This window comes from Nannobrachium achirus, assembly GCF_963921795.1.
Source record: "Nannobrachium achirus genome assembly, chromosome: 23".
Lineage (NCBI taxonomy): Eukaryota > Metazoa > Chordata > Actinopteri > Myctophiformes > Myctophidae > Nannobrachium > Nannobrachium achirus.
Genome location: NC_137830.1, coordinates 7,024,365 through 7,168,543, shown reverse-complemented (window position 1 = coordinate 7,168,543; position 144,179 = coordinate 7,024,365). Strand labels below are relative to the sequence as shown.

Below are 144,179 nucleotides of genomic sequence, written 5' to 3'. Positions count from 1 at the left end.
TTATATAGGGCTTGTTTGTGTATTGTATGACATCACGCCACATCATCAGCTGTGGACTCTGTGATGTCATCGTATCTCCATATATGGCCATCTCCGTATATGGAGATATAAGTCGTCCATGCCCAGGTATGGGCTGGTGAGGTCAGACTTTGTGTGATGGGTAGGTTATCTCCATATATGGAGATTCAACATTCCAGGTGTAACTATGGCTGCCCGTATGACGTGAGAGGTGGAGGCTGTGATATTTGTGGAGATAAGCGACCAACGGTCGCTTATCTCCCGATTAGGGAGTCTTACTGGTATACCTTTTATTTTTCATTGTTTTTGTTTACTGTTATTAACTGTTGTAGGTTATCTCCATATATGGAGATTCAACATTCCAGGTGTAACTATGGCTACCCGTATGACGTGAGAGGTGGAGGTTGTGATATTTGTGGAGATAAGCGACCAACGGTCGCTTATCTCCCGATTAGGGAGTCTTACTGGTGATATCTACTGCATAGTACTGTGTTCTATCTGTCTGTCATTCAATGTTAAATGAGTTAAAGAGAAGGATCTCAATGGAAACAAGCCTTGGCTTACCTGAGTTCCCTTTTAGTTGACCTTGTACCAGTGAACCTTACTGTCATGAAACTGTAACTTCAATCAAACGCTAAGAGAGCTAGCTCCCTTAGCGGAGAAAGTTACCACAAGTCTTTCGCGTTAGATCCAACACTGACCCATCATTATGCGAACCGAGCAGGAGTCGAAACCTGGCCCCCCAACTCAGCAGACCAGGCAAGCAACAGGCCATGCTAAGAGAGCTAGCTCCCTTAGATGAGCAAGTTATAGCCAGGTCTTTTGCGGGGTCGTCACAATATTGATGTGATTCTGTGATTCCATTGCCCAGATCCAGATCAGCTAAAAAATTCGAATGAATTCTGTCTTTATTAAGCACCCGATACACACGCTGATCATTGTGTTGAGAATGAGAGAGTCTATACAACACAGCATGTCAGCGTCTATTTGGCCATTCCTACTATTCCAGTCAATGGAGCATCGCAGCGGAAGTGGATTCCTGGGGTCACTTAATATTCCCCATTCATTTTCGCCATACAAAAATATTTATAACAATTATGTTAAGCCTCGAACCAAGCCATCCAGGATGGAGGTGAATCATGATCATATAACCTTTGATCCTATGTGAAAACATATTTTAATATTACATTATTTGATATACTACGTTTAATAATTACCCTTTGTTTAGCGATTTTCAAAATGTTCTTTTCATAGAAAAAAAGGTTATATGATCATGATTCACCTCCATCCTGGATGGCTTGGTTCGAGGCTTAACATAATTGTTATAAATATTTTTGTAAAAGTCTATGGCGAAAATGAATGGGGAATATTAAGTGACCCCAGGAATCCACTTCCGCTGTGATGCTCTATGGCATTACAGTGTAGAGGTAAGGCTAATTAACATTAAGCTTTGCTTCTTACCAAGTGAAAATGGGTGGAGAGGTTCGATTCCCGGGAGTGGAAAGAGATCCGTAATTTAATGATTTGACAGAGTGTCCACCTTGGCTTTTTTTGCTTAAAAGATACATTTGATAAAGGCTATGAATAATTTAAATATAAATAGATATGAATCTAAGCAAGCTGTGACACTTATATGGAATGTTATTTGTCTGTCATGTCGTTATGAGTTTTTAAAAAAGGACCCCAAATGAAACTGAAAAAACACTGACAGGCGGCTGCCACTCGAAACTGGTAACAATAAACCTCGCCTAACCTTATCCTCTCCCTGACTCTTCTATTGTAAATACCTTTTATTTTTCATTGTTTTTGTTTCTGTTATTAACTGTTGTTCTGATATCTACTGCATAGTACTGTGTTCTATCTGTCTGTCATTCAATGTTATATGAGTTAAAGAGAAGGATCTCAATGGAAACAAGCCTTGGCCTACCTGAGTTTCCTTTTAGTTGACCTTGTAAAAGTGAACTGTACTGTCATGAAACTACACACCTCTAATAAATACTTCAATCAATCAAATGCTAAGAGAGCTAGCTCCCTTAGCGGAGCAAGTTACCACCGGTCTTTCGCATTTAAGCAAGTCAAACACATTACGCGAAGCGAGCGGGAGCCGAACTCCGGCCCCCAACTCGGCAGACCAGGCAGGCAACAGGCCACGCTAAGAGAGCTAGCTCCCTTGGAGGAGCAAGTTATAGCCACATCTTTTGCGAGGTCGTCACAATATGGATGTGATTCTGTGATTCCATTGCCCAGATACTGTATAGGTCAGTGCTCTCGCAGCGAGCTTGTACTGGTACATTCTGATGTTTTTGAAAATCTGAAAATAAAAATAAAATAAAGATCAAACAAAAGAAATTATAACCACAAATTTGACGTTGGGTTCTACGATCCAAGCATTACAATGCGGCCTCTGGGTGACTGTAATTCCCCCACGGGATCAACAATAACTATCAATCGGGGAAAAAAGTCTAAACAACACAGTTATTTTATATATATATCTTTTTTTGGATGTCTCAGGTTTTAGATTTACATTTCTACAATTTTTTCTAGTGACATAGTAGTGTAGTGGTAAAGCTTTTGCACAATATATTTTGCTTCTTGCCAAGTGTAAATGGTTGGAGCGGTTCGATTCCCAGGAGGGGAAAGTAAATGGTAATTTAATGATATATATGAATCAATATGGATGTGATTCTGTTATTCCATTGCCCAGATCCTGTAGGTCAGTGCTCTCACAGCGAGCTTGTACTGGTACATTCTGATATTTTTGAAAATCTTTGAAATAAAAATAAAAAATCCATCAAATATTGAAACCAAAGCAGCTTACTGAGAATATGTGCTAAAATCTTAAAACGTGCATTATTTAGCACATCCCTCCCCAACGTTAGATCTAGTCCCCCAAATAATCAAAAATCCTAATGAATGCTGTCTTTAAACACCCGATACATGAGAGCTTTCCAACCCTGTGACGTCATGTCCGACTATTTCCACATTTTTGTGCTGTCGTCTTTATTAGAGTCAATAAAGATCTAACAAAAATGGTTTATAACCCCAAATCTGACATTGGGTTCTAAGATCCAATCATTAAAATGCGGCCTCTGGGTGACTGTAATTCCCCCACGGGATCAATAAAGGAAACTATCTATCTATCAATCAATCAAACAAACAAGTCTATACAACACAGCTTTTTAATCTATTTGTATTCATTTTTCTCAAACAGGATCTATGTTGATATTCCTACAGTACTATCTATTGGCATGATAGTGTAGTGGTAAAACTGTCCCACCACAAGCTTTGCTTCTTGCCATGTGTAAATTGTTGGAGCAGTTCGACTCCCGGGAGGGGAAAGAAACGGTAATTTAATGATTTGTCCACAGTGGCTTTTTTATTTATTTTTTGGCTTAAAAGATACATTTTATTTAACATAGGCTATAAATAATGAAAATATAAATAGATATAAATCTAAGCAAGCTCTGACACTTATTGCGACCGTCAGGGAGCAGTTTACTATGAAAACCTCCACCGTCCGTCCGTCCGTCCGTCCGTCCGTCCGTCCGTCCGTCGGTCACACGTCACACGTCACACCTTTGCCCTGCTCATATCTCCGCATCAGTATGACATCACACCACATGTGTACACAAACCTTTGTGTACGTTGCTGTGGCAACAGTCTGTTGTTGCTGGTCTGTTAGTGTACGTTAGCAACCACCTTAGCAACCATGGTTTTACCCTAGCAACCAACTGTTTACCCTAGCAACCAACTGTTTACCATAGCAACCATGTTTTTTTACCCTAGCAACCAACTGTTTACCATAGCAACCAGATACGCAGAGCAGGGATCTTCATATATGGGCATAAACAGGTGACATCACACTGATGTCAGATACTCAGAGCAGGGATTTCTCCATAATATATGGGCATAAAAGGGATTCTGTTAGGGATCTCCATATATGGGCATAAAAGGGATTCTGTTAGGGATCTCCATATATGGGCATACAAGGGATTCTGTTAGGGATCTCCATATATGGGCATAAAAGGGATTCTGTTAGGGATCTCCATATATGGGCATAAAAGGGATTCTGTTAGGGATCTCCATATATGGGCATAAAAGGGATTCTGTTAGGGATCTCAATATATGGGCATAAAAGGGATTCTGTTAGGGATCTCCATATATGGGCATAAAAGGGATTCTGTTAGCTGTTAGTGATCTCCATATATGGGCATAAAAGGGATGCTGTTAGGGATCTCCATATATGGGCATAAAAGGGATTCTGTTAGGGATCTCCATATATGGGCATGAAAGGGATTCTGTTAGGGATCTCCATATATGGGCATAAAAGGGATTGTATCCCAGATGATGCCCTGTTAGGAGATCCACACTAACAGAATCCATATATGGTCCTACCGACAGCTGCTATAAGCCAACCCTGGCGATAAGGTCTGAGTCGAAGAAATGCTTCTTTCCTGGCAAGAATTGCCCCTTTATACTGTAGGGCTCGTTTGTGTATTGTATGACATCACGCCACATCATCGGCTGAGGACTGTGTGATGTCATCATATGAGTATAAGTTGCTCATGCCCAAATATGGGCTGGTGAGGTCAGACTTAGTGTGATGCGTAGGTTATCTCCATATATGGAGATTCAACTTCAATGAGTAACCATGGCAAACTGTCAACTGCCCGTATGTCTTGATAATTGGTAAAACAAACTTTTGGCCTATTTGTGGAGATAAGCGACCAACGGTCTCTTATCTCCCGATTAGGGAGTCTTACTGGTATGGAATGTTATTTGTGTCTCATGTCGTGATTAGTTTTTAAAAATGACCCCAAATGAAACTGAAAAAGCTTTAAAATTGAAAGCCCAAAGCTTTTTTTAGGTGTTGACCAGAGTTGGGATCCGTTACTCAAAAAAGTAGTGCACTACATATTACATATTACCTTTGAAAAAAGTAGTGCCTTACACTACTTCATTACTCCCTGGAGAAAGTAACTAGTTACACTACTCGTTACACTACTTTTGCGTTACTCCATAAAAAAAGTCTGAGATGCATTGCCAACATATATTAGACGTATTCATATTTATTAGATATAATAATATCTAATACAATACATTATATTGTTCAATGAAGTGAGTCCCAGGGCTCACTGGTGGTCATTTGAATGAGTTTAATTATAATAATAATTATTATAAAAACAATAAATAAAAATGATAATGTAATTATTTCGGAGCCCCTAGTGCCTTGTTGTAATTTAGGACTCCCACTGTGCAGCAAAAAAAACAGCTGCCATACATTCATGAGTTTATTCATTTATCCACCTGACATTAGCCTATATATGGTTCTGTATCCGTTTGTCAGTAAGTTTAAGCAGATTTCATTCCATTTGGCTCCTATGGATTTTACAGGCCAGGGGTGGACAACCTAACCCTGGTGGAGATTTTCCCCCCACAGAGCGCAGCACAGCATAGCAGCTGGGGAGAATGATCAACGAGGCGATTGATTTACTGTGTAGGCCTGGCTACAGCTCAAATAGTTCAAACAGTATCAAACTGATTAGGCTATAGCTATAGTATAGCCTATATAGCTGCTGAAACTTCATGCTTAAAACAGCAAGATATCACAGATGTTTTTTGCATAAGGATTAAGGATTATATTTATTCCGTCATCATAAGGACATCATGTCAGAGTGAGTTCACTTGTCAGAGTTGGCTTCTCTCTTTCCCTTTCTCTCTCAGCCTACATGGATTAGTAGGCTAATTCATTCCTTTGGCTTGCTTATTTCGGGGTTTTGGGTTATTGTATCACATGTAGGATATTAATCTAGGTTGTTAAAGCAACTGTCGGGTTTGCGCACCGTATATGCGCTGCCTGCCACAGAGTGCGACTTTTTTTTCCTCTTCTCTCTCTCTCTCTCTCTTCCTAAAAGTAATTCATTTCTTTGCTTGATATTATAAATCTCCTTGGTTGGGGGTTTTGTTGTATTTAGTCTTTTTATTAATCTATAAGTGTGACTGTTATCAAATGTCGGGTGCCTGCTACTGTTGATTGCAGGCAAGTCACCGTGACCTGCTGCTGCACTGACTCGCTTGTGTTTGATTACCTTTTCTCTGGTTAGTTATTTTAGTGAAATGACAGTTCCAATGTTCTAAAAGACAAGTGGTGATGTTTACAATCGGTTCCTGCTGAAGGCAGAGGCAGGAACTGCAGGCACGAAAGTAGCGAGTAGCGAGTAACGTGACCAGGCAGTATTTGTAGTGTTATTACTATTTCGGAGGAGTAGTACCGTTACACTACTCGTTACCGAAAAAAGTAGTATTATTACAGTAACGCGTTACATTGTAACGCGTTACACCCAACTCTGGTGTTGACCCTTTTAGTTGACCTTGTACCGGTGAACTGTACTGTCATGAAACTGTATTTTTCCCTATGCAAACCAAAAATAAATACTTAAATCAAATGCTAAGAGAGCTAGCTCCCTTAGCGGAGCAAGTTACCACCGATCTTTCACGTTGGCATGAGTGACATCCATTATTACGTGAACTGAGCGGGAGTCGAACCCCGGCCCCCAACTCAGCAGACCAGGCAAGCAACGGGCAATGCTAAGCAAGCTAGCTCCTTTGGAGGAGCAAGTTACATCAGTTTCTTTCATGTGGTCGTCACAATATGTGATTCTGTGGAAAAGCATATTCATTTCCGATAAAGATTCCATCCCCCAGATCCTGTATAGATCAGTGCTCTCACAGCGAGCTTGTAGAGGTACTGGTAGGCAACTTACTTAAGATGCACGCACACCAAGCCCGGACTGCAAGCTGAGATTACAAACAAAAAGTGCACTGAATGTGCTCTGCTCTACTGGGCAGCAGCAGCAGGTGAGGCTGATCAGGTACATTGGTGATTATTAGGTGGGGCCAGAGCCTTCTGCATGATAGTGAAAGGCAACAGCTTTCTCCCAAACCCCACGCTGCCAGCGTGTGATTGGCTGAAATGCAGCATTCGGACGCAGAAGCAGTCCCCTGGTGAATATTTACGACTCTGTCCATAACGGCACACTCGGAGGGGCCTCACGGGGGTCTCAAGGTCGCCTGAGACGGCGTGCCTCCGTTATGGATAATAATTATACTTTTTTCAGTAAAAAAAAGTTGTCCTCGATGGCGAAAAAAAATTGTCAGAAGTTAGATTTGAGCCCCACATGCATGGATTGGGAGCACCATAAATAGTCCACTAAGCCACTAAGGCAGGTGCTGGAAAGGGGCGTTCGATCTGGATCAGTAGGGGAGGAAAAGCCTTGTGTAGGGGAGGAGCCTCATGCGGTTGTCATTCAAAGCGACGCCAGCCAATCACAGCACATCTTTTCCGGGACTAGGGAGAAAGCCGTTGCCTTTTGCTATCATGCGAGCCTTCTACCTATGGAGTGTTACGGCACCTACGTTCACTTCATGAGGTGAGGCCAATGGCGGCTCGGGAGGAGCTTCTAAAGTGACAAATCTCTTAACCGGAGGTTTACAGAACACACTGGAATCAATGAAAGCAGCTGCTCAAGTTATCGTTTTTTTAATTACTGTGACCGATTAAGACAAATGAAAGAAGGCATATCACAGGTTATTTTCGGAAGCCTTGTTTTCTGATTTGCAAACGATATAATTAAATTGACGTCTCGAAAGAGCAAAATAATAGTTTCTGAGCCGGCAGTATCACGAGAACTTTCCCTATGCAAACTTCTAATAAATACTTAAAATCAATCGCTAAGAGAGCTAGCTCCCTTAGCGGAGCAAGTTACCACCGATCTTTCGCGTTCTACATGGCATGACAATTTAACGCGAACCGAGCGGGAGTCGAACTCCGGCCCCCAACTCGGCAGACCAGGCAGGCAACAGGCCATGCTAAGAGAGCTAGCTCCTTTGGAGGTGCAAGTTATAGCCAGCTCTTTTGCGAGGTCGTCACAATACGGATGTGATTGTGTGATTCCATTGCCCAGATCCTGTAAAGGTCAGAGCGAGCTTGTACTGGACATGATGTTTAAAAAAGAAAGAAAGAAAGAAAATCCATCAAATATTGAAAGTAAAGCAGCTTACTGAGAATATGTGCTAAAATCTCTCCCTCCCCAACGTTAGATCTAGTCCCCAAATAATCAAAACTCCTAATGAATTCTGTCTTTAAGTCTAATCATCACAGTTTTTTTGTGTGTGACTTTTTCAGATGTGTCCGTTTCTAGTTTGACACACCTACCTTCTCTGGTAGAGGCATGATAGTGTAGTGGTAATGCTGTTGCACAATGGGATTTTCTTCTTGCCAAGTGTAAATGGTTGGAGTGGTTCGATTCCTGGGAGGGGGAAGATAATTGTAATTTAATGATTTAACCACAGAGTGTCCACATTCGATTTTTTTTTGCTTAAAAGATACATTTGATATAGGCCTAGGCTATAAACAATGTAAATATACATAGATATAAATCTAAGCAAGCTGTGACACTTACAGTATGGAATGTTATCATGTCGTTATATGAGTTTTTAAAAAGGACCCCAACCATTTTTACTATGGTGAAAGAAATGCAAATGCCCCCTTTTCATGTCATACTTGAATTCCATGCCGTTTTTCTGATGATATCTACAGCATAGTAGGCTACTGTGTTCTGTCTGTCATTCAATGTTATATGAGTTAAAGAGAAGGATCTCAATGGAAACAAGCCTTGGCTTACCTGCATTTCCTTTTAATTGGCCTTGTACCAGTGAACTGTACTGTCATGAAACTGTACCTTTCCCTACGCAAACTTCTAATAAATACTTCGATCAATCAAAAGATATGAAGAGAGCTAGCTCCCTTAGCGGAGCAAGTTACCGCCGGTCTTTCGCGCCAATTCGGTATCAGCACTTAGTTACGTGAACCGATCGGGCAGCAGTCAAACCCTAACCTCGCCTACCAGGATTTCTCCCGGGAGAGAGCCTGGTGTTCGTTCACAACAGACCGTTTGGTTTCCGCCTAAAGCGCGGAAACCACTAGAAGAAGCGGCGTCGCTTTGATTTGGTTCCCACCGTTTGTTTCCCCAATCCCTATTAAAATGCTCGAGTAGCCTAGTGTGGTTTTGCCGGTCGCTAAAAGTTGGACTAAAACATGCATATACCAAACTAATTTTTCAAAAGCAAAACTACTCCGCATCGAGGAGTTTATTAGGTAGGCCATAAAAGTATGTCCTTGAGCGCAGGGGAATTATTTTGGGTTAAAACTGTTTCCGGTGGATAGTTCCGGCCAAATTGTAGTCCTTGAGTACTACAACATGACGTTTTGTGGTTTCCGCTCCAGACCGGTTACAAACCCGAAAAGTGAAGTGATCCCAGACTAGTCAAACCCCAGCCCCCGACTCGGCAGACCAGGCAGGCAAGGCAGCATGGCATGGTCATGTGTCATTAATTTGTATGGCATGCATGTGCAAAAAAACAAAACACAATCACATTTGAAATATTGATTTGATGCTCATATTAACCATAAGAAGTATTACTTTTGTTTTGATTTGCACATGCATTCGGTGAATTCCATAGGGATAGATCACACATTACATTTATGACATCATCAACTTGCGACAGGCATTTCCCCTACTGAGTGAAAGATTAGCTATTTCTAGAAGAAATAAAATAATTAAGGTGTTTTTAATTTTACATTGTTGTTATAGAGGACAATTATAATGTATTAAGGCATATTTGTCGTATTAGCCAGGGATCCCTTTAAAAGCGCTCCGAAAAAACACTGACAGGCGGCTGCCACTCGAAACTGGTAACAATAAACCTCGCCTAACCTTATCCTCTCCCTGACTATTCTATGTAAATACCTTTTTATTTTTCATATTTTTTTTTTGTTTACTGTTATTAACTGTTTTTTGGAGCTGTGTGGAACACAAGCTCCCTATACGTGGCCATGTGTGTAGGTATGTGGGTGGGTATGTGGGTAGGTGGGTCTGTGGGTCTGTATGTAGCCTGTATGTAGTAACCCTGGGTGACCAGAGAGGTGCTGTTGAGTCTAGCCTGCCCTGAGCATCAACTGCAATATATACACACACACACACACACACACACACACACACACACACACACACACACACACACACACAGCTCCACTTCGAACAGAGGTTCGATTTTTCTGATATCTACTGCATAGTACTGTATTCTATCTGTCTGTCATTCAATGTTATATGAGATAAAGAGAAGGATCTCAATGGAAACAAGCCTTGGCTTACCCGAGTTTCCTTTTAGTTGACCTTGTAAAAGTGAACTTTACTGTCATGAAACTACAAACATCAAATAAATACTTCAATCAATCAAACACTAAGAGAGCTAGCTCACTTAGCGGAGCAAGTTACCACCGGTCTTTTGCGTTTTAGTTGGTCAAACATGTTACGCGAACCGAGCGGGAGTCGAACTCCGGCCCCCAACTCGGTAGACCAGGCAGGCAACAGGCCATGCTAAGAAAGCTAGCTCCCTTGGAGGAGCAAGTTATAGCCAGGTCTTTTGCAAGGTCGTCACAATATGGATGTGATTGTGTGATTCCATTGCACAGATCCTGTATAGGTCAGTGCTCTCACAGCGAGCTTGTACTGGAACATTCAGATTTTTTTTTTTTTAAATCTTTGAAAAAAAAAGAAGAAAAAAGAAGTCCCCAAATAATCAAAACTCCTAAATGAATTCTGTCTTTAAGTCTAATCATCACAGTTTTTTTGTGTGTGACTTTTTCAGATGTGTCCGTTTCTACTTTGACATTCCTACCTTATCTGGTAGAGGCATGATAGCGTAGTGGTAATGCTGTTACACAATGGGATTGTCTTCTTGCCAAGTGTAAATGGTTGGAGTGGTTCGATTCCTGGGAGGGGGAAGATAATTGTAATTTAATGATTTAACCACAGAGTGTCCACCTTCGATTTTTTTTTTTTTTTTGCTTAAAAGATAAATTTGATATAGGCCTAGGCTATAAACAATGTAAATATACATAGATATAAATCTAAGCAAGCTGTGACACTTACAGTATGGAATGTTATCATGTCGTTATATGAGTTTTTAAAAAGGACCCCAACCATTTTTACTATGGTGAAAGAAATGCAAATGCCCCCTTTTCATGTCATACTTGAATTCCATGCCGTTTTTCTGATGATATCTACAGCATAGTAGGCTACTGTGTTCTGTCTGTCATTCAATGTTATATGAGTTAAAGAGAAGGATCTCAGTGGAAACAAGCCTTGGCTTACCTGCATTTCCTTTTAATTGGCCTTGTACCAGTGAACTGTACTGTCATGAAACTGTACCTTTCCCTACGCAAACTTCTAATAAATACTTCGATCAATCAAAAGATATGAAGAGAGCTAGCTCCCTTAGCGGAGCAAGTTACCGCCGGTCTTTCGCGCCAATTCGGTATCAGCACTTAGTTACGTGAACCGATCGGGCAGCAGTCAAACCCTAACCTCGCCTACCAGGCTTTCTCCCGGGAGAGAGCCTGGTGTTCGTTCACAACAGACCGTTTGGTTTCCGCCTAAAGCGCGGAAACCACTAGAAGAAGCGGCGTTGCTTTGATTTGGTTCCCACCGTTTGTTTCCCCAATCCCTATTAAAATGCTCGAGTAGCCTAGTGTGGTTTTGCCGGTCGCTAAAAGTTGGACTAAAACATGCATATACCAAACTAATTTTTCAAAAGCAAAACTACTCCGCATCGAGGAGTTTATTAGGTAGGCCATAAAAGTATGTCCTTGAGCGCAGGGGAATTATTTTGGGTTAAAACTGTTTCCGGTGGATAGTTCCGGCCAAATTGTAGTCCTTGAGTACTACAACATGACGTTTTGTGGTTTCCGCTCCAGACCGGTTACAAACCCGAAAAGTGAAGTGATCCCAGACTAGTCAAACCCCAGCCCCCGACTCGGCAGACCAGGCAGGCAAGGCAGCATGGCATGGTCATGTGTCATTAATTTGTATGGCATGCATGTGCAAAAAAACAAAACACAATCACATTTGAAATATTGATTTGATGCTCATATTAACCATAAGAAGTATTACTTTTGTTTTTATTTGCAGGTGAATTCCATAGGGATAGATCACACATTACATTTATGACATCATCAACTTGCGACAGGCATTTCCCCTACTGAGTGAAAGATTAGCTATTTCTAGAAGAAATAAAATAATTAAGGTGTTTTTAATTTTACATTGTTGTTATAGAGCACAATTATAATGTATTAAGGCATATTTGTCGTATTAGCCAGGGATCCCTTTAAAAGCGCTCCGAAAAAACACTGACAGGCGGCTGCCACTCGAAACTGGTAACAATAAACCTCGCCTAACCTTATCCTCTCCCTGACTATTCTATGTAAATGGGTGGGTGACGTGACGTAACGTTTTCGCTGTCCTCGGTGTCAAACATGTATAAATAAAAAATATATTTGTCAAAAACCTTCTGAATATTGTGCAGGACATTAAGCTTTATGTGAACTTACTCAAGATTAAAACATTTCATTCCTCATTTCTTCAGAATTTTCAACCAAACATGGCAAAACTCATATGGTGTGACTGTCCTGACCTTGTTTCTCAAAGTGGGAACTTGAATAAAACTAAGAAAAATAATTGCTAAAAATCATTTGAAAATGAATTTAGGCTAAAGAAAATGTCTATTTGTGAGCCTATATCTTTTCAAAGTCAAAGCATAATGTTTTCAGTCATTTCTGATCAAAAACATTTTGTCCCCCAAACCAAAATCATTTGGTGTGACACTAGTTTGGACAAATTAAACAGGCAATTATTTGGACACCTATTGGCTAGAGAGGTCCTTCTTCTGTAAGGCTATTCAGCACTCCCAGCACAACTGCAAGACAGGTGTCTGAGGTGAGTTATGATTTTAACATTTTCATGAAATGCCATCTTGTTGAAACTTTGACAAACTCACCACTTTGGATGTCTGTTGGTGTGACACCTTTTCATTAAAAAAAGCTTAAGTTATTTGAAGTTTTGGTCATATTTCCATGTAGATCTAGGTTGCTTTGTTATAGCTAGCATGCTGTTAGCATGCTAATGTGTACATAGTAGCCTCAAGGTAAACCTAAATGCAGAAAACGTAATATGGTGTGACACTTAATCATAATGGTGTGACATGTCTGCTTGTCACGCCATATGACTTGATTGTCACACCATATGATTTATACTGTATTTAACTACAGATATAACAATAAATAACAAAGTTCCATGTTTCTTTTGTACATTTAAACATTTGTTTTAAACATTTTTACATAAAATGTAATTTAGCTTCATTCAGTGATACTTCAAATTCATCAGACAGAGCAGAAACCCCTTCACAGAAACCTTAACATATTGTTTCAATCTAAACAATATTTTCTCTTTGTCTTAAACTATACATTCCATTTTCTTTTGTCAGCTGGAAAATGACAAGTGCTGAGAGAACGAGAAAGTACAGGGAGAAACTAAACAATGACCCAGCAAGGAGAGAGGAGCCAAAGGGGCGAGACTGCATTTTCTACGAAGAGCAGGAGGTTGTCTGTGGCATAGCAGAACCGCAACAAGGCAGCCGGTTTGCTACCCTCACCAAATACGACTGGCTGTTGTACAATACAGTCTAAATGTATAATCTAATCTGATCTAATACTTTTGTACTTTCACTCACTGGACTGGACAGTGGACAGTGTTAAGGTAGGACCCGAGACAAAACTAGCGAAAATAGCTGATCTACAAGCTCTCAACACGTTGTGCTGCGAGAGCTTGTAGATCAGCTATTTTCGGAGTTGCGCAACCCAGCACTCTTTAGCTAGTGGAGATGTGGTGTAATGTCATGATTCCTAATTACATTTGTTCAACACAAAATGCTGTGTTCAAGTTCAGGAGACTTCGGAAAAAAGCAATTTACCTGAATGCTGAGTTCTGTTTCCACTAATTGGTGTTAATAAAATGTTGCCTTGGCTCCAAGTGTGGCTATGCGCCTTATTGTCTCTTTAGGATCCTTCTGCCGTGGGCCGGCAGAAGACTTAGGTGTGCGTAGCATTCCTGTGCACATCCTCATCATCCATCTACTACTACAATTCTTTCTTATCCCATGTTAAAGCCCTACAATAATATCCTGTTCAGAAATATTAAGGCCATGTTATCCTGGGTAATTGTTTAATCAATCAGTAAAGTTCAGTACTCACTAATAGGTAGGTTAAAACACAGTTTGCTTTGACACATGAAGATATGATCATACGGTGTGACACTAAATCATTTGGTGTGACATTCCAAATAGTGAAAAATCATACCTTTATTAATGATTAAACCAAAAAAATGTTTATGGATTACATAGAGAATATTATCAGGAAGAGTCACAAATATTTGTGTAATTTTAGAGAAAGTTTTGACAGAATACATTTAAAATATGTTGTAAGATCATGAACATGGGCCTCACACAGAGTGTCGATTATGAAAAAAATATACAGATATAATTAATTTTCAAAAAACTATAGTGGATCACTGGTTAGTTATGATAAAGGACTTTGATAAAGTGAGTAACTTAAGAAAGATGTACTCCATTTTCATTTTATGAACAATTATTTTCATGTCACACCATATGACGATTTTAGGCACAAGTACAACAAACTGCTGAATAAAGTCTGATTCCAATAAAATATCTAAAAACAAAATGTATTTCCATAAGGTTGAGAGTGAGTAGAACAAAAGTAAAAAACTTTTATGCCTGCAATTTAAAGTTTTTTTAAAAACACATTTTTTGGGGCGTCACGTCACTGACCCAAATACCTTTTTATTTTTCATATTTTTTTTTTGTTTACTGTTATTAACTGTTTTTTCTGATATCTACTGCATAGTACTGTGTTCTATCTGTCTGTCATTCAATGTTATATGAGATAAAGAGAAGGATCTCAATGGAAACAAGCCTTGGCTTACCCGAGTTTCCTTTTAGTTGACCTTGTAAAAGTGAACTTTACTGTCATGAAACTACAAACATCAAATAAATACTTCAATCAATCAAACACTAAGAGAGCTAGCTCACTTAGCGGAGCAAGTTACCACCGGTCTTTCGCGTTTTAGTTGGTCAAACATGTTACGCGAACCGAGCGGGAGTCGAACTCCGGCCCCCAACTCGGTAGACCAGGCAGGCAACAGGCCATGCTAAGAAAGCTAGCTCCCTTGGAGGAGCAAGTTATAGCCAGGTCTTTTGCAAGGTCGTCACAATATGGATGTGATTGTGTGATTCCATTGCACAGATCCTGTATAGGTCAGTGCTCTCACAGCGAGCTTTTTTTAATCTTTGAAAAAAAAAGAAGAAAAAAAAAGTCCCCAAATAATCAAAACTCCTAAATGAATTCTGTCTTTAAGTCTAATCATCACAGTTTTTTTGTGTGTGACTTTTTCAGATGTGTCCGTTTCTAATTTGACATTCCTACCTTAACTGGTAGAGGCATGATAGTGTAGTGGTAATGCTGTTACACAATGGTATTGTCTTCTTGCCAAGTGTAAATGGTTGGAGTGGTTCGATTCCTGGGAGGGGGAAGATAATTGTAATTTAATGATTTAACCACAGAGTGTCCACCTTCGATTTTTTTTTTTTTTTGCTTAAAAGATAAATTTGATATAGGCCTAGGCTATAAACAATGTAAATATAAATAGATATAAATCTAAGCAAGCTGTGACACTTACAGTATGGAATGTTATTTGTCTATCATGTCGTTATAGGAGTTTTTAAAAAGGACCCCAACAGTTTTTACTATGGTGAAAGAAATGCAAATGCCATACTTGAATTCCATGCCGTTTTTCTGATGATATCTACAGCATAGTAGGCTACTGTGTTCTGTCTGTCATTCAATGTTATATGAGTTAAAGAGAAGGATCTCAGTGGAAACAAGCCTTGGCTTACCTGCATTTCCTTTTAATTGGCCTTGTACCAGTGAACTGTACTGTCATGAAACTGTACCTTTCCCTACGCAAACTTCTAATAAATACTTCGATCAATCAAAAGATATGAAGAGAGCTAGCTCCCTTAGCGGAGCAAGTTACCGCCGGTCTTTCGCGCCAATTCGGTATCAGCACTTAGTTACGTGAACCGAGCAGCAGTCAAACCCTAACCTCGCCTACCAGGATTTCTCCCGGGAGAGAGCCTGGTGTTCGTTCACAACAGACCGTTTGGTTTCCGCCTAAAGCGCGGAAACCACTAGAAGAAGCGGCGTCGCTTTGATTTGGTTCCCACCGTTTGTTTCCCCAATCCCTATTAAAATGCTCGAGTAGCCTAGTGTGGTTTTGCCGGTCGCTAAAAGTTGGACTAAAACATGCATATACCAAACTAATTTTTCAAAAGCAAAACTACTCCATATCGAGGAGTTTATTAAGTAGGCCATAAAAGTATGTCCTTGAGCGCAGGGGAATTATTTTGGGTTAAAACTTTTTCCGGTGGATAGTTCCGGCCAAATTGTAGTCCTTGAGTACTACAACATGACGTTTTGTGGTTTCCGCTCCAGACCGGTTACAAACCCAAAAAGTGAAGTGATCCCAGACTAGTCAAACCCCAGCCCCCGACTCGGCAGACCAGGCAGGCAAGGCAGCATGGCATGGTCATGTGTCATTAATTTGTATGGCATGCATGTGCAAAAAAACAAAACACAATCACATTTGAAATATTGATTTGATGCTCATATTAACCATAAGAAGTATTACTTTTGTTTTGATTTGCACATGCATTCGGTGAATTCCATAGGGATAGATCACACATTACATTTATGACATCATCAACTTGCGACAGGCATTTCCCCTACTGAGTGAAAGATTAGCTATTTCTAGAAGAAATAAAATAATTAAGGTGTTTTTAATTTTACATTGTTGTTATAGAGGACAATTATAATGTGTTAAGGCATATTTGTCGTATTAGCCAGGGATCCCTTTAAAAGCGCTCCGAAAAAACACTGACAGGCGGCTGCCACTCGAAACTGGTAACAATAAACCTCGCCTAACCTTATCCTCTCCCTGACTATTCTATGTAATACCTTTTTATTTTTTATTTTTTTTGTTTACTGTTATTAACTGTTTTTTTCTGATATCTACTGCATAGTACTGTGTTCTATCTGTCTGTCATTCAATGTTATATGAGATAAAGAGAAGGATCTCAATGGAAACAAGCCTTGGCTTACCCGAGTTTCCTTTTAGTTGACCTTGTAAAAGTGAACTTTACTGTCATGAAACTACAAACATCAAATAAATACTTCAATCAATCAAACACTAAGAGAGCTAACTCACTTAGCGGAGCAAGTTACCGCCGGTTTTTCGCGTTTTAGGAAGTCAAACATGTTACGCGAACCGAGCGGGAGTCGAACTCCGGCCCCCAACTCGGTAGACCAGGCAGGCAACAGGCCATGCTAAGAAAGCTAGCTCCCTTGGAGGAGCAAGTTATAGCCAGGTCTTTTGCAAGGTCGTCACAATATGGATGTGATTGTGTGATTCCATTGCACAGATCCTGTATAGGTCAGTGCTCTCACAGCGAGCTTGTACTGGAACATTCAGATTTTTTTTTTTTTAAATCTTTGAAAAAAAAGAAGAAAAAAAAATCCATCAATTATTGAAACTAAAGCAGCTTATAGTCCAGTAGCCAGCCCATAGAGCCCCATTGTGAACCCGGACATTTTGAGTACCCTAAAGTTTTATGTTAGAAATGTTGAGTATGGGTCCCCAGCAGTTAGAAACTGCCGGATGCTAACTTGCATATGTTGGGCAATTTTCATAATTAGCATAATCTATCTATAAATGCGAGAAGTCTCTGCGTGTCTGTCTGTCTGTCTGTCTGTCTGCGTGTATGTAATCCGCCTATCTCGAGAACCGTTCGTCCCAGCGGCTTCAGATTCGGCACGCACGTTCTCCGCCGCGGCGCGGAGTGCAGTGCCCGGCCTCGACCCGACCCGACGCGCGTTTTTTCCGAAACGGCGCAAAACGTTCGGAATCTCCTTATGCGGAGCTGATTGTTGATTGTTGACATCAGGCTGTTCCGGAGGAAATCGGCGCAAGCGCTGACTCATTGTGACATCATTTCATAAAAGGCTCTGACATCGCGTACACAACATGAGTCAACACAAAATGCCATGGTTATGTATCTCCATATATGGGCATATGGGCAGATCTCCATATGGGCTACACAGATATATGGGCATAAATGGATGTATCGGCACAAGGGCTGACTCATACAGAGATCTCCATATATGGGCATATGATATATGGGCATAAAATGAATGCCCCCATATATGGGCATAAAATGGATTGCAGACAGACAGATACAGATATCTCCATATATGGACATAAATGGACAGAGGCAAACAGATGGTCAAAGATCTCCATATATGGGCATAAAATGGACGCAGACAGACAGATACAGATATCTCCATATATGGGCATAAATGGACACAGGCAAACAGATGTTCAAAACGGGTCCTATGACCACAGGTATAATGAGGTTTGCATTAAAGGGGGAACCGGCACTGTGTCTGCAACACAGTTGGAGGCACAGACAGATACTCCATATATGGGCATAAAATGGACGCAGATAGACAGATATCTCCATATATGGGCATAAAATGGACCCAGAACTATAACTGCAGTGATCTCCATATATGGACATAAAATGGACACCGACAGACAGACAGACAGATACAGATATCTCCATATATGGGCATAAATGGACACAGGCAGACAGATGGTCAAAACGGGTCCTATGAAAACAGGTATAATGGGGTTTGCATTAAAGGGCGGGGCATTCATTCCCTATTTACATTGTTCCGAGTTGGCCAGGTCGCCGACTAGACGCTGGGCCGCCCGAAGGGCGGCCCAGCTTCTAGTTAGATTAAATTAGCATAATCACCTATAATAATGGAAAATATGTCAAAAACTGATTGGACGATTTGAACAATATTGGAGTGGTTTTGGGGGTTATTGAGGATGCTGAATCCATTTCTGACATTTTCTAAATTCAAAACGACCGTTTTAAACCCGAAATGGCCATATACCAACTTAAATTGGGATGATTTTGATACTTTTTTGTTGATTTTGATTATGAATTAAATTATAAATGTGGTTATTTATATGCTTATAGATTATCTGCATTTCAAAAGCAAAATATAGACAATCCACCCAAATTATTAGAACAATGACTGCCACAATAGCCTATCAAAAATAGTCACTTCATCATTTGGAAAATCAACAAAAAAGTATCAAAATCATCCCAATTTAAGTTGGTATATGGCCATTTCCGGTTTAAAACGGCCATTTTGAAATTAGAAAATGTCAGAAATGGATTCAGCATCCTCAATAACCCCCAAAACCACTCCAATATTGTTCAAATCGGCCAATCAGTTTTTGACATATTTTCCATTATTATAGGTGATTATGCTAATTTAATCTAATTATGCTAATTATGAAAATTGCCCAACATATGCAAGTGAGCATCCGGCAGTTTTTAACTGCTGGGGACCCATACTCAACATTTCTAACATAAAACTTTAGGGTACTCAAAATGTCCGGGTTCACTTTCTGGCTACTAGACTATTACTGAGAATATGTGCTAAAATCTTATTATTATTTAGCACATCCCTCCCCAACGTTAGATCTAGTCCCCAAATAATCAAAAATCCCAATGAATTCTGTCTTTAAGCACCCGATACACACGCTTATCATTGTGTTGAGAATGAGAGTGACGTCATGTTCGATTATTTTTAATTAGTGGCCAAGGCCACGAAGTGGCAAATGGCCACTCATTGATATTGGACTTGGTCATTATTATTCTTCCGCCACTTTTTCTCTAGCGGCTAGACCGTGCAGTCGCTTTTTACGAAACTCGGCAGTATGGCAGAGGACTATGCCAAACGGCTAAAACGCGAAGCTCGCAACAATCGGCCAAAGGGTGGCGCTGTAGGAAGCCTTCGAAAGTGCAAACTTTGAACTGGTGTAGCTCATGCCCTGTTTCAGGTACAGCAATGAAACCTGTATACACTTATGCGTCTCCTCATGCCGAACAACTTTTACGCTCTGACTTTTGACCTCTGACCTTTACCTCTCCCACAATTTTGAATTATATGAAAAACAGTCAAAATCTATCTCCTCCTGGGATTTTCGCGTAACGTGCGCAAAACTTTTTTTACATGAACTTTGGACCAACACGGTCATCGCACAGCGGCCGGATTTTCTTTAAAGCGAAACATTATTTTTTAATAATTCACTGTATAATGCAGTTTCATGCAAATTATTCTTCTGCCTCTAAATCATACATGCAAAGTGACACGTTCATGGCATTTGGCAAATATGTAGAGGGTTAGTCCAAATATCACTGAAAGCAATCTTACTCCAATTGGCCAAAGGGGGGCGCTATACGAAGCGTTTGAAAACTCAAACTTTGAAGGGGCATAAGTCATGCCTCGTTTCGTTTGAAGACATGCAACTTGCTTACACGCGTGCCTTGACTCAAGCGGAAGACATCTGTGTCTTTGTTAAGTAAGCTCCGCCCTTAGATTTTCCGACATTTTGAGCAGTTTGTAAAACACTTAAACCCGCTTTTATTCCGGAACTTTCGCGTCACGTGTACGGAACTTTTTTTACATGAACTTTGGACCAATATCTAAAGATCTGTCAGATCGTTTTTTTTTTTTTTAAATTGAAACATGCTTTTTTAATAATTCAATCAACATTGCAAGTCTTATGCAAATTATTCTTCTGCCTCTAAAACATACATGCAAAGTAAAATTTCATGATGAACTACTATAGAGGGTTAGTCCAAATATCACTGAAACCAATCTTACCCCAATTGGCCAAAGGGGGGCGCTATATCATTTTGAAAGAAGGCGTCAAGTACATTACATGAAACTTTTTCTTTTTTATTTCCTTTTTTTTTTAAATGACAGGTCCATTATGTGTGACTGCCGTAGTGTAGTGGTCAGTGCCTGTACCTGATATTCGGATGGTTGTGAGTTCGAACCCCACGTTGGGTAGAGTTGATGTTAACATCCTGGATGCCCATGGCATGTGCGTATGTCAAACTCTTTAATGTTGACACGTCTGATCTAACTCCAGATCACGTTCATGTTTAAAATGAGCCCTTCTCTACCGGCCGTTTTGAGTAAAAGAAAATATGATCACTCGAAAATGTCAGAAATACTCAGATTACATTTACTCAGATTGATTTCATCCCAAGCCTCCAAAATATAAAAAAGAAATCAATAAAATCAAGGCACTCAGCCTACATAGAACTTTTTTTTTTTTAAACAAACATGGTTAACACATCCTGTGGCTGCCTAGTGTAGTGGTCAGGGCACATGCCTTACATGCAGAAGCTCGTTGGATCGAATCCCACCTGGGGCTTGTATAAGCATAAAACCATGACATAAATCCTGAAACCTGAAACAAGCATTATAATACAAACTGTCATGTCTACACCTATGTTGTGATTTCCAAGGATTGCAATGATACCATGTACCAGCTCAGTGGTCTAGTGGTTTGAGTGTCTGCCCTGAGACTGGGAGATCTGGGTTCAAACCCGGGTTGCGTCATACCAAAGATTCTAAAAAATGGGACCCAGTTCCTCCCTGCTTGAAACTCAACATCTAGGGTTGGATTGGGGGTAACTCCCTGCGACATACTAGTGTCATGTCCAGGGGGTGTACTTGTACAACAAGTTACCTTGCGCTACAGAAACGGCGATTCATAGCCTGGCCGATTCATATGGTCTTCATAGCTCAGCAAGGCTTACTATGTACATCATCAAACTGTCCAGGTGCATAGTATCACAGTTTTTTTTTTTTTTTTATGTCTGTTGCATATAGGCCTACAGTCTTTTGCATACATGTTGTGTAGAGGCCAATTTGTGCTTTTACCTATAACCACCGATTAGTGTAAAACTTTGTATGCATGAAACTTTTTCTTTTTTTTTTCTTTTTTTTTAAATGACAGGTCCTTTATGCGTGACTACCGTAGTGTAGTGGTCAGTACCTGTGCCTGATATACGGATGGTTGTGAGCTCAAACCCCACGTCGGGTTGAGTTGATGTTAACATCCTGGATGCCCATGGCATGTGCGTATGTCAAACTCTTTAATGTTGACACGTCTGATCTAACTCCAGATCACGTTCATGTTTAAAATGAGCCCTTCTCTACCAGCCGTTTTTTTTCTGTTCTGAGTAAAAGAAAATATGATCACTCGAAAATGTCAGAAATACATACAATAGATTACATTTACTCAGATTGATTTCACCCCAAGCCTCCAAAATATAAAAAAGAAATCAATAAAATCAAGGCACTCAGCCTACATAGAACTTTTTTTTTAAACAAACATGGCAAACAGATTCTGTGGCTGCATAGTGTATTGGTCAGGGCATATGCCTTTCATGCAGAAGGTCGTTGGATCGAATCCCGCCTGGGGTTTATATAAGCGTAAAACCATGATATTTGGTACACTTCACAGTTTGGTTCCTTGAACAATGTCTGATATGGAGCCTTCCTAAAAATGTCCCCCAACCCCCCTTGATGTGTATTTTAATATCCGCCATTACTAAATAATGTATTTTGCATCATAAATCCTGAAACAAGCATTATAATACAAACTGTCATGTCTACACCTATGTTGTGATTTCCAAGGATTGCAATGATATCATGTACCAGCTCAGTGGCCTAGTGGTTTGAGTGTCTGCCCTGAGACTGGGAGATCCAGGTTCAAGCCCCGGTCGCGTCATACCAAAGATTCTAAAAAATGTTACCCAGTGCCTCCCTGCTTGAAACTCAGAATCAGGGGTTGGAATGGGGGAAACTACCTGTGACATGCTAGCGTCATGTCCAGGGGGTGTACTTGTACATCAAGTTGCCTTACGCTACAGAAACAGGAGATAGGCTCCTGCCCTAAGAGATTCATAGCCGTGCCGATTCATATGATCTTCATAGCTCAGCAAGGCTTACTAGGTTCAGGTTCAGGTTTATTAGTCAAATGCATATCCATACAGGTATAGACATACAATGAAATGCTTGTGCCAGGAGCACTCTCAGCCTTATTACACACAAAAAGACAACAACAGGTCACCCAGGACAACCCCAAAACAACCATACAGTGTAACAGTGTACAGTATAAAAACTGCGTATATTGCACATGACTACCTACGTCTCGCTTCCATCTCTTCGTTAAGCAACCTGATTGCTTGAGCATAAAAACTATTACTGAAACGGGTGGTGTGAGATTTGATGCTCTGGTAACGTTTTTTGGATGGGAGGAGATAGAACAGGGAATGGGCGGGATGACAGCTGTCCTTTAAGATGTTCTCTGTCTTTTTCTTACAGCGTGTGTTATAGATTGTGTGTAGCTGTGGTAATTCTGTGCCAATGATTTTGGCAGCTCTCTTCACAATTCTCTGTAACTGTGTACTGTCTTGAACAGTCACGTTACCAAACCACACTGTGATGCATCCTGTCAAAACACTTTCTATGGTACAGCGATAGAAATTAACAAGAGCCTTGGTGCTCAGGCCAAATCTCCTGAGGCGCCTCAGAAAGTACAATCGCTGCTGTGCTTTCATAAGGATACCTTCGCTGTTTTGAGACCATGTGAGTGAGTTTGTTATGTGAACACCCAGGAATTTGAAACTGAAAATATGTACAGTACATAATCAAACTGTCCAGGTGTAACAGTTTTTTATGTCTGTTGCATATAGGCCTACAGTCTTTTGCATACATGTTGTGTAGAGGCCAATTTGTGCTTTGACCTATAACCACCGATTAGTTTAAAACTTTGTATGCACACTTCCCAGAGGCCAAGGAAAAACCTGTGCCCTGCATTTTTCACATCTGCCATTTATAGCGCCACCAGAAGGCCAACTTACAGTATGTAAAACACATTCTTCGATATTACTCCTTCAGATTTTATCCGAAAATCACACAAATCAGTACACAGTATCTCTACAGTGATGTAATCATGACGGATTTGTCAGATATAATATTCTATCTAATTGGCTAACATTGAATTCCAAGGTTTGCAGGATTGCTCCTTTTTGAACAAAATGTCTCAAACGCAGCCTGCTATGTGTGTGAGATTTTGCACACACATTCCCACTAGGCCAAGGAACAGATGCCACCCTTCTCACATTGGCCTGTTATAGCGCCACCAGCGGGTCAATTTTTGCCAAACACATTTTTGGAACAAAATGCTTCAAATCCCGCATGCAGCGTCCGATTGCCGTGAAAGGCCCAAGAACACGTGGCACCCTTTTCACTTTGGCCTATTATAGAGTCACCGCTAGGCCAAAAAAAACCTACCTGACCTGCCGGAGTCCTGTTCGGAAGAACACTGCTTCCAGTTTTTCTTTGATTTGTTCTTTGCTTTCCCTTGATGCTTTTTTGCTTTCCTGCTTTTTCTGCCTTGGCCACTTTATCGCTGCTTGCAGCTATATTTGTTTATTAATATTTAATTGTTTTATTGGCTATATAGGCTATTCTATAACATTCTAGCCCATTGGTTCTCAAAGTGGAGTCCGGGGACCGACAGGGGTCCCCAGCTAAATGATAGTTAAGAACCAAATGGACCCTTAATATATATATATATATATATATATATATATATATATACTGTATATATATGTGACGGAGAGAGTCGCAGCCCCAGCCTTGAAGCCTCAAAAAGTCTAGTATCTCCCCCAGGCCAAGACTTTCACGCGGGAGACCCGGGTACGAACCCGGGTGGGGAGGTTCGGATCACCTCCGTTACATTGGTGCCGTGACCCGGATTCGGGCTTCCCCGTAGGAGGAGGTCAAAGGGGGGTGAGTGTGATGGAGAGAGTCGCAGCCCCAGCCTTGAAGCCTCAAAAAGTCTAGTATCTCCCCCGGACTAAGGAGATGTCTCTTTGGTCTAGTGGTTAAGATATTGGACTTAACGCGGGAGACCCGGGTACGAACCCGGGTGGGGAGGTTCGGATCACCTCTGTTACATATATATGTCACGGTTTGATAGAGAAACAGTACGATCGAGAAACGGAGCACTCGTCGTGCGGCACGGGGCGGAACAAGCGGTCGCTTTGAGCCACAACAACGTTTCGTCGGCAGGAATGATAGCGCCTCACCCCACGGAGGTTAGGGTTAGGGTTAGAGTAAGGCATAGTAAGCTAATGGCTAAACACTGCCGAGCTAGGCTAGTAAATAAAGAAAGAGAGTCGCAAACGAGTGACGTCAGCGCCTGCACTAGTGAATGGCTGTCGTCGCCATCTGGTGGTGATTCGTTTGTGGTGAACGACAAAACAAGCGCTCTTACCATGAACGTACTGAGTTACCCAAACATACTGTAACATATATAACTAAAGCAGCTTACTGAGAACATGTGCTTGTAGATCAGTTATCTTTTCCTGACACAGACCCAGATCAGGAAGAGAGGTTATAGTGTACAGAGCCCTGAGGGACGCCGGTAAATATAGGTGCTGTAACCGCGCACCCCCACCCCCACCCCGAGGCGGTCTTCATTCCCCATGAGGTCAGCCCACCCTGGAGGGGGCAGTGTGGGGCCTGTTGAGACAGGAACTCACACACACTGCACACACGCGCACACACACACACACACACACACACACACACACACACACACACACACACACACACACACACACACACACACACACACACACACCGATATATTACAAATAATCTACTCTAGAGCTGGATGGAGAGAGAGAGAGAGACACAGACAGACAGACAGACAGACAGACAGACAGACAGACAGACAGGGTGGGGCGGGGCAGCAGTGGATCAGGGGTAGAGTTGCCATCTTAAAACACACAGGGTTCTCAGTTCGATCCCGGGCTCCCCCAGAGTTAGCGTTGAAGAGTCCTTGAGCAAGACTCTAAACCCCTAACTGCTCCCGGTGAGCAGGTTGGTGCCTTGCATGGTTTCCTCTGCCATCGCTGTATGAATGGGTGAATATAATGCAGAATCTCTGTAAAGAGCCTTGGATAAAGGCGCTATATACATGCACCATTTACCATTTAGAGCAGTGGTCTTCAACGTTTTCAGGCCAAGGACCCCTTAGTTGAGAGAGAGATGAATTAGGGACCCCCAAAACCTTCTCATAGATTCCATTTAGTATAAAAATTGTTTGACAGCACAATCATCAAATGTATTTTTGGATTCATGTCAATTTGTGTTTTCAGATATTTAACCACTTGAACCGTCAATACTTAATAAACTTGACCTTTCACTCTGTACTTAGTCTGCTCTTTTTCCCCTCTACACCAAACCTCTTTGCCGAAAATAGCTGATCTACAAGCTCACAACGCCTCGCAGCGCGAGGCGTTGTGAGCTTGTAGATCTGCTATTTTTGGCTAAAATTCTCAGAATATGGACGGTAGGGTTCAAGTGTTTTTTATAAATAATGAGAAAAAAAGTTTCTATCACTAAGAGATTTGGAGGACCCCCTGTAGTAACTGTGAGGACTCCTTGGGTGTCCCTTACCCCCTGTTGAAGACCCCTGGTCTAGAGACTAACAGTGTGCGAGAGGATGAATGGATGGATGGATAGATGGATAGATGGATAGATGGATGGATGGATGGATGGATGGATGACAGTTGACAGGAATGGGCGGAGTCTGTGTCAGGTCGTTAACAGTCAGGTCGTTAACAGACTAGAACTTGGGAGTCTTTAAAAATGTTTTATTTTCCGCCCAGCGACCGACGGACAGCTGTTGCCGAGCACCAGTCACAGAACACAGTGAGGCACACTGCCATTAAACGCCACAATAACTAGTCCCCCCAGGAATCCGCGGAGAAAAAGTTCTGATTCCGCGGTGAACAATCCTGATTCTGCGGAGAGCAATTCTTGATTCCGCGGCTTGAAAGTTAATATTCCGCGGGCATTAAAAAACTACGTAAAATTACCAGTTATGAAGCAAACATAATTTTTTATGTAATAATGAAGTAGAAATGAACTTATGAAATGAATTGCAATACCAAAACACTGTGAAACATTGTGGTTATCAAATAATCAACATCAATATTCTCTTTGTCCCTCTTGGGAAGATTTATTTATATGTGCCAGGCATGTCCCGTGGATGGAATTGGGAAACAGGGATTTGAGGGCAGACAGAAATCACATCCTCTTGTTTCACTCCAAAGTCATTTAGAGCATTGACTGCCGCATTTGCTACTGTTGAATGATTGCATTTGTCTAAGAAAACAGTGTCAACCAGATAGCTGCAGATTTCACCAGATTCATCCTTGATGAGCGGAGACACCATTATGTTGAGCACGCAGCATCCTTCTGAATCAGAGAGAGAGAGAGAGAGAGAGAGAGAGAGAGAGAGAGAGAGAGAGAGAGAGAGAGAGAGAGAGAGAGAGAGACCTTTATTATCCCAAGGGGGAAATTCAGTTGCAGCAGTGTAAGGTTATTTACAAAGTTACAGAGAAAAAATAAAATAAAAACAAGAACAGAGTACAGTAAAGAGCAAGGTACATCAAGAAAGGGAACCTCTCTTACCTCTCTTGCAGTTGTGTATGGCCAGGGATGGCTCCCTCCCCCATTCACTACTCTGTTTTGCAAGAAACTTCTCATCAGACCTGGACAGTGGTGTGTTTGTTGATGTACAAGCCTACCAAAACAGAATACAAAACACAATACATTGATTGTACACATTTTGATAGATACTTTTTTCAAATAGTACAATTAAATGATTATACATTGGAGCTAAACTAAAATGATTTATTTATCTACCTTGACTAATTCATACTTTTTTCATATCAAGGTCCAATATTTATTCATTATTTAATGACATTTAGCTTCTCACTCAGACCCAAAACATAGAATATTTTGTTATTGTTTGGATAACATTTTGTTCACAATTCTATGCTGTATTGTTTTGATGTTGGTGCCATAGATAGAAGAGATAAACAGGCAACACGTTGATAAAACAACTCTTATACATTCTCTAATTGTGTACTTAGGCTATTGTAAATTAATGAATGCAGATGTTTAACAACAATTTAACTCTTGAGAGCGTAAAATGAAAACAAATGGACCCGTAATTAAACCAAATGGACGCTTATGGGTTTCATTTTACCCTCTCAGAGTTAAATATATAGCGTTCATTTGGTTACCAACTCTTAAGGACCACCGGTTGAAAACCACTGGAGCACAAGTCAAGAATACATTACTAAAACGATAGCATACCTTCTCTCGTTCCTCTGCAGCCACGGTTTTGCTGGCGATTGTGGTTGTTGTGATGGCTTTTTGTCTTTTTAAGACTGTGTCTGCGGGCGTTGCTTGTTTTTTCTTCTGATGAAAGCAGCCAAGTGGTCTTTGATTGTTGAGTTGCGGCGGTAATCAAGAACTTTATTCTCCTCCTGTAATTCTGTGTATGATTTAGCTCTTTCAGCATAACATATCCCTGCTCACTCTGAGGGCTTGGACCCGGCATCGTAGCCGGAGGTCGGAGAAATCGCTCCATTACTCCATGTGCGTCTTTCTCACTGTGAGTCAAACAGTCAGACGATGTGCCTAGTTCCATAAAAAATCAGCACCATCCGCTCTGCTATCGTCACCACACACGAGACACAGCACATGATGAATACATGCCACGGCAAACAAAGCCATTTCCGTTTCCGTATCCGGCAACGAGGACCGGCTAGGCTGTGAGTCTTGTCCGTCTATATCACCGCGACATCTAGCGGCCGGGAAGAAAACTACATGTAAAATGTAATATTCTGCACCTCGTTTGTGCTATTCTGCGGACTGCTATGATATCCGCGGGAGGCTCTGATATCCGCGGAGGGCTTCGATTTCCGCGAAAATTTCCGTGATCGCGGAATCGCGGATTCCTGGGGGGACTAAATAACGTTGTCTAGTAACTCATTTACAAGTGGTGTTTAAATCATTCACACAGAGGAGAGGAGAGGAGAGGAGAGGAGAGGAGGAGAGGGGAGGAGAGGGTAAACCCTTTTACACAAATATGAATTATATCGGGTGCGTTCGGAAATGCGCACTCAACGCACTGGTGTGCCATGTTGTCGTTTGTTTATTCGGCACTTGGTGCGTTGTCGTTCGGAAATCCAGTGTGCGGCGCACCGGGTGTGTTGAGTGCACGCACTGACCGACCCTACTCAGAAGATGGGGTTTGGCAGTGTGGTGTGGCAGTGCAGTGTTTTCATTGGTTGATTTTCATGGCGGTGTCTCGCACTTCTCAGCTGTGAACAATGGCGTAAGAAATTATAAGTAAATGCACCATTTGCTGCTTCATTGTAGCCTGACACTCAGCCTGAATTGACATTTCGTTTCACTCCATTATTCAGTCTGAACTCACTTCCACCGAAGGCGATTGCAGGGATGGGCGTTGCCAAAAAAGAGGCAGTCTTCAGCGATTGGTTCACCGTCTGACAACACATGAGTAGTGTTGTTATGTGTGTCTGGCTAGTGGCTAGCCTGTTGCTTGCTAGTGCTACTTGCTAACCAAAGAAACAGGCAGAATAGGAGCACTACGAACTAGTAATCAAACACAACATAACATGCCTGCTACTGGTGTTTCATAGCGAGATCGATACGATCGCATTTTACCGCATTTGACCGCGATGCGCGGTACGGTACGGCGGCGGCTCTGGTTTACCCCCACCCACGCTGATCACAAGACGCTGATTCACGACGCTGATTCGCCGTACGGATTTTCATACGAGGAAGGCCTTCTTCAATGAGAGCACTTCTAGACCCCTGAATCGCCAAAACAAACATTTTAAGGGGTGTGGCTAGCGATTCAGGGTCTGGAACTAGGCTAGCTTTATTGGTCCTTTGGGCTTTATTGTCAAGGTGTAAACTAACAGCAGGTAGGCCAATGTTATGAATTAAATTACCTATCAATAGCAACGTTGCGTTAGCAACTGCTGCTTTTAAGAAAGTTTTCCGACTGAAAAAGCACACAGCTGCCTCAGCCTCTTATCTGGTTGTTTGTAAATAAGCCACACTGAATGCACTCTGAACGTCACCGCCCACTGCACTCACTACACTGAGCACACACCCGGTGCGCATTTCCGAACGCACCCATCATCTAACTATTAATTTAGCGAATGTCTGTCCGTCTGACCATGCACCATGGTGGCAGTTTTGCCACCATGGTAACCGTCTGTCTGCATGCTGACATCACTGCATACTCTGATGTCATAGTACTGACACCACAGACTGGCCTGGACACTGAACACCATGTATGGGCATAAAGATCTCCCCAACGGCCACTCCAACATGGAACACCATATATGGGCATAAAGATCTACCCAACAGGCACTCCAACATGGAACACCATATATGGGCATAAAGATCTACCCAACAGGCACTCCAACATGGAACACCATATATGGGCATAAAGATATGCCCAACAGGCACTCCAACATGGAACACCATATATGGGCATAAAGATCTGCCTGTTGGGCAGACGGTCAGATCTTTATGCCCATATATACTGTATCTGAGGTCATTCCCTATTTACATCGTTCTCGAGTAGGCCGGTCCTCGAGTAGCCATCTAGTAGAATAGGCTAATCACGGAGAATCATTATGCATACTGTAGCCTACTAGCCTAGTAAACAACCAACTTCCGTTATCCAGGAGGATTCCAGAAGATTGAAATGGTTTCTGGAAGAGGGGCGGGTACGAGGCTAGTAGCCTACTGTTCCCTTGACTGTCTTTGATTAGATAGAGAGAGAGAGAGAGAGAGAGAGAGAGAGAGAGAGAGAGACTGCAGTGAACTAATTAAAACAGAAAGTTTTTGTGTCTAGATGGCTGATGGGGAATGAACACAACGCACGCACACACACACACACACACACACACACACACACACACACACACACACACACACACACACACACACACACACACACACACACACACACACACACACACACACACACACACACACACACACACACACGGAGGTGCAGTGCAGAGTGCCGTCGCCATGGTTACCGGCAGTGCCACATCATGCAGCAGAGTTAATGCAGATGCTGTGTGTGTGTGTGTGTGTGTGTGTGTGTGTGTGTGTGTGTGTGTGTGTGTGTGTGTGTGCGTGCGTGCGTGCGTGCGTGCGTGCGCGCGCGCGTGTGCGTGCGTGCCTAGTAAATGTACAATAAGATTTTGAGGTATTTGTAGTTTACTTTAGTATTTCCAATTGTCTGTACTTTTACTACTACTACAGAGGCACTAACTACATTTATTTGACAACTTTAGCGACAATAGTTACTTTGTACATTTAGAATTTCATAGCCAAACATACCATAACAGACAATAACAGACCAGACCAGACCACCAGGTTTACTTTCAGGATCCGTTGATCTTCAAAAGCTTGTCAGCACAGACTCACAGAATGAATGTTAACTATTGAAAAATAGCAGATCTACAAGCTCACAGCGCGCACTGCGAGCTTGTAGATCTGCTATTTTTGAAAATTTGTGAAAATGTGTGCAAGAAATGTATGTTTCCATGTCAGTGGTGTCAAGGACCCCCAAGATGATATGTATTTGGCCACGGACCCCCATCTCAAAATATTTAGTTCCAGGGACCCCCCAGAAGCAAAATTTGAGTTACAAATGTTCGCTTAAAAAATTACATATATTTAAAGATTTGCACACATTTTCACGACTTTTCAAAAATAGCAGATATACAAGCTCACAGCGCGGCACAGAATGGCTAAAGTTACTAGGGCCCAGGGACATGCTGGGCCTCTGATTCAGCCCGGGGAAAAAGGGTTGGAGAGGCCCTCATTGTGTGCTATAGAGAGAGATCTCTCTCTATAGCGCTGCTGCTACTCAAAGATTTGCCATTTCAGTGACAAGTGACAAGCCAGTGGGCCAATTACATGAGTTATATTTCGTTGTTGTCGGGTGGAAACCTTGTATGTCCAAAACCGTTTGTTTTGTATTTATCATTTAAAAAATGATTTAAACTAGTGAAAACAGCCGATGCGAGGGGTTGTGTGCTTGTAGATCTGCTGTTTTCACTACTTTTTGTGCGACGGCCTTGTATGATGAAGCAGGGCTTTGCTTTGCGAAAAAAATTATAAATGTCAAACTTGGGTGAGGTTTCTGCCCGACAGTGACGATTTACTTCAATGGCCGCCTAGCCCCCAAAATGGAACAAAGGCCGACATTTTATTTTAAATTTTTTCCTAATGGCCGGCCTGGACCGGCCGGGAATGAACCGGCCATTCGGGAGTTGTCTAGCTTTTCCCAATGGCCAGCACGTCCCTGCTAGGGCCCCTCCAACTTGGGCCCTAGTAACTCCCACTCCCCCCCCCTTGTGACGCCCCTGGGTGTGCTCTCACACCTCTTTCACAAAGTACACAGACAGCGCTCGGTGTGCGTGGCCGCCATGGTTTAACAGCCTCTGTAAAAAAAAGACGAGATGGTTTCACTTTCACAGACTGCCTTCTGCAGTCCATCCTCTTTTAACGAGCCCCCCCCCCCCCCCCCCCCCCCCACCTACACCTTTCACAAGACATTTTAAATAGACAACAAGCATTAGCAGAAACCCACCATAAACGTACAGTAACAAGTCTGACGGGGTGTAAAAACAGAACAGCGATATAATTGAAACCTTTTGCTCACGTTGCTTTGAAGTGATGTCACAGCCAGTGGTGGAAAAAGTGCTCATATTTTATACTTAAGTAAAAGTATCAACACCGGAATGTAGATGTAGGCTACTCTGTTACAAGTATAAGTCCGGAATTCAAAATGTACTTGAGTAAAAGTACAGAAGTAGGCTATTGGTATCAAAATGTACTTAAAGTACAAAAAGTAAAAGTACTCATTATGCAGAATGTGTCATTTTGAAAATAGCAGATCTCCAAGCTCACAACGAGTCACAGCGTTGTGAGCTTGGAGGTCGGCTATGTTCGATGCTTAATTTCTACACAGAGAGGACAATTCTTTCAACATAAGATGCTGCGTTCAAGTTCAGGAAAGTTTGGACAAGGCAGTTCTCTTGAATGCTGCCTTCAGGTATGGCATGGAAAGAGGGGAATTTGGATTTCTTTCTCCATACTGTAGCAAAGAACTGCATTCATGGTCTGGAGAGGGCACTTTTTACAGACGGATAAAAGGGCAGGGGTTCAAGCACCCTTTGATGTCTAAGTGTGCACGTGCCTGGGTCCTGGTATAGAGCTCTGGGGGACTCACGTCAACTAAGTATATTTAAGTGGTTAAATGAGGCATAGCCACCCCTCCACCTTCCCCTCCATCCATGCATCCATCCATCCATCCATGCATGCAGTCAGTAAGTCAGTGTAGCAGTGGGTTCCAGGAAGGTGGTGTAACACAGTGGTTATCAACCTGTGGGTCGGGACCCCCAAGGTCCCTAGATGATTAACTTAATGTGGAACATTGTTCTCTCTCTCAACAGTAAACAAACCAACATAACGTTTAAGTGTACAGAGGGTATCTGCACATTTCTATAAAGTGACCATTTAAGGACTATTTAATACCTCTAAAATGACAAATTAAACATTGGTCAAACTGTCAAATATTAGAGGCAGTAACTGTGAAAATAGCAGATCTACATGCTCACAACGCCTCGCATCAATAGAACCTTGTTGTACAAAATGTAATGCCTCAACTCTTAGTGCTCATCAGGGTGGGGGGTCCCCAGTTAAAATATTTATTTTGGGGGTCGCGGCCTGAAAAAGTTAAGAACCACTGCTGTAGTGTAACACTGGGAGAGACGGGGGGCTCCAGTGGAGGAATGGACTGGACTGGAGCCCCAGGAAGGTGACGTGTTCCTGAGGTAGAGGTAGAAGGGAGAGGGGGGGGCCTGTGCAAGGCTGGAGCCCCAGGAAAGTGATGTGTTCCTGGGGTAGAGGTAGAAGGGAGAGGGGGGCCTGTGCAAGGCTGGAGCCCCAGGAAGGTGACGTGTGCCTGGGGTAGTTGTAGAAGGGAGAGGGGGGGCCTGTGCAAGGCTGGAGCCCCAGGAAGGTGACGTGTTCCTGGGGTAGAGGTAGAAGGGAGAGGGGGGGCCTGTGCAAGGCTGGAGCCCCAGGAAGGTGACGTGTGCCTGGGTAAAAGGTACAAGGGAGAGGGGGGCCTGTGCAAGGCTGGAGCCCCCCGAGGCCTGAAGAGTCAAACCGTCACGTCTCCTGCACTGCCAGAGAGTTATGACGGGGTGGCAACATCTGCCACTTGAAAGGCAGGCAGACAATGATGGATGGCCAGGTGTTCCTGCTGTGTGTGCGTGCATGCGTGCGTGCGTGGGTGTGCGTGCGTGCGTGCGGTAACTAAGTACATGCACTGAAGTACTGTACTTAAGTAACATCTTGAGGTATTTGTATCTTTACTTGAGTATTTCCAATGTCCGATACTTTTACTTCTAGCTCCACTACATCTCGCGTCCAGATATTGCGTGTCCTGGTTAATTTGCAGATATAAATTATACTATTACCAGTAAGACTCCCTAATCGGGAGATAAGCTTATCTCCACAATCTGTCGGTAGATAATGCCGGTCTTATATAAGGGTCATTTGTGTACGGTGTGATGTCATACTGATGTCAGCAGTGTGATGTCATACTGATGTCAGCAGCTATGTCTCTATATATGGAGTTATATGTTGTTCGTGTCCAAATATGGGGCTTGTGAGGTCAGACTTAGTGAGATTCGTCGGTTATAACATGATAAAAACATGGTTGCAATGGTAAACAGTTGGTTGCTAAGGTAAAAAAACATGGTTGCTATGGTAAACAGTTGGTTGCTAGGGTAAAAAAATGGTTGCTATGGTAAACAGTTGGTTGCTAGGGTAAAAAAACATGGTTGCTATGGTAAACAGTTGGTTGCTAGGGTAAACAGTTGGTTGCTAGGGTAAAACCATGGTTGCTAAGGTGGTTGCTAACGTACACTAACAGACCAGCAACAACAGACTGTTGCCACAGCAACGTACACAAAGGTTTGTGTACACATGTGGTGTGATGTCATACTGATGCGGAGATATGAGCAGGGCAAAGGTGTGACGTGTGACGTGTGACCGACCGACCGACCGACCGGTGGAGGTTTTGATACCAGTAAGACTCCCTAATCGGGAGATAAGCGACCAACGCGGTCGCTTATCTCCTGTCACACTGCTGACATCAGTATGACATCACACCGTACACAAATGACCCTTATATAAGACCGGCATTATCTACCGACAGATTAGTAACAAGATGTCAAAATCATTGAAGGTTTACCCTACTAACCAACTGTTTACCATAGCAACCATGTTTTTTACCTTAGCAACCAACTGTTTACCCTAGCAACCAACTGTTTACCACAGCAACCATGTTTTTTTTACCCTAGCAACCAACTGTTTACCCTAGCAACCAATTGTTTACCATAGCAACCATGTTTTCTTACTGCGACCTACGGCCGCAATAAAACATACCTAAACCAATATAGCCCTATTTTATACCATAGGCTAATTTGAAAATAGCAAATCGACAAGCTCACCACGCGTCGCAGTTGTGCGCTTGTAGATCTGCTAGTTTGTAGTTTTACTTTTTGTACTCAAGTACATTTTGATGCCAACACTTTCATTACTTTTACTCGAGTACATTTTGAGTTGCAGAACTTGTAACAGAGTATTTCTATAATGCAGTATTGTTACTTTTACTTAAGTAAAAAAATTGGAGTACTTTTTCCACCACTGGTGTGTGTGTGTGTGCGCGCCCGTGTGAGTGAATATGTTACCACACACACACACACACACACACACACACACACACACACACACACACACACACACACACACACACACACACACACACACACACACACACACACACACACGTGCGTGCACTCTCTGTACTGACGCATGCAGATAGAGTCGGTAGACACACACCTGTGACAGGTGACAATTTCAATTTCCTCACCGACCTACAGCAAACAGCGTGAACAGATAGCTATGCGCGGCGCGGCACGCGAGCGCACGTACAGTACAGAACTGTACGCCTGCATAGACGGCTGTCTCTTTAATAGCTGTCAACCAGCTGCCATATTATATGAACACATTTCCAGTGGAACAAATACTGCCATCAGGAGGGAGAGATATAGAGATTAATGATGTTTCTATCGCCCAAAAGACAAGTGCTGCATGCTATGCACGCGCACAGGGGTGTCACACCAAATTCTGGGCCCTGGGTACAAGGATTCACTGCGGGCCCCCCATGAATGTTCTTCATAGGAGGAGGATTAAGACTGGGAACTCATTATTACACCTTATTACCCGGCTTGTTTGGATGCTTGATTCTGATTGGTCGAGCGCTGAAATCAGCGGTGAATTATAGGCGTATAATGACCGCTCCGCTCTATAATTCACCGCTGCCTAATCAAAGGCTCAGAGCAGCTGCTGTATTCAGGCTGCACTGCGTGGATTTAGTGCCGTATCCAACATGTCTTCCATGTAAACAAACACACAGCGTCATTTACAACCAAACGTTGCTCTGAAGAATGTTTTAAAAAACATTTGAGGCGAGAAATAGACGACGCAGTAACAGAAAATGGATTCTATTTGATCAGCACTTCCTTGTTTTCCAAGGCGACCGTGTTGCGCTCGGGGGGACGCACTTTCAGCCGCCTGTAAACAAGGAAAATAGGAAATACTTTGTTTTGTTTTTAGTTTTGAGTCAAATTATTAATTTTATTTATTAGCCGGGTAATAAGTGCTATAACGTCTCGCTGCTTGGTCATTATGGCTGATATGGACACTTCAGGCTGATAATTCCCCTCGGCTCCGCCTCGGAGAATTATCAGCCCGTCGTGTCCATACCAGCCATAATAACCGCGCAGCAAGACGTTATCGCATACTTATTTTGAGCTTTAACTATTTAAAAATAGCAGATATGGCAAGCTTGTAGATCCGCAATTTTTGAAAAATCTTGGAAATTTGTGCAAGTCTTTGAACACTTCAAATCCCTCTAAGGTTTTTTGAAAAACCTATGTTTCTATGTCAGTGGTGCTCAAACCTTTTCATGTGAAGGACCCACAAAATGATATGTATTTGGCCATGGACACTTAAAAAATACATGTATTCAAAGATTTGCAAACATTTTCATGACTTTACAAAAATATCAGATCTACAAGCTCGCAGCGGGCTGTGAGCTTGTATATCTGCTATTTTCCAATAGCCAAAGTATAAAATAATTAAGGCCCCTCCACCTTGGGCCCTAGTAACTCAGCCCCACTTTTCCCCCCTGTTGTGACGCCCCTGCACGCGCACACACACACATAGTGTTCCGTTTCACTTGTCATACTTCTACTGAATCAGTAAAAAAAAGAAAAAAAGGAAGAATAAAAAAACACGGACTGAAGGGTTTCTTAATTAGCCACCTTTATTAAATCAATATTCTGTGTTAGACAATATTCCATCTCTGTGATAACCCAGACATATTTACATATTTGACTATTTACAGCTAGTACACCAGATGTTGTTGTGGTTGATGAAGAGTCCAGGGAAGTGTCTGTATTGGAGATGGCATGCACCTTTGACCTTATAGCCTAGAGCAGTGGTGCTCAAACCTTCTGGGCTTCAGTACTGAACTGAATAGAACTGTCAATAATTAATAAACTTGACCTTTCACTCTGTACTTGCTTGTAGCTGATCTACAAGCTTGCAACGCCTCGCAGCGCTGCGAGGCGTTGCGAGCTTGTAGATTGGCTTTTTTTGGCTAAAGTTCTCAAAGATTTGGAGGACCCCCTGCAGGAACTCTGAGGACCCCCTAGAGGTCACAGACCCCTGTTGAAGACCCTTGCCATAGAGTACTGAGTGACATGCTTATTGTATCATGAACAACACGTATGCCATGATTTTGTGAATGTATTCTTGCTGCACCAGTAATATTTGTGTCCCTGTTCTCTCTTGTGTGGACATAAATAAATGGTGTGCCTATCAAAGGTCTCTTTGATTGACTCAATCAAGCAGGCATAACATTGAGTCGAATCGAATAATATTGCGTTGTCCTCAGCTACAGTAATACAAATGTGTTTGTGTGGGCGTGCGTGCATTAGTGTAGAGCAGGGGTCTTCAACAGGGGGTCCGGGACCCCTAGGGGGTCCTCCAAATCTTTGAGTGATAGAATTTTTTTTCCTCCTTTTTTATATTATACATTATACATTACACTTGAACCCTAGCGTCCATATTCTGAGAACTTTAGCCAAAAAATAGTAGATCTACAAGCTCACAACGCCTGGCACTGCGAGGCGTTGTGATCTTGTAGATCTACTATTTTTGGCAAGAGCTTTGGTGTAGGGTGGAAAAAGAGCAGACTAAGTACAGAGTGAAAGGTCAAGTGTATTAAGTAGACGGTTCAAGTGGTTAAATATCTGAAAACACAAATTGACATGAATCCAAAATACACTGATGATTGTGCTCTCAAACAATGAAACTATATGGAATCTATGAACAGGTTGTGGGGGTCCCTGCTTCATCTCTCTCTCAACTAAGGGTTCCTTGGCCTGAAAACGTTGAAGACCCCTGGTGTAGAGACTTCCCGCACCAACAGACGGGTATAATATTCGTCTGTCAGCGTTCTAGACCTGTAGGCCTGTGTTCATACATATATTTACACACAGCAGCACATGACATTCATGTAAACTAAGTACAGGTGCACCTACAGTACAGCAGTTATGATACAGTAATCATCTCTCTGTATAACACGAGCATTGACGCCGTCAGCTATCGTGTGGAGAGCATACAGCGAGAGTGCATGTTGCAACATGAACCATAGATTAAAATGTCAAATCAAATCTACAATGAGTTGCACTAGTAGGAGACTGAGGAAACAAATAACACCATTTACATTTTCTTTCCTAATTCACAGAATACTTGAAATATATAGTAATAGTTATCCTTTGCCATAAGAAACATATCTACCCTAATTAATAATACAGCTTTCACTAATAAGGACAGTCGAAAAGAAAAGAAAGTGAAAAGAGCCGATCTACAAGCACACAAGCTGTTTTCACTAGTTTAGTACATTTTATAGATGATAAATACAAAATGAACGGTTTTGGACATCCAAGGTTTCCACCCGACAACGACGATATGCTATAAATATACGGTGCTGGGAGTGAAAATTATAATATAGGGGTGCCTTGGATTTAAAAAAAATATTCATGGGGTGCCCTGAGACAAAAAAGTTTGGGAACCCCTGCTCTATTGGGACCGTTTGCTTTCTGTTTATCCAACACGGCTTGCAGCTAGAGAACAAAGCAATGGATTTTCACCGGGTTTGTTTTGTTCTGAAGCTGTGAACGACCTACACACGCACGACGCATGGTCCGTGTCCGATCACGCGCGATGGAAACTCTCGCGCCCACGTTAAAAAGGTAAGGGAAGTCCTTCCTAATGGACGGTCAATCCAATGCCAAAGAGTCGCTTCTCCATGCCAAAAGTACAAAAATGCCGTACGGTCGATCGTCAACGAGGTAATCCGTACTTTTGCGGACATTTGGCAAGGACGGGCGCCAAATGGACGCAAAATCTTCCAAATGGACGCGCCAAATGTACAAAATCTTCCAAATGGACGCGCCAAATGTACGATTGTACATTTGGTCCGTCCTTTTGGCTAACATTGGGTCCGGTGCCAAAAAGACGGAGGTGTGCCGACAATCAATGGTCACCGTGGGGCAGCATCGAGTTCCAAAAATGCCTTGTCCCATGCCAAATGTACACGCCAAAATGACACTCCCCTCCCCCACATGGGGACAATGGCCAAATGTACACTCCAAAGTGACACTCCCCTCCCAAAGTGACACTCCCCTCCCCCACCCAATCCTTGATCTTTCCAAAAGCTCTAAGTATGTGTTTTGGTCAAATGTACGCCAACCATGCCAAAAAGACAAATTGGAGGAAAGGTCACGTGAATCACCTGAGACCCAATTTTGACTATGGTTTTGCTTCCACAACCACTATTGACCCTGAAACTCACACCGGGTGATGCTTTTGACAGCCCGAATCAGGTGTCGTTCACCGCTTGTCATTCCGTGGCCCCTGATGCTAAGTGGCTTTTAACTTGAGTCACCCGAGACCCAATTTTGGCTACAGTTTTGCTTCCACAACCACTATTGACCCTGAAACTCACACCAGGTGATGCTTGTGACAGCCCGAGTCAGGTGTCGTTCACCGCTTGTCATTTGGTGGCCCCTGGTGCTGAGTAGCTTTTAACTTGTGCTAAAGTCCACTTTCAAACGGGGCTACCGGCCAGTTATTCTAAGAGGTGGTTTATGAGGCTCTATTCAGATGCCCTGTACATTATCACTTCATTTGATGCTATTGTGGCTGAGAAAATGCAAAGTCAATTTGGCATGGAAATGAATGAGAGTTCATTCCCATGCCAAACGGACAGGACCACTGTGGGCCTTCCGAGACCCCCAGAGAGGTGAAACCACCACAGGGATGCTCTAAATAGAGTCCCGATCAACATATGTCGGAATCTTAACCTCAAACAACGTAGATAAAAAGTTTGGCCTAAATGACCAACTTTTGTTCCAAAGGCTCTTAAGGGCTAAGCCTCTGAGACCATTCGGAGGCTCCAAAGTGAAGCATTTTTTTTCCACGGCAGTTACAAAGCCCAGCACTTAGGGTCTAATTATTGGGCAGGAGGAGTATCGCTGCTGAAAATCTGGGCTCCTCAGGTGGTCTTATGGCCGAGTTACGGTCAAAAAAGGTTTGACCCATCTTTCAAATCTGCCAAATGGACGCAGTCAATGCTCTTTTGCTCCTATTTCTTTTCTGGGCCCCCGAAAGCTACGAAAACGCACGTGCGCTATCTAGGGCTATTGACGAATATAAGGTAACCGGCTGGCGTCGTTATCTATCGAGGTTCCAGAACTAGAGACGATTCCATTTTCAAAAACGTAACATGTAACCCATGCCAAATGGACGTTGGGCCTTCTCGGGACACGCTTAAGCCCCTTTTATGATCCAACGGATGGTTTGTGGAAATCAAGCTCTGCATATTCTGAAAGAGCATCGAAAGATGATTATATCACTGCAGTTTGGTGCAGAAAGCACCTCCAGAACTTTAAAAAATGAGCCCCGACCTTTTGCGGTGTACGGTTAACCTGTCATTTTGGCATGTATGCCATGTCCATTTGGCATGGAAAATGGACTTGGAAAATATTTCAGAGTCTCAACAAAGTGCGGTCCATGCCAAATGTACACAGCACCCATGCCAAACGGACGGGACCACTGTGGGCCTTCCGAGACCCCCAGAGAAGTGAAACCACCACAGGGATGCTCTAAATAGAGTCCCGATCAACATATGTCGGAATCGTAACCTCAAACAACGTAGATAAAAAGTTTGGCCTAAATGACCAACTTTTGTTCCAAAGGCTCTTAAGGGCTAAGCCTCTGAGACCATTCGGAGGCTCCAAAGTGAAGCATTTTTTTTCCACGGCAGTTACAAAGCCCAGCACTTAGGGTCTAATTATTGGGCAGGAGGAGTATCGCTGCTGAAAATCTGGGCTCCTCAGGTGGTCTTATGGCCGAGTTACGGTCAAAAAAGGTTTGACCCATCTTTCAAATCTGCCAAATGGACGCAGTCAATGCTCTTTTGCTCCTATTTCTTTTCTGGGCCCCCGAAAGCTACGAAAACGCACGTGCGCTATCTAGGGCTATTGACGAATATACGGTAACCGGCTGGCGTCATTATCTATCGAGGTTCCAGAACTAGGGACGATTCAGTTTTCAAAAACATAACATGGAGCCCATGCCAAAAAGACGTTGGGCCTTCTAGGGACACGCTTTGGGCCCTGTTCTGATCACACCGATTGTTTGTGGGACTCAAGCTCTGCATATTCTGAAAGAGCATCGAAAGATGATTATATCACTGCAGTTTGGTGCAGATAGCACCTCCAGAACTTTAAGAAATGAGCCCTGACCTCTTGCAGTGTACGGTTGACCTGTCATTTTGGCATGTTTGCCATGTCCATTTGGCCAAGGACCGCACTCAGTTGAGACTTAGAAAATATTTCAAAGTCTCAACAAAGTGCGGTCCATGGCCAAATGTACATGGCAAACATGCCAAAGTGACCTTGTCTTTTTGGCATGTGTGTCATGTACATTTGGCCAAGGCCCACACTTAGTTGAGACTTAGAAAATATTTCAAAGTCTCAACAAAGTGCGGTCCATGCCAAATGGACATGGCCAAGTGCCAAAAAGACAAAATGGCGGAAAGGTCATCTGACTGACCTTGCAACCAATTTTGGCTACAGTTTTGCTTCCACAGCCACTATTGACCTGAAACTCACACCAGGTGATGCCTGTGACCCCGCCAGTCAGGTGTCGGTCACCACCTGTCATTTCGTGGCCCCTGATGCTAAGTAGCTTTTAACTTGTGCTAAAGTCCACTCTCAGAAGGGGCTACCGGCGAGATATTCTAAGAGGTGGTTTATGAGGCTCTTTTCAGAGGCCCTGTACATTATCGCTTCATTTGATGCTATTGTGGCTGAGAAAAGGCAGAGTCCATTTGGCATGGAAATCCATTCCCATGCCAAATGGACAGGACCACTGTGGGCCTTCCGAGACCCCGGGAGAGGTGAAACCACCTCAGGGATGCTCTAAAGAGAGTCCCGATCAACATGTGTCGGAATCGTAACCTCAAATAACGTAGGAAAAAAGTTTGGCCTAAATGACCAATTTTTGGTCCAGAGGCTCTTAAGGCCTAAGACTCTGAGACCATTCGGAGGCTCCAAAGTGAAGCGTTTTTTTTCCACGGCAGTTACAAAGCCCAGCACTTAGGGTCTAATTATTGGGCAGGAGGAGTATCGCTGCTGAAAATCTGGGCTCCTCAGGTGGTCTTATGGCCGAGTTACGGTCAAAAAATGTTTGACCCATCTTTCAAATCTGCCAAATGGACGCAGTCAATGCTCTTTTGCTCCTATTTCTTTTCTGGGCCCCCGAAAGCTACGAAAACGGACGTGCGCTATCTAGGGCTATTGACGAATATAAGGTAACCGGCTGGCGTCGTTATCTATCGAGGTTCCGGAACTAGAGACGATTCCGTTTTCAAAAACTTAACATGTAACCCATGCCAAATGGACGTCGGGCCTTCTCGGGACACGCTTAAGCCCCTTTTCTGATCCAACGGATGGTTTGTGGAAATCAAGCTCTGCATATTCTGAAAGAGCATCGAAAGATGATTATATCACTGCAGTTTGGTGCAGATAGCACCTCCAGAACTTTAAAAAATGAGCCCTGACCTCTTGCAGTGTACGGTTGACCTGTCATTTTGGCATGTTTGCCATGTCCATTTGGCCAAGGACCGCACTCAGTTGAGACTTAGAAAATATTTCAAAGTCTCAACAAAGTGCGGTCCATGGCCAAATGTACATGGCAAACATGCCAAAGTGACCTTGTCTTTTTGGCATGTGTGTCATGTACATTTGGCCAAGGCCCACACTTAGTTGAGACTTAGAAAATATTTCAGAGTCTCAACAAAGTGCGGTCCATGCCAAATGGACATGGCCAAGTGCCAAAAAGACAAAATGGCGGAAAGGTCGTCTGACTGACCTTGCAACCAATTTTGGCTACAGTTTTGCTTCCACAGCCACTATTGACCTGAAACTCACACCAGGTGATGCCTGTGACCCCGCCAGTCAGGTGTCGGTCACCACCTGTCATTTCGTGGCCCCTGATGCTAAGTAGCTTTTAACTTGTGCTAAAGTCCACTCTCAGAAGGGGCTACCGGCGAGATATTCTAAGAGGTGGTTTATGAGGCTCTTTTCAGAGGCCCTGTACATTATCGCTTCATTTGATGCTATTGTGGCTGAGAAAAGGCAGAGTCCATTTGGCATGGAAATCCATTCCCATGCCAAATGGACAGGACCACTGTGGGCCTTCCGAGACCCCGGGAGAGGTGAAACCACCTCAGGGATGCTCTAAAGAGAGTCCCGATCAACATGTGTCGGAATCGTAACCTCAAATAACGTAGGAAAAAAGTTTGGCCTAAATGACCAACTTTTGTTCCAGAGGCTCTTAAGGCCTAAGACTCTGAGACCATTCGGAGGCTCCAAAGTGAAGCATTTTTTTCCACGGCAGTTACAAAGCCCAGCACTTAGGGTCTAATTATTGGGCAGGAGGAGTATCGCTGCTGAAAATCTGGGCTCCTCAGGTGGTCTTATGGCCGAGTTATGGTCAAAAAAGGTTTGACCCATCTTTCAAATCTGCCAAATGGACGCAGTCAATGCTCTTTTGCTCCTATTTCTTTTCTGGGCCCCCAAAAGCTACGAAAACGCATGTGCGCTATCTAGGGCTATTGACGAATATACGGTAACCGGCTGGCGTCATTATCTATCGAGGTTCCAGAACTAGGGACGATTCAGTTTTCAAAAACATAACATGAAGCCCATGCCAAAAAGACGTTGGGCCTTCTAGGGACACGCTTTGGGCCCTGTTCTGATCACACCGATTGTTTGTGGGACTCAAGCTCTGCATATTCTGAAATAGCATTGAAAGATGATTATATCAGTGCAGTTTGGTGCCCATAGCACCTCCAGAACTTTAAAAAATGAGCCCTGACCTCTTGCAGTGTACGGTTGACCTGTCATTTTGGCATGTTTGCCATGTCCATTTGGCCAAGGACCGCACTCAGTTGAGACTTAGAAAATATTTCAAAGTCTCAACAAAGTGCGGTCCATGGCCAAATGTACATGGCAAACATGCCAAAGTGACCTTGTCTTTTTGGCATGTATGCCATGTCGATTTGGCATGGATAATGGACAAAGACCCAACAGAGTGCGATCCATGGCCAAATGTACATGCCCAACGTGCCAAAAAGACACTCGCCCTCTGGTGGACGGACGGCGCCGTTGCTCTTTTTCGCTCCGTTTTTCCCGAAAATGCTGCGCGGGCCTGGGGCGGTCCCCCGGGACGCGGCCGGTTGCGTCGCGTGAGGAAAAGGGTCCTCTTTCTCCTGGCCCCGGCCCCTTATTTTTAGCGCCCCCGGAAACGGGGGACGCGCTTGGCTGGCCCGGCTCGACCGGAGGGCCGGGTGCCGAGAATGAATGGAGTCCGGTGCCAGATGGACGCGACCTTTTGGCAGCGTCCTTTTGGCAGGGGGGGCGTCCATTCGGCGAACCTCGCCGAATGGACACGGCTTCCCTAACGGCGGGTAAGAGAAGACACTTTATTGGAGAGTTATTGTTTCTGACACAAACAGCTAAACTAGCGGCCGTTGATATGAACAATCTCTTCCCATATCGCCTCAACTCACAGTTCAAGCAACATCCTTGGCCCTTGGTTCCCCCCGCCCCACAGGTTGAGAACCGCTCAGGGAGCCGGGGGGCTGGCGGGGGCCGGGGTCTTGCGCCCGCTGGGTATCGGCGGGAGAACGGGCTTGGCGTCGGATCCGGGCCGCACCGACGAGGCAGGAGACACGGCCGGAGAGGAGGAGGGGGCGTGTTCCACACTCTGCCGCCCAGGGGGAGGGGCTTCAGGAGATGGCACCACTCGCTCTGGAAGGAGAAGGAGGCAGGGTTGATTTAGCCTAGTGGTTCTCAACCTGTGGGTCGGGACCCCCAGGGGGTCTCCAAATTATGTTGGGGGGGGAGGGGTCCCCAGATGATTAACTTAATGTGCAACATTGTTTTCTCACTCAACAGTAAATAAACCAACATAAGGTTTAAGTGTACAGAGGGTATCTGCACATTTCTAAAGTGACAATTTAAGGACTTTTTAATACCTCTTAAATGACAAATTAAACATTGGCCAAATTGTCAAATATTAGAGGCAGACTACAGAACCGTGATATACAAAATGTAATACCTCATCTCTTAGCGCTTGTCAGGGTGGGGAGGTCCCCCGTTAAAATATGATTATTCTGGGGGTCACGGCCTGAAAAGGTTGAGAACCACTGATTTAGCCGACTAAAAAACTATAACGAGAAATGATGGTCGACTACCTTTTCATCACTGACGGAAACTGAACACGACAGACTAAAATGTCAGGGGGGACTGTAGAGCATCGCAGTGAGGTGTCAGAAGTAAACTGTCCATTCATTTTCACCATAGGGTTTTTCATTATCAGCCACAAAGTCTTAGCAATTCAATGTACACTTACCACTAGGCTGGTGGTTCTAAAATGGTTCTATATGCTCCTGTAGAACCCCAGAGTATGTATGCAATCATTCTAGTTTTGGTAAAAACATGTTTTAATAAAGATCGCACGGAGAAGAACTGCATACTCATACTGCTAAAACTGTACATCCGGTGAAATCGACATCTGTGATTGGTGGAGATTCTTCTTCTTTTGTCTATCTTGCGGGTTGCCGCGAAAATAGCTACTGCCCCCTGTCTGCCTTGCAGATTATTGCACTTCAGCAGAACTCCGTGGGCGAGTGTCTTTCTTTTACAAATATGATGCACTGTGTTAAAGATGACAATAAGAGCGTCCACAGAGATGAAAATCACTACATGTCAGGCCATATGCTGGCCTGGATAACTAAACTGAGCGTGATTTAAGGGATATATTTCAGTGTGTCCTTCGCAATGCACTCTGGGAGTGTAGTTTCCGCAATTTTGAAAATAATGATGTACACAGTCTTGTACCCTGCCCTTTTTTTCAGCTTTCTAATTAATCGTTGCATAAAAAAAATGGAATATTGTCATGATTCCTCACCAGCCGAGGTGGCTTTGTCTGAGGCTTAAAAACGTTTAAATAAATACTTTATGAAATGTCTATGGAAGAAATGAATGGGGAAAACTCGCTTCCGACCCCAGAGTGAAGACGGGGTGGGGCTTCAACTGCGATGCTCTATAATGGAGAAGAGATCCAGCAGAACTAAAAGACAAGTCATTTCCTGTTTGGTTTGCCCTCAGCTGTTGTGCTCTGAAAATAGCCGATCTACAAGCTCACAACGCGTCATTTTCAGCATGCAACCAAATATAAAACCAGCCATTTGAGGACACATTATATTGCAGTGGTTCTCAAAGTGGGGTCCGGGGACCACCAGGGTTCCTTAGGGTGGTGGGGGGTCCAGTGGTTCCCCAGCAAAATGTCGCTGTTAAAAAAAAATTATAATAAAAAAATAATCTTCAAAGTATTGGACAATGTTGCATAAATGAAACATGTCCTACACAAATCTTGTCTTCTAGGCATCCTTTGCAGAAAACCATCTCCGTTTTATTGGATTCAAAACATGCACGGATATAAAAACAACTATTAACTTCAAAGCGAATCGCTAGAGATAAGAGTATGATGTGTCCATTTTCAGTTGTCAACTGTTCCAATAATAGCAGATTCGTGCCACACCGCGAGCTTGCACATCTGCTATTCTTGAATAAATAGCCAACGTCTAAAATCTAAAACGACTCAGATGCTTTTCCCGATTTTAAAGAGTTATATAGATGAATGATAATCTTAAATACAATACATCATAATAACAATGAATGCGAAAAAGAAAACTCTCTCCGACCTCCGAGGGTTTCCTGCGTGGGTCCCGTGGTCGGGAGGTCTGGGGGCCTCACAGCGGGTTCTGTGCCCGGCGGGGGGTCTGTGCCCACTCCAGAGCCCGGCGGGGGGTCTACGGCCTGGGAACAGGCTCCTGCTGAGCTGGGCACGGACGCGGCCGAACTGACCCTAGACCCGTCTGAACTGGGAGGAGAAGAGAGAAACCCTTTGGTTGTTTTCCTGGATACCACAGTATAGCTCAATTCTGACACTGCCGTTACATAATTGTCACTGTTTGTTAAATACTGTAACCAGTGCCTATTGGGCTATAACTTCATGAAATACACAATTCATTGATTTAACCTTTATAATAGCCCTGGAAAGGCCATATAACCGCAAATCTAAATTTAAATTTAAAGGACAACTTTGTTTTCTTTTTACAACAAGGTTCATATTTTAGATTGTAATTAGAGAAAAGAAAAAGTGAGTGAAAATGTTTTCATTTGCTTCGTTCTATTGTTTTATCGCGTTTACCGTGCTAAAATGTGGGGCATGCGTACGCATGGTTGCATGCGTACAAGTGGCTAAATACAATTTTTACACACAACAAGCAAGCAGTTTCTTTATTGCTATTTACAGTAACACTTCTAGCCCCCTTAAGTCACATCCAACCATGAAAGGTTGCGTTGTATCTTGGGAATGGGCTTATTCTGGCTTATAATATTTAGCCACTTGTACGCATGCCCCCAACCATTGAAATAAGAATCTCTAAAACAATAGAAAGAAGTAAATTAAATAATTTTAACACTCATCTTTTATATTCTTTAATTACAATCTAAAATATGAACACCTGTGGTAAAAAACTAAAGTTGTCCTTTAAAGTCACAAGAAAGAAAGAAAGAAAGAAAGAAAGAAAGAAAGAAAGAAAGAAAGAAAGAAAGAAAACAAAACAAACTAGAATAACCTTTCAAGAGTGCAAGAATGCATGCATGTATATGGTTAGGTTGTGGCTTGTACGGCGGCAACTTGACACACATTAGTCAACCCTAAGTGTGTTGTTACTGTACAGATTTGATAGACTTTATGAACAGATTGATCATGTCAAGTCTCATCTCTCAGCGCGTCGCCCCAGGACGACGTTGGCCTGCTTCCAAGTAGGCTACGCTTAACTACGTCCTCGTTAACTTCTACATTCCACCGTCTACGCCAAGCCAAGGATCTTTCACAAAATGTGTCAAATCATGAACGCCAGCCCAAATGCTGTGGAACTGTGCCCTCCAGGCCAATGGTTCTCAACCTGTGGGGCGGGACGCAAAGGTCCCCAGGGGGGTCCCTATTTTATTTTGGAGGGGTCCCCAGGTGATTAGCTTAATGTGAAACATTGTTTTGTCACTCAACAGTAAACAAACCAACATAAAGTTTAAGTGTATAGAGGGTATCTGCACATTTCTAAAGTGACAATTTAAGGACTTTTTAACACCTCTAAAAGGACAAATTAAACATTGGCCAAATTGTCAATGACAATTGTGAGACATTTTGAAAATAGCCAGTCTACAGCATGTAGATAGATCAGCTATTTTCACAATAGAACCATGTTATACAAAATGTAATGCCTCATCAGGGTGGGGGGTCCCCAGTTAAAATATGATTATGTTGGGGGTCGCGGCCTGAAAAGGTTGAGAACCACTGCTTCAGGCCGAGGAAGAAATGCGATCAGCGTGAAACTTTGCATGCATACTCCCCGGAGGCCAAGGAAGTACCCAAATCTTTTACATCGGCCTGTTACAGCGCCACCATGGGGCCGGTTTTTGAAAAACAAATGTTGTGATATTGCCCTGATCAATCCTTTTGTCACACCAATCATATCTGTAACCCTCCTTACAATGTCAGCTGACCATTCTGTTAAATGTGTTCCCTGAAATGCATTGCTCGCGTGCACACACACACACACCTTTGCCAAGACTCTGTCATAGCAATTAGCCTCATTACACACACACACACACACACACACACACAGTCAGTCAGTCAGTCAGTCAGTCAGTCAGTCAGTCAGTCAGTCAGTCAGTCAGTCAGTCAGTCAGACAGACAGACAGACAGACAGACAGACAGACAGACAGACAGACAGACAGACAGACAGACAGACACACACATCCCTGGTGAGAGTGTATGGCGCTCTACAAACGGACAGCGGTTGCCGCCGGGGCTCCCGCTTGGATCTGCGAGGACTGCGCCGCGGTGATACACAAACTCACTCGCACTTTGAGTAAACGCTGCGCGGTATTTCACAAAGATGAACACAATCCATCTCTCACCGCCGGCGTACGCATGCACAAACGAGCACGCTCGCGGGGATTTTCACGGGACTGCGCCCGCTCGCCTCGCCGCCTCTAAACTCCGCTGCGCGGACGAAATAGCCGCCCGCCTCTCATTGAAAATGAATTACTAGCAGGCGGTGACCGCGTACCGTCTGGAATCCCCTTAATCCTCCAACAAATAGCAAGGTGTTGAGTAGTGTTGTCACATATAATAATAATAATAATTAATTGCATTTTTATAGCGCTTTTCCAAGTGCTCAAAGCCCTTTACAATGGTTCATTCATTCATACATTGGGAAGTGAAGCAGCGAACATTCGACGCCAGCGTCCTCACTTCCCACATTCACACACCAATGGTGGCAAGCTTGCACCAACCAACTCATTGGAGGCAATGTGGGGTTCAGTGTCTTGCCCAAGGACACTTCGACATGTTGACAGGAGGAGCTGGGATTTGAACCTCCGACCCACGGATCATTGGCCAACCCACTCTACCCACTCTACCCAACCCAACCCAACCCAACCCAACCCAACCCAACCCACTCTACCTCCTGAGCTACATATCATATACAGTACTACTATATGCACTGACATGTCGATTATTAGTGGTGTGTGTGTGTGTGTGTGTGTGTGTGTGTGTGTGTGTGTGCGTGCGTGCGTGCGTGCGTGTACCTGCTGTCCTCACAGACATCGTGGCCGTGAAGGTCAGTGGGGTCGCGACCCTGTGAGGTCAGAGATGCCGGCGCTGTTTGTGCCAATCTGAGGACGGCAGACAGGAAACAGGAAACACATCCAGATTGCAGATTGTTGTCTCGTTTTTATGGTCCTCAATGGGCTTAGAGTTATAGAAGAATAGAGAGGACACCAGATATCCCCGCCCGTCCACTTGCATTGAGTTGCTCACCCGGCGCATGAGGCGTTTTCACCCCTCCTTCCGCGTAGTAAAACCGTGACGTAGTGGGGCCACTGTGACGCATTTTTCGTCATAGTTTGTGTTCATGGACGCGCTGGGGCTCCAATTCATGAACGAGCTCTTCCGGTATGAACGCGCGTCAATACAAAGAAGCCTATGTGCGTTCATGTGGTTAGTGGCCCCAACTGCAGTACCTCAAAACGGCCACCATGTCCATTTGGTTTCAGGGCACCCCCAGGGTTCTGGGGGCTTGAGCCTGATATCCAAATCAGGGGTCTTCAACAGGGGGTCCGGGACCCCTAGGGGGTCCTCAGAGTTACTACAGGGGGGCCTTCAAATCTTTGTGTGATAAAAACCTTTTTTTCTCCCTTTTTATATTAACCACTTGAACCCTAACATCCATATTCTGAGAACTTTAGCCAAAAATAGCAGATCTACAAGCTCACAACGCCTCACGCTGCGAGGCGTTGTGAGCCTGTAGATCGGCTATTTTCGGCAAAGAGGTTCGGTGTAGAGGGGAAAAAGAGCACACTAAGTACAGAGTGAAAGGTAAACTTTATTAAGTATTGACGGTTAAATAAAAAAGTGGTTAAATAAAAAAGTGGTTAAATATCTGAAAACACACATTGACATGAATCCAAAATACACTGATGATTGTGCTGTCAAACCTGCTTCATCTCTCTCTCTCAGCTAAGGGGTCCTTGGCCTGAAAAGGTTGAAGACCACTGATCTAAATGTAACGGCAAGCGGGCAAGTCCCGGAAAAGACGCGCTGTGATTGGCCAGGCGTCATTGGCCTTGCGAGGCCCCTCCCCTACGTGAGGCTTTTCCTCCCCTACTAATACAGGCCCTGTCTATACATAAAAAAATCCCCGGGGGTTTCTGACTCGTTTTGAAACCTCTACGCCTCCACACGGGCCCGTGTATAAAAAAATGTGTGTCCACACGGTATTATCAAAACGCTATAAATCCCTGTCTGCGCGTCACCGAAGCCGGTGGCCGTGTCCCCCTGCTCTCATGCAATCATTGCAGCAGCTATCTATAGGCTATATGCATCGTCCAAGTTTCACAATCTTCACACTTTAACATGCACAATTGCTATTTAAACATTCATTTAATATAAATCCGCGAAATATTTCCAGAGCAGGAGAGGGGAGAAGAATCGTTGAGTGTGGTGTGCTCTCTCTCTCTCTCAGCATTAAACGAATGTAACTCTATCAATCAGAACTTTGTGGTCAAGCAAGCATCACTTAGTATTGAGAGAGAGAGTGGTGCGCTCTCTCAGACGGACTTTTTTTTTTTTGCTTGTGCTGATCGTGGAAATAATTTAAAAGGAGGCACATGCCGTGAATAATCAACATATTCTCACCTTCAAAGCGTCAGACAACTGATGAGAATGGGCTGGAATATGCCTGCATATGTCTCCATTATGCTTGAAATCATTTGATATTGGCATTTGATATTCACATTTTGACAAAGAGAAGAGGCAGTCGCGTCGCGTCAGATATGCTCCGTTAACAAGACTAGGGCTGTATCTCGTTATTGATAATGAGCACCTTATCGATCCAGCTTATTGAGCCGGTGGAAAGCTATGTGAGAAAACACATTCAGAACATAACTGGTATCTTTTGAGACTGTGAGATCGTGGCTGACCACCATTTATGAAGATGACATTTGACAAGAGTAACACATATCATTAAAATCATTCATTAGGCTAAATAGGGCTCCATCCCTAAACAAGACAGCTGAGCTCTCTAATGTTAACACGTCGTGAATGCGCTCCAGAGACTACCATGGGTTTTTCTCATAGCAAGGAGGAGGAGGCGAGGAGCACAAGGTGACGTAAGCATGCAAGCAAAGAACTTCTCCGTTTACGGTGTCCACAAGGCAAAATAAATACGCCCGGGTAACAAAAATGCACTGCAGCCGGAGTTTTGGAAACTATTCGGCTAGTCCTCCGTTTGCATGCGTCTGCATGTGGACACCCATGGGCGTTCGTGGCTTTACAGCCCCGGGGATTCAAAATACGTTGTCGTCTGGACAGGGCCACAGACTGAATGCCGTTCCCAGCACCTGCCTCCGTGGCTTAGCCCTGCAAGGCCCAGCGTTGCTTTTTGGCAACGTTTTTTAAATCATTAAAAAAAAAGATTTGCTCATTCTACACAGAAGCCTCGTTGAGAAGCTGTGGAGGGTGGACTGTAACTACAATAACTCAAGTACTGTACCTTAAGCACACTTTTGAGGTGCTTTTATTTGAGTACTGTCTGCCGCACACACAGACATCAAAGGGGGCTTGAGCCCCTGCCCTTTTCACGTCTGTAAAAAGTGCCCTCTCCAGACCATGAATGCAGTTTTTACTATGGTGAAAGAAATGCAAATGCCCGCTTTCCATGCCATACCTGAAGGCAGCATTCAAGAGAGAATTGCTTTGTTCAAACTCTCCTGAACTTGAATGTAGCATCTTATGTTGAAAGAATTGCCCTCTCTGTGTAGAAATCCATGCCGTTACGCCACATCTCCAGTATTGACTTATTATGCTTAGTTCAGTGTGGCAGCAAGCACCGAAAATAGCCAACCTCCAAGCTCTGCTATTTGTCGATATTTTCACCAAAAGGCCCTTTTAGAAATGTCAGCCCCTGCCTCTCTAACATTCTCTGCACGTCCCTGCCGTATTCTGAAGGCTCACCTCTTCAGACTTCACCTTAATCGGTAGCACTTAGTCCTAGCCTTGACGACCTTACAGTCTAATGCAGGGGTCTAATTATTTTTTTCCATGGGGCCACATAGTCGGGGGTCCCAGGGCAATAAAAGGGCCGTTTGGTTCAGATTCTCGCAAATTCGCCAAATTTGGCACAGATGTTGTCCATAACATACTTAATCATTTTAAGATGGGTGCAAAGATGGGCACCCCATGGTACTGCCATATTGCGCAATCCAATTGGTGTCCCATTAACTTTACATCACAGGGAAAAAAAGGATCTGCTTTAAGTAGCATATAACTGGTCAAACTAGGGGGTTTTCATGATTCTGAATCCATTGCAAACATTTTTTTCCCTGTAATGTAAAGTTAATGGGACACCAATTGCATTGCGCAATATGGCAGTACCATGGGGTGCCCATCTTGGCACCCATCTTAAAATGATTAAGTATGTTATGGACAACATCTGTGCCAAATTTGGCGAATTTACGAGAATCTGAACCAAAATTATTTGGCTGTAGAGTGCTGCCATTCACTTGCGCTTTATTTTGAAGAGCCCCACAGAAGCCACAATCGTGTCCATGTTGTGGAAATTCACAGTCTTGTAATGGCGGCCGTAATGTTTACATTCAGATGAAAATATAAATCCTAACCGCGGCTGACCACAGTGTCGCTGTGAGAAAAAAAAAACGGTTCTCTGCGTTCGAAGTGTTTTTAAAGTAGATTTCAAAAGTTGCATCATGGGATGTGTAGTATATGTCGCTCGCCAGCGGCCGCAGCAGTGCCTGTTTACCTAGTATGATGATCTAGTAGGGCGTTCATATAAAACAAACAAACATACAAACAAACAAACAACAACAATAAAACACTCTTGGGGAACAACCTGTTGAACATGAGACTGCCTCCTGCAGGGCTGGGGTGGTACTGCTGCACGACCAGAGCTTCTCTCACCAGCTTCTCTCTTCTCCGGATGGAAGCCAACTCCTGCAGGAGCAAAACCACAACGATGGGACATTGGCAAAGATTTTTGATATACCAAGATATGACATCCTGGTTGGAGCCACTAGAGTGCGACATGGTACACACAGCCTACTAGTAAGACGCCTCAGGGCGACATGCAACCTCGCCCTAAAAGGCAGTTACCCAATCTCAACAGTGCCTGTTGAGATTGGCAGAACATACTCATATAGGGGCATTACCAAATATGCACATTCCCAGATATGCCCTTAATATTGATGACACTGGGACTGGGATCTCCATATATGGGCATAAAACGGACAAGGATGTAATTCATTTGCAAATGTGATCTGGGAATGTTCTGACATCACATTGTCGACTATATTTGGGTATAAAATGTATGGGCATAAAAGGGACATGAAGCCAGAGTGTGATGTCAGAGCAGCAAACCCATTCTGTTAACCGATTTAGTGCCAATCGCGAGATGTCTCGCGAAAAGTACTCGAGTACTAGTAGTGCCGATCGCGAGATATCTCGCGAAAAGTAATCTATTACTGTAACGGCGAGTACAATACCGAGTAGAATGGAGGAACCTCCGGAGACGAAATCCGTCGCTGATTTGTCATCATCACGGCTCCACGAGCACAAAATAGTCATCCCATAACATTGAGGTGGACGGGGGATCTCATCTTTAATGTCCATTATCTCAAAACTACACTTTAGAAGCGAAGATGGAGGCAGATGCTCGCTTATATAACACATGTATAAATACTCCGATGCAATCCAGCATGGCACCACATAACAACGACTGGTTCCGGCGCAGGATGCGATGACGTCAGACCGGAAGTAATCAGCGCGTGGACTTCTGGCCTTCAAAATAAGATAACGGGAGTGAATGGGGCCGGGGCACTCTGGATATTTTAATCCGTTAATTTCTGAGGCTTTTAATGAGTTAAGAGTGGTTCCCCTGCATCACAGTGACATCAGAGCATATGATGTCAGAGTGATGTCACAGTGAAAAGGGAACCAATAGACTGTAGAAATGTGTACTGACTGAAGGACTGACACAGACGGAGACAAGCTACGACATTTCTCATGGTATACTGCGACCTTTCAGTGGGCACTGGCGTCTGACAGAATATCTCGCAAACGTCCTGTTTACTGGTGCTAGATCCCGCGAGAGTGTGTTGCTGGGAAAAAGGTCCAAGAAAAAAGCCATTTTAGTATGAAAATGTTGGCATGTAACGATCGGTCCAATATTTAGTCCAGTGACCAGTGAGCTAAAGAATGGTTCAGAAACTGTGTTCACGTTAGCTGTCCCATTGGAATGAATAAACTCATAACCTGCTTCTGCCTCATAAAAAGGAATCCTCCTATGTCACGCAGATAAGGGAAGTAAAACGGAATTGCCGTGTCTTGCTATTTCCATCTCGGGACATGGTACACAAATCCTACAAATGGCCTCCTATAGGTGGGCGCCTGACGGCAAATCTTGCTAATGTTTACTGGCGCTAGATCCTGCGAGAACGTGTTGCTTGCTGGGACAGAGAAAGGTTGATACTAAAGTAGATTTTCACCAGATTGTCCGTTCTAAAAAATAGCCATTTTAGTGTGAAGATCTTAAGGAATATAGTGTGGCTTATGACGACGGGGTCCAATATCTACTTCAGTGACCGTGGGGCTACCATAGGCTGTGAAAAAGTGTGCACGTCCAAACAAACGGAGACATGACATGATGATGTGCCGACATCACCTTAAGTCGCAATTAAGGTAAGAAAATCGAATGTAAAATGAATAGGGTCCAATGTAGAACATATTCCTTTTGGTACCAGCCGGGGGGGATTGGCAGCTAAACTAGCAGCCAATCGTAGGAACCTTTAGTTCCGGGTTTGTCTCATGTTAAATCTGGAGAATGTTGTCATGGTGATTATACAGTATCTTCTATGCAACGACATCATCACTCAATGACATCACAAGGTTGTCATCAAATCCATGTCCTTTAAAATGGATCATCAAACAAACACAATGTCAGTCAGCAACTTCTGCCAACGCATCCACCGGCCTGTACGAACTTCACCCGAACATTATCCGTCAACGCTGCTGATCACACTGTCTACTGTGTAGCCGAACAATTAACCTAACTGTGACTGCTATCTACAAGTTATCGACTTCCTTGACTTGCTAAAACCCAACTCATCGACTGTAGATTCTCACAGAGCAAGACTTAAGTTTAATAACTACTGCGTGATAATGTTCTGCTGGGCACTGCATACGAGAGGAGGACCAAAACCTTCGGAGTGTGCCGTTGTTGCAGTGAAGCACAAAGTGTACGCCTTTGGAGCCGAATGGAAGTTTGGTGTGAGCGTCTTCAACACAGTGTCCTTGCGTTGGACTAAGTTGCCCCCGGCGAAACCTCCCTACACACCTCCACATCAGATCCAGGGCCACACAGCTGTGCTGATAGGAGATACAGTCTACATTTGGGGAGGATGGCCGGCCCTCAGCGGGCTTTACGCTTACGATCTCGACTCCCACGTATGGTCGAAACCCTGGGTCTCTGGGGATGTTCCAGAGTTGAGGAGCCACACCTCAGCCTGTGTATTGGGGACGGTCATGTTTATCCATGGAGGATGGACCTGGTTTGACGGACCAGCTCCATCTAATGACACCCACAAGTTGGACACCAGCACGATGGTCTGGTCTTTAATTATCGCCAGAGGCATTCCACCTCTTGCTTCAGCACCACACTCTGCCACCATCATCGGGACAAAGATGTTTGTAATTGGGGGCTCTAAGTACGTCGGGGTGTTTGACACCGAGACCAACTGCTGGCTGAACGCACAGCCTCTTCCAGACGGATGCAAGCGTAGTAATAATTCAGTCTTCGCCCACAATGGCGAGCTGTACATATTTGGTATCTTCCACTGGGGCCATGCCTTCAGTCATCTGTGGAAGTTCAGTCCAGAAACCGTTTCCTGGACGAAGGTTGAGCCCAACTTCTCTAAGGGGAAAGAACGGGATCTGTCCAGCCCGCATATGGGCTGTTGCATGGTGGGAGATCGTATCATCGCCTTCAGTGGAAAGACGGTCATCATCTTAGACTTGAACCCCCTGAACCCTAGTCTAAAGACGATGTGTAAGCTAGCGGTTATTCAGTACGGTCTGGAGCAGTCTGAACTCCCGTACGACATCAGGTGGGAACTGGCAGCCATGACTCCCAACGAATAAAAATACCTCCCCCCCCAAAAAAATAAATAAAGACTCGACTGGTACCATCCTCTGATTCTTTTGGAAAATTAAAAAGATTATATAGAATTAAGAAAATATAAAAAAAAAACATATACCCTCAATTATCAGGAGGGCAGTTTGAGTCACCAGAACCAAGGACAGGCGTTTCCGAAGAATCTAACATGGTTAATACATCGACTGCCCAGTATCAGTTGATTATTTCGGTAGCCTCTGCCATGGTTTTCCAGTGTTCTTACCAGACTGATCGTTGTCCACGACCATCCGTTCTTTAGTTATGGCCCGCAGAAAGAGGCTTGTTTTGACCAAAAGCACAATCAGGGAGAATAATCCAAAATACGTGGATTTTTCTGAATCTCATTGAACATTGGCTGCAGTGCAGGGCTATAGTTTGAAGTTACAATGGGTTTGTACAAAAAGGGGCGCGTCTGATTAATTGTAAAATCAAAAATCCAAAGGCTGAATCGAGAAACTGGCCGGGGTGTTCACAGAAGCCTGAGAAATGAAATATCCTTTTAACGTCCCTCCTTTTTTTTTTAAACAAATCTTCCTTTCTGCGGTCCCTGACTCAAAACCCACTGTTCTACCACTTTGTGTGGTCACATGTTCAGATACTGGATTCTGATTGGCTTAAAACAGTGGTAAATCAGTCAACAACCTTGAGTTGGCTGGACCCCGCCCATTGTTGTGTTGCAGTTGGACAAATGCAAATACCTTGCAAGTTGCAACTGTGTTTTCATTCATTTATATGGTAGAAGTGGTAGAAAAGCAATTTACCATTCGAGGGTCGGCACTCTGCTTCGCCTCGTGCCACAACCCTGAAACAGTGGTAAATCAGACAACAACCCACTCCCTCTCATGGTAAATGGCTTGCTTCTAGACTCTGCAGTGGTGGGCAGATGCAGTACTACCACCGCACTACCAGGGGCTCTCATTTGAGGGTCCTTGGAATAATAAAAAAAGGTTGGAAACAATGGATGGATATTTTTTATAAAATCGCAAAGGTACTTTGATGACAGTGTGTGCCAAAAAAGAAAACAAAAGATCCTTAATGAAGCAGTAAAAGAGTTAAAGCTATACTATGGAAGTTGCTCAACTACTGGTCAGTAGCAGTATTGCTTTTTTCGGCCGTTTTTCGACCGGGGTCGCCGCGGACCACCGGAGCGGGGCCACAAACCAACGCGACCGCCTCCACCTCACCGATACGCATCCGTAGAGGGGTCTCACGTCCCTTTGCGACCAGGTGTTGGGGAGTAACAGGCAAGACTCCTACACCAGCGTAAACACTGTTGCTGAGGCAAGCTACTTCCTGAAGAGACGGCAAGACGCGTTGTGATTGGCCGGTAGTGTATGATCCGTGCTGTGATTGGCCAACGTATATATAACGTATACGGAAAGATGCAGATGATGTAATTTTGCAGCGAAATCCGGTCCCCGGCCAGGATCATACAAAACATATTTACAGAAGGCTTTAGGGGCTGAAATTAATGGAGTGGGTGTTCTAAAACTTTAGCGATTTAATAAGATTAGTTTTATTGGAAAAAGTTACATAGTATAGCTTTAAGACCGAGAATCCATTATTAATTTGAAAATTATTTTATGCTTTAACTATTCGGTGCTACGCTGTGAGCTTGTAGAATATATTCTACTAGTAAGACGCCTCAGGGCGACATGCCATCTGGCCAGTGATGTATATTGGACCAGTTACCCATATATGGAGACCCCTGCATGATAGTCAACAATGTTATGTCAAAACATACCCATATATGGGCATTCCCAGATATGTCCTTAATATTGATGGCATTGGGACAGGGATCTCCATATATGGGCATAACACGTATTAGTAAAGCCAAGCAGGGCCTTGGCGAGTTAGGACCTGGAGGGTACCCTAAAGTCCTTATCAGAGTCTGAGGTGAAGAGCTATCACCTCAACTTTTAGGTGATAAGCTATAACCTAAAAATGTGATGGCCATCATAGTCACGGACTCACGGTTAAGTCCTATCACCGCGCCTCTGTGCCTCTGAAACCAGGGGGCAAACTGATTGGTCTAGATCGACCAATCAGTGAACGGGGTGATGGGGAGATGTCTGAAGGTAAAAACAGAGGAGAGATGTCTAGGTCCACGGTGATGGCTCTTCACCGGGGGTAATGACGTAATGTTGTAGTTTTCTGACTTTAAAAGACTACACTCTGATAGGGGCTTAACAGGGCATCTGGGAATACCCATACTGTATATGGACATGTTATGTATTGTATCCTTTATTAATATATCCATATACATATATGGACTTAATATTAACGTTTTCGGGGAAGGTAGGGTGTAAATCAGAGTAAAGCAGGATCTTGGGCCAGTTTATGCCCATATATGGGCATAAAAGGGATTTTGTTTCTGGGAATGCCCATATATGGACCATCTCCCAGAGGTCTAGCGCATTGTAACGGGGACAGACTCCTGCGTGTTGCCGGCTGATACCGACAATAAGCCACTCCTGACCTACTTGTCAATGGGTTAATACCCGGCAGTCGATGTGGTATAACGTGACAGTGATGACGTCACTCACGGTGGGGGTCTTGGGGGTGCGGAGCTGTGTCCGGACCCGGTTCAGGTAGGTTGTACCGTAGTGGTGGTCCCCCACCTCCGGAGGACCACCGGGCCCTGATCCCGACAGGGTGGTCTGAACCTCTGCCGCTGGTTCTGCAGCAACGCACGCACACACACACACACACACACATGCACACACACACACACACACACACACACACACACACACACACACACACACACACACACACACACATGCACACACACACACACACACACACACACAAACATATTATTGGGAGAGGCCATCATTTTTTTATGACAGCAATTTTCTAAAACAAATTGCCGTTTTTTTTAACACTAACCCTAAGCCCCTCAGTTACACGACATTGGCACAGAATTACAAAGGCACAATGCATCACTTCGCCCAGCATTGCGAGCTTGTAGATCAGCCATTTTCACTACTTCTTAATTATTATATTGTTTTTATTTATGGAATGTATTAGATTTGTTTGTTTGTTTTAAAATAAAATGTAATATATATTTTTAATATAAAAATAAATACTATTTTGAAATACACATTTATTTAAAAGTAGGCACCGCTCATGGGGGGGATTTTCTTTTCTTAGTTACACCACTTTGGCTTTGTAGGGGAGTATAAATGGAGCGAGCGTATTGCAGACATCCCAAGTATCCCGGATGTTGCGGGAGTCTCCCGGAAATCAGCGTCTCCTCCCGGACGTCCGCGAGTGGCACTAAACCTCCCGGAAATCCCGGCCGCTCCCGCAAATGCCTGCCATATCCAGCTGGATCCGGTCTAGAACCGGATCTGCGACCCGCGATGCAAATACATGTGTTCTCATTCGTCGTCGAACTATCAATCTGGCAAATGAAGGAGATGTGGGCGTCTAAAAGTGACCAACCACTGGTCTCAGATGCAGAGACTGGGTTCTCATTAAGCGCGAAGGATAGCTCATAACAGTAAACTTTTGACAGCTGCTTAATATGAATAAAATAACAGTACTACAACTGTCGGTTCTTTTCGCTGGACATACAACTGGACATAGCTGCAGTGCGTCAGCCTGTGCGACGCACGGCAGCCTCCAGGCAGGCTGTTGTGTGTGTCTCACTGTGAGAGTGTCAGAACGTTCTACCAAATAGGTAAGAAAGACATCATAAATTAACCTGATTATATTAAGCCTAAAATGGTTCCGCCGCGGTGCAGAACCGTTTTAACCATTTTTAACCGTAGAAAAATGAGTAAAATCCGAGAAAAACCCGATGCGCACGTGCACAGGGGACCTCCCGGAAATGCTGATCTCCAAGTTGGGATGTTCTCAACATGTGGGTCGGGAACCCCATGTGGTCCCCAAATCATGTTGGTGGGTCCCCATGATTAACTTATTGTGGATTATTTTCTCACTCAACCGTAAACAAACCAACATAAAGTGTATAAAGGTATATGCACATTTCTAAAGTTTTCTAATGAAATGATAAATTGAATGATAAACATTGGCCAAATGGTCCAATTTTTTGAGAAATTGTGAAAATAGCAGATCTACATGTTCACATTGTAAGTTGTGAGCATGTAGATCTGCTATTTTCACAATAGAACCGTGTCATACAAAATGTAATGCCTCAACTCTTAGTGCTCGTCAGGGTGAGGGGGTCCCCAGTAAGTCACGATATGACATTTTACATGACGATTAATTGTCACTCAAATAATTGCGATTAACGATTTAATTGTGTTTTTGTCGTTGATAATTACATTTCTGTTTGGCTTTTAGGCTTTGAAGTTGCACATGGCAGATATGACACATAACCTACAAAGAAATTATGGACATATTTGACAACTTTCTACTTAAAAAAATAACATTGATAGTGGAAATAGCCGATCTACAAGCTCACAACGCGTCGCGATGCGACGCGTTGTGAGCTTGTAGATCTGCTATTTCCACAATTTTGTACTTTAAAAAAATATGTATATGAAACATTTTCAACATTCACGATTATGACGATTATGAAAAATAATCGCGATTATGTAAAATAATTGCGATTAGACAATTATGTAATAATTGTGACAGCCCTAGTCCCCAGTTAAAATATGATTATTGTGGGGGTCGCGGCCTGCAAAGGTTAAGAACCACTGCTGTGACTCACCGAGAGGGCTTTGGTCCGAGGTCTCTGCGTGCTCGCTGACATCACATCCTGTCTGCTCCTCTTCCACGCCCAGATACTCCTTCATCACCTTCCTCAGGGTCTGGTAGGCATCCTCTGGATCATCTAGAACAGGGGTGCCCAAACAGGGGCGTCTATAGAGGGTATGCACGTCCACTGGGACCCGCCACCCTAATCTAGACTGAGTGGCAAAACATTGAGCAGCATGGAGCATTAGAGTTTGGAAGCACTAGTTGCAAATCACTCAACGGCCCTGCATACCACCTGTTTCTAATTTGCACATAATGCAGGAGGCAGCAGGATGTTGTGTTGTAGAAAACGAGCGCTTCCAAACTCTGACACTTGGAAAAATAAAAACCGGCACAGAATATCTTGACAGAAAGTAGCTCATAACATGCCTATGGTGGATTTTTATGAAACAAAAACTTTGCAGATAGAAAGAGGATAATTCAATCTTTCAGCACAGCCGCAATGTTGGTGAGTTAACTTTGTTTAATACAATCAGATAGGACTTTTCTGTTTGGATGTATGAGATGTCAATGGCAGAAATTAGCTTTTTGCCACTCAGTAGGCGTGTTCCCACATAACTTCCAGCAACAGTGATGTCACGCGCATACCCTCTATTGGGTATGGCAGGGGTATGCAGCTGCCATACCCTGGTTCCAGGGGGGAAAATAAAAGTTGCTTTTAAATATAAATCCACGAATGTCTCTTTGTCTATCTGCGCTGGTTATGTTGTTAAATTACAGTAAAATAACTACAAATGCAAAATGTAACATCATGGTCACTTTAACAAGGTCTTATAATTATATTCTCCCCATCTTGACAAAATGATATATATTCCCAGGTTCCGCAGGTCAGCTGCACAGGTGCAATTCATTATTGTTAATTGTGGCACGTTTACTAACATGCCAAGTTTAGCTGCACTTGAACAACTGTTCCAGGCTGCCATATATCCAGCCCAAGAAACCGTAGAAACCTGTGTAAAAAACTAACAAAAGTCGGGTTTTTTTCATACATTGTGAAAATAGCGTGCTGAGCATGTAGATCTGCTATTTTCACATTAGAACCTTGTTATCCAAAATGTAATGCCTATTTTCCATGAGGACTCCCATCTTTGCCATACCCTAGCTTTTGCTGAACTGACGCCACTGTGCCCAAAAGGTACATCGTGATCTACCTACCAGTAGATCACAAAAGCTGTGTAGGTAGACCACATGACATGACCTTAAATCACAAAAACCCTCTTTTTGGCATTCCTATGCAAACTTCTAATAAATTATTCAATCAGTCAATCAATCAATCTAGAAACATATAACATACATACTTTTTTTAAAGTGATTTGTAAATATTAGCCCGGAGACAGTGAAGGCGTTTTAGCCTGGACTAAACCTTTGTCTGCTTTGATAAAGCTGCTGAATCGCTAGTCTAACCTAACGCGGCACATTCTATGCTGCCTGGCGGGTCTCGCCGGCGTCTCGAAATGACATGGAGGGGGACATGACTCCTGCTGCTGTCCGCTTTGAGTAAATGAGGAAGTCATCCGCGGTGGAAAACAAGTGATAAATCATAGTGATTTTATAATTATAACGGATAAGCCTAAACAAACCAGTTCACATGAACAATACTGATGTAAAATCAGATATCTGAACGGCTACATTTATTTTATACAATTAAAATTGCCCAGGCTTATTTTTCTTCCGATCGCCAAAATAATCCTGGGTTTCCGAGGCGACTGAATCGCAAACACATTGAAGACAGTTCCCGGCTTGGGAAGGATTTCCGTGAATAAAAAAAGAAAAAAACACATTCTGATGAACTGGCACTTTATTCCTACACCCAGGCAAGCCTCCTGCAAGTCAAGCATCTTACAACGCACACATGCACGCACGCACGCACGCCGACAAACAAACATGCAACACTGAATCAAACCCGGGTGGCGAAAGCGGTCGATACACAATTCCCATCTCATGTTAATGAATGTAAGATATGGCAATGATGACCCTGCAGTTTAATGAGGTGGCGGGTGCTGTTAGCTGGCTGTGCATAAAAGTGATGGCTGTGCATAAAAGTGATGAGTTGCCACGCACGCACGCACGCACGCACGCACGCGCACACACACACGCGCACAGTCGCACACACACAGTTCATTAAGCAAACAGCTTACCATGACGTCTGGGCGCTCTCTCTCTCGCGCGCGCGCATGCAGTGGTGATAAACAGCGGTTGGCGGTCTAATGTGCTCTTAATACACATGTTAATTGGAATGGTGCCCGTACGGGTTTATAGATCTAAAAGCAGAGAGCGGTGCTTTATCAGCGCTATGGGGGGACCGCCCGGGGCAGACCCCCCCTGGGAGAGGGGGGAGAGGGGGGTGCAGGGCACACAAACCCCCCCAGGCGGGAGCAGAACGTTCCGAGACATTAAGCCATGTAGGCCGGAACGCACATCTGTGAACACTTTAACCATCATTTTGTGCTTTAACTATTTAAAAATAGCAGATATACAAGCTCACAGCGTGGCACCGAGTGCCGAGCTGCGAGCTTGTAGATCTGCTATTTTTGAAAAATCTTGAACATCTGTGCGAGTCTTTGAATATTTTTGATTCTATAAATGTCTTCTACTTTGTATATCAGTGGTTCACAAGCTTTTTTAATGTCAAGGACCCCCAAAATTAGATTTATTTGGCCGCAGATGCCCCTCCCCCATCTCAAGATATGTTGTTCCAGGGACCCCCCAGAAGCAAATATTTGAGTTACAAATGTATATTTTGTAACTCAAATATATATCTGCTATTTTTCAATAGTTAAAGCATAACATAATTCTAGGCATGAATGGGTTAAAGATTAAGACGAGTTGTAATCAAATTCCAATTATGATTCTCACCCCCCCCCCGTTTTATTTTCCTGCCAACTTGCAGAATGTAAAAAAAGGATAGTAAAGGGGAAAAAAAGGGGGAATGTAGCAATCATGGATGAAAAAGAGGGCTTGTGGACATTTCCATGATGGCTGTGTACTGGGGATAAGAGGATGAAGATGGAGAGATGCTTGTTTGGGGGTTTCTTTTCAAGGACATGGTAAAGTCATTCTCCGCATGACTTTTCAGGGAACTTTGCTCTTCTGTCCCTGATTTGAACCCTGTGTACTGCACAAGTGCTGACATTTCTTTTACCACGGAGCTGATAGAGCCAGCCTGCTTTGCTCAGGGTATTTAAATAGAATCTTGACCATCGGCTTGACCTTTGAAACAATCTGAATTAAGCCTGAGCGATATTAGGAAAGCCTTCAATATTCGATAAAGTTGTTGAATACCTTGATATATATATTACTCACGATATTAGTAAAAACAATTGTATTATATTGTTTTTAATGTTTTTCTGCTTTAGGTCCACTGCCTGCTTAACCCAGATAACGAATATCATATCCATGCATGCACACTGCACAGCACACATAGAGTAAAGAAATGAAATGCCTTATTTCCATTTTCCAACAATGGTTTAATTGAAATAACCACACCTGGTACAGATGGACTGCTTTTTTGCATGTGCTATGTGCATGCAGTGTGTCTGTTAATTAATGTGACACATACACCAATACCTCGTTTCAAGCCGTCTTCATCGATATGTATACCTTGCATGTTGATACCTCGATATCGATATATTGCCCAGCCTTAATCTGAATGTCTCAATAGAAGAGCAGGGAGACAAAACCTCACTATTCAACACAAGACATGACAGTCCTTTTATGAATTCATATTTATGAATTCCTTCTGACCATTTATATTACAATAATATCTAATAACATATACATTCACACTTGTTCACCTGCTGTTTTACCAAATATGGTATTAAAAAGCCAGAGATTTTGGCATACTGGATGTAGGGGATGGGACGATAATCGCTACTATCGTTTATCGTGATAAAACTCACAATAATCGTATCCCGGAGATTTAATTTATCGTGATATCGTCCTCCGTCATGCCCTGGGATCAATTCACCTTATATTTGCCGAGCTGCATATCCGGTACCATTTAGGCCCATCTCTTTTTTTCACTCTCTACCAAATCTCTTTGCCAAAAACATGCCGATCTACAAGCTCACAACGCGTTGCGTTGCGACGCGTTGCGACACGTTGCGACGCGTTGTAAGTTTGTAGATCTGCAATTTTTGGGAAAATGTTTGGTTACAATAATCGTGACATGACATTTTCATATCATCCATCCCAAATGTCATCAGCAGACGATCTGTAGACCAGCTTTACAAGCTGGTAAAAAGAAACATCACACTGACCACAGGGGATGACGTTGTCAAAGAAGCCGGGCCGCTCCCGGTTGGTGCGCGCGTACAGCTCGATGCGCGCCACGGCGCCCTCTATCTGCCCGGGGCTGTACAGCTCGCGGCTCCTCAGGCGCTGCGCGTAGCGGTCCGCCGCCGTGGGGATGAGCAGGACGTAGCGGGGCTCGAAGTAACTGCTCTTCAGACTCAACACGCCCTGAAAAGACACACATAACCGGTTGCACACTGCTGCGTTTTTTCGTTGCGAAATGTGTTTTTCAGGGCAAGGAGAGAGAGAGAGATAAAGAGAGCAAGGGACCCAGTGGTCCGAAAATAAATACTCAACGGGCGGCAGTGTGCAAACGTGATTGATATAACATGAGGTTGATTTCTTTATTTACGTACTCCGGAATTCGCTCCTATATTCGGCCGAAAAAACGCAGCTGTATGCAAAGACCTTAACTCTCTCCCAGCCATTTACAATAGGCTTGTGCGCCTATACTGCCAGGAATTTTATTAATTTCCAAGTTAGCTTTAATCTAACCCAACAGGGATCATATTGTTGTAAAATGTAGTACTAGTACTATCCACTAGAGTGTGCCCAACGATAATCTCCTAGAGTCTGGACTAGCGAGTGGACAGCAGTAGACCCATAATGGCGGCGCCCATTGGCAGCCATTATGTCTCCCGGTCCGCCGAACGGGAGCTATAAAACACGATCCGAACGTCGTGCGCACGCCATTTACACTCGTTTTTGCTCTTGAGTGACCAATCTGTCAGTCCAGCCATTTTTTTCCGAATGAAGATCGGTCTAAAAATGGTAAAGTTTGATAAGAAAAACGTCAACATTCAATGCTGTAAAAAGGCCCATTCTATGTTATGGCCGAACGACTTCCGGGTTACGTCATCGATGATGTCACTTCCTTCGAATATGTAACTTTAGACTAAAATTAAGCTAGAAAGGTCATTTATAGCTCAAAAAATGTCAAAAAAATACCAAAATGATCAGAAAATGATCCCCAAGGCGACGTTTGGCGATCTGGCTGCCTCACCCTCCTCAAAATGGCGATGGAAGGCGATTTGGCTGTGAATAAAGGACGACTTTAGTTTTTTACAACAAGGGTTCATATTTTAGATTGTAATTAAAGAATATAAAAGATGAGTGTTAAATTGATTTCATTTACTTCTTTCTATTGTTTTAGAGATTCTTATTTCAGTGGTTGGGGCCATGCGTACAAGTGGCTAAATATGTCATTTTACACAGAATAAGCCCATTCCCAAAATACAACACAACCTTTCATGGTTGGATGTGACGTATGGGGGCTAGAAGTGTTACTGTAAATAGCAATAAAGAAACTGCTGGCTTATTGTGTCTAAAAATACATATTTAGCCTTGTACGCATGCCCCACATTTTAGCATGGTAAACGCGATAAAACAACTGAACGAAGCAAATGAAAACATTTTAACACTCAGTTTTTCTTTTCTCTAATTACAATCTAAAATATGAACCCTTGTTGTAAAAAAACAAAGTTGTCCTTTAAAACCTGGAATTACTTTATGCTATAGCTACTGAAAAATTGCAGATCTACAAGCTCACAGCGTGGCACTGAGTGCCGCACTGAGAGCTTGTAGATCTGCTAAGTTCGTGAATATGAGTCCATTACCTCCAGCTCCATGTGCACGCAGCAGGCCAAGCCCTCTCTGGCCACGTCCTCTATGGTGTCCCTGGTCAGTCCATAGCGGTGACCACCGTACTGCATGGTCTGGACGAACCTTCCCTATAACACACCACAACACAACACTATGGTCAGTCCATAGCGGTGACCACTGTACTGCATGGTAGGACAAACCTACCCTGGAGCATAACACCACAGCACTATGGTCAGTCCATACTGCATGGTCTGGACGAATCTTCCCTGTAGATTATAACACCATAACACTATGGTCAGTCCATACCGGCGACCACCGTACTGCATGGTCTGGACGAACCTTCCCTTGGTCTAGACGAAGAACATAACACTATGGTCAGTCCAGGTGTAGAGATAACAAACTGTCTACACCTTGGTAAAACAGAATCCATTATTTTTGGGACGAGACATTCTCTGAGTGAGATAAATGTAAACGATTTCAAGGTCAAAGTTGATGACAGTAATCTCTAGCAAGGAAGAGATTACCTATTTGGTTAATCACCACGTATGAAAGATATTTTCAATCTTGTCCTGATGGAAAAAGATATTCTCTCAAGTTTGCCTCATGACGTACAGTACATACTGTATCTTAGTAATGTAACAATGCCTTGGATGGAAAGACTATTTAAAGGGGTGCCCAGATGGAGCCAAACATTTTTGAGAACCCCATAGCTAATGAGAACCTGATTACAAGTGCGCTTTAGGTAGATTGTGCATTACATTCACCCATTCACACACAGATGGCAGAGGAAACCATGCAAGGGACCAACCTGCTCATCAGGAGCAACTAGGCCTAGGGGTTCAGAGTCTTGCTCAAGGACACTTCGACGCCAACTCTGGGGGAGCCCGGGATCGACCTGGGAACCTTAAGGTTCCCACGCGGCCGCTCTACCTCCTGAGCCATCACTGCCGGCCCAATAAAGAACAACCTTGAACAATTATGCAGTTCCAAGCGTGTAATGATCTCAAGTCTCCACATGTGAGCTGAACTCTTGACAGCGTGCACCCTTGTTACTACTCACATGTGACCTTTGACCTGCAGGGTCTTACTTTCACCTGGGACAGTTTGAAACCAAGCTGTGTAATTTATGACCCTCACTGAGCCCGGTAGGGACCAGGGGTCACCAATGTGTCCGCACATGGACAAATGTGCCTGTTCTTCTAAAACGGCTAGTTCCATTCCATGATTCTGATTGGCTGGTTTCCCTTTTAATTGCTGTGGTATATGAGACTATAATCCACACATTGAATCAGTTTATATCAAACCCAGGTGCGTTATTTCTTTCCGCAGTGTTCCACAGTGCACCAATTATCTGCACCTGTGTTGTTGGCAAAAAAAAGCTGGGAACTACTTTCTTGCAGACCTTGTAGTGAATTATTAGTGAAATAGAACCGTTTTAATTGGTACGTGTCTATGATTTTTCATGTTGCCATATTGTAACCGTTTTAGAAAAGCAATAAGCCACGCGAGGCATGTGGTTACCTGTATTTTATAACGGCTGTGAGGGTTGGAGACTCTCAGCCGTTATAAAATACCAGGTAACCACATGCCTCTTGTAGCTTACTGCTTCATTTTACACTCCATTATAATGTTCTTATTTTGATCATGAGACCCAATTACTGAATGCCAAGGTTTTCCTCAGAATATGAACGACACTTATTTACTACGACACTATGGCACATTAGGAGTCCAACTAGTACTAGTGGTTCTCAAATGTTTTATTTGCAAGGACCCCCTTTGACTCTGAGAGTGTACAAATGGAACGAAATGGTCCATTTGGTTCCATCTTTACACTCTCAGAGTTACAGACCTTTCATGGTCATTCAGGGCTATCTCTTATTGCGTTTCGGGTTATATTATTGTCCACTATTTTTGTATGTCCATGGCAAAAAAAATAATGTTGACAACTATGTCCTGCAGAAACCTCATATCTCTCAGACCTTTTGTGTTTTCTTTTTTTACTTTTTTTGTAAATTAACCTCCTACTTGATCATATTACATCGTCACACTAAAAGCATCAAAAGTAGCAGATCCACAAGCTGGAAACACGGCGCGAAGAGAGACGTTTCGAGCTTGTAGATCTGACGATCTGAGATGATATGGTTCACGTTGTTTAATGATGACAGGAGTAGTTCACCCCCAAAATGACTTTTTCTATTGATTACTCATGCCATGGAGACTTGAGTTCAATAATCTTCTTTTGTTTTAGTCGCATTCTTAAGACAATAATTTCATTACAATGAATGTACCCCCATCTGGAATCAATTTGCTATAATATTTTTTTTTCTTAGTCTTCTTAGTCTTCTTGTCTTAGGAATGCAAAAAATAAAAAATAAAATACGAAGAAATATTATTGAACTCATGTCTCCATGCTCTTGGCTTGGCTTATTGTTTTGGGTAAAAGCTGCTTTAGATATTATCCAGGGTTGGACGAGCACGCAGACCTGGGGCAGAGTTTTACACAAGTGCTTCCCTTCCTGCCTGCTTCAGCCTGCCTGTCCTGACACTGTATGAGAATGAATGATGGCCACATGTTGGACTATCATCCACCTGTGTGCCAAAAACATCTGAACCAATCACAGGAAACTATCCCACCATCAGGCCAAAAAGCCAGCCAATCACAGAGCGTCCAGGTTTGGCTGGATTCTCATTCTCAATACTTCCGAACACGCCTCTCAAAGGTTTTTAATTTCAAGGACCCACAAGTTCAGTATGCATTAGGCCACAGTTGGACCCCCATAATTGAGTGTACAAATGGAACCACATCTGGTTCTATTTGTAGCCTTTTTTTTTCTTTTTCTTTTTTTTTCACAACGTAAAATGTAATCCATTTGCACACTCAGAGTTACAGACCCATATGGGTCCATTTGGTTGCAATCAGTGTCATATTCTGAAGACAACCTGGAGACTTGACATTCAGTAATTGGGTTGTGTGGTCAAAATAAGAACATTTTAACTGGGTGTAAAAAAGGAAATATAAAATGTGACAAGGAAAAGGACAAGCCTTTACCATGGACACATTTTGTCAAATTGTTGATCCCTGGAAAGGGGTCATAGAGTAGTTAAAGAAAAAAGAAAAGAGGAAGACAGTGTCTAAGGCAGTGGTTCTCAACCTTTTCAGGCCGCGACCCCCAAAATAATCATATTTTAACTGGGGACCCCCCCACCCTACGAGCACTAAGAGTTGAGGCATTACATTTTGTATGACATGGTTCTATTGTGAAAATAGCTGATCTACATGCTCACAACGCCTCGCGTTGAGAGGCGTTGCGAGCATGTAGATCTGCTATTTTCACAATGTCTGCCTCTAATATTTCGACAATTTGGCCAAAGTTTAATTTGTCATTTTAGAGGTATTAAAAAGTCCTTAAATTGCCACTTTAGAAATGTGCAGATACCCTCTATAGACTTAAACGTCATGGTTTGTTTACTGTTGAGTGAGAAAATAATGTTGCACATTAAGTTAATCATCTGGGGACCCCCCAAAATAATTTGGTTGAGAAAGTTCAGGTGATAAATTCAGGTGGTGTAGGATTAGGAATCATCCTACACCACTTTGCTCCATTGTGGACGTGCGGAGCAGCATTGCCTAACTATCTGACAGGCAATGGACACATACCTACTGGAGTAGGTAAAGAATACAGAAAAGAGGAGGACAGTTTCTAAAGGAGTAGAAAGGGCAGAGAAAAGGCAGAATTTCTTGCACGGCTGGCTGCAGTCCGAAGGTATAGCAGCGGATCTACAAGCGTCTGCTGCTGCTTTCGCTGCGTGACATTGTCACGTAAGCGGAGCGTAAATCTAGACTTAAGAAGAAAGGGGGGAAGGGGGGGGGGGGGGGGGGGGGGGTGATTGATGGATGGAATCAGCAGGAGGAGGGACAGACAGTTAAGTTCACCTGAACCATTTCCTCCAGTCAGACAGACAGACAGACAGACAGACAGGGACGTGCAGAGAATGTTAGAGAGGCAGGGGCTGACGTTTCTAAAAGGGCCTTTTGGCGCGCTGCGACACGTTGTGAGCTTAGATGTCGGCTATTTTCGGTGATACACTGAATTAAGCATAATCAAGATGTGGCGTAACGGCATAGATTTCTACACAGAGAGGGCAATTCTTACAACATAAGACGCTGCATTCAAGTTCAGGAGAGTTTGGACAAGGCAATTCTCTTGAACGCTACCTTCAGGTATGGCATGGAAAGAGGGGCATTTGCATTACTTTCACCATAGTAAAAAAAAACGCATTCATGGTCTGGAGAGAGGGCACTTTTTACAGACTGATAAAAGGGCAGGGGCTCAAGCCCCCTTTGATTTCTATGTGTGCACGTGTCTGCAGACAGGCAGACATCAAAGGACTTTCTTTTGTAAATCAGACCCAGACTCTAAGCTGCCATCCATCACAACCTCCTCCCCCCCTCCACCGTCTTTACATAATAGAGGGATGGAGACAGCAGGAGAGAGAAGAGAGAGAGAGAGAGAAAGCCAAAAGCCACAGACCTCCTCGGCCAATCACACAACCTGTGTGCCAGGGCCCACTGGTGGCCCGCGAGGGTACTGCAAGTGGGGTGTGATTTTAGGGAAATTATCCAGTTCCGGCTAACCCTCGCCGGCATGTAAAGCAACAAGGCGTCATACGTGTAGGACATACACACACACACGCCCATGGAGGTAATATACTAAACTTGCCACAAAAAGTTCGGAAATCTAACTTTGGTTGATTATATCTCCCCTTTAATAAACCCAAATGGTATTGTATTTTTATATCATTTTTATCGTTGATTTGTCACCTTTACAACAAAGTACAGCTTGTAAGCATCGGGCATTCGAGGCATGAGCTACACAGCCAAACGTGTGGGTAGCGCAGACCAGAATTTTGCCAAAATGGCTTGCAATAATACTGTTCTGCTGGCATTTACTCTCGTTTTGGGCTTCCCTGACACTGAGCTTAACATTAACAAAGTGTAAAAATTGCCAATATGTGTTGTTTTTTCTTTTCCTTATTACTGTGAGAGAGTGCAATCATTCAATGCCCCAAGTAACAAAGGTGAACACCAAAAGAACTGTATTGCAGGCCTGCCAGGCCATTTTGACAATTTTTGGAGGGGCGCTACCCACACGTTTGGCTGTGTTGCTCATTACACGAATGCCAGATCCTTACAAGCTGTACCTCATTGTAAAGGTGACAAATCAACGATAACAATGATATCAAACACAATACCATTTGGCACATTTAAAGGGGGGATATAATGGGCCGAATGTTGGCAAATTTTGGGTCGGCGCTACCCACACGTTTGGCTGTGTAGCTCCTGCCTCGAATGCCCGATGCTTACAAGCTGTACCTCGTTGTAAAGGTGACAAATCAACGATAAATATTTATATAAAACACAATACCATTTGGGTTTATTAAAGGGGAGATATAATCAACCAAATTTAGATTTACAAACTTTTTGTGGCAGGTTTAGTAAGATGCCTCAGGACGACATGCGAGCTCGCCCTAAAGGGCGCAAGTGCACTAGGGCAGGGGTTCCCAAACTTTTTTGTCTCAGGGCACCCCATAAATAGTTTTAATCCGAGGCACCCCTACATTATAATTTTCACTCCCAGCACCTTATATTTATAGCATATCGTCCTTGTATGTCCAAAACCGTTCGTTTTGTATTTATCATCTATAAAATGTACTGAACTAGTGAAAACAGCAGATCTACAAGCACACAACGTTGTAGATCTGCTGTTTTCACTAGATTTGTGCGACGGTCTCGTATGATGAAGCAGGGCTTTGCTTTACCAAAAGACGTAAACGTTTGAAACTTGGCGATACAAGGTTTCTGCCCGACAGTGACGATATTTTAGTGATCATGTTGCGAGGAAAACGTTGAGATAATAGCCATTTGGGTTAGAACTGACTGAAAATAACTTTGCACTTCAAGTTTAAAATGACACTAAATATTTTTCAAGTCGAAATAAATTCCAAATCAAATCATCTCGCAGGCACCCCTGGACTGCCGTCGCGGCACCTCAGGGTGCCCCGTCACCCACTAGTAGCATTTGCATATGCACAAGGCTGCCTCAATGCTCTACCGTGGTTCTGGGGGCTTGTTGCACGCACCATGTGAACCATGTTCTGGAAGTCTTCCTCGCTGATGAAGTGGTAGTCGCTCCCATCCTCTTCCCCATAGTAGGGCCCCCTGGTGGTGTGGCACGCTCTGTGGTGAGAGAGAGCACAGGGGAAAACAGGTTTCTCGTTTATTTGTTATAACAAAAAGAACACTGACAACGTTATATGGTACACAAATGAGACATAAATCCTGTATAGATTAGAGCAGGGGTTCCCAAACTTTTTTGTCTCAGGGCACCCCATGAATATTGTTTTAATCCGAGGCACCCCTACATTATAATTTCCACTCCCAGCACCTTATATTTATAGCATATTGCCGTTGTCGGGTGGAAACCTTGTATGTCCAAAACCGTTCGTTTTGTATTTATCATCTATAAAATATACTAAAGTAGTGAAAACGACAGTGCTTGTAGATCGGCTATTTTCACTAGTTTTGAGCGACAGTCTTGTATGATGAAGCAGGGCTTTGCTTTACCAAAAGACGTACACATTTTGAAACTTGGAGATATGAGGTTTCTGCCGACAGTGACGATATTTTAGTGATTATGTTGCGAGGAAAACGTTGCCATTTTGGTTAGAACTGACTGAAAATAACGTTGTACTTCAAGTTTAAAATGATACTAAATATTTTTTCAAGTGTCCAAATAAATTCCAAATATCATCAAATTAAACCCCTGGATTAGAGGACATACAAACAAGATATAGGTTGAATAATTATGCAGCATGTATAGAGTTCCTCTACATATGTATGTGTACATGTAATGTGTAATGTGGCTGGAAACACACACACACACACACACACACACACACACACACACACACACACACACACACACACACACACACACACACACACACACACACACACACACACACACACACACACACACACACACACACACACACACACACACACACACACACACACACACACACGTCTCTTTTGGGTCTCAGGCTAAAAAGGTGTGGGAATCACTGGGTTAACAGTTAACACCTCCAGTTGTAAAGTTTACAAGGGGCCACGGCAAGCATGTGAACTATCCAGGCCTGGGAGCGCACGCGTGCGAAGAGCGCACGCGTGCGAAGAGCGCACGCGTGCGAAGGCGCGCGTGCAAGACACCAGTCATGTTGCCATACCTTAGCAACAGGCACGATACATTTATTTTAAGAAGTACATTCTATTTTTTCTCCAAAAAATTCTGTGGTTATTGGGCTGGATATGGCAGTCTGGAACAGTTGTTCAAGTGCAGCTAAACTTGGCATAATATAGTAAACGTGCCACAATTAACAATAATGAATTGCACCTGTGCAGCTGACCTGCGGAACCTGGGAATATAGGCTACTATTCTGTCAAGAGAGGGGGAGAACAAAAGTGTGGAGAATATAATTATAATAGGCTACCTTGTTAAATTTTGCATTTGTAGTTATTTTTAATGTAATTTAACAACATAACCAGCACAGATAGACAAAGAGACATTCATGGATTTATATTTTAAAGTAACTTATTACTTTAATTCTCCCCCCTGGACCCAGGCTATGGCAGCTGCATACCCCTGCCATACCCAATTGACGCCCCTGGGGGAGAGAGAGGGATGGGGGGGACAGTTCAACCCCTGGAGGTTGGGGAATGTTCCACACAGTAAAAACCCAGAGCCAGCTTGAAAAGCCAGGCAGTCATCATTAGGGACGTGCTGGCCATTGGGAAAAGCGGGACAACTCCTGAACGGTCGGTCCAGGCCGGCCATTAGGAAAAAAATAAAATTAAAATGTCGGCCTTCGTTCCATTTTGGGGGCTGTGCAGCCAACAAAGTAAATCGTCATTGTCGGGCAGAAACCTCGTATCTCCAAGTTTCAAATGTATAATTTTTTCGCAAAGCAAAGGCCCTGCTTCATCATACAAGGCCGTTGCACAAAAGTAGTGAAAACAGCAGATCTACAAGCACACAACGCCTCGCGGTGCGAGGCGTTGTGTGCTTGTAGATTGGCTGTTTTCACTAGTTTAAATATGTTTTAAATGATAAATACAAAACAAACGGTTTTGGACATATAAGGTTTCCATCCGACGACGAAATATAAAAAATAAAAATACTAAATAATGAGGGCCTCTCCAACTCTTTTTCCCGGGCTGAATCAGGGGCCCAGCACATCCCTGGTCATCATGCATGTGTCATCGTCTGCTTCTGGCAAACATGTGCGTTTGAGTTCAGTACACGGCCCCATGTGTGACGCTAAACATACCACTTTTACTCTGCTCTGGGGGGTCTTCGACAGGGGGGTCCTCAGAGTTACTACTCTGAAAATTAGCTGAAAATAGCAGATCTACAGGCACACGTGAGCTTGTAGATCTGCACTTTTTGGCGAAGACTTTGGGGTACAAGAGCGGGCCAAATACCGAGCCAAAGTATTGAGTTTTTAAGTGGTTAAATGTCTGAAAACAGATTATTAACAGAAAGGATAATAATCTGCCTTTACATCTCCAGTTGTGCCTCAGAATACTTTGATAACATTTGGATCAATTCATCAAAACCACTTACAATTTACAATGTTGGCATTTAGCAGAAGCTAATTGAGTGAAAACAGTGAGTCTCTTGTTCTAAGTGCGACAGGGAGTTTATTCCACAGTTTGGGTGCCAGGAGGGCGAATTGTTTTTTAGCAAAGGGTTCTGTCAGCATCCCTGTGTTGGCTGGTCTGAGTGAACGGGTGGGGGTTGTAGGCGTTGATCAGGTTTTGGAGGTGTGGAGGAGCCGTACCTTTGGCTGCTTTGAAGGCCAGCACCGGTGTTTTGTACTCTGTGCGGGCCACTTCAGTTTACTTATACTTATACTTATACTTAACGGACCGAGTTCACCAAAAATGGCAGATCTACACGCTTGTAGATCAGTTATTTTTGGTGGTTGTACCCCCACAGAATGAGGATGCTTGGGTTCAAGTGGTTCAGTGCCAAGCATAACAGTTGTTTTCGATCTGTCCGAATGGAAACAGATATTTTCTTAAGTTTTCCTTGTCACATTGTGGGAAAGATTCACATACAGTATTTGACATACATGTAAGGTTCTATAAAGCTCACAATGCGTTGTGAGCTTGTAGATCGGCTATTTTTGAGAGTTGGTATATTATCAAAATATTCTGCGGTGGCATCCCTGGACTTGCGTCACTGCACCCACTTTGAGAAACCCTGATATTAGGAGCCTGTCTTTCACGATCACTGAGGAAGCACTATGTAATAGATCTACTAACGGAGGTGATTCCAGGCGTTAGACAGATGGATTAACCCATTTAGGCCTAGAATTATTGAATGCTTTAACCAGTGAAAAATAGCAGATATACAAGCTCACAGCGCGGCACCAAGTGCCGCGCTGCGAGCTTGTAGATCTGCTATTTTTGAAAAAGTTGTGAAAATGTGTGCAAATCTTTGAACATATGTATTTTTAAAGCGAACGTCTGTTACTCAAATTTTGCTTCTGGGTGGTCCCTGGAATGAAATATTTTGAGATGGGGGTCCGTGGCCAAACATATATCATTTTGGGGGTCCTTAACATGAAAAGGTTTGAGAACCACTGACATAGTAGTCTCTCAAGAACAGACTAACTGAGCTCCAGTTATGTGAAAAGGACATTTTCTTTGACGATGGCTGGCCAGATTGCTGACATAGAAACGTAGGTTTTTTCCAAAAAATTTAGGATTCAAAAGACACTTATAGAATCAGTTCAAAATTCAAATTTTCATGATTTTTTCAAAAATAGCAGATCTACAAGCATAAAATAATAGTACACTATAATGTGTACCCGTTCTAAATGGAATAAATGGAGATTAGTGGCCACCGTCGTTGCTGCCTGATTACCTTAGAAATCGCTAAGCCAAATTTGAGCTACGAACGTTTTATTTCCTGACGACGCCCACATCATTTCGTCTGACGAGCCTCGCTGGCCGCTAAATGGCTCTGCATTTATTTCAGCGCCGCCGCCGCTGCGCCTGTGACATCTTCTGGCCAGCTGCCAGCTAAAGGGGCAAGGATCTCAAAAAGGAGAAGAACCTATAATTCACCACCAGAAGACGACCTGCTCTACCGATCACAGCTGAGTACTCTGTGTAAAAATTATCACGATTTTTTTTTTATAAATCAATTCGAATCGTGAGCTTTGAATTGCGGTTCGAATTGATTTTTTCATGAATCGTGGCATGCCTACACATGAACCCTAACCTCGCATCACCAGACTTTCCACCTCGGAGGAAAGCCTGCAGAAGAAGTGGCGTCGCTTTGTTTTGTTCCTCCTGTTTGTTTCCCTGATCTCTATTTAAATGTTCGAGTAGTGTCTTGCCAGTCGCTACGAGTTGGACTAAAAGATGGATATAAAAAATAAGCGAAACTATGCCGCATCAAGGGTCTTATTAGGTAAGCCGTAGAGCGCGGGGAATTGTCTTGGGTTAAAACCGGTTTGCGGTTCCGGCTAAAGTGTAGTTCGTCTGATGACTACAACATGACATAGGCTGTTTCCGCTCCCGAACGGATCAGAAACCCAAAATTGGAAGTGATCCCAGGCTACATGAACCGTAAAATCTCTACTCTGGACATGTCTTAACACCCATTGAGACGTGAAGCCGATACTACAAAATATCTTCTAAACCCTAACAGTATTGTGAAAGACTTATGTTTCTGTGTTATCAGTGGTGGACATTTTCATGTCAAGGAACCTCAGAATTATATATTTGGCAGCGGATCTGTGTGACCTTGTAAAGGTAGAAAGAGACCTACTGTATGTCTCAATGTTTTTAAATAAAGGTTATAAGAATACACGCGCACGCACACACACACAGAACAGAGCAGAAAAAGTCTCTTGTGCAGTAAACACAAACGCCCTTATAAAAGCAATGTCTTTTTTGTATCCACATTCAGTAAACAGTCCGCTCAGATCAACAGCATTATTAAGCGCAACTGGAGCATACTTCAGAGTGACCCTGACATGAAACAGATTTTCTCTGCATTACCTACATTCGTCAACAGGAGGGCCCCCACTCTACAGAACCCAAAACCTCTTGGCTTCAGAAACCAATCGGTAACTTTCCCTGTGGTCAATGTACCCATTGCGATAATGTTCCCAAAACAAATGTATTCTCTGATGTGTATACTAATCATATTTACAGAATTAATCATTTTGCAAGGCACTACGACGGAGTGCCTTGGAAATTCCTTCTCTGTAAGTCTGCTGTCTATACCTTTGGAACTTAGCAGTACTTCATTGAAACATTTTTTGCTCACACAGAACAGAGCGTTAGGCAGACTGACCCGTAGGCGAAGTACTGGTTGAACTCGTGGCAGAGAGTGTGAGCCAGCTCCCTCTTCCCACAGGCCTGGGGACCGGTCAGCACCAGCATGGGATAGGGCTGGTCAACACTGGGAAGAGTACTGGATGGACACGACACACACACACACACACACACACACACACACACACACACACACGCACACACACACACACACACACACACACACACACACACACACACACACACGTGCAATTAAGGCATTTAGCAGACACTCAATGCAGAGCAACTTACAGTGAGCAAGGTACACACGAGGTAATGCATCAAACACGCAGAGATAGTCATCTAGGATCATAAGTAAACCATGAACCAAGAACAATAGGATATCACAAAAAATCGGTCTACAAATGAACATGGTATCTGTCTACATTACATGCTATCTAAATTACATAACATTTGCATAAGCGTGCAAGGGACATAGCCCCCAACCCAACCCTTGATACTGAGTGCCAAGCAGGGAGGCATTGGGTCCCATTTTTCTTCAACCTCCCAGGCTCATGGTGGAACTCTTTTTTTTTTTTTTTTCTAAATTTTTATCCCACGATTTTTGTAACCCATTTTTTCACCCGGTGCCAATTGCCTAAGCTGGGATCCTGGGCTCTACTCTCCCTCTGCCAACCTGGGGAGGGCCCCGAACTGAGCTCATGCTTCCTTCAATGCATGAGGAGTGAGCAGGCCGCTTCTTATCACCTGACAGGGGGAGCTTCCCCGGTTGGACGTAGCGCGTGGAAGGAACACGTTATTCCAACCAGTTCCATTCCCCTCCATCAGGCGCCCCGGCTGGCCAGGGGGAGGCTTTATAGAGACCAGGATTACTGCATGTTTTTGTGAGGGTATCTACCCTAGGAGACACGGGGAGAACATGCAAACTCCACACAGAAAGGCCCTTTTGCCAACCCCACCTAGGGTGTGGGCACTGATGACGCGGAGGAGGGAACACGCCCCCAGCACCCACAGTGTCCCCCGGCGGGAATCGAACCCAGGACCTTCTAGCTGTGAGGCGACAGCACTACTGACTGCGCCAAGGCCATCGCGTGTTTGTCGAGGTTGCGGCAACAGAAAATGAAACGATCCGCCAATCAGAGTAAACCGCACACACACTGGATAACAAGTCAACAAGATCGAATCCAGACAGAGCCTTTGTAGCCTATACCATAACGTAACCATAATGCATTAACATTAACATGACATGTTACTATCTGAAGTAATGTTACTGCCCTGTCCCTGTGATTTTAATATGCAAACTGCTAATAAAGTAATCAATCAAAAGAACGAGAGATTTATCTGGGTGACTTACAGTGCGTGCGTGCGTACAATGTTTCTTTCTGACAACCACCTAAATATTGTCCAATTACCGTAGCAGACGCAATTTATATCCGACACAAATTGATTAGAAGTTTTCCCTGCCGGGAACTCAACTAGTGAAAACAGCAGATCTACAAGCTCACAACGCTCTTCACTTGCTGTGAGCTTGTAGATTGGATATTTTCACGAGGCCTCTTCTTGTTCTTTTTATATGTAATTTCTTAAATGTGTTCGCTTGTTTTAAAACAATATGAATACATAATCATGTATGGATAGGCTATGCGGTCGGGTGAAATGACGCAAGGAGGAGGCATAATATAGGCCTATACACTGGACCCATATAGCCTACTGTAGCTTGGTATAGTCTTGAAATAAAACATAATTTAACAGACAAAACTATAGCCTGCATGTAGGCCTACTGACCACTGTTATTACAATCGGGGTTATAGGCTATATTTCTTTATAAAGACAACGGGTATGTCCATGGCGCGCCAGAGCGCCACAGCCACAGGCGTGATTTTTGATTGATAGCATGAATAGAAAGGGAGATAAACTATCACATGTCATACAAAAAATAAATAGAGAGTTCACAGAATAAATACAAATTTGAATAAGAGCAATTGCTTGAGAAATGACCAGGGTCTGGGAACTGAAGCAGCTATGGGCGATCAACATTATCCTGCACCCGGCTTTACTCTATAGCTTTTTATTGCTGTCAGACCATATTTTGTTTGGTTTAAATAGGCCTATACTGTTACATTTCATAATGAAATGTTTGGCTATTTATTATGATATGGTTAAACCATGGCGTGATCATTTGCATTTGGTGCGTTGTATTATACCAATAAAAACACTATTTCTGTTAGAAGCTGTTGTCATTGATTGTTCTTTAGATTCAGGAAACACCTATGAAGTGTTTTACTAGCTCAGAAATAAATCAATTAGTCTATTAAGTGTTCTGTAGCCTTATTCTATAGATATTATTAACCGTAATCTAGCCTACTTGCGTTCTGGAGTCATTCAATGAAATGTCGGGTTGATGCGCTGCCGTCTCCAATCTCTCCATGTGTCCAAAATAACAGATGTATAAACTGTCGACAGGCCATGACGCAATGCGTTGGTATCTTGCAACTCTGTTTTTTTGGTGTGGCGCACCGCGCATCGCGCACGATCACGGAGAAAAAGAAAGACTCCACCGTTTGATTCAACAATGGTTTGGTTTAAGCTATAAAAAAAGGTCTTCTCATTCTTTGGAAATCCCAGCATGACAATGACCGTGTCCCGTTAGTAATCAGGTCTTTATTTGCTGTGCAATTAATGAATGAAACTGATGGAGCAAAATGGCATGCCACACAAATCATTTATTTGAATAGACTCATCTTATTTACAGAATTGACACAATGAACTGACACTCTATCACTTCTGCTAATTATATAGGTATTCTAGGACTAGGTATTAGTATTAACTGAATGAGTGGTTGGTTTAATTTTATTTATAATTGAATTGAAGGCAGAAACACGCATTCATTCATTATTTAATCGTGCGAAGACAGCCGACCCAAATTTGCGCAAGGAAACCCCACCTGCGGTTTTATTAGAATGCTATAAATAAAGTGCTCATGCTTCTCAAATAGACTACACAAATACAATAATTTGAGTTTAGCTATGCAGCAGGGATTATTAATTCCAGGGGTGATGTGCGGGGTGGAACCAAAACCAGTGTCTTTCTTTTCTTTTTTTTTTTTGCAAAGATGCATGCAGCAGCAGCGGACCAGCGGTCCATAAATAATCAAAGCAAGCATGTAACATAATGATCAGTCAATCAAATTGGATATTAAAATGATGCCCACACAGGCTGTGTATTTTGGAAGGGAGGCAGGTCTGGCGCATCACATACAGCAGGCCATGAGAAACAAAATGAGAAAGGTAAATAGCCAAACATTTCCTCGTTGCAATGAACAGCTAAATGGTTTCCAAATAGGGTCACATTAACAGCCACAGCAACTAGACCATAGAATGACAAAAGAACAAGCTGACAAAGTGTCAAAATCTATCAAAATCAAACGTTATTTTGTATTTATTCCTTGGCTGGCTTCTGCGGAACGTGGAAGAATGGCTGTCGAGTGAGTGTCTGTTGATTCTGGAGGTGGAGGGGCTTGCTTGATTGCTGGTATCCCGCAGCTGGTCAGTTTTCCAGCAAAGTTCAGGGAAACAACGATCGCGCCGCCGAGATTGGCCGTTTTGTCAGAGGCGCGAGAGATTTGTTTGGTCCTTTTTCTAAGACATTTCAGGGAAACGGGGACAGCGATTGGCGGCCCAACCTCGACAGAGAAGTCACAGCAGGCGCCAAGGCCATCGCGTGTTTGTCGAGGTTGCGGCAACAGAAAATGAAACGATCCGCCAATCAGAGTAAACCGCACACACACTGGATAACAAGTCAACAAGATCGAATCCAGACAGAGCCTTTGTAGCCTATACCATAACGTAACCATAATGCATTAACATTAACATGACATGTTACTATCTGAAGTAATGTTACTGCCCTGTCCCTGTGATTTTAATATGCAAACTGCTAATAAAGTAATCAATCAAAAGAACGAGAGATTTATCTGGGTGACTTACAGTGCGTGCGTGCGTACAATGTTTCTTTCTGACAACCACCTAAATATTGTCCAATTACCGTAGCAGACGCAATTTATATCCGACACAAATTGATTCGAAGTTTTCCCTGCCGGGAACTCAACTAGTGAAAACAGCAGATCTACAAGCTCACAACGCTCTTCACTTGCTGTGAGCTTGTAGATTGGATATTTTCACGAGGCCTCTTCTTGTTCTTTTTATATGTAATTTCTTAAATGTGTTCGCTTGTTTTAAAACAATATGAATACATAATCATGTATGGATAGGCTATGCGGTCGGGTGAAATGACGCAAGGAGGAGGCATAATATAGGCCTATACACTGGACCCATATAGCCTACTGTAGCTTGTTATAGTCTTGAAATAAAACATAATTTAACAGACAAAACTATAGCCTGCATGTAATAATAATAATAATAATAATAATAATAATAATCTTTATTTGTATAGCACTTTTTAAGAGCAGAGTCACAAAGTGCTTGACAGAGGAATCATTAATACAAAGAATCAGCAATACAAATGCAATAAAAACACAACATTATAACACATCACAGGGTCGTAGTGATACTAGTAATCGTAATAAAACTAATAGTAATAATAAAAGAAGTAGTATAGAAAATTTGTAATAAGGCAGAGATTAAAATCAGGAGTGCTAAGGGTTGAAGGCAATTCTGTAGAGGTGGGTTTTCAGCAGGGATTTAAACCGGGGGAGAGATTCAGCGAACCTTATCTCTACGGGTAGGGAGTTCCAGATAGTTGGGGCTCTGAAGGAAAACGCACGTTCACCCCTTGTAACGTAATTGCAGGTAGGCACGATTAACAGACCTTTGTCTGAAGATCTGAGTGTACGTGAAGGCACATAAGGCTCGAGTAGTTCTGAGATGTAGGACGGTGCGAGGCCGGATATGGCCTTGTAGGTGATTAGTGCAATTTTAAATTCAATTCTAAACGAGATGGGCAACCAGTGCAGGGAGGCTAAAACGGGTGTTATGTGGTCAAATTTTCTAGTGCCAGTTAGAAGCCGTGCAGCTGCATTTTGAATGAGCTGCAGGCGGTGGATTGATTTATTGGAGAGACAGGAAAAAAGGGCATTGCAGTAATCGAGGCGTGAGTATATGAAGGCATGTATGACCTTTGTGAGATCGGGGGTGGACAAGAAGGATTTGATCTTGACTATGTTCCTAAGGTGATAGAAGGAGGTTTGGACAACCTTCTTAACATGGGTTTCGAGGGAGAGGTCAGGATCTAGGACTACGCCTAGATTTCTGACTGTGGTTTGTAGGTTAGGAAGTAATGGTCCAAGGATGTTCTTTATGGGGGTTAAGTCTTGAGGCGGATTAAATACCAGGACTTCACATTTTGCATCGTTGAGCTGGAGAAAATTATCAGACATCCAACTTTTAATGTCGGCTAGACAGGAATGGAGGTTGGCTATACTGCTGAGGTTGTCTTCTGGGCTGATGGGCAGATACAGCTGAGTATCATCAGCATAGCAGTGGAAATTTATGTTGTGGCCACGTATTATGTTTCCCAGGGGTAATAGGTACAGGGAGAAGAGGATGGGGCCTAGAATAGAGCCCTGGGGGACTCCGCAGTGTAATGGGGCTTGGGATGAGGTGGACTCGCCGATCCGGACAGAAAAATATCTGTCGGTCAGGTAAGATTTAAACCATTTAAGGGCGGTGCCTGAGATGCCCACGCACTTCTCCAGGCGGTCAATAAGGACAGCATGGTCAAGGGTGTCAAAGGCTGCTGTCAGGTCCAATAGGACGAGGATGGACGACTTACCAATATCGGCAGCCACAAGGAGGTCATTAACGACCCTCACGAGGGCAGTTTCCGTGCTGTGAAGGGCACGGAAACCTGATTGAAATTTCTCAAAAAGGTTGTCGCCACTAAGATGGCTGATGAGCTGAGTAAAGACAACCTTCTCCAGCACCTTCGAAAGAAAGGGTAATTTTGAGATCGGCCTGTAGCTGCTCAGAGCGGAGGTGTCAAGGTTGGATTTTTTGAGAATCGGGGAGACCAGAGCCATTTTGAAGTATGGAGGAACCGAGCCAGAGGACAGGGAGCTATTAACAACTGACAGGATGTGAGGGGCGACAGTGGGCAGAATCTCTTTGAGGAGGGTGGTGGGGATAATATCTAGGGGACAGGAGGACGATTTAATTTGTCCGATGATGTTCAGGATAGTAGGAAGGGATATTTGAGAGAAGGAGGGAAAGGAGAATGAAGTTGCTATGCAATTAGGATTGGGCACTGATGGTATGGTCTGTGTGGTCATCAGCTGCGACCGGATGGAGTTGATTTTGTCAGTAAAGAAATTTAGAAATTGTTCACATCGTTCAGGGGAGGCTAGTAGGTTAGGGTTTTGAGGGGGTCCAACTACCTGTTCTATGGTTTTGAATAGGGTGCGGGAGTTCTGGTAGTTTTCGGAAATTAGTTTGGAGAAATATTGTGAACGTGCAGTTGAGACTGCCTCATTATAGCCCTTCAGAAGGTCTTTCAGGCTTTCATAAAAAACAAGTAGTTTGGAGGTCCTCCATCTCCGTTCAGTTTTCCTTAGTTCCCTTCGTAGGGCCCTAGTCTGGTCATTTAGCCAAGGGGAGACTTTTTTGGACGAGTGAGTCTGTTTTTTAAATGGGGCTACTACATCGAGTGTGGTTTGACAGATGGTGTTAAAGTGAGTAAGCTGATGGTTGGTGGAGTCATATGCAACTGGGACATTTGTGGAGGAGCTAAAAAGAGAACTAAATTTATTGGCAGTTAAGGGGTTGACTGCCAATAAATGTGTAGGCCTACTGACCACTGTTATTACAATCGGGGTTATAGGCTATATTTCTTTATAAAGACAACGGGTATGTCCATGGCGCGCCAGAGCGCCACAGCCACAGGCGTGATTTTTGATTGATAGCATGAATAGAAAGGGAGATAAACTATCACATGTCATACAAAAAATAAATAGAGAGTTCACAGAATAAATACAAATTTGAATAAGAGCAATTGCTTGAGAAATGACCAGGGTCTGGGAACTGAAGCAGCTATGGGCGATCAACATTATCCTGCACCCGGCTTTACTCTATAGCTTTTTATTGCTGTCAGACCATATTTTGTTTGGTTTAAATAGGCCTATACTGTTACATTTCATAATGAAATGTTTGGCTATTTATTATGATATGGTTAAACCATGGCGTGATCATTTGCATTTGGTGCGTTGTATTATACCAATAAAAACACTATTTCTGTTAGAAGCTGTTGTCATTGATTGTTCTTTAGATTCAGGAAACACCTATGAAGTGTTTTACTAGCTCAGAAATAAATCAATTAGTCTATTAAGTGTTCTGTAGCCTTATTCTATAGATATTATTAACCGTAATCTAGCCTACTTGCGTTCTGGAGTCATTCAATGAAATGTCGGGTTGATGCGCTGCCGTCTCCAATCTCTCCATGTGTCCAAAATAACAGATGTATAAACTGTCGACAGGCCATGACGCAATGCGTTGGTATCTTGCAACTCTGTTTTTTTGGTGTGGCGCACCGCGCATCGCGCACGATCACGGAGAAAAAGAAAGACTCCACCGTTTGATTCAACAATGGTTTGGTTTAAGCTATAAAAAAAGGTCTTCTCATTCTTTGGAAATCCCAGCATGACAATGACCGTGTCCCGTTAGTAATCAGGTCTTTATTTGCTGTGCAATTAATGAATGAAACTGATGGAGCAAAATGGCATGCCACACAAATCATTTATTTGAATAGACTCATCTTATTTACAGAATTGACACAATGAACTGACACTCTATCACTTCTGCTAATTATATAGGTATTCTAGGACTAGGTATTAGTATTAACTGAATGAGTGGTTGGTTTAATTTTATTTATAATTGAATTGAAGGCAGAAACACGCATTCATTCATTATTTAATCGTGCGAAGACAGCCGACCCAAATTTGCGCAAGGAAACCCCACCTGCGGTTTTATTAGAATGCTATAAATAAAGTGCTCATGCTTCTCAAATAGACTACACAAATAAAATAATTTGAGTTTAGCTATGCAGCAGGGATTATTAATTCCAGGGGTGATGTGCGGGGTGGAACCAAAACCAGTGTCTTTCTTTTCTTTTTTTTTTTTGCAAAGATGCATGCAGCAGCAGCGGACCAGCGGTCCATAAATAATCAAAGCAAGCATGTAACATAATGATCAGTCAATCAAATTGGATATTAAAATGATGCCCACACAGGCTGTGTATTTTGGAAGGGAGGCAGGTCTGGCGCATCACATACAGCAGGCCATGAGAAACAAAATGAGAAAGGTAAATAGCCAAACATTTCCTCGTTGCAATGAACAGCTAAATGGTTTCCAAATAGGGTCACATTAACAGCCACAGCAACTAGACCATAGAATGACAAAAGAACAAGCTGACAAAGTGTCAAAATCTATCAAAATCAAACGTTATTTTGTATTTATTCCTTGGCTGGCTTCTGCGGAACGTGGAAGAATGGCTGTCGAGTGAGTGTCTGTTGATTCTGGAGGTGGAGGGGCTTGCTTGATTGCTGGTATCCCGCAGCTGGTCAGTTTTCCAGCAAAGTTCAGGGAAACAACGATCGCGCCGCCGAGATTGGCCGTTTTGTCAGAGGCGCGAGAGATTTGTTTGGTCCTTTTTCTAAGACATTTCAGGGAAACGGGGACAGCGATTGGCGGCCCAACCTCGACAGAGAAGTCACAGCAGGCGCCACCGTGCCCCCTTCATGGTGGAACTCTAACCACAAACACCTAGCAGGGGATAAGTTCCTGCAACATACTAGCTAGCCGCAAATTGCAACACTAGATTTCTTTTATAATCGGATGAATCTAGGGTTGCAATACCTCCCATAGGCAGCCAATGCATCAAAACAGTTTTTTGCTATCTGATTGTATTAAACGGCTTCAAGCTCACCAATATTGGGGCTTGAAGTATCCTCTTTCTATCTGCAAAGTGTTTGTTTCATAAAAATCCACCGTAGACATGTTAGGAGCTACTTTCTATCAATAAATTGGCTTCAGGTGATAATTTTTTCTAAGTGCTTGAGCTTGGAAGCGCTCGTGGAAAATCTCTCAACAGTCCTGTGACCACCTGGTTCTAAATGTCACATAATGCAGGAGGCAGCGGGACGTTGCGTTATAGAAGACGAGCGCTTCCGAAGTTCAACACTTAGAAAATAAACCATATCTGCTCGGATTTCTTGACAGAAAAATAAATCATAACATGTTTACGGTGGATTTTTCTGAAACAAACACTTTGCAGATAGAAAGAGTAAATTCCAAGCTTTCAATAGAGCCGCAATATTGGTGAGTTTGACGTCGTTTAATACAATCAGATAGCAAAAAACTGTTTTGATGCATTGGCTGCCTATGGGAGGTATTGCAACCCTAGATTCATCCGATTATTTAAAAAATCTAGTGTTGCAATTTGCGGCTACATACTAGCATCATGTCCAGTGGGTGTACAGTACTTGTACATCAAGCTGCCTCACGCTACAGAAACAGCAGATATGCTCCTGCCCTATGGGCCTCATGCCTCTGCAAGCCTGCAAGGTCGTCAAGCCTAGGGCTAAGTGCTACGTGCTGAGGAGTCTAAAGAGGTGAGTCTTCAGGTTACGGTTACGGCAGAAGATACGGGAGTGAGACTGCAGTAGTTCTAATGCACGTGCACACACACACACACACACACACACACACACACACACACACACACACACACACACACACACACACACACACACACACACACACACACACACACACACACACACACACACACACACACACACACACACACACACACACACACACACACACACATACAGAGGGGACGGACCTATGGTAGAGCAACTGCGGCTGCATCAGCTGATACACCAGCTGGGTCATGTGATCTCTGGAGGCCACCACCTCCATGGGGGGGTCGTACCTGTTCACCGCAGACACCTAGTGGACAGAGGGCACGCACGCACACACGCGCACACACCCACACCCAAACGGTGGGGAGAAAGTGAAAGAAGACAGAACAGAACGATGTGGTCTTTAGTAACACATACTAGTAACTAAACTCAGCACAAAAAGAAAGGAAACTTGACTTCGGTCCATTATATCTCCCCTTTAATAATACCAAATTGTATTGTGTTTTATATCATTTGTATCCTTGATTCGTCCCCTTTACAGCGAGGTACAGCTTGTAAGCATCGGGCATTCGAGGCATGAGCTACACAGCCAAACGTGTGGGTAGCGCCGACCAAAGTTTTGCCAAAATGGCTTGCAATACTGTTCTGTTGGCATTCACTCTCGTTTTGGGCTTCCCTGACACTGAGCTTAAAATGAACAAAGTGTAAAAACCATTCAGTGAACCAAGCAACAAAGGTGTACACCAAAAGAACAGTATTGCAGGCCTGCCAGGCCATTTTGACCATTTTTGGAGGGGCGCTACCCACACGTTTGGCTGTGTTGCTCATTCCACGTACGCCAGATCCTTACAATCTGTATCTTGTTGTAAAGGTGAAAAATCAACCATAACAATGATATCGAACACAATACCATTTTGCATAATTAAAGGGGAGATATAATGACCGAATGTTGACACATTTTGGGTCAGCGCTACCCACATGTTTGGCTGTGTTGCTCATTCCACGAATGCCTGATGCTTACAAACTCTACCTCGTTGTAAAGGTGACGAATCAACGATAAAAATTATATATAACACTGGACTGACTCAAGTTTCCTTTCTTTTTGTGCTGAGTTTATGTCATGAGCTGCATGAGCTGAACATGGGCTTCACCTCCAGACTACACCAGAAAACGTGTGCGTGCGCTGTCCGTGCGTGTGCGAAAAGCCCCTGGCTACACCAAGGAGGGAATATTTGTGCGGGAGACCAGAGAGTCTGTGTACAAAACGCATACGCACAATCCTATTTTTACAGCATGCATATGCGGGGCTCGCGCTATCCGTGAGCCTGGTGTAGCTGATATCATTGATATATATATCGTCGTTGTCGGGTGAAAACCTTGTATGTCCAAAACCATTGGTTCTGCGTTTATCATTTTAAAAATGATTTAATCTAGTGAAAACGTGTGCGTGCGCTGTTCGTACGTGTGCGAAAAGCCCCTGGCTACACCAAAGAGGGAATATTTGTGCGGGAGACCAGAGAGTCTGTGTACACAACGCATACGCACAATCCTATTTTTACAGCATGCATATGCGGGGCTCGCACTACCCGGGAGCCTGGTGTAGCTGATATCATTGATATACAGTATATATCGTCGTTGTCGGGTGAAAACCTTGTATGTCCAAAACCGTTGGTTCTGCGTTTATCATTTTAAAAATAATTTAATCTAGTGAAAACAGCCGATCTACAAGCACACAGGCGTTGTGTGCTTGTAGATCTGCTGTTTTCACTACTTTTGTACGACGGCCTTGTATGATGAAGCAGGGCTTTACTTTGAGAAAGAACATACACATTTGAAACTTGGAGATACGAGGTTTCCACCCGTCAACGACGATATATTGGATCTTTCCAAGCGCGCTGAGCGCACGCAGCAAATTCTACACACAGACGCGCGTGAAAAGCCTTGGTGTAGGCCGGCAGTCAGTAACAGACAATATGTCCGTACCTTCTCCTCGGCGGTGACGGCCTTCTGGTCCAGCTTGCTCAGGTGTTGCAGCAGGAAGATGATGGACAGTCTGTAATCTGGCTGATCCTGTACCAATTACACAAACAATAAATACAGTTTAGAGACGATTTAAGCAAATTAGCAGACGCTAAGTGTGATCTACAGCAATTAAGTGTGATCTCAGAGTAAGCAGAGTAAATGATAAACATGCACCCTTGTCAACAAACAACAAAGTAAATATTGTCACATAAGTAGAGTGCAAAGAGAACGATGGAGTGCCTCAAAGAAACTGAGATGAATGGACCTAGCATCTGTCTAAACCAGGTGGTTTCAAACTGTTTTGACTCAGGGCACCCCTGTAAATAACTATCATCCACGGCACCCCTGAATCACACTGTTTTTTGAAGCTTATATTAGGCCTTCATCCATCCATCCATCCATCCATCTTCAATCGCTTATCCGGAATCGGGTCGCAGGGGTAACAGTTCCAACTGAGACTTCCAGAGTTCCTTAACCTGAGCAACTTCCTCCACTCCCTCAGGGAGTATACCGAGGCGTTCCCAGGCCAGAGTGGAGATATAATCCGTCCATCTGGTCTTTGGTCTGCCACGGGGTCTCCTCCCAGTGGGACGTGCATCGAGGACCTTCCTAGGAAGGCGCTCGGGGGGCATCCGTACTAGATGCCCGAACCACCTATTAGCTGACTCCTTTCCAAGTGTAGGAGCAGCGGTTCTACTCCAAGTACACTATGTAAAACATGTAGCTCTTTCTCCCTAAGATACAGTATGTCACAATGAAATATCCGCTTCCATCAGAACTGACTGAAAATAACGTTATACTTGACCTTTAACCACTTGAACCCCAGCATCCCTATTCTGGCGGGAACGTTCACCAAAAATAGCCGATCTACAAGCTCACAACATTGCGAGCTTGTAGATCTGCTATTTTTGGTGAAGAGAGTTGGGGCAGATGGAAAAAGAACTCATCAAGTACCGTGCAAATCAGGTCTGTTCTACTAAGCATGGTGAAGTGATATTGATGAATTCCAAATGTTATCAAATTATTCTGAGGCACCCCTGGACTGGCATCCCAATTTGGTAAACCCTGGTCTAAACAGATGCTAGGTTCAATACACATGATTACCGTGGTCCACAGGTACACTAGCATGGGTGTGAGCTCATTGCTCTACAGTTTTGTTCTGTAGACTGGTATAGTAGTATGAGTACTGTACATGGGTATGGGTACAGGTACAGTAGTATGGGTATAGGTACTGTACATGGGTATGGGTACAGGTACAGTAGTATGGGTATAGGTACTGTACATGGGTATGGGTACAGGTACAGTAGTATGGGTATAGGTACTGTACATGGGTATGGGTACAGGTACAGTAGTATGGGTATGGGTACTGTACATGGGTATGGGTACAGGTACAGTAGTATGGGTATGGGTACTGTACATGGGTATATGGGTACAGGTACAGTAGTATGGGTATGGGTACTGTACATGGGTATGGGTACAGGTACAGTAGTATGGGTATGATGGGTATGGGTACAGGTACAGTAGTATGGGTGTGAGGTCAGTGTTTACAGTACCTGGACAGGGTTGTTCTGCAGACTGAGTTCCCTGAGCAGGAACAGGTCGTGGATGTGTGTGGCCTCCTTGATGTCGCTGATCTGAAAAATATATTCACAAACCAGTAAGACTCCCTAAATCGGGAGATAAGCGACCGTCAGGTTGCATACACAAACTTTAGAAGGCAATTAGTAAGGGGATTTTATAAGATATTTGACCAATCTGCGAAGTAAATCGTTACCAAGAAATTTCTTCACCAATGTGTTTCTAAAGGTGTGTAATAATATGTACTAAAAGATTGAAATTCAACTCCTGGGGGAAACCTCATAAAAAAACTGATTTGTGTTTGTGTCCCATTAATTTACTATACAGGAAAAAAAATACAAAAAATAAATCTGCTTTAAGTAGCATGTGAGGGGTCAAACTAGGGGTATTTCATGATGCTGAATCCATTGCAAGCTTTTGTTTTGCACAAAAAACATTCTTTAGGCTAAAATCGGACCCACAAAACGATGGTTTAGTGATGAATCATCACTTTTCACCATTTTGTGGGGGCCATTTGTCTCCCATGGAATGTTTTTCGTGCAAAACAAATGCTTGCAATGGATTCAGCATCATGAAATACCCCTAGTTTGACCCCTCACATGCTACTTAAAGAAGATTTATTTTTTGTATTTTTTTTCCTGTATAGTAAAGTTAATGGGACACAAACACAAATCATTTTTTTAATGAGGTTTCCCCCAGGAGTTGAATTTCAACCTTTTAGTACATATTATTACACACCTTTAGAAACACATTGGTGAAGAAATTTCTTGGTAACGATTTACTTCGCAGATTTTCTTATGTTCCCCTTACTAAATGGTAGCCAATCAGGAGGGAATGTGGGAAATGGGACATATCCATGTTGATGACATGACTTTAGAGATACTGTGTACCGCTTTGCGTGATTTTAGGGCAAAATCTGTGGGAGCAGTGTCCAAAAATGTGTTTTGCAAGAATCGGCCCCATGGTGGCGCTAGAAGAGGGCCATGTGAGAAATGATGCGGTGGAGGTTGTGGTTTGGCAGCCAAGGAGTGTGTGTGCAAAGTTTGGTATGGATAGGGGCAACGGTTGCGGAGATATGAGTAGGGAAAAAGTGTGACAGGACGTGATTGACAGACGGACTGACTGACTGACTGACAGGAGGTGGAGGTTTTGATAGTAACTGCGACCTGACGGTCACAATGAATATGTCCACAGAGACGAAATGGCATGTGTGCAAGACTGCTACTTTTGTGATAGATAGATGATGTCAGGCCATTTTCCACTTGGCATCCTAATGCACATGGAAGCTATAGTGTATATAACTTTGATGTACAGATTATTGATGTTTTGATGTTTTTTTTATCTGTCTTGTGAAACACAGATCCAATATGAGCTCGCAAAACTGCCCTGAAAGTCAAGTCATCGTGGAGCGCTCGATAAATTAGACAGAATGCGGAGGCTAAGGCGGAGCTAGGCTCACAGCACGTTCGTTTCAATTGAACGCGCCCGTCGGCGTTACAGAGGATGTGAATTCCAGCGCTCCTGCTCTTATGGGGGACTCTAGAGAGAGAGAGAGAAATCTATCAATAGAAAGAAAGACATATATACAGTAGATAGATACAGAGATAGATACATAGATAAAGATAGAGATCTCCGGAGTCCGTATCAGTTGCATCACTAGGCCTAACAATAATTTATATTAACTCTTATCCTGCCAGATTATTTATTTATTTATTGGGTCTGGTGCCATCAAAAAGCGGCTTACCTTTGCAATGTTATAGTAGATTGATAGACTTTTCTTTTTTTTTTTTTTTTTTTTTGCCTTTCATGCCTGCCTGGTCTGCACTTTCACAGACCAGGCAGCAGAGGGCGGCGTAATGCCATTAATGTGAATTTGGCCGTTTAGTCTTGCCATAGATTGGGAACAGACATTGTACACAAAGCCCCAGGGCCAGAGAAAATCAACACGGAAGAGAATTGGTCTCCGTTGATGTTAACGCATAATGGATTTTTAAGACCATCACTGCTCGCCATGTGATTACAGTACACGGTGGCGCGACCCCTCATCAGCTTAAGGACATCAACAAGGTAAACGAACGAACGGCCGTATTGGCGCGCCTCACTCGCTAGAATTGGGGCGAACAGGAACGTCCAAAGCAGTATAAGAGTTAACATAAAAACAATAACAATCGTCATAATAATAAAATAATAACAATAATAATATCTGGATTCAACAAAGATCAATTATTTGTTTTAATTTACTGAATAGGTTCTTGGTCTACTTAGGGTTTTTTGGATTACTATTTCTATGCATTTAATGTATTAATGTTGATGTATAACTTGCTTATTGTAAATAAGAGTGTCTGCTAAATGCCTAAATGGTAAATTAATGTGCATGCTCACCAGGTTGTTGTCCAGGTTGACAGAGCCCAGCAGGTAGAGGCTGTGCAGACCAGCCAGGCTGGAGATGTGGTTGGAGGAGAGGTCTACATGCTGCAGACCGCTGAGAGAGGACAGACCCTCCATGGCATGGAGCTGGTTACCTCTCTGCACACACACGCGCACACACACACACACACACACACACACACACACACACACACACACACACACACACACACACACACACACACACACACACACACACACACACACACACACACACACACACACACACACACACACACACACACACACACACACACACACACACACACACTCTTATTACTATACTTTGCACATACATATTTGCATATCTTTGAGCTGTACCACTGGAAGGAGCTAAGCTCCAACATCTAGCTTTGTCCGGGCTCTCAAGCATGGCCTACATCTTGACCTATATCGGGCCTAGATCTGGCCTAGATCTTGTCTTGCCATTAGCGCGCAAAGTTTGTTTTGTACGCCCAGGGTCACGTTGGCCAAGCTTCGCGGGACGCTTAACCCATTTAGGCGTAGAATTTTGAATGCTTTAACTATTAAAAATAGCAGATATACAAGCTCACAGCGGGGCCCTCGGTGTCGCGCTGGACTGTCTGCTATTTTTCAATAGTTAAAGCAGGGGTTGGCAACCCAAAATGTTGAAAGAGACATTTTGGACCAAAAAATAAATCTGTCTGGAGTCACAAAAAATGAAAAGCCTTACATAAGCCTCATAATGAAGGCAACACATGCTGTAAGTGTCTATATTAGCCTACTATCAAAATGACTAAGTAGGCTACAAATACATAATGAGCATTCAAGATTAAATGTTTATTTTCCCTGAGCACATCCTGGAATGTTGAAATGTAATATTTATTCTACACATTTTTACAGCATTGGAAAACGTTAAGAATGTTTGTGTCATGTCTGTCCTCCTACAGAAACCACATTAAAACAAAAATATATTTTTCCATTTTCATACATTTTTGAAAAAGCTCCAGGGAGCCACTAGGGCGGCGCTAAAGAGCCACGGGTTGCTGACCCCCGAGTTAAAGCATTAAATAATTTCAGGCCTTAACCGGTTAGGGGGCAGACATTCATTCAGAAACACCCCCACTTAGAAACATCCCCATTCAGAAATACCCCCACTGAGGTTAGGGTTAGGGTTTAGGTTACGGTTAGGTGACACGTCCATTTAGAATAATGGAAGTCAATCTTCTGAATGGCAAATGGGTTAAAGGAGAATTCCTGGTCTAAATGGCTTTTTCACCATTATTCTGTCTCCAAAAAAACTGGTCCAGGTGTCATTTTATAAAAAAAAAAATCTTATTGTCCATTTTGGCAGACTGGACCGCAGCCCACAAAACGAGAGCAGTGGCGCTTATGCAAATCTGCTTATTTACATCGTTTTACATCGGCTGCTCCCGTTTTTCTGTGGGCTGTGTTCGGGTCGGCCAAAATGGACGATAATGCTTATTTTGACAAAATAACATCAGTCCGGGTAAATGGTGCACACATTGTCAATATTTAACAAATTATTCATCTATTCTACACACACACACACACACGTTAGTGGGACACACAATGAACAGGCACTGATAAGTGCACAGATGGGAATGCACGTGTGTTACATTCCCTCTGCCCCGCCACAGCGTGCACGCACACACACACACACACACACACACACACACACACACACACACACACACACACACACACACCCCTCTTCTCTCCCTCTCTCATCTACAATCTGCTGTCCTGCTAATCAGCGTCCCCCTGCAGTGGTCCATCTGTAGGGGGCTCCACCTCGCCCCCCGCTCCCCTCCCTGCCCCTCCCCCAGAGCCAGGATGATTGACAGGTCCGCTCCTCCGTGCTGAAAGCATGACAGCCTGACGGCTGACTGACGCGCCGCAGCGCAGCTGGTGGGAGATGCTAACGCAGCGCAGCGCGCTAACCCGCTTAAGGAACACCTCCACCTCCTGTTTTCACCTCTTTTCTCACCCCACACACCTTCCCAGCAGTGGACAAAATCTAATTGTAAGAGTATAATTATTGAGTATGTTTACTTAAAGGAGTAGTTCACCCCCAAAATGACTTTTTTTCTATTGATTACTCAGGCCATGGAGAGTAGAGTTCAATAATATTTTTTGGTTTTTGTCACATTCCTAAGACAAAAATGTGATAACAATACATTTACCCTCATTGATTCCGGATGGTGACCCGTTTCGAAACGGGTCACCATCCGGAATCAATGGGGGTAAATTTACTCGAATCAAAATTTTGTCTTAGGAATGTGACAAAAACCCAAAAATATTATTGAACTCTACTCTCCATGGCCTGAGTAATCAATAGAAAAAAAGTCATTTTGGGGGTGAACTACTCCTTTAAAGTATGAGTAAATACTCAATTATTCAAAAGAACAAATTAAGACGTACGATGTTTTCAGAAATCTTGTGGGAATAGCAAGTGTAGATCCTGCACTATATTTTTCTTGTGTTTTCAGATATTTAACCACTTGAACCGTAAATACTTAACACTTATGTTGCAATGATTTTTTCTCTTCAATGTCTCGCGTTGCCATGGTTACCATAGACTTCCATGTAATTGTGCAATTGTGTAAAAAGTGCACGCCCCTGCCTAGATGATGCACCACGTGTGTAGATGCTGTTCACAGCTTTCAAACAAAAAAATCCGCTTGGAAATCCGTTCAGGCATTCATGATTTATCAGCCATTATGTTTTCTTCAGATGTAAACAAACATGGCTGCCATGTTTGAAAGAATGAGTTGGTATGGGGGTTAAACATGCAATTGCGCGATCGCGATCATGCCTAATACATTTCTGGAGGTCCAAAAAAAAATTGAAAAAAAAAAAATTGAAAAAAGAAAAAAAACTTTTTCCAAAAACGGCCCAAACTCGGGAAACTCGGGGTTGGCACAGCGGTAGTACCAATACAAACTCGGGAAACTCGGGGTTGGCACCATATGTGTTAATAAACTTGACCTTTCACTCTGTACTTAGTCTGCTCTTTTTCCCCTCTACACCAAACCTCTTTGCCGAAAATAGCAGATCTACAAGCTCACAACGCCTCACGCTGCGAGGCGTTGTGAGCTTGTAGATCAGCTATTTTTGGCTAAGGTTCTCAGAATATGGACGCTAGTGGTCAATATAAAAAAGGGTGAAAAAAGGTTTCTATCACACAAAGATTTGGAGGACCCCCTGTAGTAACTCTGAGGACCCCCTAGGGGTCCCGGACCCCCTGTTGAAGACCCCTGGTTTAAAATGTCACCGAGTGAAAGTGATCCGATAAATAATAATAATAATAATATACACAAATAAACACAAATGTACTTACCGTATTTTCCGGACTATAAGGCGCACTTAAAAGCCTTTAATTTTCTCAAAAAACTACAGTGCGCCTTATAGTCCAGTGCGCCTTATATATGGATCATTCATTGACATTGACATTCCCTTTAGCACAGCTCCATCTGTTGGATGCATAACGCAACGGTAGTGTCTATTATGTGCGCCTTATAGTCAGGTGCGCCTTATATATGAAAACAGTTTGAAAATAGACCACTCATTGACAGTGCGCCTTATAGTCAGGTGCGCCTTATAGTCCAGAAAATACTGTAAGTACTCAAGTAAATGACTGTCAATCCCCCCCCCCCCCCCCTCTCTCTCTCTCTCTCTCTCTACCGCCCCATTCTTCTTTTCCCCTTCTTCTTTCACCTCACCCCTTCCCTCCTTCTCGCCCTCTCTCACTCCCTCTCTCTCTCTCTCTCTGGTCCAGGGGAGGGGGAGGGAGGGTGAGGTGCTCTGGGTATCCACCGGGGGCACTGGTGAGGAGGCCTGGATGACAGGAGCCATGCTGTTTGAGGAGGTGTGTGCGTGCGTGCGTGTGTGTGTGCGTGTTCACTAACACACTCCCAGAGGGAAGGTGCACACAGGTTCAGACTGATGGATGCTGACTATGATTAAACACTGATAAGAGAGAGAGAGAGAGAGAGAGAGAGAGAGAGAGAGAGAGAGAGAGAGAGAGAGAGAGAGAGAGAGAGAGAGAGAGAGAGATACCCAGTAGTCAGGGGATACAATGGGAATAAACTCCTTACAAGTAATTTCTTCACCAATGTGTTTGTAAAGGTGTCTAGTAACACATCTAACAAAGTTTGAAATTCAGTTTCACTAGGGGAATTTTTGACAGCAACTGAAAATTGGTGTACCCTTCACTTTACTATACACATTACTATACAGGAAAAAAAACAAATCTTCTTCAAGTAGCATGTGAGGGGTCAAACTAGGGGTTTTTCATGATTCTGAATCCATTGCAAGCATTTGTTTTGCATGAAAAAACATTCCTTGGGCTAAAAACGGATCCCACAAAAAAAGAATGGTTTAGTGATGACATGGACAAGTGGCTATGGCCGCTAGTGGTTAAAAGTACAGCCCACCAAAATATTATTATGTTGACTAAAATAAACTGTAGATTTAGTTGACAAAAGTATTACGATATTTGGTCAACTAAAGCGTGACAAAGACATTTCAGATGTGGCAAACGAAATGGATTTTTTTTTCAGAGAAAATCGTGTTAGTTCCCATTAGTCTGACTAAGGTTAGGGCTAGGGTTAGCATTCACCAGGTTAGCATTCACCAGCGTCGGCAGGTTAGCATTCACTAGTGTCGGCAGGTTAGCATTCACCAGCCTCGGACTAATGGTATGTCGAACTAATGACACATCGGAACAACGCTACGCTACCTTTTGTTCCAAATACTCTGACTGAAACCACTTAGAATGTTGCAGCTAAAATGACCCCAGACCCAGCGCATGATCAGTGTTCTCAGCGGTGACGTTACCAGACAGAGGTGCTGCAGAGGCAGGTTGTCCAGGCCGGAGATGCAGGAGATGTGGTTGTGAGCCAGGCTCAGATGTTTGAGACGACAGCACCGCTGGAGACCACCGATCTCACTGAGTCTGTTGTCTGAGACACGTGTTAAAGAATGATACGCGGGACACACTATACACTTTCACGCAAAGAAACTGTCAAAAACAACCCGTCGATCCGCTAATTTAGCTACTTTTGAATTTGAATACTGAAAAGTAACAGTTTTGGACATTCTGAGGTTTCCACCTGACAGAGACGATATAACATTTAGAATCAATGCGTGTGCGTTTAGTTGTTCGCAGTTGTTGGCTGGTTCTACAGACAGGAAACTCCATATATGGGTATAAAAGTTATGGTATGTATGATGTCAGATGTCATAGACATCATAGGATCTCCATTTAAAGTACATGGATCTCCATATATGGGTACCAGGGGTCTCCATATATGGGTAACTGGTCCAACATACATCACTGGCCAGATGGCCAAGACAGGTTGTGACCTCACCCTTTTGGGGCGAGGTCGCTTGTCGCCCTTAGGCGTCTTACTAAGAACAGTACACAGAACAGTACAAAAGTACAAATGTATGATACAGTATAAAGTACAGTATAAGGATACAGTCCAGTTTGAGTTTGCTGAGAGATGAGTAGGCTGATAAATCCTTCATTTCACTTACATGGTTGTGGGAGAGATTGACCAACTGAATAAAAAGAACATTCAATAATATAACATTCAACAGAAAACATTTTATCAAAGTAAAAAGTGGCAAAGAATATAAGATACTCTGTTCCATCGTGTAAAAAGACTGAGTTAAATATTTTACTCTAATGAATGTACAAAAGTATTGGTATGTGTACGTATACAGTATCAAAGTAATAGTAGGCGAAGATCAAGCCAAGTCAAGATTTTTTGAAAAGTATAAAATAGGGCTTAAGTCAGGTGTGTTGAAAGCTTTTTCAAAGGGGGACCTTTTTGAAAATGCCTAAAGCAAGGGTCTTCAACGGGGAGTTGAAGACCCCAACCACTTGAACCCTTTAGCCAAAAAAATAGCAGAAATACAAGCTCACATGTAGATTGGCTATTTTCGGCAAAGAGGTTTGGTGTAGAGGAGAAAAAAGAATGAAGATTCTTTTTTTTTTTTTCAAGATTTGTTTTTGGGCTTTCATGCCTTTATTTGACAGGATAGTAGACTGACAGGAAATGGGGAGAGAGATGGGGAATGACATGCGGCATAGGTCGTCCGGATGGGGAATCGAACCGGCGACGCCAGCAGAAATCATAGCCCAGTATATCGTACGCGCCTTGACCACCAGGCCAGCGGGCGCCCCAATGAAGAGTTTATTAAGTATTATTGACGGTTCAAGTAGTTAAATATGTTTCTGAAAAGTGAAAACACAAATTGACATGAATCTAAAAAACACTGATGATTGTGCTGTGAAACAATGAAACTATATTGAATCTATGAAAAGGGTTGTGGGGGTCCCTGCTTCATCTCTCTCTCAACTAAGGGGTCCTTGGCCTGAAAACGTTGAAGACCCCTGACCTAAAGGGCCATGATTCTTCATAATTTAACGCTCTACTTGATCAGCATCACACCAAAAAGCATCAAAAACAGCAGATCTACAAGTTTGCATAGACTTGCTACTTTTGTTATTTTCGACTGTGAATCCTGAAGAGTAATAGTTTTGGACATTATGAGGTTTCCACCCGACGGTCACATCCTTTGGACCAAAACAAAGGCACTTTGTGCTGATCTGCTATTTTAGAAACATAGTGATTTTTAATATATCTTTTTAAAACCGAACATTTCTATCTCAAATATTTGCTTCTGGGGGGTCCCTGGAAGAACAACATATTTTGAGATGGGGGGGGTCCGAGGCTAAATACAGGTATAATTTGGGGGGTCCTTGAAATGAAAAGGTTTGAGAACCACTGATTTAGAAGAAGGATGAAGACATTTATAGAATCAGGTCAACAATATTTAAAAGCAGATCGCTGTGAGCTTGTAAATCTGCTATTTTTGAATAGTTAAAGCATAAAATAATGGTTTAAGTGGTTCAAATATAAAGTGACAAAGATTTGCGTTCATGCCTAAATGGCTTCATTTAACTACATAGAGTATAGTGCAATATAATCAATAATAGCCTTTGGGCAGCATGGCCAAAGTCACTCATCTGCGCTGTGAACAACAAGAAATTCAGCCCTTTTGTTCAGTGTACACAACAATTATTATATTTACTACAGTCCATTAAATCGTCTTCTGTCCAAAAGCCAGTAGAGCCAAATCTCAACAGCTTTTAATAACAATAAAAATAGCCTTTCTTCTTAAGAATGACACAACACAAGCAGTTAGGAGGCCTCACTAGGGATGTCAGAAACTGCTCAAAATCTAATTTGAATATTCTACTGCCCTGGCGAGGATTCTTCCACTATTACTGTCATATCAAACAGCTGACATGGTGAACAATAAAACAATGGCCTTTTACTTAAAAAAAACCTCAATGTACCTCACATTTTGGGGGTGAACTACTCCTTTAACGTGCAAATAAGCGAAGTATCGTTTTTGTCTTTAAATCATGTTCGAGTTCATTGTCATCCAAGGGCAGCTAATCCTCCTGTACATGCATTATTCACAGTGAGTGCAGATGGGGTTGTTATGGAAAATGGAAATTCCTAGGTCTCTATATTCACGTGGGAATAGAGAGAGAGAAGACCTCCCCGCCCCCTCGAGCCACCACTCAAACGTTAAACTTCCCCTCCTGTCATCTCAAGGTTCCTCCAGTCAGTCTCCTTACCTCCAGGCTCTTGGGCGGCTGGAATCCAAAGAAGTCAGAGATGTGGTTGTGAGAGGCGTCCAGCCTGACCAGATGAGGCATGTGGCTCACACAGGACAGATCTAGAGAACGCAACAACAATTATTGCGACCGTCAGGTCGCACTTACCATCAAAACCTCCACCGGCTGTCTGTCCGTCCGTCCGTCTGTCTGTCTGTCCGTCCGTCCGTCACACGTCACACTTTTGCCCTGCTCATATCTCCGCAACCGTTGCTCCGATCCATGCCAATTCTCACATGGCCCTCTTCTAGCGCCACGATCAGGCCGATTCTTGCTAAACACATTTTTGGACACTGCTCCTACAATGTTTGCCCTAAAATCACGCGAATCGGTACACAGTATGTCTACACTCATCTCATCAACATGGATCTGTCCCATTTAGCGCCACCTTCAGGCCGAATTTTTAAAACTCATTTTTGGACACTACTCCTACAGATTTTGCCCTAAAATCACGCAAATCGCTACACAGTATGTCTACACTCATGTCTTCAACATGGACCTATCCCATAGCGCCACCATGAGGCCGATTCTTGCTAAACACATTTTTGGACACTGCTCCTAAAATGTTTGCCCTAAAATCACGCAAATCGGTACACAGTATGTCTACACTCCTCTCATCAACATGGATCTGTCCCATTTAGCACCACCTTCAGGCCCAATTTTTAAAACTCATTTTTGGACACTACTCCTACAGATTTTGCCCTAAAATCACGCAAATCGCTACACAGTATGTCTACACTCATGTCTTCAACATGGACCTTACAGCCCTCTTTGTCTGTATACATGTGACCTGACGGTCGCTTGCCTCCCGATTAGGGAGTCTTACTGGTTTTAGCAGTCATTTCCCTTTATCAGTCACGATATTATTGTGCTGGGGTGTTTCCTTGCAGAAAGACACATCCCCCTGGCTGTATTTTGGTTCTGTTCCACTGTTTATGTTGACATTCATCCCTTGGAGGGACGGGTTTGTCAGGGGGAGCTGGCCAGAGCTCTTAATTGCTGCCTTTGAACTTCAAAGGGGTTGTGCACTGAGGTAATTGATTGGGCCGTAAAGTGTCAAGTGCTCGTTAGTGATCTCTCTTATCAATGAAAGCATTAAAGACAACTACCTGTTTGATGCCTGTCATAGAGGGGGGAATGTGTTTGTATACACACAGACTTGCCTAGTTCCCCTTTAAAATGATAGTGATACAATATTAACTACATTTTGCTGGGGATCCCCTGGTCCTAATATCCTGCAGGGATACAATAAAGTGCACATCTTGGCATTCTGACTCACTGTTATGTGGTTACAGGTAATCATAAATAATCAGCATAAAATACAGCAGCCATCATTTACAGGAGGCCTGACCTTACCTTTTATCTTGTTGTGAGACACATCCAGCTTTCGCAGATGGACGTAATTGCATAAAACGGAGACGTCGCTCAGGTTTCGACCCTAAAGTGCAACAAAAACAAAATCCAATCCGTCGCTAAATGAAATGCCAAGGGGAATATAGCCAGGCTTAGAGTAAGAGCCCCCCATAGAAAACTGCATTTAGACACAGACACGCAATACAAACACTACAGGTCCTACACCTGAATTAGGCTACAGTATTACACCTACTGTAACATGAAACATGATTGTAGGCTAATCCTAAAGGAAATATGATCTATAATAATCCTCTTCATATTGCTCATTGTTCCATATAGAATGGTATTGGTAAGGGTAGGCAGGGCTAGCAGAATCACCTATGATAAGATAAGATGTTTATGGTCACTGTACAATAAATAGCAGGGTTATCACGATACACAGCGTTTTCGGTGCGAGCACACAGTGCACAGCACTGCATGCACAACGATAGAATACGCTGCCCCGTTGGCAGTAGAGATGAGACGTTCGCGAACGATTTGGTTCTCTTGAACGGCTCTTTTAAATGAACGATGCGATCCGGTCGCTTTCGCGAGACACAGGGTGCTGACTGAGTAGTGAGTCAGTGTCGCGAACAGATTCAAAATCAACGGATCATCCACTTGGGGAGGCACAGCTCATGCACGATCCAGCTAGTAGCAGTGTGAACATGGAAGCGTTGCGACTAGTCGTCAACAGACAAACACAGCGCACAAACGGCATGGATTACAGTGACACAAACACACTGGAACAATTCAGAAGCACCTAATTAGGAAATATAACTAGTGCACTTGTGTATGTTAATCTGACATTAGTAGATTATTTACTTCTTGGACATGCATTTGTGGCAGGTTATTTAATATGGGATTTTGACAGCCTGCTTCTTCTGGTTTGGACCTGAAGGGCGGGGAGGGCAAATGCAAGTAGAGTGCCGTCGCTGTCAGCGACGGCAGCAATTCAGGACAGCCCGTTCTGAGAACCCGTGGAAAGCAACAATGGTCAGAAATGGGACTTTGTGAGGATAGAAGGTGCTATTGGGACCCCAAAAAAAGGTTTTAAAATAGGAAAATTGAAAATTCATGGTGTATCACCTTTAAGGCATAAGAGCTGGTACTTAAGACAATCAAAATAGAGCCCTGAGTCTGTGTGTGTGTGCTCATGTGTGTGTGCCTATGTGCGTGCATGCGTATGTGCGTGTTTGTGTGTGTGTGTGTGTGTGTGTGTGTGTGTGTGTGTGTGTGTGTGTGTGTGTGTGTGTGTGTGTGTGTGTGTGTGTGTGTGTGGGTGGGTGTGTGTGTGTGTGTGCTCGTGTGCGTGCGTGTGTCTTACAGGCACAGAGAGGACTTGGTAGACATGCTCCAGTCCGGTACCAGAGAGCCCCAGGTTGGCCAAACGGTTTGAAACCATCTCCGCGGTCAGAACTCCATCCTTCTGCTAGCATAGACAAACACACATCTCATTACAGTGCAACTCATGTGCAGCAGCCCTTAACCCTCTAAGGCCCACGGTTGTAATATTACAACGTTTGTATTTTATCCAAGAAAAGGTTTAAATCATTTTATTTTAGCTCCCCCTACCACCTAAACACCACCATTGGATTCTATTGTTTAGTATTACAATGCCATTGGCCACAATATTTGCATATAAATACCCCCCACAGGGGCTGACATTCACACCCGCCACACCCGCTGAAATTCCAGAGTTTTGACGAACAACATCTCACTTTTTCATGGAAGCTATACCTCACAAAAACATAAGTAAAATGCCTATACTATTTTTTTTGGTGATCATTAGAATGTCTAGAACATGTACATATGTTATTATTGTGAAAAATATCCCCCATATGTAAATTAGAGCATGATTTATGATTTTTGATTTATGGCTATAACATCTTACAAAAACATTTTTTTGAAAAAAACATTACATTTTCCTCTTAATAGGACTCCTACAACACCATCTGATTTTTTTCAATTTTTTATTTCAAGTATTTCTTAATGCGGGCCTTAGAGGGTTAAAGGAGCAGTTCACCCCCAAAATGACTTTTCTTCTATTGATTACTCACACTATGGAGACTTGATTTCAATAATATTTTTAGTTTTTTTTGTCTTAGGAATGTGACAAATACACACAGATATTATTGAACTCAAGTCTCCGTGGCGTGAGTAATCGTATAGAAAAAAGTAATTTTGGGGGTGAACTAATAGTTATTTCAACAGTGTGGGACTTTTTCTTGCAATGAAAGCACACTTTAAATATTGTACATGTTAAAAGCGGAATGAATGAATGAATGAATATATCATCACTTCCACAACATATAGCCTACAGCAGCAGCAGACACAATAGGCTATTTAAGCTTTGGACGGCTACGGCAGATGACAACGGTAACCGGAAATGATCAGTGCTCGCTAGATCAACCTGCCGCCTTAGCAGCCGTCTGTTACTACGCCAGAAGCTCCCTTTCCACGTTGCGGCTACAACGCCTGCTGCATAGTCACGTCACTATGGGAACCAAAGCGTAGAGTAAAAGGGGTGGGACCCCGTCGCCGACGGATGTTTGCTTAGCGATTTTGACCACAGCAGTGATTGCGTCATTGCAGCCGTCGTCCCGCCTCACGTCGCGGAAGTGGAAACGAGCTCCTTAAATTCTCATTACATCACATGTCCCGCTTTCCCCGACGTGGTTGGCTACCTGGTAGTAGCAGCGTGTGTCAGCGTGTATCTCATGTGTCTCGGATAGATCAGAGGCAGGAACATAGCCAACCCACGCCGCGGGGGAGGCGGGACATGTGACGTAATGGGGAAGCGAGAGACAGTTTGGAAAATGCTGCAAAATTTTCAAAGATAGATTAAAAATACTTAACGGCATCGCCGATTAGCGCCGCTTCGCACACGTTTCCGCGGTCTCATAGTGCAGTTCTGGGTATCTTTAAAGAATCTCAACAACATCTGACCGACGCTGCATTCGTCTGAGACCAGACAGTGGTAGGCGTGCGTATCAGAAAGAGCCGACGGATGAGCAAGGGACTCGTGTTACGGTCTTCACAATACAAAAAAAGTAACAAGGGTCGCGAGAGGGGCTATGTCTCTGCAAGCATCATGCTCACAACACGGTGTCTCATGATCTCATCATGCTCACAACACAGTGTCTCTACAAGCATCATGCTCACACAATGTACCGTTTATCTCAAGATCAACACTTGCATTACAGCGTCTCTAATTATAGAAAAACAACCGCTTGACTTTACCTCCACGCCTCTCCTGTGCAAGGTGACCTGCTTTATCTGTTGCATAAAGAGGAAACAAGTAGAATTACATAACTCCCTTATCCTGACCTAAACAATGCATTTAATGTTTGTTTGCGACCATTAGGTCGCAAATTACTATGAAAAGCTCCACCGGCTGTCAATCTGTCACGTCACGTCACGTCACGTCACGTGACATCACACTTTTGGCCCTACTCATATCTCCGCCACAGTTGACCCTATCCATGCCAAACTTTGCCCACACACTCCTTGGCTGGCAAACCACAATCTCCAGCCCTGATTTCTCACATGGCCCTCTTCTAGCGCCACCATCAGGCCGATTCTTGCAAAACACATTTTTGGACACTGCTCCTACAGATTTTGCCCAAAAATCACGCAAAGCGGTACACTAAAGCATGGATCTGTCCCATTTCCCATATTCCCTCCTGATTGGCTAAGATTGCAAATCCCTGCCTTCCTTTAAAATGTCTCTAGATCCGAAAAGCCAAAACTGGTTACTTGAAAACAATTAAAGCCTATCCTTTCCTCCCCCTGACCTTTCTATGGTAAATAGCCTACCATTTATTTTTGCATCGTGTTTTTTTTAAATATATTTTCTGCATAGCACTGTTTTATTTGTTTCTTTTTTTAGGTGTTAATCCTCTTAGTTGACCTTGTACCAGTAACTGTACCGTCATGAAACTGTACCTTTTCCTATATGCAAACTTCTAATACAGTCTTCAATCAATCAGACTCACCTCACCGCTACTCACCAGTTAAGAGTGGGGTGGCTCAGAGTAGATGACAGAGTACAGCAACTTGCAATGGGCCTGGTGTACAAGATACACTACACCACTATGATACCCAAGTACCTGTCAAAATACTTTATAAACGTTAAGGATGTCCATAATTACAACACCAGAGGCAGTGCCACAGATCACGTTCAACCCAGAGTCAACTCAAAGAAAGGGTCGAACACGTTCTTCTGCTATACCACAAAAATGTGGAATGCCTTACCGAAGGCCATAAAGGAGTGTGGATCACTAGCATCCTTTAAAATTGCCCTGAAAAACCACTTACAGGCAGCAGCCGTTCGCAACTGGTAAAAAACCTAGCCCAACCCTACCCTCCCTGCCCCTTCCTTGTATATACTTGTATACTTGTATATTCCTTGTATATACTTACTGTTTGTTTAGATTTACTGTATATTCCTTGTATATACTTACTGTTTGTTTAGATTTACTGTTTTCTTTTCTTTTTTTTCCCCCTTTTCTTTACATATCTACTGCATAGTACTGTGTTCTATTTGTCTGTCATTCAATGTTATATGAGATACTTAAATGGTTTCCTGTTGAAATAAGCTTAGTCTTTTCATGGATCTCCTTTTAGTAGACCTTGTACCAGTGAACTGTACCGTCATGAATCTGTACATTTTCCTATGCAAACTTCTAATAAAGCCTTCAATCAATCAATCAAACAATCAAACAAACAAAAGGATGCATTATTTGCATCCTTCTACTTTCTCTAATCAAAGCTGAAATATTGCAGCCTATTAAAGTGAGTTTTTCATTTGGTCAAATAAATTACAGTTTCAAGACCTCAAAAAAGATGAACCCCCAACACGCACAAGCACGCACGCACACACACACACACACACACACACACACACACACACACACACACACACACACACACACACACACACACACACACACACACACACACACACACGGACACACGGACACAGCAACACAACAGCACGCAGTACATTAGCCAAGGTGCTGATCAGGCACTAATAATCAATCTATCACTGCCTGGCTGCCTGTTTCCAGTTAATAGCGGTGTGTAGGGTGATTGATCACATATTACAGCTGTGATAGTGATCCTATAGTATCTTTACCTCCATTACAGAAGGCTGCTGATGCGTCTGAAGTTTTCTTTGGTGTTTATTCCTCTTCTTCTTCCAAGTTCTGAGTTGTTTCTTCACCGTTGAGTTGGGTTGTCAACTCTATGGTTGTCACTTGTCAGCACAATCATGAGCTGCAGGTGTGTGTGTGTGTGTGTGTGTGCGTGCGTGCGTGTGCGCGGTTGCTCTGATCACACGCTTGCAGCAGGGCAGGATTGTTGTCACCCCTTGGGTTTTTGTGACTGAGCGTCCTCTTTGGTCGCTAGGCAACGAACGACAGGACTGACTGGGAGTGTGGGGTGAAATGCATTGTGGGCCTTGTAGTTGTCTTTTCCATATTAATATGCCTTTGAAAATGAGGGTCCAATCCATCAAAGTCCTCAACTGTGTAGGCTATTTATTAGGTAAATACATATAGGCCTAATGGTTGAATGAAAGCTTTTAAATACCTCTTTCAAACTGGATGAGGGTCCCTCATTTTAGTTTGTATTTCAAAATGTAGGTCTATCTTTTATGCGAGTTAAAAAAGGACCCCAATTTAAACAAGCCCAAAGCTTGTTTTGAGGCGTCGATCCTTTTAGTTGACCTTGTACCAGTGAACTGTACTGTCATGAAACTGTACCCTTTCCTATGCAAAATTAAGTCTTCAATCAATCAATCAATCAATCTTGTTTTTTTCTTTCTTCCAAAAACAACAGAACGTGGTGCGTTTTGAGCTTGTAGATCTGCTATTTTTGATGCTTTTTTGTGACACTGTAGGCCTATGATCGAGTAGGGCCACTAATTTCCAAAAAAAATAAAACAAATACATAAATAAATCAAAAGCACAAAAAGTTAGAAGATGAAGAATAAGACTGTCTGCCTGAAAAATAAAGATATAATCAAACTGCGGGTTCTTGACATGAAAATATTTGAGAAACACTCCAGTAGCTACCCTATCTTGTCTGGTCTCGACATTTCTGCTTGTTGCAACACTCCATCTTTCAAAACTTCATGTCTGCCTGTCTGTGTCTGTCTGGCATGTTGAATTATCATTCCTTAAAATGTTGCTTTTGGATCACTTTATGATGAGATCGTCTTGATCCGCTCAATTTGTTCCAACAACAAAGACAGAAGCTGAGATACACGTACATCTAATTCTCCTCAGCTGTTTTATATTGTACTCTTGTTTCCACTGGAAAATGCGGTCTAGTTGGCACATGCAGGGTTCTTTTTTGTTTAGACTGATGATAGGTTCATGGTTTAACTGTGTTCCTAGATTACTATTTTTATGCATTTCATGTACTGTATTACCTCGTGTTTACCTTGCTTAATGTCAATCCCTCAGGATTAAAGGGATAGTTCACACAAAGGAGACTCTTTGTGTCTCCTACCTGATAGGTGAACTATCTCTGATGATTTCTTTTTTTATTTATTTTGTATTGTAATACCATCAAACCAAATATCAAACTGTCCACATTGCCCAAGGGGAAATGCATGTGTATTCCATTCAGTCTGATCAGTAGCATCCTGGATAAACTGTTTCCCCGCCTGGCATTAAAACATGAATGACCAGACAGGCTGGATATCAAAACCAGGCTGGCAATTCAAACTAGACTCTAAAAAAAAACAACAACAATAGAAAACACATTATGCTATTGCAGTGATGGAGTCAGGGAGAAGAACTCACATTCTTTTTCCGCTCAAGTAAAAGTATCAATAACTCAAGTCAGTGTAGAAATACTCTGCGTTCGTAGTTCTACGTTAAAGCACTGAAGTAAAAATGTACTTGGGTTAAAGTAAAAGTGCTCATTATGCAGAATGTCCCATGTCACCAGTTTTCAAAAGCATAACATGTATTAAAACAAATGTTTTTGAAAATAGCAGATCTGGCAGCCATCTACAATAAAGCAGCTAGGAGTAGATCAGCTATTTTCAAATAGCCAAAGCACTGTGAATGCACTGAAGCAACCTGAGTTCCCAGAGGTCTGTTTTTCCGCAGGGCTTAAGTGGTTAGCAATTTGATTTGTAATAATAATCAAAATCTACAAAGAAACTAGTAACTTAAAGAGGAAGACCACCCATTTTCAATATTGAACTATGTCATTAATATACCTTAGAGGAGTTGTGTGGAAAAAAATAAATAAAAAATCCCCCTCTTCTGTGTTGCCTAGAACTGGAGGATTGATTTTGGGGTTTGTATTGTAAAGTACAATGTGTGATGTCATCAAGTTGTGATTTGCAATACAAATCCCAAAATCAATCCTCCAGTTCTAGGCAACACAGAAGAGGGGGAACCTTTTTTAGTTTATTTCCACACAACTACTCTAAGGTATATTAATGACAGTTCAATATTGAAAATGGGTGGTCTTCCCCTTTAAGTGTTCAAATAATTGTAGTGTAGTAAAAGTACCGTATTTTCATCTGAGATGTAGTGGAGTAGAACATAGAAGTACAAAGTATTGAAAAACTATTGGAAATACTCCAGCAAAGTAAGTAATACCTAAAAAATGTATTTCAGTACTCTGAGTAAGTGTACTTAGTTACTTTCCACCCACTGCAGCACTGTAATATTGGCAGCGTCGTGCAAAAAGATATCAACTCCAGACAACACTGGCATCAGTGACTGTTTTTATTATTCCAGAGAGATAGTGTTTACATTGGCAAATCCTCCGTCTTCCACTCTATGCAGGGTGACAGACGCAGAGGTTAGTTACACGTAAAGGACAAATCGTCCTCCAAATTTTTGAGTGATATATATGTCACAGTTTTTTGGAGTTTCAGTGAAATTGAGAACAGGAGCGCTCGTCGTGCGGCGCGGGGCGGAACAAGCGGTTGCTTTGATCCACAACAACGAGAACGACAACGTAGCGTCGGCAGGAATGATAGCGCCTCACCCCACGGAGGTTAGGGTTAGGGTTAGGCATAGTTTTACTGAGGTTAAGGTTAGGGTTAGGGTTAGAGTTAGGCATAGTAAGCTAATGGCTAAACACAGCTGCTAGGCTAGTAGATAAACAACGAAAGAGGTGTCGATGAATACGCAGAATTACACAGGTGCGCTGATAAGAGAGAGTGAATTGATCCAGGTGATGTTAGGGGTGTGTGGTGAACTACAAAACGAGCGCTCTTACCCCAATCTCACTGAGTTACCCAAACTGACTGTAACATATATATATATATATATATATATATATATATATATATATATATATATAATTATTGTTATTTTAATTATTTTTCAATTTAATAGATTTACCAGAAAAAGTGGATTCAGTTCAAAGGTTGTTCTCCTGAATATAACCTCTCACTGGGGATATATTCTCCATAACTTTACTTTTACATTTATGTCTTTCTTCCTTGCTCATTACCATATTAATCGGCTTTGATATTACTGTAGCTCTGGTCCAGTAAGTTGAGTTCTCCCTAACGCTATGGACCAGAGGTACTTCTTTGATATATGCATACAGTACAATACATGATACAATATCAATCTTAATATGTATTAGTTGTTCATTTAAAGCATTCATTGTTTGCATTATACTAATTTACATATATTATATTTGTCTTCTTGTTGTAGAGTTACAGTAGTAGGCTACAATGTAAACAACATGAAAAGACTCATACTTTAGGTCCGTTGATTGATTGATTGATTGAATATTTTATTAGACAAAATGGAGAACAGTACAAGTATAGTCAATACAATACAAAAATGTAGTACAGTACAAGTACAGTTAAACACCCTGCCTAAAAGGAACATCCCCAATAAGTATTTTTTTACGTCGGAATCTTCACAGATCTAACAGACCACAGGTTGTCCATACTCCATATCAACATGGGTGTCTGTATAACGTTTCCTCTGACACCTTTTTGGAACCGTACAGATAAATGCCCCGATTAACTGATAGTGTATGAGGCCCTCTTTTTTTAAGATTTTTTTTCTGCCTTTATTGATAGGTATACAGTAGGTTGACAGGAAACGAGGAGAGAGATAGGTGGTGACACGCAGCAAAGGTCGTCAGGATCGGGACTCAAACCCGCAAGGCTGTCAGGCTGGATTACTAGCCGAGGTGCCTGGACCACAACCCTGTGGCCCAGGCGTGTAAGGCCACCTTTACCTGTATCATCATACACTACTCACACAGGGATCGAGTAGTGCACCTCTTCAGGCAAATGTTTGTCTGTGAATGCTACCTCGGCCTATATAGGCTCACCACAGGTGTGCTAGTCTGGGATCCCTTACATTTTCAGGGTTTGACATGGCTTTATGCCATGTTATAGTTCTCAAAGGACTACAATTTGGCCAGAAAGACATAATTTTAGGGCCTACGTAATAAACCCATTGATGCGGCGTAGTTTTGCATTTGGACACTGTTTTGGTAGGCCTATATGCATCTTTTAATCCAACTCGTAACAAGTGGCAAGACTACACTAGGCTACAGGGATTGGGGAAACAAACGGGAGGAACCTAAACAAAGCGACGCTGCTTCTTCTGCTTGTGGTTTCTGCCGAGACCGGATCAAACCGCCCGTTGTAAATGAACACCAGGCTTTCCCCCGAGAAAGCCTGGTGACGCAAGGTTACAGGTGTACCAGGTCAGGATCAGATCGGGCCCCACCCACCAGCATCACTAAGTGAAGATCAGTTCCCACTCTACCCACCCCCAGCCAAAGAGTCAGTGGTTTTTTTTACACGTGTATCCAAAAGGCTTCCCGGTACAGTTAAGACCTGCCCATGGAAGCTTCTGATTGGCTGAACCAGAGGTAGGGAGCGCTCCTCTGTGTTCACTTGGACCACGCTGAGGTGCCGAAAGTCGGTGGGAGGAAGATTTAGGGCCTGGACACACATGTAGGTTTTAACCCTTTTCCAAAACCTAGGGGGAGGCGGGGGGTAAGGTTCCGTTCAATTCATTCCCTATGGAAGTTTGGATGTTTTGATAGGGGAAGCTTCCCTTAAGCTACTGAAGTATCTTAAAGTCTATGAGTTCAACTATTTCTTAACTTCGTTGCATGGAGAGAAGATATTAAGAAGAGAAACAGGCAGGCAGGCAGGGCATCTCCCTTGAGACTAGATTTAGCATAACCAAATGGTCGTCTAAACAACAGGTTATCAACACCTCAATGGGCCACTGGCCCCCAGCTCCTAGATTAACAAAGGGAATGTTAATGATGGTTACACTCTGATGCCTGCAGCTAAATTAGCAATGCAACAACTCAAGCCTGCAAACACCATTTGGTGAGCCTGTAGAAAGTATACAGTAATTCATGGCCATATTTGGTGAATATGAGTTTCATAGGATACCGCACTACCCTTATGGTTGGATTTAAGGGAGCCGCCTAGCCAGAGCCAGCTGCTAGGAGCAGCCTAGCTGCTGGCAGAAGGCTTGATGAGACCAAGGGGCAGGGTTCAACCACCAACCAATAGGACAGAATGGGCCGTGCTGGAATCCCACAGGGCGGGGTCACACCTGTAGTCTGCTTCAGAGCCTCTGGTCTGCAGTGACACGCGTGATTCAAAACAGCGGCCCAGTTCGGCCAGTGGAGACGCCCCTCACGTTCCGCTTGCGTAGTCTATGCCTCTGATTGGCCTAAGCCCGTGGCGGCACCCAGGTGGGGACGCTGTCATCCCTGTATGAACGTTAATTCACATTTTATGGTTTCCTTAATTGTTTCCTATACAGCCCATGTTTTACAAATGTATTACATTTTTGGCTGTTGTTGTTGTCTAAGTATGTCTGCATTTTCTAGTAGTGAACAAAACAAGACAGTATATTTGTATCTTTTCAAAGTTCTAATTTCTAATTTCTCTTTTGTACCATGCCAACCCATTAAAAAAACACCCAGCACAGAAGATAAATAAAATGAGAGTCCTTTCACAGTACAAGTGTCAAGTTTATTTTGAGCACAGCACAAAAGTGTCAAGTGCAGGCTTTAACAGTTTTTTTGTATATATATATATGCGTGTGTGTTGTTAAGAGGGGCGTCTCTATAGAGTATAGGGGTGTCTCCACTGGCCGAACTGCGCCGCTGTTTTGAATCACGCCAGTGTCACTGCCCACTTCACGCAAAGCATTGTGGGAAATGTATCCATATTTGGATAAGGTTTGGATTAAGTTCTGATAAGTTAAGGTTCTGATAAGGTTTGGATTATTAATATCACCTACATGTGTGAACACACCCTTAGTATTCTTTGCTTCTACTATTCTGGTCCTCTGGTTTAAAACCACTAACAGCGCTGAGTTGGCGCTCGACACAGTGCAATGCTCAACACAGTGCAATGCTCGACATGAATCTATTGAATCCTTTGCAATGCTCAACACAGCGACTCACTCGCTATCACAAGGCTAGGTCAACCCCTAAGGCTGAGGTGGAGTCTGACCTTGAGATCTTGTTATTTTACAAGATAAAGATTGATATAGTTACTGTCCTAGTTGTGCAGTGTTTCTGCATGTTTAGGGTTATTCCTCTTTCACTTCTCTCCAGCCATGTTGTTTGTGAGGAGTCAGCTGAGCTGTGGTCAGGGCTCACCACCATGCTGGTTTAATCATGCACATGTAAAACCTGTTCTATGTCAGAGGCAGAAGCCTCGGATGCTGAGAAAAGGAAGTCTAGTTCTTTCTACAAAGATTAATGCAGCCAGTTTACTATTCTTCAAGGTGATTTGATTGTAGGCCTACAGATACCGATCAGCTGCTCCAGTATTTATACATTTTCATTCTCACTTTGAAAAAAGGTCATTGCAGGTTATAATTATATCTTAAAAGCTGAATATCTCAGAACTAGAATTTCTGCATGGCATCATTCTATAAGCCATACCTTCAAAACTGTTGGGTCAATCTCCACAACCAATATATCATTTTGTAGTGAAAAGTAAAAAAAACAAAAATCCAATGACTAGCCGTTTGCCGTGCTGAGTCACAAATGTTCAAATGTGCCTCACCCCTTATCCCTAAAATTATATTAGCCATATTTTACTATTTAGAAAAACATTTAAAAATAATTCAGCTAGCCAATATACATCGACACGTTGTGTTACCTTGTAGATCGTCTGTTTGAACTATTTAAAAAAAAAGAAAAAAGAAAAGGTTTAGGGATAAGGGGTAAAGCAGTGTACAAGATAAGACCCATAAAGAGCCATACCATTACAGGTGTGTAACTCTGTGAGTGTACAAATGGAACCATTTGTACACTGTCAGTTATGGAAATATGCATTGCAAATATATATTTATTTTAGAATCACTGTCCTAGTGGACTGCTAATTTGCCATACATAGTGTCATAGTAAATCACATCATACATATTCTGAGGAGAACCTGGAGACTGACAGGTCTTATGATCAAAATAAGAATATTGTAATGCTGTGTAAAACACAAAACAAATCTAAAATGTGCCAAAGACAAAACCATGTCGTGCCACGGACACGTTAGTCTTTGTCTGGGCACATGATGAACCTCAGACAGCAGGACGTCCATTTGACCACAGCCAGGCTGGCATTTTTAGGGTTCTTCCTCTTTCACTACTTGTCATATTTCATGTGATGTCTGAGGTGTAGCTGAGCTGTGGTCAAATGGACTTCATTCCTGTCTGAGTATACACTGGAAGGATGGTTGTCTCTGACGTTTAGGAGTTCAGGTAGGATTCAATGTTACAATTCATTCATCCTCATAAGTACTGTTCGTTGTGACTTTTCTGTGGTGTATCTTATGTAATAGATGTGGTCCTTTCAACGTTAAAGAGATAAACCAGCTCTAGGTTTTTACTTCTAGGTCTATACATTCTTTGTGTTTAACTTTATATGCAATGGATACTTCAGTAGCTTCCATCATGAACAGGGGTCATCAATATGTCCGTACATGGACAAATGTGGCTGCGGAAAAACATTTTAGATTTTCTTTTTTTACACATCATTATAATGTTTTTTATTTTGGTCATAAGACCCAATTTCCAAAGTCTCCAGGTTTTCTTCAGAATACATATGACACTTATTTACCACCATACTATGGCATATTAGGAGTCCTCTAGTACTAGTGGTTCTTAAATGTTTTATTTGCAAGGACCACTTAACTTTGAGAGTGTACAAATGGAACCAAATGGACCCACAATGGTTCATTTTGTTCCAATGAACTCTCAGAGTTACATACCTGTTATGGTCATTCTGGGCTATCTCTTTATGTGTTCCTATTGTCCACTCATTTTGTATATCCATGGCAAAAAAACAACAACAACAACAACAACAACAACACCACAAGCCAGCATGCATAGGAACATGCACTGCCATTCATATTGAAACACACACACACACACACACACACACACACACACACACACACACACACACACACACACACACACACACACACACACACACACACACACACACACAAGAACATAAACAACATAAACAACATAATCAAAAGCGAATATAGTAGGATTTTCCTGGTGCAAGCAAGCCATTTGAAATTGCGTATTGGTATTACAAAATCCTCCAGCAAGTACTACTTCCTAAAGGTCAAGGATGTCCACGATCACAACACCAGAGGCAGCTCCACTAATTATGTTCAACCTAGATGTAACACTAAACGGCTCTAATTCGTTCCGCTGCTATACCACCAACATGTGGAACGCCCTCCTGCAAACCTTAAAGGAGTGCAAATCCCTAGCCTCCTTCAAAATTGGTATGAAAAGTCACCTTCAGGCGGCTGCTACTCGAGACTTGTAATAATAATAATAATAATAAAACTTTATTTGTATAGCACCTTTCATGACATGAAATGCAGCTCAAAGTGCTTTACAGAGCATAAAATGAAGCACACGTGCTTAACAGAGAAAAAGTAAAATAGAAATAAAAAATACATAAAAAAGAGATAAGTAAAATGATTACAATAAAGCAAGAAAAAATAAAAGCATAGAACATTGAAGAACAATTTCAGAGCCGTGCGGACGTCAATAGCAGCATAGGGATTAAAAAATTTAGCTAAAAGCAAGAGTAAAGAAATAGGTCTTGAGCTGTGCTTTAAAGCTATCCACCGAGGCTGCCTGTCTTAGGTGTAGTGGTAGTTTATTCCAAGCTGTCGGTCCATAGAAGCAGAAAGCTGCTTCACCATATTTTTTATATGTCATTGTTGGCACCTCAAGTAGGTCTGCACTAGAGGACCTGAGTGGGCGGGTTGGAACATATCTATGCAGGCAGTTATAGAGGTACGAAGGTGCCAGACCATTTAGAGCTTTATAAACAAGTAAAATAATTTTAAAATCAATCCTAAAAACAACCGGGAGCCAGTGTAGCGACGCTAAAACTGGAGTAATATGTTCTCTTATCTTAGTTTTTGTTAAAACTCTGGCTGCTGCATTTTGAACAAGTTGTAATCTGTCAGTTGTTTTCTTTGGCAGACCAGAGAGAAGCGCGTTGCAGTAATCAAGCCGAGAGAAAACAAAAGCGTGGATCAGCGTTTTTGCATCGTTCAGCGACAGATAGGCTCTAATTCGCGCAATATTTCTAAGGTGAAAGAAGGCAATCTTCGTGACATGATTAATGTGTGTATTAAAATTTAATTCAGCATCAATGATCACCCCCAGGTTCTTAACAGAGGTGTTATTTTCTTTAGCCAGGTTACCAAGTCTATTTATTATTGATTCTCTCTGGGCAGTAGAACCTATTATGAGAACTTCTGTCTTGTCCTCATTTAGCTTGAGAAAGTTCTCACTCATCCAGCATTTTATGCTGGACACGCACGTCAGCAATGGGTCTAGAGCACAGGGGTCGTCCGTAGCCAAGCCCCCAAGCCCCCAATAAGCCCCCAATATTTCCACCCCCTCTTTTTTTTTCGTCCTCGTCTTCTGCTTTTGTAATTGATGTTATCCTATGCAAAGTACTATGTTCTATCTGTCTGTCTTTCAATGTTATATGAGATACATAAAGTGGTCCCTCTGTAAATAAGCCGTAAAGCTTACTCGGATCTCCTTTTAGTTGACCTTGTACCTGTGATTTTTACTGTAATGAAACTGTATATTCTTTTTCTATTGCAAACTGCTATAGAAGACGATTTCACAGTACCTGTGTGTTCAGGAGACGGTAAACAGACAAACAGACAGACAGTGATGCCAAATGGTAAATTCAGTTCAGCGTTTATGAAAGTAAAAAAAAAAAAAAAAGGGAACAGGGTACCAGCAACACAGTGGTTAATAGGAAAGAGTATAAATAGTATGACATGGTGTATAGGCTTATATTTAATTTGTTATTGTCCTAAGACATCATTTGATAAGAATGAAACATTAACGTGATGACTGTGAAAGAGGCTGAATGGAGAAGTTCTCTATACAACCTTTTGAGGGTTCATCTGTGTACAGCTTCATTTGAAAGTTTACATTTGAATGTCCCATCTTGTTCAGTTATTGTAGGTTAGTCCCAGATGACAATGACATGGGACAGGTCTGTCCACACATGATGCTATAGTCCTTTAAAGGGAACATGAGACATGTGGAATATAGACGTAGAATCTATGTAGAGTTACAGATCAAATAAAAGCTATGTGTACTGTAACTGTTTTACTGTTGTATCCTCTTTAGGTCATCAATGCTGAACAGTGTTGTCACCAACCAGTGTCCACTGCAGAATTACTCCACCAAAAGTACCTGACAGTTGACCCTGAAGACAGCCATGATGCTACAGACAGGAAGCTGCCATTGTTTCCCCTTCTTATTTCTGTTGTTCACGCTTCATCTTAGTCTCATACTCGCTTACTACAAGAAAGACTGCACTATTTCTTACTCTGACAATGTCACCGATGGTGTTTCAGTGAACTGTGATGGTTGTTATCTGATTAACATACCAGACGACATTCCCCGAGACGTTATATCATTATCACTACAGGACAATAAAATCCAAAAGATAAACAGGACAGATTTTAACCATCTGTCAAATCTCACACATTTGTTTCTGATGGTTAATTTAATAACTCATGTAGATGACAGGGCATTTGTCCCTTTGGTGCAACTTAAAATGCTCGATATGCCCTTTAACAAACTAACAACACTGACAGAACATATGTTTCAGGGACTGTCTAACCTCTTGTCGCTGAGCTTGGATTACAACAATATCACGTCCATCCACCCTGCTGCCTTCCAGTCACTCACCAGCTTAAAGGCACTAAGTGTGGTGTCCAATAAAATTACAGATATCATCACCATCTTAAAACTACCAAGCGTACAGTTTCTGGACATCCAAACTGATGAGCTAGATTATTTTCAGTCAAAAGATCTGCCATTAAACATGTCCTCTGAGCTCACGTGGTTCGGTGTGACATCACGTTCTATAAAAAAGTTTAGCATCACAACAGCTGTATTTCCACATCTAAACACAATATTTCTGGACATCAGCGCTAATGATGGATGGGAGTGGGACATACCAGACAAGTATGTTCTGAGGAATATAACTACTGTATTTTTGTCGGGTAACGTTATGTCTTGTAACTCCATCAGAAAGGCTCTACAGAGCCTTGTTTCACTGGAGAACCTACATCTCTTTTCACATGATGTGTGGATAGAGAGAGATCTCTTAAATAATATCTGCAAAATACCCACACTGAGGACACTCACACTGTGGGGTAACTTCAATGACACCCTTAGTAAAACACTGTCACATTGTACTCAGCTTACCATCCTGGATCTATCAGATAATTCCCTGACTAAACTGTCTAAGGATTCAATAAAACAAATGAATCAACTGAGTCAGCTAAACCTGGCAATCAACCAGCTTTCCAAAGTGCCAGACGATGTTAAGTATCTCTCCATGCTTCAAATCCTTGACCTGCGTCACAATTGTATTTTGGATTTAAGATGCTCAGACTTAAATTTAACCAGACTCACAGACCTTTATCTAGATAACAACTACATACATGGACTCAAACCATGTGTTTTTCAACATCTTAATGAGTTAAAGGTTCTAACTCTGAAAAACAATTTAATTAGTGAGCTCAGCATGGCATTCAGGAGTCTGAAATCACTCTAGCAATTAGAAATGGAGTATGCGTATTATTCTTATTGGGACAACAAGTATTTTGAAGGACTAGATGAACTTGAAAAACTCAGTCTACATTTGTATCAACCCTTAGAAATGACATCTTCACCTCCTCATGAGTTACAATGGCAAAACTATAATACCACCTTACTGCAGAACCTGAAGAGCTTAACAATAGAATACGATGTTCCATTTATTATCCCTCTCATATGGGACAAGATCTCAGATATGAAACATTTGGAACACATGTATGTTATACATATTGTACAACCACCAGACCAAGACTCATTTAAACATGTACCACAGCTGAAGACTCTTTCCTTAATAAACTGTAATCTGATGTCCCTGGATTTCCTGACACAAGCCAATCTGACAAAACTCTCCTGGCTGGACCTGACCCAGAATGAGTTGACGGTGATCAATGTCTCTGTGTTCAGGTTTCTCCCTGCTCTCAAGTATATTAACATGGCTGACAACCCTTTAGCTTGTGATTGTTCTAATGCTGACTTTCAGCAGTGGATGTTGAACAACAATTTGACACAGGTAGTGTTTGCTCACCAGTACACTTGTGGCTTTCCTCTGGCTAAAAAGGGAACCAGGTTTCTGGACTTTGACTATCATTCCTGTTTGGTGGACAATAGCTTCATCTACTTCATTTCCTCCACTTGTGTGATTGTGCTAACTCTGCTCACATCCTTCACCTACCACTTCCTGAGGTTACATCTTCTCTATACCTACTACCTCTTCCTGGCCTTCCTTTATGATGCCAAGGAAAGAAAGAGGGGGTCTCCTGAGCGCTACGACGCCTTCATCTCCTACAACGTTCACGATGAGCTCTGGGTTTGCAGAGAAATGCTTCCAGTGCTGGAGGGAGAGCAGGGCTGGAGACTCTGTCTGCACCACCGAGACTTCCTACCAGGTACAAACCTCTCTGTCTCTAAGTAATACTATTGTTGTATAAATATTTCTCTCCTTAACGGTTGTAAGCAGGACCTCTCTCAGTCTGGAAAGAAATTCTGATACTATTATCTATCTGCTTCTCAAGAAGTGAAATAGTTTTAAATGTGGTCTGAATAATGTCTGTATATTTTGTTTCCAGGTAAACCCATCATAGAGAACATTGCAGATGCCATCTATGGCAGCAGAAAGACCATCTGTGTGATCAGCCATCATTACCTGGAGAGTGAATGGTGCTCTAGAGAGTTCCAGATGGCCAGGTGGGGGTGGCATTTCTCTGATGTTTCTCTGTAAAATCCATGAAAGAATATGAGGACCACATTTACAAATGTGAAAAAGGCAACACAATTGATTTGCTTTTATTTTGTTTTACATTTTCATGGCATGGGCAGGAAATATATGCCCTTTAAGACATACATTTTATGTGGCAGTGTCACACTATAAACTTCATTAAATGTAAATAAAACATTAATTAATAGGTTAATAAAAGCATTAATTACAGAAAATAGTAAATGTGTGTTTTTTTTAATGCAAGTGGTAGTAAATAAGTGTAAATGAAACTAGACTGAGTGTAACTGTCCTCTGGTCTCCTGTGTGCAGCTACCGTCTGTTTGATGAACAGAAGGACGTATTGATCCTGGTGTTTCTGGAGGACATTCCAGCCTACCAGTTGTCTCCCTACTATCACATGAGGAGGCTGGTGAAGAGACACACCTACCTGAGCTGGTCCCAGGCTGGACAGCACCCTGGACTGTTCTGGCAGAACCTACGCAGAGCTCTGGACACACCTCACACTGACCTGGACTTGAATCAATAATCTGCTATTTCATGTCTTTATGTTAGGGTGAATGTGAATGAAAGGGGAATCTGGTGGGGAATTTTAATAGACTTTTAAGGGGGAAATCGTCCTGTCCAATGTTTGGTGTAAATGGTGAAGGTGGAAGATGTGTTTTTATTGCAGAAAAAGTGGATTTAGTTCAAAGGTTGTTCTCTTGAATACAACCTCTCACTGAAACTATTCTCTTTAACTTTACATTTACATTTATGTATGCATGCATATATAGCTTTATTAATGGTATTATTTGATCATTTAAAGCACCATTTATTTGCATTATACATTATACATTTACATATAGCTTACTGATCATGTTGCTCCTTTACTATACAAATCGTATTGAATATATTACTTTGTAGTTAATGTCTTTGCTAAGATGGATGAAACCTTTGGTTTTTATTGTATTGATAACTTCTAATACATATCTGACAAGCATGTGTGTGACACATGATTCCTATTGATTTGCTCATTTTATGATGTATGATTAAAATACATTAATCATTGGATTAATTGACTCCTATTAAAGTTATGCTTTAATTCCCACTGGGAATGTGGAATAGTGTATTATAATCCAGGCTGAATCTTCATCCGATGGCAAGACTTGTAGGCTATTTGTGTTCATGTGATCAACTATCGTTTCATTAATAATTTAGGTTAATAAATTAACTATTATAGAGATCAAAGGTTTCATTAATTATTTAGGTTAATAATGTCAATGTAAACACCTAACCCTACCCTCAGTAAAACCAACGCGGGTGAAAATCTAACATGCCGCGATGCTCCGTTCCCACCACGGGTGAAAATCTAACCCTCCGTGATGCTCCGGTCCCTTCATGAGACGCAGGACGGGACAGGGCCGTGAAAAGATTTGCTGCATAAAAGGCTGTGTATGTGGACTGTTCCTAAGTGAAAGTTATCATAAAAGGCTGTGTGTGGACAGAGTTCCTAAATGAAAGTTCTCGACATCTTTACAACTTTGTAGCTGTGAGGCAGATCTGCCTCAGCTTAGTGCTACTGTTGTCATAAGCCGAGCCCAATCCCATAGCCAGCAGGTACACCGTAACCATGACAACACAGCCCATGAGTGTAGAGTGATAGGCCTTCGGCTCTGAGGCATCTGCATCGCGAGGTGGGAGGGCAGCTTCCGTATGATCCCATAGGCTGATCTTGGAGACTAATGGTGACAACAGACTTTGTGGCCGCAGTAACGATGAAAACTCTGCATGTAGAGTTAAAAGTGCCCAATAAAACAGCTTGAATTTGGGCAAAGTGAAAAACTGGCTTCCGCATGGTCTGAATAATGTTATTGATCAATGCCATATGCACGTTGAGATAAAATTATTGCGCAAGCCAGCGAGGAGAGAAATGCAGAACAGAGAGTGTGACTGGAGAGTGTGAGTGACTTTCTTATTGTTATCAAGATTGTTAGTGGCTGAGGAGACTTCCCAGCATGCAAAGTAGCACAAGGTACACTTGGTACTAGTCTACCTCCCAGCAGGACAAGGGTTAGGGTTAGGGTTTGGAAACTAACAATGATAATAGTTCTGTTCTAATGTCTTTAAGATAGAGCTCTATATTTATACTACTAGCAATGATGATAATAGTTCTGCTCTATGTCTGTAAGATAGGCCTCCCGCGCACCAAAAGATATATTTTTCTAACCTACCTTTTTAGAATCCTTAAGGTGTCTAGTTAATACATTTTGATGTTCCCAGATCCAATTATTGTCCCATATATGTTTTTTTTTACCATATGTTGTGTCCGTCCTGGATTTTTGGCTGTGAAAACTAATAACTTTAAATCAACATAGCTCCTGAACCATACATCCGACAGAAACCATTCACCCCATTTTATGTTTGTCTTTGCAAGATGAATTGATTGATATACAGATTTGATATGGTTCCATCATGTTTAGTGCATTAAAACCCAAATAAACACAACAAAAAGTTAAAATTCGCCTAAACTGGATCACAACAAACTCCTCCCCCATGCACCCTATTGATATATTTTTTCTAACATTTGCATTTTTACAATCTTCAAGATGTGTAGTAAACAAATGTTGATGTTCCCCACTTGAAATATTGACACATGTATGTTTATTCTTGCATAGTGTTTGCTATAGTGAATCTTTGCAAATGCAAAAAAGAGAATGTAAATCTACATAATGTCTTAACTATACATTATTCTGAGACAAATGTCCAATTTGTCTGTTTCATTTTGGCATGAGGCATTGAGGGAGATGGCTAGTGACATATGTACATTTATGGATCATCAATACTCAAATAAAAGCTAAAATGCAGACAATTCAATAGGCGGATTTACATAAGGTCTTAACTACATTTTTCTGAGACAAATGTCCAATTTGTCTGTTTCATTTTGGCATGAGGCATTGAGGGAGATTTTTTTTTTCTTCAAATTGTTAATATGAATGCTTTATGTGCTTGATACACACATCCCATCCCCAATTCAAAATACAGTGCCAGGTTTTAATTTTACCTACAGTCTTGGATATCTGCAAACAATATCAAATATGCGTGTATCTTAATTAAATGATATGCATAGACAAATTACCCTATCTTGTTTTATTTTGGCATGATATGTCATGCCAAAATACCATTTCATGCCAAGATTTGATTCTAGACAACCTCAGGTTTCCAATGGAACCAACCTTGTCATGCTACCTTGTCTGACAGGTAAATGCCTATTGATTCAAAGATGGACAACATTTTGGCAAGGGATAAACGGACATCACCAATTTCCAAATGGACAATCGAGCTTTCACCTCGATTTATGTGAACGGAAATGTGTGAAAGCCTCCCCTGTACAGACATGCCAAATTTAGGACAATCACATGCAGTGTTGGGTAAGAACCATGCCGTTTTTTGAATCCAGTAAAATATGTAAATATGTATAAAATGTTTATCTGTTTTAGACCACATACATTAACTACTGTAGTGTCTTTATAGGGACAGTAGGCTATAGCTGAATAGTTGGGGAGCCCGCCTGGGGAACCAGAGCCCCTGGTTGTCCCAGGTTCGATTCCAGGCAAGGGTAGCAATGTCGATGTGTGTGGAGGAAAATAGGTATCTATCTATCTATCTATCTATCTAGACCACTGCACTGCATCTCACCTCAACACAATTAAAAGCACATTTCTAAAGCACATTTAACTTGACCAGGTCACCCAAAGTGCTGTACAGTTAACAATAATAGACAAGACATAACAATGCAATATAAATAGCATAGAATATCAAAATAAACAAAAGCAAAACATTAGCATCAGTAAAGGAAGATCATGGACTGCCAGTCTCTAAAGATCAGGCAGGTAAAGACTGATTACTGGGCAGCTCTGATGTGTAGGGGCAAGCTATTACAGAGCCTGAGGGGCCCCAGGCTGTCCTGCATAGACCACAGTAGTGCATCTTTTGACCACTGTACTACATCTATAGACCACTGTACTACATCTATAGACCACTGTAGTGCATCTGTAGACCACTGTTGTGATCTGTAGACCATTCTAGTGCAGCTGTGGGCCACTGTTGTGTTCTGTTTACCACATTAGTGCATCTGTAGACTATTCAAATGCATCTGTAGACCAATGTAATGTCTATAGATGTAGTACAGTGGTCAACAGATGCACTACAGTCCACTCTAGTTCATCTGTACATCACTTTAGCACATCTGCAGACCAATTGTGATCTGTAGACCACTCTATTGCATCTGTAAACCACTTTAGCTCAACTGCAGACCACTATTGTGATCTGTTGACCACATTAGTGCATCTGTAGACTACTCGAGTGCATCTGTAAACCACTTGAATGCATCTGTAGACCAATGTAGTGTCTATAGATGTAGTACAGCGGTCAACAGATGCACTACTGTGGTCTATGCAGGACAGCCTGGGGCCCCAAGGCTCTGTAACAGCTTGCCCCTACACATCAGAGCTGCCCAGTCGACTGATATTTCATCTTTATCAAAGACCTCCCTGGCAGTCCATGATTTTCCTTTACATGCTTATGTTTTGCTTTTGTTTATTTTGGTATTCATTGGTATTTTATGCTATTGGTATTTTATGTTATATTACATTGTTTTTTGTTGTTTTTTTAACTGTACAGGGTGACCTGGTCAATGTGGTCATGTTAAATGTGCATTAGAAATGTGCTTTTAACACATATGGTGCCAACCCCGAGTTTCCCGAGTTTGTATTGGTACTAGTGCTGTGCCAACCCCGAGTTTGGGCCGTTTTTGAATTTTTTTTTTTTTTTTTTTCAAAATATTTTTTTCAAAAAAAAATTTTTTGACCTCCAGAAATGTATTAGGCATGATCGCGATCGCGAAATTGCATGTTTAACCCCCATACCAACCCATTCTTTCAAACATGGCAGCCATGTTTGTTTACATCTGAAGAAAACATAATGGCTGATAAATCATGAATGCCTGAACGGATTTCCAAGCGGATTTTTTTGTTTGAAAGCTGTGAACAGCATCTACACACGTGGTGCATCATCTAGGCATGGGCGTGCAGTTTTTACACACTTGCACAATTACATGGAAGTCTATGGTAACCATGGCAACGCGAGACATTGAAGAGAAAAAATCATTGCAACATAAGTGTTAATTGAGTTGAGTTGCAGTGCAGTGGTCTATATAGATAGATAGATATCTATTTTCTTCCACACAGATCAACATTGCTACCCGTGCCTGGAATCGAACCTGGGACAACCAGGAGCTCTGGTTCCCCAGACGGGCTCCCCAACCATTCAGCTATGCCGCCCCTATAGAGAAAGTACAGTATGTGGTCTTAAACAGATAAACATTTTTACAATAGGCGTAAATTACATATTTGTACTGAATACAAAAAAAAAACTGCATGGTTCTTACCCAACACTGCATGAGATTGTCCTAAATTTGGCATCTCTGTACAGGGCAGGCTTTCACGCGTTTCCATTCACATAAATCGAGGCGAAAGCACCAGGGTCTTTTTGAAAATTGGTGATGGCCGTTTATCCCTTGCCAAAATGTTGTCTATCTTTGAATCATTAGGCATTATCCCCCCCTGCCAGACAAGGTAGCATGACAAGGTTGGTTCCATTGGAAACCTGAGGTTGTCTAGAATCAAATCTTGGCATGAAATGGTATTTTGGCATGACATGCCATGCCAAAATAAAACAAAATAGGGTAATTTGTCTAAGCATATCATTTAATTAAAACTTCATGTATATTTTAAGTGTTTGCAGATATCCAAGACTGTAGGCAAAATTAAAACCTGGCACTATATTTTGAATTGGGGATGGGATGTGTGTATCAAGCACCTAATGCATTCATATTAACAATTTGAAAAAAAATAAAAAAAATAAACATAAACTCCTTCATTTGTATTGAATTGGCCCAATTCCGCCTATTGAATTGTCTGCATTTTAGAATTTATTTGAGTACTGATGATACATAAATGTACATATTATGTCACTAGCCATCTCCCTCAATGCCTCATGCCAAAATGAAACAGACAAATTGGACCTTTGTCTCAGAAAAATGTATAGTTAAGACCTTGTGTAGATTTTACATTCTCTTTTTTGCATTTGCAAAGATTCACTATAGCAAACACTATGCGAGAATAAACATACATGTGTCAATATTTCAAGTTGGGAACATCAACATTTGTTTACTACACATCTTGAAGATTGTAAAAATGCAAATGTTAGAAAAATATATCAATAGGGTGTATGGGGGAGGAGTTGTTGTGATCCAGTTTAGGCGAATTTTAACTTTTTGTTGTGTTTATTTGGGTTTTAATGCACTAAACATGATGGCACCATGGCAAATCTTCATGTCAATCAATTCATCTTGCAAAGACGAACATAAAATGGGGTGGATGGTTTCTGTCGGATGTATGGTTCAGGAGCTATGTTGATTTAAAGTTATTAGTTTTCACACCCAAAAGTCCAGGACGGACACAACATATGGTTAAAAAAAAACATATATGGGACAATAATTGGATCTGGGAACATCAAAATTCATTAACTAGACACCTTAAGGATTCTAAAAAGGTAGGTTAGAAAAATATATCTTTCGGGTGCGCGGGAGGCCTATCTTCCTACCAGACTACTATATTTAAACTAACAATGATAGTTCTGATCTAATGTCTGTAAGATAGGGCTCTATATTTAAACTAACAATAATAGTTCTGATCTAATGTCTGTAAGATAGGGCTCTATATTTAAACTAACAATAATAGTTCTGATCTAATGTCTGTAAGATAGGGCTCTATATTTACAATTTAGCAGACACTCTTAATCCAGAGTGCCTTTAAGCCAGGTAAACACACTCATCAAATGCATAGAGACAGTGTAGTGTCTCAGTAGGATGAAGTAAACCATGAACCTTGCATTAAACTAAACAGTTTAATACAATAAAAGGTCATTGAGGTCTAAATAACCTAATATAAATTACAGTTTAACCATTGCATAAGACTGCATGGCGTTCGAGGCTAGGTCAAGTAAGTGCTATACGGGTAACCTGACTTGCGCCAGATGGTGGTTGGTGGCAGTAGTGCGTAGGCTACCGCCCTACAGCCAGGCATACGCACTGCTGCCATTATCTGGCGCAGTCAGGTTACTATACAGGCCTAAGTGGAGTCTGTCTTTATTGTCACTGATTAGTTACTGTTCCAGTAAGTAAGTAAGTAAGTGTAGTGTTTCAGCTTTTTTAGGATGCTTCCTCTCACTATTCGTCACCTCCTTATATTTCTGAGTTGTCATCTGAACTGTGGTCAAATGGACTTCATTTCTGTCTGTTCGCACGGATTGATAGGCCTATTTCTGTCCTATTTCCACTACTTTGTGTACTCCATTCAGTTTGATCAGCAGCAGCCTGGATAAACTGTGTCCCCCGCCTGGTATTAAAACATGAATGACCAGACAGGCTGGATATCAAAAGCAGGCTGGCAATAAAACTAGACTCTAGGAAAACCCAACAACAATAGAAAACACATAGAGCATCGCAGCGGAAGTGGTGCCACTTAAAATCTCCCATTCATTTTCGCCATAGACTTTTACAAAAATATTTATAACAATTATGTTGAGCTTAGAACCAAGCCATCCAGGATGGCAGTGAATCATGACCATACAACCTTTGTTTCTATGTGAAAACATATTTTAATATTACATTATTTGATATACTACATTTAATAACTACCCTTTGTTTAGCGATTTTTCAAAATGTTCTTTTCATAGAAACAAAAGCTGTATGGTCATGATTCACTGCCATCCTGGATGGCTTGGTTCGAGGCTTAACATAATTGTTATAAATATTTTTGTAAAAGTCTATGGCGAAAATGAATGGGAGATTTTAAGTGGCACCAGGAAACCACTTCCGCTGTGATGCTCTACGGTATGCTATTATTCCAAACGTAGGAGATGGTGGAGGAAGGAGCGCTTCTTTTCCGTTCGCCAGCATCGGCTACCCGCCACAGTCGCCAGCGTCGGCTACTCGCCAGCGTCAGGGTTACTGAGGTTGGGGTTAGGTTTAGGCATAGTTTTACTGAGGTTAGGTTTAGGGTTAGGGTTAGACAACAATTTGATTAGGCCTATAGTAGTAACCTATAATCAAAGTACCCTGATTGTTTCCCCATCCAGGGCCATGCATTCGGGTCCCCATCCGGAATCAATGGGGGAACATTTACTATAATCACATTTTTTGTCTTATAGGAATGCGATAAATACTAAACAATATTATTGAACTCAAGTCTCCCTGGGGTGAGTAAACTCCATTAAGTAAAAGTATCACTAATGCAGTCGGTGTAGACATACTCTGCATTCATAATTATAGAAGTTCTACATTAAACCACTGAATTCAAAATGTACTTAAAGTGCAAAAGTATTGGTACCAAAAGTAAAAGTATTCATTATGCAGAATGTCCCAGTTGAAGTATAACATGTATTAAAACAAATGTTTTTGAAAATGGCAGATCTTGCAGCCATCTACAATCAAGCAGCTTGTAGATAGCCAATATACAAGCTCACAACGTGGCGGGTTGTGAGCTTATCAATCAGCTATTTTCAAATAGCCAAATTACTGAATGAATATACTGTAGGGTAGGGCTGAAGTGGTTAGCATGTTTTGTAATAATAATCAAAATCTACAAAGTAACTAAATAATTGTAGTGCAGTAAAAGTACCGTATTTTCATCTGAGATGTAGTGGAGTAGAACATAGAAGTACAAAGTATTGAAAAACTATTGGAAATACTCCAGTAAAGTAAGTAATACCTAAAAAATGTATTTCAGTACTCTGAGTAAGTGTACTTAGTTACTTTCCGCCCACTGCAGCACTGTAATGTTGGCAGCCAGGGACGTGCTGGCCATTGGGAAAAATGGGACAACTCCCAAATGACCGGTTCATTCCCGGCCGGTCCAGGCCAGCCATTAGGGGAAAAAATAAATAAATAAAATGTCGGCCTTCGTTCCATTTTGGCGGCTGGGAGGCCAACAAAGTAAATCGTCACTGTCGGGCAGAAACCTCGTATCTAAATGTATACATTTTTTTCGCAAAGCAAAGCCCTGCTTCATCATACAAGGTCGTTGCACAAAAGTAGTGAAAACAGCAGATCTACAAGCACACAACGCCTCGCGGTGCGAGGCGTTGTGTGCTTGTAGATCGGCTGTTTTCACTCGTTTAAATCATTTTTAAAATGATAAATACAAAACAAACGGTTTTGGACATACATGGTTTTCATCCGACAACAACGAAATATAAATCATGTACAATAATTGGCCCACTGGCTTGTCACTTGTCATGATCTGAAATGGCAAATCTTTGAGTAGCAGCAGCAGTGCTATAGAGAGAGATCTCTCTCTATAGCGTGCAATGAGGGCCTCTCCAACTCTTTTTCCCAGGCTGAATCAGGGGCCCAGCATGTCTCTGTTGGCAGCGTCGTGCAAAAAGATATCAACTCCAGACAACACTGGCATGAGTGACTGTTTTTATTATTCCAGAGAGATAGTGTTTACATTGGCAAATCCTCCGTGTTCCACTCTATGCAGGGTGACAGCCGCAGAGGATCGTTACATGTTTTGCAAATAAGGACGAATGAGCTTCTCACAACTGTTTCTTTGTCATTCGGACGCGTCCAAACTCGCACTTATTATGTGATATTACAACAAATCAAAAATAAACACCCATATATATATCACTTAAAGGTTCACCCCCAAAAAAACGAAATGACTTATTTTATATCACAAGCCAGGAAGTCTTGAATTCATGGAGAATTTAGCTGTTTATGTCGCATTCTTGAGCCAATAATTGTGTGATCGAGTCTCTGCGGGTTTTCAAATTATTGGCTTAGGAAATCCACACAAACAGAAACAAATAATCCCCTATTAATTCAAGGCTTCATGGGGTGTATAATTGATAGATAAGTCGTTTTATGGGCGAACAACTATGATTATGTGCAAAATAAAACATGTCTTTATAACGAATAAAGCAGTTTAAATGCAGTTAGCAGACCTGCAGAGCTCTGTGCGTACACACATACTGCGTTACGTAAATGGAGGTGTTAAAAAGGTGATTTTAGTGATCTTTGTTTTGGTTAAAACAAAAAAGGTTTATTGTTCAAAGGTTAAATCTTCGTATTTTCCAAATAGGCACATAACGACTTATAATCAATTCAAACCAGTGACAATATAAATTGATTTAATACAAAAAATGTATTACAATGCAAAAGAAATACCACCAAAAAAGAAGGAAAAAACTGCATCTTTGTAAGAGAATTCATAAAAAAATAGTTTTCAGTCATTTGATGCTGTATTGAAAAGAGGAGATGAGAAAAAAAAATGTTAAGCTAGCATCGTGATTGGAATCGTATGGTGAATTGAGCGAATCGTTGTGTTACAGCACATGCCTAATTCTGAATAGTAATCATCGCTATAGAGTGTTTGCTCAGTAACAAGGGTCGTTCACGGTCTCTTTAGCTCTTTAGTAAACAGAAAATAACATTTTCGGGTGGGTTACACATTTCATCCAATCAAGAGGGAGAATTAAAAGAAAATCAATCCAATTTTGTCAGCAAAATGCATTTTTGTTTCCAATTTCACACGATGAGTCCACTCTCCTAAAACCGGCATTCCCAAAGTAACGTTATTGGACATTTTACAATTGGAACATGGAGCTATTCAACAACTATTTAAACAAACTAAATATCACCTTTCAAAGGTCAATTTATACTTCGTCAAGCCTGCAGAGGCGATCAGACCTTCCAGAGTTCAGCATCTGATCTCGCCTGCAGCACGGCTCGGTCGCGTGAGGAATACAAACGAGGCGTTATCACCGTCCCCGCGATGTGCTTACCTGACTTTTATACCGCCTCTGTCGGGTGGACACCTCATACGTCCAAAAACTTTCTTTTCCGGGATTCAAATAAAAAAGCCAACAAAAGTAGAAGCTCTACAAGCTTGCGGATCTGCTACTTTTGAGTGTTTTTGAGCTTCACCTTTCTGTTGTGCAAAGGTTTCCAGTACAGGTACAAAACCATGTCACTTAACTGTTTTACAAAGACAAAATATGTGAAAGAAATCAAGATTGGTTAAACATATAAATACATTTTGGCCTGTCCCATCTATCTTGCCAGGGTTTCCAGGAAAGGAAAGCCTGGCATTCATAAGCCGCATCAAGGGTTTTATTGGGTAGAGGCCCTAAAATGATGCCCATGAGCTCAGGGAATTATTTGGGTTAAAACTGTTTCCGGTTTGATCTTTCCGGCCAAAGTGTAGTCCGGCTGATGACATGACGTAGGTTGTTTCCAAAGTGTAGTCCGGCTGATGACTACAACTTGACATGGTTGTTTCCGCTCCAGAACGGATCAGAAACCTGAAATGCTACTGATCCCCTGAGGCTACGCTTTGAGGCTAACGACATGGCGATAGGAGGTTTCTGTCCGACCGCAACGACATGAACAACCATCAGAGGACTGAGAGGAACAGCTGAACTAAGCACATTTCCAGACTCTTACACTAAGCGTACATCTCAGAGCGTTAGGCCGGGCGAGAGAGAGGGAGGGAGGGCGGGAGGACGCCATCGATCCAGGCTGTTGTCATTATGATGGATGTTTCCGCGGGGTCTCCCCGGGGCCCGGCCAGGGGCCTGGGGCCGGGGGCCGGGGTGGGGGTCCTCCTCTCGTTATTGACAAGCTCTCTCTCGTTTCCCACACCTCTCCTTCCCTCGTTAAGTACTTCTCTCCCGAGTTAATGAACTAAGGAACACGCGCACGGGGCGATGCGGCGCAGCCCGAATGATTTGTGACTCTTGTTTGTGTGTGCTACAGTGCGAGTGTGTGTGTGTGTGTGTGTGTGTGCACACGTGCGCTATGGTGCGTGTGTTTGTGTGTCTGAGTGTGTTCAATTTTAGCGGAGCTCAAATTAAAGTTTTCAGCACTTTTTTTAGTGCGGCGCGGTGAGGAAGTGATTTACAGTTGTGTCAATTTAGTGGAGCTCGTATGACAAATGATCTGTTTAACAAAACGCCTTTGCCTTCCTCCTCCTCCTCCACAACATTTCCATTCTCTCTCTCTCTGTGTCTCGGCTTTGAAAGTTAAACTCTTAATATCAAGGACTAGGAAGCCATGCTGTACGTGTATTACAACAATATATCCTCGCTCTAATCTTCCGTATTTTATATATATTTTTTCATGCCCTAAGCCATCATACCAAAGAGCAGTGGTTCTCCTCAACCTTTTCAGGCCGCAACCCCCAAAATAATCATATTTAACTGGGGACATATTTAACCCCCCACCCTGACGAGCACTAAGAGTTGAGGCATTACATTTTGTATAACATGGTTCTATTGTGAAAAAAGCAGATCTACATGCTCTCAACGCCTCGTGTTGCGAGACGTTGAGAGCATGTAGATCGGCTATTTACATAATTTCTGCCTCTAATATTTGACAATTTGGACAATGTTTAATTTGTTAAGAGGTTGAGAACCACTGCCAAAGAGTCTCACAAAAGTAGCAGATCCACCAGCTCTTGTAGATCTGCTACTATTGCAGTTTTTTTTTTACATTTGAATCCTGAAAAGAAATAGTTTTTTGACATGGTTTCCACCCGACATATACAATATACTATTATTTCCTTCCATTTCTGTCCCATCTGTTGAGAGCAGATTTAGAGGGACAGGTGTTGTACATTTTCAATGTTTGTCCGTCGCTTAAACCCTGCGACACCACAGCACGTGTTCTATCAGACTCACTAAATCAACAAGTCGACAACACGGACCCGACAAACAAAGTACGCAAATCAAACCCAAAGAAAAAAAAAAACTAGACTTTTTATTCTATTTTTGCAGCCTAAAGACTATAATCCTTGCGGGGGGAACGGTTTCGCGACGGACATTCAACATGATGGCAGGGCAGGCGCACAAAGTATAGTCCCTCGTTCAGACAGTTTAACTAGTTCACAGCCAAATCGCCTTCCATCGCCATTTTGAGGAGGGTGAGGCAGCCAGATCGCCAAACGTCGCCTTGGGGATCATTTTCTGATCATTTTGGTATTTTTTTGACATTTTTTGAGCTATAAATGACCTTTCTAGCTTAATTTTAGTCTAAAGTTACATATTCGAAGGAAGTGACATCATCGATGACGTAACCCGGAAGTCGTTCGGCCATAACATAGAATGGGCCTTTTTACAGCATTGAATGTTGACGTTTTTCTTATCAAACTTTACCATTTTTAGACCGATTTTCATTCGGAAAAAAATGGCTGGACTGACAGATTGGTCACTCAAGAGCAAAAACGAGTGTAAATGGCGTGCGCACGACGTTCGGATCGTGTTTTATAGCTCCCGTAAGGCGGACCGGGAGACATAATGGCCGCCAATGGGCGCCGCCATTATGGGTCTACTGCTGTCCACTCGCTAGTCCAGACTCTAGGAGATTATCGTTGGGCACACTCTAGTGGATAGTACTAGTACTACATTCTTCAACAATATGATCCCTGTTGGGTTAGATTAAAGCTAACTTGGAAATTAATAAAATTCCTGGCAGTATAGGCGCACAAGCCTATTGTAAATGGCTGGGAGAGAGTTAATGAGGCATCTGTCATGTGGGGGGGCAGAGGGGGGCTGCCAGGAGACCACATGGCACACTCTGTAATGCAGGTTTTCAGGCCAAGGACCCCTTAGCAGAGAGGGAGATACAGCAGGGACCCCCTCTACATATTGTATAACATTGAGTTGCAGATGTTCACACATTTAACCACTTAAATGGTCGATACTTAGTAAACATGACCTTTCAATCTTGGTCTGCTCTTTTGTTTACCTCTACCAAACCTATTTGCCCGGAAATAACCGTTCTACAAGCTCTCAACGCCTCTCCGATCCAGAGCAGTGGTTCTCAAATCTTTATTTTGTTTTCATTTCAAGGACTCTGGACGTGTACACATGGAACCAAATGGACCTGTAAGGGTCCACTTGGTTCAGGTTTGAGAATAACTATGCTATCAGAGTGCCCCCGCCCAGTTCAAATATGATTACTTTTGGTGGGGTTGCGGTACAGACTAATCTAGAGCGCTCCCTTCGCTGGCCTCCTTCAAAACTACACTGAAAAATCACCTTTCAGGAGGCCAGAGGCGGAGGTAGTTATCACTTCTCCCATAGACAGGCGAGAAGTGAGCACACCCCTTGCCTTACCCCCACCCCCATCTCCCCCTACCCTACTCTGTACATATAGTGTTTTTATATGTTTTTTTGTTGCTATATTTATATGTCAATGAATTGAATACCATTGACCTCAAACAGAAACAAGACCACATTATGTGAACTGGGGACCCCCAGCCCTGACAGACATCTTGAGCTGTAAGAGTTGAGACATTACATTTCATCAAACACGGTTCTAATGTGAAAATAGCAGATCTACATGCTTGCAACGCGAGGCGTTGTGAGCATGTAGATCTGCTATTTTGCCTCTAATATTTGACAATTTGGCCATTTTAGAGGTATTAAAAAGTCCTTAACCTATTCAGGACAAGAACACATTGTGTTGTTCTTGTTGCTATGTACAGTAGCCTATATAGCAACATAACATTTTCTGAAAACTTAGGTCGGGCTTTTGAAGGCATTTTTAGAATCGGCCTGAGGTCTAAATGGGTTAAATTGTCACTTTAACTTTAACAGGTTTGTTTACTGTTGAGTGAGAAAACAAAGTTGCACATTAAGCTAATCATCTGGGGACCTCCCCCAAAATCATTTGGGGACCCCCCTGCCTGGGGAAGATCACACGGTGGTGATCTTCTTGTCCTTGGCCTGCTGCTTGATGGCGGCCTGCTCGCAGATGATCTCCTTGAGGCGCTGCGTGCGGACTCCCTGCGTGCCCAGGTCGCCCACACCCGTCTGGCTGCGCTGCAGCAGCGACAGCGCGTTGATGTACTCCAGCTCTGTGTAGCGCACGCCCTGGTCCACCACCAGGTTCAGGAGCTCGTCTGCCGTGTTGTACAGCATCTCGTAGTACTGTCTGTTAAGAGAGAGAGGAAAGGGTGTCGTCAGCATATAGTACTGTCTGTGAGAGAGAGAGAGAGGAGAGAGTGTCGTCAGCATATAGTCGTCAGCATATAGTCTGTTGGAGAGAAGAGAGTCAGCAGAGAGAGAGAGAGAGAGAGAGAGAGAGGGGAAAACGTTATCAGCATATCGTCACTGTCTGGCCAAAACCTCTTAACTCCATTTTTGAAGTTTTAGATTTTTTGGAATAAATCAGGGCTATTGAACACCCTTTACATCTGAGTGTTGGTTAAAATAATATTGAACCAATGGAAAGTAGTAAAAAGTGCTTGGGACAAAACCTCCTAACTCCACACTTTCTGCCAAACCAGCCCACCCGATTGGCCCTCTCTTTTTTTTTCATAAATATGTGCTATTGAACACCCTTTACGTCTGTGTGTTGGTTAAAATAATACTGAACCAATGAAAAGTAGTAAAAAGCCCTTTGGTCAAAACCTCCTAACTCCACTTGAGCTCATTTTCCGGAAAATGAACATTTTGGAGTTAGGAGGTTTCGGCCCGACAGCAGAGATATCATAGTACTGTCTGTAGAGAGAGAGGAGTTGAAGTTGAAGCAGAGCGAGCGAGTAGGGTGATCGCTGCTGTCTGTCTGTATGTGGCTGACAGTACAAAGGCAGGGCCCTTAGCCAATGAGGGAGCAGCGTTCACTGTGCCGCCGTCACCACCAACCAACAAGTGTTGTCAAATACCCACATATATAGTCCATGGGCATTTTTGAGAATCTCTATATCTGTAGATAACATTTTGTTATGATAACCCTTCCTGAGACACAGCTAAATTGGAGTTATCAGCTGCTAGAGTTGGTGTCCCATTAACTTTACTCTACAGGGGAAAAAAATGCTAAAAATGAATCTGCTTTAAGTAGCATATGAGGGGTCACATTCGTTTTTTTCCCCATGATTCTGAATCTATTGCAAGCATGTGTTTTGCACCAAAAACCTTCCTCGGGCTAAAAACAGCCCCACAAAACTATCATTTAGTGATGAAACGTGATCAGTTATCCACTTTTTACAGTTTTGAGGGGACCGTTTTTAGCCCATGCAATATTTTGAATTCACTGATTGGCCAGCCCAACGCATCAGCTTTGTGCGATTGGTCCAACGTCGTGCAATGTTTGTGCCACTGAACCAATATAAGTGATAGGGCACACAATAGGGCACACAATAGGACTCCATTCTTATGCATAACAACACGGAAATCAGAATCAGAATAAACCTTGTAGGAGATCTATCTGTCAGAAATGTTCTTCTGGATTCCGCGTCTGAACGGAGGACCTTGTGGACGTGGTCAAGCTGCTGTCGCCGTGGGAGACAAAGTCTACTCATTTGGAGGGACCAGGAACGACAAGAAACAGATTGATGTTCATGTCTTCAACACTGTGTCTTCACGCTGGAGGAAGTTGACAACTGGAAGAGCAGAATGTCACCTTCAAGTTCCACCCAATCTCTGGAACCACACAGCTGTGTTGATAGAATATATCATCTACATCTGGGGAGGTTATAATGATGACAAAAAGGAGTACTGCAACGTGCTTTATGCATTTGATATCGACACCCACAGATGGCTCAAGCCTAAGGTTTCTGGAACGGTTCCAGAGGCGAGGGCTGGCCACTCAGCCTCTGTCTTGGAGAAGGTCATGTATGTTCATGGAGGATACAGCGATGTGACTGGATACCATAACGACGTGTACAAGTTGGACACCAGCACAATGCTCTGGTCTTTAATTACCACCAGAGGTTCTCCACCTCCTGGTACAATATGTCACTCTGCCACCATGATGGGCACAAAGATGTTTGTGTTTGGGGGCGCAGCTCCTTTCAACAACAACATCATGAGAGTGTTTGACACTGAGACCAACTGCTGGCTGAGAGCACCTTCTGCACAGCTTCTTCCAGAACAACGTCACGGTCATGCAGCCTTTGTCAACAATGGAGAGCTCTACGTATTTGGTGGCTACAATAAGTATGCCTTAAATGATTTGTGGAAATTCAACCCAGAGACCCTCTCCTGGAAGAAGGCTGAGCCCAAAGGAAATGGCCCCGCTGGGATGAATAGGATGTGCTGTTGCATGGTGGGAGATTATATCATCCTCAGACCTGCTGACCTGTACATCTTAGACCCAAGTCCTAGTCTGAAGACATTATGCAAACTAGCAGTAATTCAGTACGGACTGGAGCAGTCACAACTCCCACACAACATCAGGTGGGAACTGGAAGCCATGACCAACAACAGCAACACAAACTAGGAAGGTGCAATTCTGGGAAATTGCAAGTGTGTGTCCACTGACCACGAGCCACGAGTAATCCGCTGGGGAATTAATTCTGTCCCAAGAATTCGTCCTTCTTCATGTGGGAAGCCATTTTGATTCCAGTCATTTCATTCAAGAAAGGAAAGCCTGGGTATATCCCCCGGTAACTGTGGTTCAGCCAATCAGGCGAGTCTGTGTGTAAACAAGCACATTCCCCCCCTCCAATCTATGACAGGCATCAAACAAAGGGAATACATAATTGCTCATAACAACCACACCAGGGGGTCTAATGAAGTGCTGTCAACCTCCTAGACACATGAAAACCAGAAAAAGTACAAAACTATGGCACCGCCTCTTTGATGAAAGGTAGACGCCTCCATGGGCTCTGGGGCATGTGCATCGAGGAATCACCAAGGGAATCTGCATGGCTTCCGTGTGAATCGCTTCCGCTTGCGTCACACATACGCCAATAAAGCTCTGTTCAATTGATAAGTCCCGGAAAAGACAAGTTGTGATTGGCCAGTAGTCACTTTGACTGGCAGCGTTTTTTTTTTTTCAGTTGTTACCAGGCACGTGCACACATAGACAAAAAAGGGGGCTTGAGCTCCTGCCCTGAAGCATCTTGTGTTTCATTGTGACCATAGGTCGCATGTTTACTATGAAAACCGGCACATGTTGTCCGCTTATCTCTGTCTGTCTGTCGTCACGCCTGACACTGTAGTTATATGGGTTTGTCTGTGGTTCTATGGGTTTGTCTGTGGTTCTATGGGTTTGTCGCTCTGACATCATACTCTGATGTTACTGTGATGTCAGGGGAACCACTCTTAACAGAATGGCTTGATGTCCCTTGATGTCCCTTTTATGCCCTGACATCGCTGATGTCATCCCGAGTCACACTTGCCAATTAATGATGTCCTTGTCAGTTTTATGCCCATATATGGAGATCCCTGTCCCGATGTCATCAATATTAAGCGCATATCTGGGAATTCCCAAATTTGGTAATGCCCATATATGGTCATGTTCTGACATCACATTGTCGACTATCATGCAGGGGTCTCAATATATGGGTAACTGGTCCGATATACATCACCGGCCAGATGGACAAGAATTGGTGCGACCTCGCCCTGAGGCGTCTTACTAGTATCTAATAGATACTAGTAAGACGCCTCAGGGCAGTGCAACGAATCAATTGTATCAATACTACCTACTTATGCATTGTATTTAGCATTTTTAAGAAGAACAATTTAAAAGGAGGGGTTTAATTACTTTTCCTTTCCATATAGCTACACTGGTCTATCGATAAATGTGTGTAATCTCTGGGTTCATGTCAAGGTGCAGGTTGTCAATATACAATGACCATGTATTTGGTAGATAACCACTGTGTTTACTTATTTATATCCATAATAATACATGTTTCCCTGTACTATCCACAACTTTCACACAGATTTAATTTCTTTGCTAAATAGTTACTATATCGATTTTAAATCATTGAATCGAATCGTATCGTATCACCATGAAGGAACCAATATAGTCCATGTATTGTATCGTCAACCATGTATTGTGATATGTATCGAATAGCTATTACAATGTATCGTTACACCCCTAGTATCTATGGTGGTAATGGGGGGGAGGTGAAGGTGGAGAGACAGCAAAAAGTATCTCAGTAGTTATTTCACTTTGTGTCCTCCTCAGTGAAACCAAGCGGAGCCACGCGGCAGACAGAGAGGAAACATTAACAACTGTTCCTGTCAGCTCCTGTTGTCCTGAAAGAGGCTCTGGGGGGGACCCCCCATCCCCCCCTACCCGGGTCCCCCCACCTGAGACAAAACACATCCACAGCGTCCACAAACTGCTGAGACACTCCTAATGAAACACTGCGCGCTGGACAAAACCCAACACGCGCACACGCACGTGTGTGTGTGTGTGTGTGCTGAATTAATGGATCTTTATCCAGGAGTGCTTGGAGAACAGAGAGAGAGAGAGAGAGAGAGAGAGAGAGAGAGAGAGAGAGAGAGAGAATCGTGCATTGCATCCTGAATGAAGGGATCTAGAGCGTAAACAGATAGTCAGTGTGGTTCTCAACCTGTGGGTGAGGGTCCCCAAACGGCGGGGGGAGGGCACTTTAGGCCTCGAAAATGCGTCGTTGTGTGTTTAATGTCCTCAAAGTCACGCATCCAACCAGCTTTAAACAGAGCAGATCGGACCTTCTGTTCCAGAGAAAATGGCCGAAACATCCAGAAAACGTACACTTTCCATTGAGTTTTGAACTACCTGAGTAAAGTTCACTAAGAGCTGCATTCAAAACACATCCACTGCCATTTGCCAGGGGCAGTTGAAATGTATTTTCTGGGGGTAATAGACTAATTAGGATGCATTTTGGGCCCGGCCCAAAGTCGCCGGGTCGGGTCAGGTTCGGGCAGAATTTGAGAACTCTAAAACTCTGCCTTAGGTTACACAGATAGATTCAAAAATTACTTCTTCTTCTTCTAATCCCAGAATATTCAGGGGATATTAATAAAACCTGTGAATAAATTCCATACCAAACGATTTCTTCACCAATGTGTTTGTAAAGGTGTCTAGTAACATATCTAACAAAGATTGAAATAAGAATTAGGCTAGTGACAATTTGAAAAAAATTGGAGATACCCCTACCGGAGTTAGGACCAAACACAACATAGTTTTTCCTCATCTCTAAGGTCTCCCATACATGAAATGGATTCTTGTATAAAAATATTTTACTGCAAAAGTGGTGAAATTGATATATAAAGTTATACACCCCAAACAAAAAAAGAAGCCTCTCCGTCTGGGGGTTGAGGCATATAAACTCATGTAGATTCACAATGGAATGTCTGAGAGCTTTAAAACTTGGCACACTTGAAGTCAGGACATCCCTCTACATTCTAGAAAAGACAGAGAGTCAATATCTGAATGGAAGTATGAGATACAGTCATTTAAACACATACCTACAATAGGCGGAAATGTAAATCTATGTAGAATGCTCTTTTTACTTTGTAGTGACTCTGACATGGTTTGCCATATCAACACACATGAGTGCTCGTTGGAAAGGTGTGGTTCTGCTGAATCCAGCAATACCAATTGTGTAAAGTTAGCTTACACACTCATGGAGTTATGGCACAAAACATATTAGGTGTCCCACATGGGGAAATACAGTTTTATTTTTATTTTGACTGATCAGTGGTGGAACAAACTAACATGAGTAGAAGTCCCCAAAATGTATGAAATGTCCTAAACTTGAGACAATTTTGTGTGTGTGTGTCTGTCTGTCTGTCTGTCTGTATGTGTATATATATATATATATATATATATATATATATATATATATATATATATAAATAATGTATTTTATAAAATATATGCAACTTCAAGATAATGCAGAGAAAATGAAGACCTGAAATGCAATAGAACTACTAATGATGATTTAGCACACCTGGCTGAGTTCCTATAGCTTCAGCAATTTGATGCTCAAGGTTATCCAGCATTCAAGGTTAACAGCATTCAGTTCTGTCCAGAATCGAGAAGTTATACTACAGTATTTGACTCCACCTGCTCCATCTGCATCTTATTTCCTACGTGGGTTTCTTCATAAAATGACAGGTAAATTGTTGCAAATATTGGATGGTAAAAAGACGAGAAGGACTTTGCCAAATCAAATGGCTAATTAGCCTGATGGAAAGTGCTTAATGTTAGTTTGTCCATTAGCCCAGCTAGTGGTTTCCAAACCTTTTAGCTTGTGACCCAAAAGAGAAATTAGACATTTGCCCAGGACCCAAACTTGTGAAAACAGCAGATCTACAAGCTCACGACGTTTCGCTTTGCGCCGTGTTGTGAGCTTGTAGATCTGCTGTTTTCACATCTTCTTAAATGGGTCCCAGCAGTGTTTGGGAACCAGTGTATTAGCATATACATTCACAATGGACTGTTTCACCAAAATAGAACAGTGCCTTAATTTGTATCACTGGTAACAATACTGTAAATAGTGCAAGTTGCCAACAACATAGATATTATGTGTGTGTGTGTGTGTGTGTGTGTGTGTGTGTGTGTGTGTGTGTGTGTGTGTGTGTGTGTGTGTGTGTGTGTGTGTGTGTGTGTGCGCGCGTGCGTGTGTGTGTGTG

The 144,179-nt window shown here is 42.6% G+C and overlaps 2 protein-coding genes across 2 annotated transcripts in view; both read right to left on the bottom strand.

The window, feature by feature from the left end:
- Window positions 1-45,271: 45,271 nt before the first annotated feature.
- On the bottom strand, window positions 45,272-109,476 carry lrguk (leucine-rich repeats and guanylate kinase domain containing; the record flags this gene model as incomplete). Its single annotated transcript, XM_080753926.1, has 21 exons — window positions 45,272-45,456; window positions 47,415-47,593; window positions 50,374-50,460; window positions 54,195-54,295; window positions 60,032-60,210; window positions 62,218-62,340; window positions 66,524-66,725; window positions 68,174-68,287; window positions 74,301-74,397; window positions 79,595-79,714; window positions 89,428-89,534; window positions 91,211-91,297; window positions 92,803-92,883; window positions 95,210-95,353; window positions 100,079-100,203; window positions 100,723-100,804; window positions 102,900-103,000; window positions 104,295-104,376; window positions 105,658-105,762; window positions 107,574-107,609; window positions 109,471-109,476. 21 exons carry the CDS (start codon window positions 109,474-109,476, stop codon window positions 45,272-45,274), a joined length of 2,343 nt encoding a protein of 780 aa, XP_080610052.1.
- Window positions 109,477-137,135: 27,659 nt separating this feature from the next.
- Window positions 137,136-144,179, bottom strand: part of exoc4 (exocyst complex component 4) — a 317,782-nt gene continuing 310,738 nt past the window's right edge. Inside the window, exon 20 of the mRNA XM_080754095.1 lies at window positions 137,136-137,754. Within this exon, the coding sequence (XP_080610221.1) occupies window positions 137,517-137,754 (238 nt within the window). The 3' untranslated portion in view covers window positions 137,136-137,516. The remainder of the gene's footprint in view (window positions 137,755-144,179) is intronic.